General features: G+C 51.7%; 2 protein-coding genes across 13 annotated transcripts in view; both read right to left on the bottom strand.

Moving 5' to 3' along the window:
- GRIN1 (glutamate ionotropic receptor NMDA type subunit 1) overlaps positions 1-35,148 on the bottom strand; it is a 38,426-nt gene extending 3,278 nt beyond the window's left edge. Inside the window, exons 1-21 of one of the 12 annotated variants that reach the window (XM_066332558.1) lie at positions 34,863-35,148; positions 30,773-30,907; positions 23,630-23,806; positions 19,323-19,385; positions 18,434-18,534; positions 17,212-17,333; positions 16,638-16,812; positions 15,142-15,286; positions 14,965-15,048; positions 13,683-13,818; positions 12,723-12,850; positions 12,377-12,541; positions 12,027-12,145; positions 11,234-11,346; positions 10,607-10,755; positions 9,744-9,901; positions 9,216-9,377; positions 7,476-7,585; positions 6,318-6,463; positions 3,580-3,690; positions 387-811 (exon numbers count right to left, since the gene is read on the bottom strand). In XM_066332558.1, the coding sequence (XP_066188655.1) occupies positions 608-811; positions 3,580-3,690; positions 6,318-6,463; positions 7,476-7,585; positions 9,216-9,377; positions 9,744-9,901; positions 10,607-10,755; positions 11,234-11,346; positions 12,027-12,145; positions 12,377-12,541; positions 12,723-12,850; positions 13,683-13,818; positions 14,965-15,048; positions 15,142-15,286; positions 16,638-16,812; positions 17,212-17,333; positions 18,434-18,534; positions 19,323-19,385; positions 23,630-23,806; positions 30,773-30,907; positions 34,863-35,120 (2,961 nt within the window). In that variant the 5' untranslated portion in view covers positions 35,121-35,148 and the 3' untranslated portion in view covers positions 387-607. The other 11 variants (XM_066332564.1, XM_066332563.1, XM_066332566.1 and 8 more) reach the window with 11 other exon arrangements.
- A 17,519-nt stretch (positions 35,149-52,667) lies between these two features.
- ZNF618 (zinc finger protein 618) lies at positions 52,668-121,794 on the bottom strand. Its single transcript, XM_066332572.1, has 14 exons — positions 121,544-121,794; positions 117,431-117,526; positions 114,293-114,370; positions 107,606-107,644; positions 98,140-98,223; positions 92,661-92,750; positions 90,555-90,632; positions 89,486-89,575; positions 82,521-82,709; positions 79,789-79,872; positions 78,611-78,667; positions 67,307-67,384; positions 61,979-62,080; positions 52,668-61,215 (listed from the first exon to the last, which is right to left on the bottom strand). Exons 1-14 carry the CDS (start codon positions 121,707-121,709, stop codon positions 59,702-59,704), a joined length of 2,745 nt encoding a protein of 914 aa, XP_066188669.1. The 5' UTR covers positions 121,710-121,794; the 3' UTR covers positions 52,668-59,701.
- Positions 121,795-141,581: the final 19,787 nt, after the last annotated feature.

The raw sequence follows: 141,581 nt of genomic DNA, 5'->3' as shown, positions 1-141,581 counted from the left end.
AGGAAGAAAATATAGACAAGAAATAAATGTCTTTAAAAATGACTTCAACCTAAATGGGCTCATATGGTTGTCCCTGCCTGGTGGAAGAGTTTTCTGGAAAAAATTTTGGTTTGTTGTTGTGGGTCTTTTTGCAATTAAAAATCAGGATTCCAGCTAAATGCGATCTTGCTGTAGAAAATATCAACTTCCCTTCAGGAAAAAAAAAAAAAAAAAGAAAAAAAAAAAGAAAAAGTCGTCTTTGACCTACTTTTGTTTCTTTTTGGGCCAAAAACTAGGCTCTTTCTCAGCCAAGAAGCGTTTGGGACAGCTGATCCTTCACTGAGAAGGTGACCTTTTCCAGGAAGCCCCTCGGTTGTCGCCCAGCTGCGGCACCGTCCCCGCGGCCCTGGCGGGGCGGTGCCGTGTGTCAGCTGTGCCTGGGGCTGGCAGGGTGGCTCTGCGGGGGCTGGCCAGGCGGGGGGCTAAGGGGCCTGTGCACCTCGATACGTGTCTGTAGGCAATGTGCCGGCCCGGAGGTGTCTGTGTGGTTAATGCGGCTCACATGGCGTCTGTGGGGTTGCAGTATCGTGGGTGGCTGCGATGGATGGCAACGTCAGCTCTGCCAGTGCTACTCGAGTTGCAGGAGCTGCCTATGGGGAACACATGCATCTCCTCCTGGGGCGGTGGGGATGATGTGCCGCGGAGAGGCTGTGCAGCTCGGGTGATGGTGGGCGCTAGGACGTTCAGAGTGGGGTGGAAGCTTCCCAGGGCTGTCTTGGCTCCATGGTGCCAGCCTGTCTCTCTGGCACTCCTGAGGGACCATTCTGCAGGGCTGCAGAGCAGAATCCATTTTTAAAACTCCCGACAACGGAAAGGGAAGAAGCAAGGCCACCAGGTCTGCGTCTTTTGCTCACTAGCCGGGAGAGCCCGTGGGGCTGGGGTCAGCCTGGCCTTCCAGCCCCATGGGCTCTCCAGCCTTGCCCATCTAAGACCTGGTGTGGGCCCGCAGCTCTGCTAAGCATCATGAAACAGAGCACCTCTGCTGCTTTCTCATCTTTACAAGGACCCCAGGCAGCGTGCCCCAGCATGCTACAGACTCATGGGGCCTTCCAGCAGGAGGGTGTTGGGGTCTCTGAGGCAGGGCTGCTGCACAGAAGTGGAGGTCACCAAGCACAGGCTCTGACATGAGCTGGTGGCAGCACCCCGCTCCCACTGGTTGCTCACCCCGCAGCAGCAACCAGCAGGTCTGCCCGACATCAGCACAAAGCTCGCTCCACCACAGACCTCCTGCAAGAGCTGCTAGCCTCCAAGTTGGCCACGTTGGCTTGGATGTTCACCCCATTGGCCTGTTCTTGACCCAGCTAGCCCAGTTCCCTGGGGAACATGTCCTGGGACCCTGGCCATAGCAGGCAGAGCACTGTGAGAGGCTTCTGAGCAGTGGGGAAAAACTGACCATGCAGCTGCCCCCAAAGTGGGGACCATCTTCTGGGACGAGTGGGGTCATCTCCTTCCACAATGTGCCAGGAAGAGCATGACTGGGACCCAAATATGGAGAGCCCTGTGTGGTGCTGGACCCCAGCAGGTGTGGGAAGGGGAGGGAACAGCTCCATTGCCCACCCACGGGACCTGTGGTGCTGTGGGCCCTGGACCTGGTCAGCTCAGGGCACTGAGGTGCTCCTGGCATGAGGCAGACAGGGCTGTGGGCTGCTTGGTGTAGGATGGATGCCACACCATGGAGCAGGACCAGGACCAGTTTCCCTGAAGAAGGAGCAATGTGGGAGGTACCAGGGGTGCCACACACCAGCTGCCCCATTTTTCCTGGGTTGCCCCCCTTTCCTCTGCTCACTGGTGGCACTGGTTCCCCTAGGTGCCCAGGGCACCATCATAATGCTGCTCTCTCAGGACAGGACCCCTTGGTTTCCTAATTTGTGTAGTTCAAATACAACAGAACATGGGGGTCTACTCAGAACATGCAGATCTTTCTGTCAATTCTTCTCCCCTCTTTTTTCTTTGTCCCTCCTCCTCACTCTTGCACCACCCCCTGCACCACCCACCCCCAGCTCTGTCTCCTCTGCCCCGGTCATGGCTCAGGCCACAAATACACGACCTATGACCTCCCTGCAGAGCTGCTCAGAGGGTGCAGCATTGGGGAGAGGGGACCCCCGACATGGAGGCGTTAGTGGGACAATTAGTGGTGCCACCCAGGGAGCACAGGAGCAGCAGAGGAGATGACAGGGATGCCCATCTTCCCTGTGGGGTACAGAGGATGAGTGGGAAGAGTGTGGGTGTTCCCCCCATGACTTCCAGGCTTCAAGGTGACAGTGAGAGGAGCACTTTGTGTGAAGTGGTGGCAGTCGAGCCCGGCCGAGGGCTCAGCTGTCCCCAGGGCCGCATTCCAGGGGTGCTCCAGGAGCTTCTTGGTATGGAGCCTGCGCTGGTGTCAAAGGCAGCCTCCTCCATTTCTCCTACAGAGCCGTGGCCCCGAGACCCCCTGCGACACCACAAGCTGTCCCCGAGGCGCCCAAGCCTGCGGCTGGGGACGGGCCACCCGCTACGGGGGCCACATCTCCCCGCACTGTCACTGTCCCCCCGTCCCCGCTGCGCCTCGGGCAGCCTGGCAGGGACCTGCTCTGAGCAACCCCGGGCACAAACCCGCCGGTCGCCCCGGGGAGGGGATTTGGGCAAGCCCGTCGCGCCAGGAGGTCGGGCAGCAAAATGCAGCGGGCGCTGCCACACAAGACAACAGAGTAGCCACAGTGCAGAGTGTCATACAACAGACGGCGACATGCAGAGGGACACGGCTCAGTCCGACAGACCAACAGCCCAACCTGACACTGAAGTGTCTGAAGCTCCAGCACGAGCAGACACATTGGCACATTTGGAAACAGCTGGCTTTAGAGGCAGCAATTTGGAAATTTTCTCTGGTTATGTGACAGCAGCGGGAAACACAAGTTCGAACCAAGGCTGGGTCTTTAACAACCTCCTCTTTGGAGCCTTTTCATCTCTTTTCTAGAGCTGCGTTACTGCTGGCGATAACCAGAGACAGCTGTCACTCCTGTGCGAGGACTATTCCGAATGCTAATTGTCACAAACAAAAATCACATGTAGAGAGTGTGACACGCATGGCTCTTGGTGAGGTGACACGGTGCCCAAATTAAATCGGGGTGATTGTTTTTAGGCATACAATGACAAACAGGTACAGGAACACTTAAGAACAGAAAAAAAAAAAAAAAAAAAAGAAAAGGAAAAAGAAAAAAATGTCATCAGTTTCAAGAGGTCAGCACCGGTAAGGTGAGTGAAGCACAGAGAGGAACATCAGAAATCATCCAGGCAAAAAGAAAACAAAAAAAACAAAACAAAAACTCGGTTGCATCTCCCAACTCATCACAGGACTCCAAGCCACCTCCTGCCTGCCCTCCAGGATCCCAGCATCCTTTCAGGTACACGGGATGACTGACTGACTGACTGACTGACTGGTGACGAACATGAGCTATGCATGTACACTGGCAGCTTCGGGATGGGTGTGTGGCAGTCGATGGGATGGCAGAAGAGAGAAAGAGAGAGAAAGAGAGAGGGCAGAATTGTTCTTCTTCCTCTTACCGTATCCTTGGAGGACCTACGTCTCTTGAAGCTGGAGGCCAGGGTGGAGGTGATGGACCTAAAAGTGGCTTTCTTTTTAGGGTCAGGTTCTGCTCTACCACTTTTTCTATCCTAAAATGAATATGTATAAGTAATTAGATCTCTAGTGTGTTGTTGGATACTCTAAATCTATTTGAATACTGCCCCGTGTCATGGCCTTCATTTAGGTGAGAAAGCTACTGGAGGTGTTCTGCCACTCCCAGTCCTCCAAGGGCCTCCGTGACCCACGGCTACGGCACAGCCACCACACTGCTACGGCTACGGGGGGCCGGCCTCGCATCTGGAGCGCTGGGAACCCCTCTGGGAAGTCGCCCTGCTCTCCTGGTGTCTGCAGCCAGGCTGGCACAGCTGACCTCACTTCCTGGGGATGGTCTGCCTGGCGCCCTGCCCCTCGCTTCCACCGCTAGCCTGGCTGGACCGAGACGTGAGATGCTGCACCTACCACTAAAAAAAAAAATGTGCTCAGGGCCTTTTCTGAGGCTGAATCCTAGTGCCACAAGAGAGAGAGAGGACTGCATTGAAAGAGAAGTCATTGTATGAATACTCTGTAAAAAAAAAAGTGTTCAAAAATTCAAATGATGCAGTTGTGCAAAGCCGAACGTGGTTGTTGGTGGTGGTTTGGTTTGTTTTCCAAAGTAAAACAGGCTAAAAAACAAAAAGGAAACTGGAAGAAAAAGAAAAGTATATAAAAAAAAAAAATTAAAAAAAAAATACGAAGGAAAAGAAAGGGAGGAAGCAAAGCGTTAGTGCCATGATGTCATCGGGTCGGGATGAACTCAAAGAGAAACAGAACTGAAAAATGTAGGCGTTGGAGTTAGCGAGTCGGACCTGGTTGGCGCAGGCTGGGAGCACCAGCCGCCATGGTGCGGGGGCCGCGGGCCGGGGGGCCCGGCCGCGCTCGGCGCCGGGCGCTGGCAACGAGTCCTCCCCAATTGCTTTGGTGCCAATGAGTGTGACCTTTCCGACGGGGGACGGAGTGACCAGGTCTGGCTCTGCTACCGCACGGGGGTAACCAAAATGTATCCCGCTGGTGCGTAGAGCATGCTCGGGGATACATTTGCTCCTCCTTCTCAGTTCTCTCTTTTGCGGACATGCACAAACGGAAAGGAAAGCAAGATGAATGGAATGAAATGTCTTTTTCTTCCATGGCATCTCAGGAAATAGCCATGGCAAAACTGTGATCCCAAAAACCATTATTTTTGTTTGTTTGTTTTAACAAATAAATCTTTCCACTTGCCTACCTTCTAGCAATGTACCAGATACTAGTGCTCTGACGTTTCCTCCTGTGGAAAAGTCTTACAATGTCAAACGGCTCTTTACCATGAGGCTGTTTAACCCCCACAGGGCAGCATGCTTTGCTCACAGTCCCACAGACTCTGCCCAAGGACCCAGTGCAGTATTTTCTAGAAGGTTGGCAAGTGAAAAATGGCAGTGCGACTAGTGTGCTCTGTCCCAGCAGCCTTAACCCCCTCGGTGCTGCTGCTTTTTGGAAGCAAAGGAAAAAAAAAAAGGAAAAAAAGGAGAAAAAAAATTTGAGAAATGGCTTTTCCGAGACTCTTTCCGGTGCACTGAACCCAGCGAGCTCTCAGGACACAGCTGCCTGGCCTCGTGCTCCCCTTGCTGCTCTCGGGCAGTGGCTTCCACCCGGGCAGTCCCCCCGCCAGCCCCAGCCAGCGCTGCTCCCCGGGGCTCCTCGCGGGGTCCCCGAGCCTCCTTCTCTCTCTTTGTTTTGCTGGCTCTGCTCCGAGCGGCAGTGTCCTTTAGTCACCTAAAGGAGCTCTTGCTCTTTGAACGCCGCTGTGCTTCCCCAAGGGAAAAACCAGCTCGGGCAACTCAGACAGAGCCTCCAGCTGCCCTACACTGGGGTCAGGGGCACTGCGGGGCTCAGCCCCAAAAGCAGCAGGGGAAGGGAAGTGTGAGGCTGGTGGCCAACGGATGTGCCCATGGCTCAGTGTCACTGCCAGGCACCTCTGACCCTCCTGGGCTTCCCTGCCTGAGAGGCACAGAGATGTTCCAGGAGTGGGAGAAGCCTGAGAGAGCAACAGCTGCATGAAAGGAGACCAAGGGAGCCTTGGCACTGACAGGGACCAGCACTGCTGCCTCCTGTGTGGGGAAATGTCCTTGTCTCCACAGGACAAGAGCACGCACCACCTCTTTTTGGAATCGATCCTGGTTATGGCAAGGGCTACCACGCTGCTGCAGAGCAGGTGGAGAAGGGGAGGTGATGGAAACTATCCCTGGAGCATTCCTCCACCTGAGCACTGGGCAGAGATGGTCAGTGGCAGTGAGTTGACCCTCCCATCTGCTGGTGAGCGCGGCCGGAGTCAGGCAGCAGGGCAGAACCTGCAAAGGAGCCATCCTGGCACTGCTTGCTCAGCCAGGGCGAGGTGTGGCTCTGGCACGTGGTCCCCAGCAGAGCAAAGTCCCCATCCCGAGCTCCACTGGGGTGTTTGGGCCAGGCCTCTGCCCTGTTGGAGCTCTGCTGGGAGAGACAGCACTGGGCAGGGGCAGCTCCCGGGGAAAAGGCAGGGAATCTACCCTACAGCTCAACAGGCACCCAGCAATGCCCAGAGGGAGCTACTGGGGTGGGGTGGGGGACAGAGGGCCCCATGCTAATCCACAGCTCTGCATTCACTGATTTGGTGAAGGAATGGAAAACGCACCTGGTGGAGATTTGCTCTAAAAACGGTTTGTCCTACCTGCAGGTTTTTCCTCCACACATTAACGGCCGCAAACGCCAGCTGCATCTGCTTCCTCCGCGCGTCCTTATGCCTTTTGTAAGCTATCTCTATGAATATTAAAAATATCCCGGCAACAATACCTCCAGCCACCAGCATAAACACACCTGAAATAAGCAGGAAAGTTACAGGGGGCAGTGGAAATTGCAACATGACCCCTCATTTCTTCTGCAGCATGCTCAGAGACAGGAGCATCTGCCAACCCAGGGCCTCCCACCATCTCCCCGTAGTCCTGGAGGGCCGGGAGGGGAACACAGCCTGGGCACCTGAGGGATGTCAGTGCCAGCTCTGTGGGGGCACAGGGCACTGAGCTGCAGTGATGCTGGGGACAGGCATGGCAAGCCCCAGGGCAGAGCCCATCCCCAGGACCGTGGGGCTGTTTGCACCAGAACCCAGCCCTGGTGCTCCAGTTTGGCTCCTCAGAAGCACAGCCATGCACAGAGCTCCATGCTGTCTTTGGATGCCTGCAGCCCTCAGGGCTGACATTTCTGGAGTGGTATCTGAGGAAATGGAGCAAAATATCCCCTTTCTCCACTGCCTGTAACCCAGCCAGCAGTGCTGGTGAGGGCAGGGTCACATCTGACACCCCTCATCCCTCATCACTGATTGTCTAGCTGTGGGACCAGCAGCATCACCCCAGTGCAAAGGTCTCAGGGTTCTTACAGTCTCTGCAAGATGAAAACACCTCAGTATCAATTATCCTTGTCCTGGCCCTGCCCAGGGCTCCTCAGGACCCGGGGGCTGCCCCTTGCCTCCAGCTCCCTCCTGCAGCAGGGTTCTCACTCGCCTCCCCCGAGGTGCTGCTCTCCTTTGCACTGGTGACAGCTCTGATGGCACTGTGACAGCCACAGTTTGGCCAGGGCAGAGGGAGGGGAGCCATGCTCACACCACAGCGGCCCCACTGGCAAGAAGGGCAGCTAGGGAAGGTGGGACAAGATTTGTGGAACTGTTCTGAACGAGGTGGGAATGGGGCCCACCTCAGCAGCCTCCCAGCACTAGGAAAGCACAAACCCAGAAGCAGCAGAGATTTGGCCTGAGAGGAGAGCCCCAGAGAGGAGAATGTCGTGAGCAAAAGCAGGCTACCCAGCAAAGGGGGAGAAAGAGGTTTGCAGAACAAACCTGCCATATTTTCAAAGGTGAGTGTTGCTGGGGCATTGCTACGGGAATCACACTCTTGATACCTCACCCAAGTCTTGTCCAAATCCTCCATGAAGCCGTTCTCATGGGACCTGGAAGCACAAGGAGACAGGACAGGGTAGTCACTGGGGACCAGCCACAGGCAGCTGGGGCACACACTCTTGGTGCCTTCGTGCCCTCCATCCTGGGACTCTGCTTGCCTGCAGCCTACTAGCACAGGAACCAAGGATGTGCTGGCTGTGTGCACACACCTGTGGGCTTTGCACAGAGTGTGTGTGGGCGGTCTGCAGGGGCTGACCACTGTGTGGTCACACACACACAGAGCCCACGCACAGTGCAGCGCTGTGACCAGGGCCCACAGCTCCCCACTGCCACTACACCTGCAGCAGCTGCCAAAAGAGCCATGTGTAAGCCATGGTGAGGGTGTGTTCCCAAGGAAGGATGGAGCTGGCAGTGCTCCGAGAGCTCTTGGAGGAGGCTGTGGGGAGTGGACATCAACCACATCTCCCAGTTCCCTCTTGCACAGTTCCATCCCCTGCCAGGGCCACTAGGAGCTCGGGCAATGATGGACCCCAGTCCTTTCTGTGACCCTCAGCACCCTCTAGGTCAGGTCAGGGCCTGGCAGCTCCCTGCAGTGCACAGTGAGGGCTGGGACACCCCACAGCTTGGTGTCACACACGATGGTGTCACATTAGGAGGACAAACCATGTCCTCACAGAGCCTGAACAGCTTGTGGGAATGGGGTGGGCACAGAGCACACATCCCACCACACGCTCACTCCCTCTTCCTGGAACATCCCCACCACCTTCCTGGGCCATCTGTAGCCCTGGGCTTCCTCATCCTCTCCCAGGAGGACACCAAGAACTCCTGTGGCCTCTTCAGGCTTCTCACATGGTTGTCCCAAATCTCATCTGTCCTGGTGCCACCCTTCACCATGTTAAGACCATCCACAGGTAGGGTCCATGCCTTCTTACATCACCCTGAGTCTTGCTCATCCTCTACATCCTGCCCATTCTCCCTCAGGCCTTTCATCTCCACATTTTGGGCAGGACCCTGGTGGTTCCTGACTGTGTCTCTCCTAAAATGAATCTCCCAGGACTCCCTCCCTTCACTTGCTGCTTCCCAGCTGCCTGCTCCTCCATTGTGACATTTCTCTGTCTGCAACGAGTGTGGTATTTTCAAAGTAAAACAAGGGAATCCCTTTTCACCCCTAGTATCAGTCTGACTTGTGACACCCACACTGCAGGCTGGTGCTGGTGTAAAAGCCTTGGACACAGAGGGGGTCCTGACATATCCCTGTGGAACAGGAGCAGCCAGAGTTGATAGAAAAACCCCTGGATGACCAAGCCAGGGCAGGGCAGTGCTGTTGGACAGGCAGAGCCCTGAGGGAGGAGTGGGGAATGGCAGCACCCACACCCTGCTCACAGAGACCTGTGCTGGATGGCCCCACTGCTCTCTGCCAGCTTTGCCTATGCCCCTGGCTGACCACAACTGCTCCCTGCCCTGCTCTGCCCTCCCTCCAGTTCCCTGCTGCTTCTCCAGCCCTGTGAGCTGCCCACCCCGGTCACTCCAGGTCCCCTGTGTCAGGAGGGAACGGCAGCCCCAGCACCCCTGTCCCTGCAGAGGTCTGGAGGGTGGCTGGCACTGCCTGGCACAAGGCTATTTGCGTGCCAACCCATGCAGCAATTGGGGCAAGCCCCACGCCAAGAGCCGTGTACAGACTTGAGGATGGCCAGGGAGACGTTCTGCTTCCAGGGGCTGTCCTTGCGCATCCCGATCCCGAAGCCGGAGCGGAAGAAGAGCTCCCCCGTGGTCACCAGGTCACACTTCTGGGAGGCCTCGAACTCCAGCACCGCCGAGTCCCAGATGAAGGCGTGGAGCTTGCTAGACACAGAGGTAGGATGGGCAGGTCAGGCTGGGCAGCCCAGCCTGTCTGCAGCCCCTGTGGGAGCAGTGAGGTGCTCCCAGCCCTCACTGAAGCCGCCCAGCCTTGCACCGAAAGAAGAAAAGAGGCCAAAAAAGGAGGCCATGGCCAGGGCTCTCCCTGTGCCATCCGCCCACAGATCTCATGCTCCTCACCAGACCCCTGGGATGCACCAGGACTGGGCACATCCCACCCAGCTCCATCAAGGTCCCATCAGGCTGGGCTTTGACGGCAGCTTCCTCCAGCTTTGCCCTGTTTGCTGCACCCAGCTGCAGCTCCCTAAAGCCCTTCCCCTCGTGGCCAGGCAGGGTGCTGGCCCTACTCACTTGTCCCTCACTGCCTGGATGGCCTCGGCAGCGCTCTCGTAGTTGTGCTTCTCCATGTGCCTGTACATGGTGCTGAGCTCCACCTGCCGTCGGAAGTAGATGTCCACGGAGCTCTGCTTCACCGTGGCGTAGATGAACTTATCCGAGGGGTTGCGCAGCTGAAAGGCAAGGTTGGGGCTCCTATTTTTTCTGCCTTTCACCAGCAGAACTTTCTCACCCCAAAGCTATTTCCTAATTTCCCATCTCCTTCAGGGACCTGTTCCCTAGAGAGGACCTCGATCTTCTCAGAGGACAGCACGGGGCAGTGAATGCTCTGGGAGCACGGTGCCGGAGCAGGGGATGCTCTGGGACAGGGACACGGTGGCCCTGAGGGTGCCACAGGGCTGGCAGTGCCGTGGGCAGGGCACTCAGCAGGGTGTGGGGTGCTGGGGGTCAGTGCTGCTGCAGGGCACATTCCTGCGTGCCTGGGCTGAGCCGTGGCTGTGCCTTGCCAGAGCAGGAAATGGATTTGAGGCATGTGGAGAGTATTGACTGCGCCGCAGGGACGATTTCATCAGTTATAACTCATCCATAATGAATTGTTTCCTTGTTGGTTAGAGAAGGCTCTCCAGGAACTGGCAGCCACTTTGACTGCAGACAGGCTATTTCTGGACAGGTTGGTTGTTGTTTTCCTGCTGATCCCTGCCCATGTCTGCCCATTCCCACCCAGAGCAGGGCTCAGACTCATCAGCACTAGCCCAGGCAGAGCTCCCAGAGCGTGGGTCCCCCCAGCACAGATCACAGCCACGGTGAATCAGGGCCCTGGGAACCCCAAGCCACCTTATATGTCCCAGGGAAGGGAAAAGCAAGTGAGGGGTCCTTACCCGGGGGTCGTTGATGCCTGTGATCCTCTCCTCAGGTCGGTCTAACACCAGGAAGGCTGCCAGGTTGGCAGTGTATGAAGCCACAATGATCATAGCAAAGCCAGCCCACACCATGCCGAGGATACGGGCAGAAAAACTCCGGGGAGCCCCTGCAGGGAGAGAGCAGAGGTCAGAGCAGCACCACGAGGGCTTAGCTTGGTTGCCAAAGCCATGTCAAGCCACAGGAGCCCAATTGCAGCTGCAGATGTGTACCTCCTCTGCCAGCAGCTGTGCAAGGAGCTTCTGCACTGCCCAGACAAACCAACAAACAAAACCCCAGCTCCTTCCAGAGCACGCTGTGTGCCACCCTGAGAGGGTGGGTAACCCTGCGCAGGGAATTCAGCCCCAGTTTCCCTGCCCTGTTTGCCGTCACCAGTGCTGGGGGTGGCAGGACAGCCCTGACAGCTGTGCAAACCTCAGCATCACAAAATCCCCCTACCAGCCTGCTCCAGGGAGGGCTCAGGGAACGAGGTCCCAGAGGGACCATGTGAGAGGAGAAGGCTGTGGAAAAGGGCAGGGGCTTGATGCCTGCCCAGCTCAGAGCCTGGGCTGCAGGGCAGAGCAGTCCCACTGTGAGCTGTGACTCACCTTCTCCAATGCCAGAGTTCAGCAGAACTCCCCAGGAGAACCACATGGCTGAGGAGAGAGTCAGGGCATCTTCCTCCTCCTCCTCACTGTTTACTTTGAATCGACCAAATGGGCTGGAAAACAAAATGAAGAACCCTTCTCATTCTCACTCTCCTTCCCAGGGCTCCCCACTGTGCCCTACATGTCCTGGTGCAGCCCTGTGTCACTCGTTCCTACAGACTGTGCCTTATCCAAAGCAGCTCTTCCCACTGCCTGACACATCCCCTGTGCTGACCTGCAACTCTGTCTGGCTCACACTGGTACTGATCCCATCACACTCTCTCCAGACCAGAAAGATCATCTGACCCTGGCCAGATCAAGCCTCTCCCACTGCAGCACAGAGGGCTCCCTGCAGATCAGCCATCAAAGCCTTTGGGCACAGGGCTGAAGCAGGGACGGGTTCTCTTGCCCTCAGAGGAGCTGCTACAGGGCTAAGGAAGGCTGAGAGGAAATTCTCTCAGAGCCCAGAAGCTGACAGTCCCCTTGGTCAGGTATCAGTACAGCACCTGGTCTGACGGATGTGTTCCCACAGCCCCATGTCCTGGGTACCCCACATACACACATCCCTTAGCTTAGGCAGCCAGAGGGGCCAGGAGCCTCAGCCCACGGCTGCTGGGGCAGAGCAGATGGCTGAAGTCCTTGTGAGAGCCCCCAAAGTGCTGCAAGACTGTGCCCAAGCAAGGGACCCAGGGGACAGCTCCCAGGAGCATCTCCCTGTCCCCTCCAGATCCTGAGTGGCCCGAAGTGCACTCACCTGAATCGGTCTAAGAGGTACAACATCACTGCCACCACGTGCACAGAGAGCCCCACCAGCAGCCAGAGCGTGCTCTGGAAGGGCTGCATGAATGAGTCCAGGGTGCTGCGGGGGATTTCCTGCACAAGGAGAGAGGGGAACAGCGCTGGTACCCCCCACGCCTGCAGCCTGGAAGGACCCACAGGGCCTTGCCCTGCCCCAAGCTCCTCCTGCTCGGGGTGGTGCAGACAAGAGCCTGCATTAAAACCACCAGCCTGGAGTCAGGAATTTGCAGGGGCTGCACTAGGCACGGTGTAATCTGGGGAACGGGCACCTCCCATGCCCTAGCAAACATCCCACCCAGACCATACCTTCTTCACGAGGATGGTGAGGCCCTGGTACTTGAAGGGCTTGGAGAACTCAATGTACTGAGCCCGCTCGTTGTTGATGGTGAGGGGAGCCACAATCATGTCTGCTTGGCCACTCAGCAGCTCCCCCATCATCCCGTTCCACTCCTTCTTGTTGCTGTTGTTCACCTGCCAGGAAGCCAAGGCCAGGTCAGACCCCTGCCCCGACACACATCCCCCACCAGCCAGGACCCTGCACTTTTTAGGAATCCTGCATTGCCCTTCCACCCCACCCTGTTCAGGAGAAGGATGTGGGGGGGTTTCAATACATGACACAGGCAAAGAAAGATCACAGGCTGCCCAAACTCACCCGCTCTTGGGTACCAAATTTACCATCAGCCACCAGGTGAACCTCATAGGTGAAGTTCATCACCCCTGCCAGGCGGATGAGCAGGTCGATGCAGAAGCCGTAGCAGCACAGAGCCACGGTGGGACGGCCTGGGGGAGGGACAGAGCGGGGCTGAGTGGGGGCAGCCCTTGGCCAGGGACCCCCCACAGGATCCATGCCTGTCCCCAGGGAGAGCAGCCACCCCACAGCCCTGGCTCCATGTGGCAGGTAACCACGTTATCCTTCAAGGCCATCTGCCTGACCACCCTCTCTCACTGCCTCCATCACCCGTGGGTGTTGGCAGGCTGGGGACAAAGGGTTCCTTTGTCATGTCCCAGCGAGGTGGGCTGAGACAGGGTGCTACCCACCCACAGCAGGGCAAGGAGACGGCTCCGTGCATGTGCTGGAGGACTCCTGACAAGAGCCCAGCAGGCTGAACACCGCCCAGGACACAACTCTGGAAGGATGTTGTGCACAGGAAGGTGTGATGAGCCAAGGGGATGCCCTTCAGGTGGATTTGGGCAAGCCTGGCATTGCTGAGCAGCTCCCACCCCACACCAGGTGTCACTCCTGATCCTGACACAGGTTGCTGTGACAGTTTGAAACTGGTGCTGTGTCAGTGCTAACGTGCCTCGGGGTCCTTGCTCCTGCTGGAGACCAAGGAAGAGAGAACTGGAACATGTCAGGAGACAGAAACTTGGGATGCAATCCCTCAAAGCAGCCCTGGCACCCATCCAGAGGAGTGACGGTGGGAAGGAATCTGTTGGATCCCAGGGCCCAACTCCTGCTCAGCACTGCTGTGAGGCTGAGCTGATGGGGGCATTGTGTGGGGGCCAGCAGTGCTGTCACCTTTCTGTTCCTCATCCTCTGGGCCTCCTGTGTGACTGAGCACCCACCCTGGGACCCCTTCTTGGAGTGGGAGTCCCAGTCGGACCGAGTTACCTGGGATGGTCTCATTGGGCCCAGTACAGAAGACCTTTTTGACAGGATCTCCATTGATGGTGAATTCCTCCCTGCATGTCCCATCTGCCTGAGTGGGCTTCACATACACAAAGGGCTCTTGGTGGATGGTCACAATCTGTGAGGTGAAGCACAAACACGCTCTGGTCTCTTTACTTCCAAAGATACATTCCCAGGGTGGGAGTGGGGCTGCCCTCTTCAGCTGCCATCTCGGCCCAGCAGCAGGACCTGGTTTTGGCATGGGGAATCAGGGAATCCTCTAGGCTGGAAAAGACTTTTAAGACCATGAAATCCAACTGCTAACACAGCATTGCCAAGAACACTAAGAACATTTGCTTTCCCTGCACCCAAGGTGAGGACCAGCCATATCAGTGTCCTCCTTCATCAGTGTCCACTTTCAGCCGAGTCTCAAAATCTCTTTCCCTAACAAGAGACTGATGGAGACACCACACAGCCAGGACTAGTGCCTGGAAAGGGGCTCTAGACACTGTTACAGTGCCCCTAGTGAATGCAGGTGTTTCAGTCCTGCCCTGGACCTTTCAGTAAAGCAGCAATCTCAACATACCCATAGCACCTCTGTGGGGACAAGGGCTCACTGCCAGTGGGAATGGATTTCCCTTGCTGGACAAATGAACACTACAACAAATGAACAGTAGAACAGATGAATGGCCACACAGATAAGATCAGCCTGGCCAGAATCCAGTCACTGAAGTGGGATGCAGTCACTAAAGGGGCTGCTGAGCGACACTTAAAGGAAGAGCGTGAGAAGCAAAGCAAGACTGGAGGGACCTTCTTGCCAGTGTTACCTCCAGCTCCTGGCCATCAGCTCCTCAGGGATTTCCTGAGCTCAGCCTTGCAGCCACCAATCCACCCACCCTCCACAAGAGGGTTTAATCTCCTTTTGAATCTGTTTCCACCTGGCTTCTGCACTGTCTTGGCCAAAGGAGCCCATCCTTGTATTTCTTGCAAATCTGTGACAGGTGTCCTCTGGCTCCCATAAGAAATGGTGAACACCTTGTCCCTCCACCCTTTCCATGCTGTTTTCTCTCATATCCACTTCCCACCTGTCTCTTTTCAAAACCAAGGGTGCCTGCCACCCTATCCAGATTGACTCCAGCTGAAAGCTGTGCTCTGAACACCCTCCAGTACCTTCTCTATTTCTCTCCCATATCCTCTCCTGGCCTTGCAAATGCTGCAAGAGCAGCCATGGAGGTGGGAGGCAGATGAGCTGAGAAGCCCTGCCCCTAATGCCACTTGCTCTTACCTTCAGCTTGGTTGACATCTGATAGCCTTGAGGTTTCTCGGTTTCCCCCCCAGGCCAGATGATCTTCCTGTCATTGGTCAGGACCTGCGATGGATTCCAGAGGAGGCAGAGGGACATGAGGCCAAGGTGGACACCCCAGTGCCCAACCCCTCCTTACCCAGTCCAGCCTGCACGTACATTGCTGCCATTGTAAATCCCAACCTGGACCAGTTTCCGATTCTGCAGGTTCATGATGCTGTAGTTGGCAAATTTCCTGTCCCCATCCTCATTGAACTCCACCCTGCCAGTGACACCCTCCGAGTACTTGGAGGACATCAGCACCCTGTGGAGAGAAACACAGCTGGGACAACCTAGAACATCTGAGATGCCTCACAAGGATCAGAAAGGCAAATGATTCCTCTCAGTTACCTGCCATAAGCTCACTACCCTGCAGAAGTCCAGCCAAGGCTACCTATGGTCTGTTCATAGACCTGTGGCCATCCCCTCCTGGTGGATGGAATCAGTTTCCCGAATGTTCTCTACCACATCTGCTGTCATTGCCCCTTGCTCTGCACCAGATCAGTCCCACTCCTTTCTGGAATGATCTGTCCCACAGCACACAAGGACACTTTCCTCTGGAGGTTCCTTGGGAGGTGTGCCCATGCTACAGCATGCTGCACAGGTGCTGTGCCTGGCACTGCCCATCCCAGCCTGGCTAGGGGCCCAGACACACATGAACATCACCAAGAACCAGCCCCCAAACCCTGGAATGGTGATAGTGGGGACACACAAGGATTGCCTGAGCCACTTGTGAAGAACAGCTTTGACACGCTCATGCCAAAGACTGTCACTGCAGAGGATGCCAGGAATGCTTCTAAAACAACCTCCAGGCTTTGCAGGTCACATGCTCAAAAGAACCCAGGTCTGCAGGGACTGGCTGCTGCACCAAAGCCCAGCCCCTGTGGCCCCAGCACCTGCAGTGATGCAGGGATTGGGGTCTGGAAGCACATGCAGGACCTGCCAATCCCCCTGCCCTGGCAGCAGGACCCCACAGGCACACGCTCCCATCTGTGACACTCCAGCCTCCACATCCACAGCACCAGGGTTTGCTACAGCCAAGGGCAACCTGTCCCATGCATGGACATCTCTTGCACCAAGTCCTGCTTGCAGTGCCGGACTCATGCCACAGTCCTTGTAATGTTCAGCAGGAAATGTGTCCACAGCACGGAGATAAAATGGGACAGAAACATTCCTCTACCTTGATTTGGCAGAACCCCCCTCTCTCCCACTTCCACCCATGGAATTAAGCTCCAGACTGGAGAAGACCACGGTCCTCAGTCTTTTCCTCCTAGAGTCATTCCCTGCCCACACATCCTAGCTGTCTAAAGATGCCAGGGTAGCATGGGTTGACATGGACTGAACTGGTGCCAGGCATGTGGATGATGCTTAAACAGCCTGGAAAAACTGCGTGCCGTTGCCTGACCCTGTGTCTGGGAGAGTTTTCTAGGAGAGATGTAGTCCTGACATCCAAACCATGAAGGAGAGCCCAGGCAGCCATGTGCCACATGCCTCAAAGCTTTAGCGACACACACCCTGAACAAAGTCCTCATGCACCTTTTCCACATGCTCCCACCTTTCCCAGTTCTCCCCCACCGGGTCCTCCGCTCCCTCCAGCAGGACCCGTTCCCCAATACCTCTTAAAAAGGGGTCCTGTCTTCCAGATGTTGGTGTTGCCCACGCAGCCCCGCGGTGGGTCTGTGATATTCTCCTTCTCAAACAAGTCGTGCACGGCCTGGGCCACCACGGCCACGGCGTCACTGATGTGGGCTGACTCGTTCTTGCCGTTGATGAGCTGCAAACCGATCACTCCTGCCGGGGGCAGAGGGGGGGCGGGTCAGCACTCCTGGGATCACTGGTGCCCCAGCTCCTGGGACAGCGAGCACATGGCCACGGGCTGAGCATCCCTTGGATGCGGCGGGAAGCTGCCTGAGCTTCAGGCAGGAGCAGGCAGGGGCACGGGCACCCTGAGCTCCATCCCCCGGGTGACAGGGGTGACAGGCAGCCGGCTAAGCCGCAGTGACACGGATTTGGGGGGCGGCAGCGCGGCCGAGGCTCAGTCCCCACGCAGGCGAAGGGAGCGGGGAGCAGAGTGCGGGACCCCCCGTTCGGAACCACCGCGGCTGCCCGAGGGCTCCCGGGGCGGGCAGGGGCCGCTCATCCCGGCTCCCGAGCCCTGCGGCGGCGGCACGGAGCTCGGCAGGTGCCTACCGTCCGGGGCGTAGCGCAGGGCATTGCCCGAGATCTCCCGCTCCCCCACCAGCCACACGTAGCCCGAGCCCGTCATGTTGAGCATCGCCGCTGATCTGTACACCGTGGCCGCGTCATCCTCGCTGCAACGACAGGAAGGGAAGGGCAACGTGGCTCCAGCTGCCGGGCGGCCCCGCTGTCACATCCCAAGGCTGTGGCAGTGCCAGGGAACCACCCCAGATGTGACTGCTGGTTGTCCTGGGCGGTGGCCAAATGCTGGATGCGGTAGGAGCCTTGCTGTCAGCTTCACCTGCTGAGCACCGCACACCCGCACACCGTGCTCCAGGCCGGGGGCCGTGCGGCTGCCCCCGCCCGGCCGGGGCAGGACACGCCATCGGCCACTACTGCTGCTGCTGAAGCACTGCCAGAGCCGTCAGCTCGGGATTGTCACCCCCCGGCCAGCGGCACCCTCAGCATCCTCAGCGCCCTCAGCATCCTCAGCATCCTCAGCATCCTCAGCGCCCTCAGCATCCTCAGCACCCTCAGCGCCCTCAGCGCCCTCAGCATCCTCAGCACCCTCAGCGCCCTCAGCGCCCTCAGCATCCTCAGCATCCTCAGCATCCTCAGCATCCTCAGCACCCTCAGCACCCTCAGCACCTTCAGCACCCTCAGCATCCTCAGCATCCTCAGCACTCTCAGCATCCTCAGCACCCTCAGCGCCCTCGGCGCCCTCAGCACCCTCAGCACCCTCAGCATCCTCAGCACCCTCAGCGCCCTCAGCACCTTCAGCACCCTCAGCATCCTCAGCGCCCTCAGCATCCTCAGCACTCTCAGCACCCTCAGCACCCTCAGCATCCTCAGCACCCTCAGCGCCCTCAGCATCCTCAGCATCCTCAGCACCCTCAGCACCCTCAGCGCCCTCAGCATCCTCAGCACTCTCAGCACCCTCAGCACCCTCAGCATCCTCAGCATCCTCAGCATCCTCAGCACCCTCAGCATCCTCAGCATCCTCAGCACTCTCAGCACCCTCAGCACCTTCAGCACTCTCAGCACCCTCAGCATCCTCAGCATCCTCAGCATCCTCAGCACCCTCAGCACCCTCCCAGGACAAAGACTGGGTGAGAGGGTTATTTCAGGCTCCTTGGGAGGTTGTCAAAGCCCAAATCCACACTGGCTCCAGCGCTGGACAGTGTTGGGAGAGAGGAAATCAGAGCAGGGAGGGGAAGGGGCGGCACGGCCTCACCTGGCAGAGAGGATGATGACTCTGGCCTCCAGCTCCTTCGCCTCCAGCAGCAGCGATGTCACATTTTTGGTTCCAGGGTCAAACTGAAGCACTTTCTCAGCCTGTGATTAGTGTGAGCAAAGCTGGTTAGTGAGTGAGCCCCAGGACTGGTGGTGAGAGCCATGCTATCTAGAAAAAGGTCAAGAGAATTCATTAAACTGCACAAAAGTCTGCTAAATAAGATTGGTTATAGTTATTTATTTCTTTTTCTTTCCTTTCTTTCTTTTCTTTCTTTCCTTCCTTTCTTTCTCTTTTAAGATTTTGGCTTTTTTGGTTGTTTTATTTTTTAATTTTTTTTTTGCACTGTGCATGCAAACTGAAGTCAATCAAGACCCAAAAAGAGGCGTGCATTGTACAGGAAAGAGAAAAAGGCTTTGAAATGCAATTGAAAACTCAAACGAGTGTTGTTTTTCAAAAACATGGGAAATGAAAAAAAAAACATATTGCACAGGGTTAACCTTTGGGAATCAAAGTGAGCAACTTACACCAAGGAACCATTTCCTTTGGGGAGGAAAGGGGGTTGGTTCAACTTTTCAAAAAAAAAAAAAAAAAAGAACTTGCAAGTTAATTACTGGTTCACATGCATGTCTCAAAAAGAAATCCTTCCAGGGTCAGCTGGCTAAGTTTCCATTCTCAAGTCCAAACCAAACTATCTCAACATAAAAACGTGCTACCAAGAAACATAGTCATGGAATTTTTTTTTTCTTTTTTTTTTTTTCTTTTCTTTTTTTTTTCTCTTTCTCTTTTTTTTTTTTTTTTTTCTTTTTTTTTTTTATTTTTCTGTTGGCTGTGGCTATTTTTCATTTGCTAGTTAGGTTGGTGGGCGGCGTGCATTTCCATGCATATATACCTTGGGTCCTCGCTTGTTGTCATAGGAAAGTTGGTCGAGGTTTTCATAGTTCCTTTTTTTACTCTGATGAATAATGTGCACAGAGAAAATATGTAGACACAGAAGAATATTATAAACAGTTGAAAATGACGTGTAGTAAAGCAATCCAACATCCACCTCCTCCTCCACTGTTTGCTAAAGGGTCTCTATAACGCTGGAGCTCGCAAAAACCACTATCAGGAGAGATTGTGCCTCAGCTCTCACGGGAGCGTCACGGAGCAATCTGAGAGCAAAGCCTGAGTGTCACAGCTGGTGCGATGCAGTTGCATTTTCCCTTGAGGGACTGGGGAATTCTTCTGCAAGGAATTTTTATCTTAAACTCAGAAACAATCTAAGGGCCTAAGTGGTGGGGTTTCCATGGAATTACTGTGGAAGTAAAGGACAAAATGTTGTGTACGAAAAGTGCTGGATAAAGGCAAACTGTTACAGTTAAGAGTATTAGCATTACTAGTATCACTAGCAGCATTACAATCCTGTCCACCCTCAGAGAATCCACACAAAGTGAGGCGTCTCAGCTGAACCTCTCACCCCCTGAAAGGAGGGAGCAGCTTTTTGAGCTCTGTTGACATCCAAAAGAGAAAGATAAAGCTCTCTATGTCCCATGTTGGCTCAAAGCATGGCGATATGAAGCAATGGTGAACATGGGATGACATTGCAGCTTTTACCTGGTCCCTGGGGAGGGCCCAGGGCACCTCATGGCTCTGAGCACGTCGGTGGCCCTGGGGGCTGCAGCTACCCGAGACCAGGGTGCCCATAACCTGGCCCTAAGCGTGGCTAGTGGGGCTCACTGCTCGGTGGTCTCCATGCTGCTGACTGGAGCATGCCAGTGGGGCTCGGAGAGAACGGACTTGAGCAGAGATCCTGCTCCTCCCCTGCTCTGCTGCCTCAGCTGCTGGTGCTGCTTGGCCCCAGAGGAGCCCGGGACAGGGCACCCAGTTCTGGAGGTTTCCTCTGGAGCAGGCAGCATGCTGAGAACCCAGAGCCCTGACCCTGCAGCAGCTGCACAGAGCCCTGGGACCTTCCTGGGAGCAGCGCCTGTGGCCAGGCCAGTAAGAGCAACCTGATGATGCCTTCAGGAGAGAGCTTGGCAGGTTTTGGTGGGACACAGTCTGACATCTTCACCTTGACCCCACCCCAGCTGAGCATCCCTGACCTGAGTACTTGGGGTGTGGGACAGAGCTCTACACTCATCTCCATTTTTTGAGAGCCTGATGGCAATAGATCCCTGCCAGGAGCCCAACCCTTTGCATGCCCAGTGCACAGGGTTCCATGTTCCCAGCTGTTCCTCAGGTAGACAAATTTCTCTTCATCTTGCTTTGTAAACTAATTATCTTGCCTTTTCCCAAGCATTCAGGCCAGTCCTTGTCAGGACATCTTGCCAGGTCTCCTTTCCATGCAGCTGTGTGATCTTTCCTTCTTCCCCTTGGACGCAGCTCAACAGTTTCTTTGTTGCTTAAAGAAATTGGGTCCTGGCAAGGAAAAATACCTGAAGAGGCAAAATCTGCTTGTAGCCCAGGTCTGCCTTCATTTCTGATGATTCCCACAGCAAGGATTTCTGCAGTGGCTTCTTAATGGCTTCTGCTGGGCTTGCAGTTAGCCCTGGAGCAATGAGTGCCACAAGGAGACCAGACTTGCAGCAGGAATGTTCTCCAATCAGGCAACGCTGGTCACTTCTCCCCAAGCACTATCCGTGTAGCCAAAAACTTGATCATCCATGCTGCAGCCTCCAAGCAGAAATCCCTGGGATGTGCTGGCACCTTGTCCCAGGCTGGTCAGCAGAGTCTTGAGTGCAACAAGGCTGGCTCCTGGTCACCTCTCCCTGTCACTAGCCTTCTTTCCAGAACTAAAGTAGTAATCGTCTTTTTCCCATTTTTCCATGTGGTCCTGCAGCCCTTCTCCGATCTTCATGTTTCACACAGGGACTGCCAAATCACAGGTTCCCTTTCCACCACGTGCTCCTGCATTCACTCAAAAACGTGTCCCTTTGATGAACACCACTGTCCCAGAGTGCCGGCAGCCCATCAGGGACCTGCCATCTCTGACCTGGAGCAACTCTGGGTTCACAGTGCCCAGCACTCCCTTCCCAGCCCCAGGAGCGAGCAGAGCTGTGCTGGGTGGAGCAGCAGCTCCAGGCTGAGAGTTGTTGCAGACAGCCCCAGGACAAGGCCATCACATGGGGCACCCCAGGAACAGCCTGAGTGCTGCTGGAGGTGCAGTGGTGCCTGCATGGCACACAGGGCAGGCACAGATCCTGGGGGCACAGCCGTGCCCCAAACCAAGGGCTCAGATGGGCAGGTGAGTGTCTGACCCTGAGCAGATCCTCCATGTCCTCAGGGGCTGTGATCTAAGCCTTGAAGAGGTGGAGATCAGGTATCCTGCCTGCTCCCTCCCCAGGGCCCAGGCTGCCCTTGGAGAGGCTGGGGATGGACCCACGGCACAACTTCATGGCATGAGAGTCAGCACATCAGTGATCAGAGAGAGATTGGAGAGAAGAGGTGGAGGAAGGCAGGGAAGCCCCAACAGGTTATCTGGCACCTGCAAGACCAGTCAGACCAGTCTGTCTGACCTTTTCTCAAAGGAAAAAGAAACCTTCAGTGGCACACCCCAAAGAGAAGACAAGGTGACCTACTGGGACAGAGCAGGTGCCCCAGGCTGGAGAGAGGCCCGAGCAGCTGCAGCAGCCCAGGGGCTGCCAGAGGACACCAAGACATGTGGTAGATGCAGTGCAAATAGGGGGAGGTCTGAGGACAGACCCTCCCTCCCCATCTTTCACACTCCTGACCTCAAAGGCTTTCCTGCAGAGTGGACAGGCTGAAGAAGAACTGCACCCTGTGCCTGGGAGCACCACAGGGGGCAAAGGGGATGGAGGCGTGAGAGGGAACAGCAAAACAGGATGCACACAAACTACAGGAAAAGAGAAAGTGGAGCTCAAAAGATGCAAGAGGAGGGATGAGAGACTGGCAGTGGCTCACCCTTTATGAAGGGCATTGTGCTGGGAAGAGGATTTGGAGAAAAGCACTGTCCTGCTGTCACCCAGTGGGAAGCTGCCTTCAGAGGCAGGAGGATCCCTCTGTAGCTGTGGAACATCAGTGCCTTGCCACAGCCTGAGATGCAGCAAGGATGAAACTTCTTGAAAATCACTGCCAAAATCAGGAGTCTGGTGGTCAGTGTGGCTTGTGCCAGCCTGCACCCCTGCACCAGTTGCTCCTTCAGGGAGGTGACAAAGAGCAGTCACAGAGTCCCATCTCTCAGCTCAGCCACCAACTCCAACCACAAGAAGCATCTACAGCCACATCTCCTCGACAGCTGAGAGACTGCTACAGGTCCTGCAGCTGCAGGTGGGGCTGGAATGAGCAGGTTGGGGTCCCTGTCGCTGGGTGACCCAGGAAGGAACACCCCCAAATGGGGGACTGCCCTGATGCTGCTGGAGACTTGGATGAACTCAGGCTCTGCCCATCCAAAGGGGACCTCACCCTGCTCCAGGAGAGAGGATGTGTTGGGACTCCACCCCATAGGGCAAGAGGTGGTTCCTTGCCTTCCAGACTGCAGCCAAACTGGAACCCTGCGCTCTCCTTCTCTGCTTCTTTGGAACGCTGCTTCAGTCCTTTCCATCCACGTCGCAGGGCTGTGCTTTGTCCTCCTGCATCTCGGGGCCCTCCCTGCCTCCCTCCCTGCTCCCACTGGCCCTGAGAGCAGGTGCAAGGCCCCACACCCATCCCTGTGACAGCATGGGGTGTCAGGAAAGCAGCGTTTGGCATGTGCTTCGATGGAGATGGGAACGGGCTGACAGCTCCACCCAGAGGGGTCGTTTCAGCCCCGGCTGCCCTGCGCCTCCTAAGCACTAAGCTGAGCCCCCGACAGCCAATTCAAAAGCTGCTTTTCGGGGAGGGTTTGGCACTGCTGGGTCTGCCTGGCCCTGCGGGGGCTGCAGTGAGGCAGCTGCTTCCCTAAGCTGAGCGACTGGTCCTCTCCTTGGGTGGGAAACTTGGGCAAGGCATTTGCAGAGCTCCAGGTTATCCTTCCCTTCATTTTGTAGTCGATTTACATGTAGGAGATTTTGACCATGGCAAAGCAAGTGAAATGAATAAAGTACAAAGTTCTGTCAGGTACTAGTCAGACACTGTTGATGCTTTAAGCATGTTAGCCATGTTACAATGGAAAGAAAAGGTGTTTTACATACAGAAATCTACATACATACAACAGCCCAAGACTTCTAGTTTTGTTGTTGTTGCTTAAACAAAGCTACAAGACAATGTTCAGGAACTGACCTTGGACTCTTTCTCCTCCAGGAGGGTCTCCAGCTTCTTTTGTGCAGCACGACCCTCGTGGTCGTCGCTGACTATCAGAATGACATGGTTCCAGTTGAAGACTCTCATCATCTCAAACCAGACGTTGGCCTGGTGAGAGTAAGGTGGGACCGTGCGCAAAAAGGACAGGTGGATGCTCTGCAAGGAAGAACAAGAGCTCAACACAGGCTGTGGGGGCATCAGCCACATCTGCAGCACAGGGTGTGTGGGACAAAGCCATTTTGGGATGCACACCTCGAGCTAATCTCTGGGACCTGCATCCTTCCTTCTGGCTGGGAAGCAAACCCTGGGTATGGCTTTGTACCTCTCTGTGGTTAAACCAGAGCATGGCAAAGAGGGGTTTCTGCTTTGTGGTCCATGGCCAGCACTGTTCAGTGCAAATATAGCCTCGCCTCTTGACCTTTTCAATAATTACCAGACAATGGACATCAAAAAGCAAAAGAATTCCCCTCAGAAGGCAAGAGGCAGGTACAGGCAGCTGTGTATTTGTCATTCTCCATGGCAGGAGTTCAGAAAGGCAGTTTTATAACATGGTCCCTGGCTGTTTCTAGGTCAGCCTGTTCTGCAGCAGCAGGCAGAGGATGCAGCTCTGGACCCGTGCCCCAGCAAACCTCTGATTCAGTTAAAGACATCGTTATGGTTGGGTGATTGTGCAATAGCAATTCCAGCCTAATTAAGTACAGCGCTCTTAGGGGAGCAATCAGGCCAAAAGCTGGAGCTGACAGAGAGCTTTCAAACAAATGCAGCTTGTCCAAAAGGCCCTAGAGTCAAATATTAGGAAGTGAAAGTGCTCATGCTCAGCATGGAACCTACTTGAGAGCCCAGCTACGTGCTGGAGAGAGGCAGGAGCCAGAACTGGAGAGGACAAAAATAAAGCACCATAATATTTCTTTCTCTAAGGCTGAGATGGTTGTCGGGACCAAACGAGGACCAGACCTGCTCATCCAGAAACCAGTCCCAGAATGGGCCAAAGTAATACACACTGGAAAGGAAAAGGCATCATATCCCCCATGGACACACACAGGAGGGACAGACACACCAAACAAATCCTCTTCCTCACACTCAACACAGTGATAATGGCAAACCAGACCATGAAATGTGTAGAAGAAGATGTAAACTCCCTGCTGTGCTCAGGGCTCCCTGCACAGGGTCAGCGGGTCCCTGCTCCTGCCCCAGCCCAAAGCCTCCACAGCACTGGGAACATTTCCTGAATGTGAGACCCTGAGGAGAAGGGTGGATATTAAATCAGAGGAGGAACCAAACCAGGAGAGCCCCAGGGAGACTCTCAGAGTATGACTGATACAAACATCACAGTTACAGGAAGAGCAGCTCACCCCACAAAACCAGCACCAACCCATGGGTTTGGGAAAAAGCCCCACAGGGACAAACAATGGAAAGACAACCATGGTGTCCACACTAACACAGTGTTCAAGATCTCTTTGTACACAGCAGAGATGCCCACGAATTTCCAGGTCCAACTGCACAGCCTGGGCCAGGGACGCACCATCTGGGTCTAAGCATTTTTAATATTTAACCCCTGAGTGTTTTTAATTGCTTTAAGGAAATCCAGGGAAAGTGAAACTGGAAAAAAAATCTGAAGAGAGAAAAGAGCTGAAGAAATAATAGAAAAGCCAATATTAAAAAAGAAATCAGAGAAGGACAGGTTAAAATATCAAAATTCTATAAAAATTCTTTCAATTTCTTTTTGAAATGAAAAAAATTTTGAAATTTCCTTATATTGCATCAAGTTACTTTCTAGTTTCCCAACCAGCATGCAAAAATGGTGTTTAAACTGACCATGGCTTTCTTAAGTATTGTAAATACATATCACTGGGTCCAGAGGAAAAAATTACTGCAAGGTTGTTGGGGGGCAACTTGGTTTAACAGTCCAGGCAAATTGTTGTCAAAAGGGTCATGGACAGACTCTGGTGGTATCTCAGCTCCCAGATCCCGGAACTTTGGTTTTCAAATAGGAGAATGAAGAAAAATTCATGTCAAGTGCTGAGCTGAGATCTCAGGATGAGCACTCAGTCTGTGTGCAGCTTTTGAAGCACCTGGGACTCCTGAGCATCTCTGCATGGGCTAAAGATTGGCAGAAAAATGAACGTAGATTGCCCCAGAGTTTCCCATGTCCAGCTTGTGCTGTGCACAGGCAGGTGAGAATCCAGCTTGGTGTGATTTGATATCCCCATCCCACAGGTCCCTGTCACACCCCATAAACCCAGCACAGAGCTCTCCTGGGCTGCACTGCAGAGGATGGGGATGCAGTGATTTATGCACACTAATTAGCCCATTTTTTGGAAGCAACTGTTAAAAAAGAGCTGTGGTTTTTAGCACAGCCTCTGGGACAGCCAGCACAGTGTGTGGGTTCACTCAGCTGCACCAGTTCTGCCCCTGGTGCTGCTCCAGGCACCTGAACTCGAGGCTGTCGAGGGTCATGGCTCCCTCCCTTCAGATCAGGCACTCAGCAAAAACTGCTCCTCATTACAAATCCACATGGGCTTTGTAGGATGTTTTGCAGGATCCTCACCCCTTGCTCTCCTCTGAGTGTGCCTGGTGCTGGCCACAGAGCTGGAGTCACACCAACCCCAGCCTGCTGCAAACCTCCTACAGCCCAACCACACCTGAGTGCTCAACCCTCACTTTATTCTGGTTCTGCGAAAAGGCAGCAGATACAGGCTGGGGTGAAATCCAGGTGCCCAAGCTCAGCAGGAACCCAGGGGCTGAAGCCAAAGAAGCCCCAGAGTGAGCATGGTTGGGAGGTTGGGGATATTTCCCTGGCAGGGTGGGCAGGGCTGGCACAGGGTGCCCAGAGCAGCTGTGGCTGCCCCTGGATCCCTGGCAGTGCCCAAGGCCAGGCTAGACACTGGGGCTGGAGTGACCTGGGACAGTGGGAGGTGTCCCTGCCATGGCAGGGGTGGGACTGGATGGGATTTATGGTCCCTTCCAACCCAAACCCCTCTGGGATTCTGTGATGATTCTCTGTGGGGTCAGGACTTGAGAACTGCATAGATTTGATGCAAGTCCTTACAAAAAGGAGCTTTTGGAGTAGATATCATGTGTGTGTGTGTGTGAGCCTGCACCTGCAGAAAGCACCAGAATGCATCTACCCCTGCAGGGAACATGTCTGGGCGCTGGAATCCTGTGCACAACCTGCCCCAGGCTGGGCCTTCCATGGGGGGCCTTTGCATGGAGATTTTATCCATAGGGAAAAGGGCATGGCTGGGGGCCACCAGGCAGTGCCTGTGTGTCACATCAGGGCCTTGTACAGTGCCATGAGTGAAGGGTTTGTTACCTCCTTCACTTCTGTCTGCCCAGGGGCTTACCCCAGCTCAGAGCCCACGGCTGGGCAAGTCATTTTTTCTACAGGCTGAAGGGACCAGTGTGTTTTTCTTCATTACCTATGGCAGTGGAGGCTGTCCCCCTTCTAGCAATGCACTCCCCAGCTGAGCTGCCTGGGAAATTTCAAAGAGATTGACAGAGATCCCAATCTGTAAAGCTCCTGAAAATTTGCTAAAATTCACCAGGCATGAGAAAGAAGCGTTGGGCACTCTATAGAAGGAGCTTGCCTACTGCTTGACATGAGAGCTGTGGATGTGGGAGGGAGCTGAGTCAGCTCTGAGACAGCTCAGATGAGTGCAGGGAGGGATTTTGGGGCAGAGGGATGGGGAGCTCAGACTAAAGTGCACTCTCTGCCTTTCTCTGCAGTGCACAGAGGAAGGGATGGGGCAGCCTCTGGGGCAGGGCCACGGTGGGGCTGCTCTATCCTGCTCCCAGCTGGAATCTGAGAGCCTATGGGGGTCTGCTGGGATGTGGGGGCTCCATCGGGCCAACTCTCCACTATCCTGGTCTGTTCTTGCACATTCCAGGCTGCCCTGCTGAGGGTTTTCCTGCCCTGCTGAGGACTGTGCTCCCCACTCCCAGGGCAAACATCTCTGTCCTGCACCAAGCAACCTCTCCAGTCACCACTTGTGGGTGCCAGTGAAGGAGTACTGACCCTGCTCTTGGCCAACAAGAGTCACTTTTGTCCCCTCTTGCACCTTCCCACCCTGCATAACAGGGCTCCTGCTGAGCATCGATGGCCAGTGAGACCAGTAATAAAGAAGAAAACCCTTTCCAGTGGACAAGCCCTGTGAGGGCCTGGGGTGGTTGCCCTGAGAGCAGGAACCAGAGGGAAAAGCCATCCCCTGACTGGAGAGAGACAGAGACAGACTTCACCTCAACTACCAGGGCAAGGTGCTGGAACTGAAAAAGCTCTTCCATTGCAGCGTGTCTAAACTCCATTTCCCAACTCTTCCAGCAGCAGAGCAGGTCTCTTTAATTTATTAATTTATTAATTTATTAATTTATTTATCTCCCCGATCCTCTGCTGCAAGAATCTGCTGTGGGGTGGTGGGGGGCTGAGCACCTCTGAGCACTCGGGGTGTCCCTCCAGCCCCACGGGCAGGGGTGGTCCCACATGGTGGGGTTGAACAGCACAGACCTCCTCCCTCCTGAGCTGTGCTCTGCCCCAGGCTCTGCTCTCACACTCGGGGTTCTCTCCCATTTCTCATGGTGCCATGATGTCAGTGTCATGTGGGTTTTTTCAGCTGAGATGCAGAGGAGATATAAACACCCACAGAGGGGGACAGGAGCACTAAGGGGCCCAGCATGGCAAAGTCAGAGGGGGATTTTTGCAGTGCTCCATCCATGAGATCTCTCTGGAGGGCTCTCCACAGTGACAGACACCACAGTGATGGGAACCACTGCTGCCTTTGCCTGGAGACTCCCTCTCCTCCAGCTCCCTGCTGACCTCAGAGATGACTGGGATTCCAGAGACCCCTCCCCGGGCAGGCAGGACTGTGCTGGGTGCTGTGAGGGTCTCAGTGCAGCCAGAGTGCTCTGCCTGATAACTGCAATATGATTCCTAGAACAAATAGTTGGTTGGAAACTGTGAGCAGTAAAACTCATTTCCCTCAGGTATCTTTGCTCAAAGACTGGCTACAGCTCAAGGACCACTGTGCATGACTGGAGATGCTCTGAGAGCATCAAAAGTTACTGGGCCAACCTGTCCATGCTGAGGTCCACACCTTTCCTCCCCCTGGCAGCCTTGAGAGGACCATAATTAACCCAAATTCAGCCCCCTGTGAAATTCAGCTAAAATTGTCTGATGCCTCCAAAACCAATTAGGGGCATACATACAAAGTGATCCTACAAGCTTGTTTCCATAGAAACTAAGCTGAAAGATATAATTTCCTGAATTAAAAAAAAAAATAAAAATGCAGCAAGCTGATCACTGGAAACCAAAAAGGGAACAGCTGAATGTCCCTGAGTCACCAGCCAGCCTGTCCTGCATGGGGTGTGCAGAACCTTTCACTGTCCTATCCCACGGCTTCACACCCCTCTGTCCCTTACTTTGCTCCCACCTTTGCTGTCCTCTCCACTGTCCAAACATCCTTTGCTCCCCCACCCAGTCCCTGCCTTTGCCCCATCTGCTGCCTGCAACTCCCTGCTCTTCAGGAAGCTCCAAGCCGTGGTGGGCAGGAGGCTGAGCATGATGCCAGCCAGGCAGGAGTGCTCTGAGGGCTGTTGGGGTGGGCAGCCTGGGCTGCCCCACAGCTCTGAACCTGCTCAACACTCCAGATATTCCATGGAGAGCATCTCCCTGCCAGCACACTGGCTCACCACTGCGGCCACGGGTTTCTCCTCCAGCCCTGAAGTGAGCCAGGTGGGCTTTATGAGGTTTGCTTTGGAGAAAACGTGTTTTGAGAAGGAAAAGGCTGGCAGAAGCAGAGGATGAAGCCACCCCCTCAGGGTGAGCACTCCAGGCCAGCACGAGGCTGGAAAGCATAGATGCTGTGGGCAGTGGTGCTTTGCTGGGCACAGCCCTGCAGAGAGGGAGCAGAGATGAGGTGCAGGGTCCCCTCTCCCTGCCCTAGTGGGCCCTGTGACAGGGACCCTCTCAGTGACGTTTCTGTCAGATCTATCTTGTCCCCAGAGCAGCAAGAAGCAAATCCCCCCTGAACACTTCCTGCCTGCTGTGCCAGCTCTGTTGCCATCCCTTCCCATCTAACCACGCCTGGTGAGACCCTTCCAGGGTGTGCAGGTGCCCAGCCCTGCCAGCCACCATCACCATCACTGCCGTGCTCTTGGCTTGCTGACCAGCCTGCCATGGCTGTCCTGCTGGGAGATGCCAAAACCTGCTGCTGCTCCAGCCAAGCACTGCTGCTGGTGCCTCTCTGGGAGCCTCTGCTCCTCCTCCTGAAATTTGACTTTATTTAGCATGTAGGTGGAGTGACTATTTTTGCACTGAACATTTACATTTTTGAATATTCACATTTTTCCAAGCAAAGGCCGATTCGTGCTTTGAAGCAGCTCAATCTCACCCACCGAGCTCGTGTGCCTGGATGAAATCCTGCAATGACATTTGGAAGGCCTGGCTCTGCTCAGCTCCTCCTTTTTCCTGTACTAAGGCTTTAGGTGTTTGCCAGGCGGGCTGTGAGCTGAGGGCCAGACCAGCACCTCACTGCCCATGTGCTGCCTGCCCATCCAGGAGCCCATCCAGTGACATCTCTGTGTTCCCACAGGGACAGCTGAGACACTGCAATCTAAACCTCTGTTTGAGTGCTGACCAGACTGAATGTCATGGGAAGCCTCAGGATATTCTGTTATCTCCCCTACCAATATCCCACAAACCCAAAGAAGTGAATGTGACCAAACAACCTCCAAGCCCCAGAGAGATCCTGCCCAATGTACAGGCTCTAACAGGATCCTCTGCCCCTCCCCAGGCCCCCAGAGTCCCCAGGACCCCTTGGCTGTCAGCAGTGAGCAGAGCAGGAGGCAGCTCATGCCTCAGCCGTGGCTGGAGAGCAGCAAGCCCGGCAGCCTGGCAGAGCAGTGCTGCAGAAATCATCCCGCACTATGTAGGTCAACACTGGCAGCTGCAAAAAAATGATGTACCCTGGAATGCAGGAGAGAGAGAGAGAGAGAGGGAGCTGCAGGCTGGGCTGGAGAGGGTGGACAGACAGACACAGAGAGAGTGTGGACATCATTAACCCTCCTGACGGGCACTCTGGATTTACAGCACATGTATGAGGTACTAGAGCAGAAACATGCATCAGTTACCTTATCAGAATATATAGACATGCGTGTTGTCAGACCAATGACAGGGATCCTGTAGAAGCCAGCTGTGTATGACACAGGTGTTGGTGTTAGGTGATCGTTGGGAGCAGGAGGGTGACTAACTAATATTGCATAGACCTGTAGGACAGGATACACGACACAAACATTATTTCACGGGAGCGCATCGGCCAGCGAGCATGACTTTTTTTTTTTCTCTTTTCTTTTCTGCAATGCTAAACAGCCCCGTGTTAACATGATAATGGCCCTGAAATGACTGGGAGCGGGGGAGCGAGGGCTGTGCTGGGAGCCAGGGGTGCTGTGCCACGGAGGTGATGGCTCTGCTCAGGGCTATGTCCTAATGGAATGCCGTGCCCAAGCGCTCCGCTCGCTAAACTAATAACTTCCATGGATTACAGATTAAAGGGACGCATCTCCCTTCCAGTCACACTGTGTAATACGATTTCTTTAACCACACATTTAATACTCGGCCGTAATTCCCCTCTGAGGACTATTACGAACAAAGTGGTCAGCTGGGACTGTGGCTGAGCGCGGAGGCAGGGAGCGAATCAGCCATCTGGCCCTGGGCACACGGGAACGGCAGGGCCCGGAGGGCGGGGGCAGCAGCCGGGATATGCCCTCAGCTGGGCATCTGGGCTAAACCAAAACGGGCCGGGAGCATCTCGGCAAAATTCTGCTTTTACGGCAGAGCTGGGATTTTGGTGTCCAGCAGGATCCTACTTTGTCTCAAAGGGAGAAGAAGGAGCTGGGTAATCTCTGGGAATGTTTTATTACACCGACACTCTTTGACAGCACAAAGAATGTCCTCAGCTGGTGGCAGGTCTCCAGCTAGGGTGAATCAGTGCAAGGACTTTGATGTCTGGAGGAAAGAACCCTTCCTTCTCCAAGCATCTGCCCAAGCCCCAGGATGTGCTCAGCGCCCGGGCTGGACGGACAGATTGTCAGGACAGGAGAGGAGGATGAAGCCTGCCTGGGGAAGGGGCCCTGGGGGGAAGAGAGAGGACCCTGCTCGGCCTTGGGAGGGAGTAAAGAGAGGGCGCAGAAGACCCTACGTGGAAGAGAGGAGAAATTGCTAGAGAAGAGGTTGGGAAGGTCCTAGGGATGCAAGAGGAGGGGATGCCGTGTGCAGAGGTGCCCGGTGCTGACACAGGGGGTGAAGCCCTGCACCCAGCAGCGCACTGGCACAGGAGCAGGGTAGGGGGCAGGGGCTGTGCTGTGGCGCTCGGCAGCCGCCGGCAGGAGCCATTTTGCGTGCGCGGGCTGCCAGCCCCTGCTCGGGCACAGCGCGGGCGAGCGGGGACAGAGGCACTGGTGCCCTGCTCTGGGCACAGCGGCCGGGACGGCCCCGGTGTGCTGGGACAGAGCGGCTGCCCCGAGCCCTTCACCCTGAGCCCTTCACCCCGAGCCCTTCACCCCGAGCCCTTCACCCCGAGCCCTTCATCCCGAGCGCTTCACCCCGAGCCCATCACCCCGAGCCCTTCATCCCGAGCCCATCACCCCCAGCCCATCACCCCGAGCCCCTGCGCGGCCCGGCCCCGGCGCTCCGCGGGGCTGTGCGGGGAGCGGGCGTGCGGGCGGCACGGCCACGGGCATCCATCAGCCGGGAGCGCTGAATGGAGCCTCGGCTCCCCGCGGGACCCGGCTGAGCCTCCCCTGCTGCCAGGGGACAGCCTGGCCGGCACCCCAGGGATGTCCCCAGCTATCCTCCAGCTCCTCAGCGGGAAGCTGAGCCGCAAAGGCGTCAGCTCCGCTCCCCGCGGCCCCTCCGCTCCCCTGCCCTGGCTGGCCGTGTGTGCCTGGCTGCGTTCGCGCATCTCTCTGGGCGCTGAGGTGGGTGAGGCTCCGTGGTGGGAGCGTTCATACAATTCGCGCGGCCCCAGCGGACCTCCCGCATGTGCGGGGGTGTGCTGCAGGAGGGGCTGGCTCTGTACCCGCCTGTCCGCCCTCCGATGGCCCCCACTGACGGGCTGCGGGCGGACAGCCGGCTCTGCACCCAGAGCACACGCAGGGGAGGAGGAGAGGCCAGGCCACGGGCTGCCCGCGGAGCCCCAGGCTGCACCCACCGGCACCGAGGGTTCGGACTGCGCCCTCAGGTGCGCTCAGAGTGACCCGTGGACACAGGGGGAGGATCATTCTGTGCTCATGTGCACAGCCATGCACAGCACACACCGAGTCTGTGCGTGTGTGCACGCCGTGTCTGTGTGTCTGTGCAGGTGTGCTCCCTGTGCCTGTGTCTGCAACCCCAGCCGCGTGTGCCCGTGTCCCAGCAGTGCGTGTGGCAGTGGCTGTGCCAGGTTCCTGCACACGGTCGTGTGTGTCCGTATGTCACAGCAGCTGTGCACGCTGGCACAAGTGCAGACGTGTTGTGTGTGAGCCCGTGTTTGCACAGCAGTGCAAGCGTGCACATGGCATGTGTGTGTGTCTGTGCACACGGCATGTGTGTGTGTCTGTGCACATGGCATGCGTGGCATGGAACGTGTCTGTGTGTGTGCACAGGGAATGTGTGTGTGTGCACAGGGAATGTGCGTGTGTGCACATGGGATGTGTGTGTGCACAGTGTGTGCATGGAATGTGTGTACAAATTGAGTATGTGCACATGGAATGTGTGTGCGTGGAACGTTTGTGTGCACACATGGAATGTGTGTGTACATGGAATGTGTGTGCATGGAGTGTGTGTGCATGGACTGTGTGTGTTTGCACATGGAATGTGTGTGTGCACAGGGAATGCATGTGCACATGGAATGTGTGTGTGCACATGGAATATGTGTGCACATGGAATGTGTGTGCACATGGAATGTGTGTGTGCACAGGAAATGCATGTGCACATGGAATGTGTGTGCACATGGAATGTGTGTGCACACGAAGTGCAGCCCCTGGGCATTCCCACAGTGTGTGTGAGCGCACAGTGTGTGCACTCACGGTGTTCCCTGTGCCCACCTCTCCCTGCAGTTTGGGGATGCCCGTGTGTGCTCACACCTGGCTGTGTGTGTGCCCGTGGTGTGTGTGGTGTCTCTGTGTGTGGTGTAGGTGTATGTGCACATTGCTGTGTGCATGCACAGCACTGGGTGAACATGTGCGTGCACCCACTCAGTGCATGGGGCCCTGTGTGTGCCCAGCGTGTGTGTGTGTGAGTCTGTGTGTGCCCAGTGTGTGTGTGTGAGCCTGTGTGTGCCCAGCGTGTGTGTGTGAGTCTGTGTGTGCCCAGCATGTGTGTGTGAGTCTGTGTGTGCCCAGTGTGTGTGTGTGTGTGTGTCTGTGTGTGCCCAGTGTGTGTGTGTGAACCTGTGTGTGCCCAGTGTGTGTGTGTGTGAGCCTGTGTGTGCCCAGTGTGTGTGTGTGAACCTGTGTGTGCCCAGCGTGTGTGTGTGTGTGAGCCTGTGTGTGCCTGGGCTTTGTGTGTATGTGTGCCCAGGGGCTTCATGTGTGAATCTGCGTGTGCTGAGTGGGTGTATGTGAGAGTCTGTGTCCCTGAGCTTCACGTGTGTGAGTCTGTGTGTGCTCAAGGGCTGTGTCTGTGTTAGTTTATATGTTCTCGGGCTTTGTGTGTGATCCCTGTGTACCCTGAGGGGTATGTGTGTGTGTGCTCGTGTGTGCCCCGGGGCTCTGTGGGTGCCCCTGTGTGCCCCAGCATGCTTGTGTGAACCCGTGTGTGCCCCGGGGGCGTTTGGATGCCCATGTGCACCCCGGGGTGCCTGTGTGACCTCACGTATGCTCTGAGGGGTGTGTGTGAGCCCATGTGTGACCCGCGTGGGGATTGCAGGTGGCCGTCCGTGCCCCGGCGGGGGGTGTGCAAGCCCATATGTGCCTGGGGGCTGTGCGGGTGCCCGTGCGTGCCCCAGGGTGTCTGTGGGTGCCCGTGCTGTGTGCGGGTGCCCGGGGGTGCGCGGAGCGCGCAGCTGGCCGCGCTTACATAAAGGCTGCAATGCGGGCAGCGCGCCCCGGGCCCGGCCAGGACCCCGCACGGCTCGGCTCGGCCGAGGGGCACCGCGGGGCCGGGCCGGGGTGGCCGCGGGGGCGGCGGCTCGGGTCCCGCCGGGGACGGGGCGGGGAAGGGGGGGTCGCCGTCCCGGGGTACCTGGCTGGAGATGAGGTCCTCGCAGACGGACAGGGCCATCTGGATGGCGTTGGGCTTGTGGGTGACGGAGGTGGCGTTGAGCTGGAGCTTCCAAGTGCCGTGCCGCTTGTTGGCCTGGTTCACCGCCTCGCGGAAGATCTGCTCGTGCTTCTTGGTGCTCAGCACCGCGCCGATATTGACGATCTTAGGGTCGCAGCCGGCGCGGGCGAAGGACGAGGAGAAGAGGAGAGCGAGCAGCAGCAGCCGCATGGTGCTCATCCACGGGCGGCCCGGAGCCCGCCGGGCCCCCCGCGCCCCCCGCCCGCCCGCCCGCCCCCCGGGCCGCCCGGCCGGTCAGCGCGGCCCCATGGGGCTGGCCCCGGGGCTGTGCCCGGCGCTGGCCGCGGGCGCTGCGGGCGCTGCCGGGCGCTCTCCCCGGTGCTGAAGCGCCCGCGCCGCTGCCGCCGCCGCGCCCCGCCCCGCCCGCCCCGCGCTGCCGCAGCGCCCGCCCCGCGCCCGCCCCCGGGACCCCCGCCCGCCCCGGGCGCTGCGGCAGAGCCCCCCCTGCCGCGGGTGCTGCGGGCGCCGTGCGGGCTCCGTGCGGGGTATGTGTGAGCTCTGTGCGGGCTCTGTGCGGGCTCCGTGCGGGCTCCGTGCGGGCACTGTGCGGGGTATGTGTGAGCTCTATGAGGGCTCCGTGCGGGCTCTGTGCGGGCTATGTGTGGGCTCAGTGCGGGCTCTGTGCGGGCTCTGTGAGGGCTCTGTGTGAGCTCTCTGCGGGCTCTATGTGAGCTCAGTGCGGGCTCTGTGCGGGCTCCGTGCGGGCTCTATGTGAGCTCTGTGTGAGCTCTGTGAGGGCTCTGTGAGGGGTCTGTGCGGGCTCCGTGCGGGCTCTGTGTGAGCTCAGTGCGGGCTCAGGACGGGCTCTGTGTGAGCTCTGTGCGATCTCTGTGCGGGCTCTGTGAGGGCTCTGTGTGAGCTCAGTGCGGGCACTGTGCGGGGTCCGTGCGGGGTATGTGCGGTCTCCGTGCGGGCTCCGTGCGGGCTCCGTGGCACCGCTTGCCGGGTTGCGGGGTGTGGGCGCGTCCCGCGCCTCCTGCGAGTGTCGCGGGGCCGGGCTCTGGGGACCCGCTCCGCCCTTTTCACCTGCAGTGCCCTTTCGGCATCAGGGCATTCTCGGTGCCTCGGAAGGCGCAGACACCTCGGGCATTCAGTAAACCAGGGCCCGGGGGTAAAACACGGTCTGTGGGTTTGTTCTCCATACCAATATTCCCAGTTATGCAGCACCTCTAGGCAGCATGCTTCCACAGCTCTGCCTGGGGACAGCTACGTGTGACATGGACTCTGTCGTGGTCCATGTGCACTCCAGGGCTGGAGAACCCTCCCTTGACCAGCACAGCTCCCGGGCAGAGATGTTCAGCAGGCACTGAGCCTGCTTCCTTGGCTTCACTCTGACCCTCCAGACAGAGCCACCATTAGCTCACGGGGCAACCAGCCATTTCCCTCCATTAAATTCACCGAATTACTCTGGGATATGACCTATAGATTTCTCTGCTGGGGAGATTTCTTGGGGTTCTCATCATGTACCTGTTGTTGGGCTACCATTAGCCTCCCTTAAGGAAATGGAGGCACAGTAGCCAGTGGCCAACATCTGGAGGGCAGTCCAGCTCCATGGCAGAAAGAAACTGAGTTTCACTCCCGGACTGCATCTCTCCTGTTCCAAGGCCAGAGTGAGGTGGCCAGAACAGCACATTGTTCCCCAGAGTTGGCCCTTCGGCCTTTTTGGAGAAAAATGGGGTTCGCAGGTAGTGAGAGAGTGTTGCTTTGTCACTTCATGGGATAAATGTCACAGCCAGCCTGGGCAGGGAACAGACCGAGCACTGCAGAACCAAGACCACCAGGGATATTTTTACAGTGCCATTTCTGGGGTGCTGCTGCAGCCCACCTCTGTCCTTCCTTTGCAGTGCAAGTTGAAGCAGAATATTTTCCCCCAACGCAAATTTTCTCACTGGCATCTCTGAAGTGCGAGTTGCCATGGAAACCATTTTGCCTGTGTCCCACATTGCCCACATGCACTCGGAAGGAGCTGCAGGAGCAAAATGGCCGTTGTGTAATGCCGCAGGGCTCGGCATGCAGGAATGCTGGGGCTGTGCAGCCCCTTCCAGCCGGGACACCCTCTCAGGAGGCTGCAGACCATGGCTTGGGGAGGCCTGAAACCCATGGAGCTGGTGATGCGCTCCGTGAGAGAAGGAAAATGGCCCCACCTCACCTTAACTCTTGCAGTGCTTGGCGTGGAGCTCCACACCAACCCTGCTGTGCTCTTGGAACAGACTTCCAGGAAAGCTTAACCCTTTTCAGTGTCACCCTGTCGTTCCCACTCCTCCACGCATGGAGCTGAGGGCCTTGCTGGATTCACACGGTGTGGGTTTGTCTTGAAGGGACAAAGGGGAAAAGCCAAAGAGAGTTGCACTCCTCCCCTCAATCTGCACAGAGCTGACTTCATTCCTTCCTCTGCCTACCAGGTGCACCTGCAGTAGGTTGTGTGGGAAGAAACTGTTCTGGAATGGGCTGTACAGACCTGGATCCTGGTGGCTGTAATGGCAGTAGAATAACAAAGTCAAGACCTGGCCACAGCAGGTGGCTTGGCAGAGAAGACAAAGGAAAAAGGCAGGCTTTGAAACGTTATTTGGAGTGCAAGAGCTCTTTCCTTCTTATTACCTGGAGCTCCCTGCAAGGAGGAGTGCAGCTACTGAGTCCCTCCTGTGTTGCCCAGGAGTCTGGGATGACCATGGTTAGGAGGCAGGCTCTTCCCTCTGCGCCTCCATTCAGGTTTTGTCTCCAGAGACTCCTGTATCTGGCACAGTTGTGGAGATCTGAAGAATGCCTGCTTCTCTCTCAGGTCATGCCCCACCTCCATGTTGTGCTGGCACCAGGAGCAGCCTGGATGACAATTCCCCGCAGCCAGGCTCAGCCAGCACAGATGTTGTCACCACACGAGTGTCCCTCCTGCTGTGTCCTCGGGCTCTTTGATCCTCTGAAGGCAGAGGAGTGTGCAGGGCTTCCCCAGGTGGGAGCTGTGTGCGTGGGGAGCACAGCCACGTCCACCAGCTGATCCTGGCAGCCAGGGATGCTCTCTGCTTCCTCTGTCTCTGCCTCCTGGCACATCGTGGCCGCCTCCTCAGCCACGGGTGAGGGCAAGAACCTCGGTTGCCTGTTAGCAACTAGTGCAGTGTGATCCTGCTCTTCATGTGGCACCTCCTGGACTCAGGGGGTTGGACACGAGCATGGGAGGTGTGTTGGTGAGGTGTCCCCTCACCAGTAAGTGCTGTAATCCCCACCCACGGCCAGAGTAACTCAGTGTAAAACCTCAGAGGAGCAGCAGGGAACCCAGCTGGAGACTTCACCTGCCTCGGGGTAAGACATCAGGCCCAGTGATAGAAAAGACAACAGGGAATTTCATAGAAGACAAAAATTAAGTATTAGGAACATGCAATTTGTGCCACTCCTTGTGGAGCTACCAAACAACTCTTCTTTTGAGAAAGCTGAAATGGGATTTGGAGCAGTAACTGCAACATGGGCTGTGGAGATGCTTTCTGTGTGCAGCTGCAAGGTTAATCTGAGGTGCAAAACGGAGCAAAGCACACACTGAGCGCCCATGGCAAGGCTCCAGGGCCTGGTACTGAAGAGCTGCTGTGGGATGTGGGTGTTCCTACAGAGATGAAAGGATTTGCAATGCAGTTGCCACTTCAGTATTCCTGCCTTTGCTCTGGGAGCAATCACTGGTGATAAAATCTGTGAGACAGCAAATAATGATGCCAAATCACTTGGATTCTTTGATAAGAACAGAACTGGAATGTATTTTAGGACAGCCAGTGTAGAGCCATGGAAAGAGAAGAAAGTCTTGTTGGTCCTGTTGTTGGGACAGGACTACAAATCCAGTGGAGACATTGACTGTGAATGTGGCCTCTCATACTGACCCGGGGGTCAGAGATCATTAGTTTCCAAACAAAAATGTGGCATTTTCATCCTTGGGTTCGCCCTGAGGAGTTAGAGCAGCAGCTGCCAATGACTTGAGCCTCTGTAGGAAACACTGAGGAGCCCTCACAGGAAGGGCTGCTCGCAGATCTGGGCATCACATTCTTTACAAAGAGGCCGAAAAACTGGAGAAACTATCCTTCAGAATGTTTGGAGGAAAAACTCCTCCATGAGCTGCTGCAGCAGAGGTGAGAGTAGATGCAGAAGGAGTGTGCTGCCTTCTAGAACAGGGACAGAGAACAGCACCAAGTCCCAGCCTGAGGCCCAGGCAGGGACAGGGGACAAGGCAGGGGGTGCAGAGCCCCAGCAGCTCCTCACAACCCTCCTGGAGGCTGGCACAGTGTGTACTCACTGCCACTGCTCTGGGGACTGTGGTTTGTGTGAGCAGTTGGGACACAGCAGGACGTCCTTGTCACAGGAGCTGCCACCCAGCCAGACAGGCAGTGACTGGAGTCTGCAGAGGAAGGTGCCCAAGGGCTCTGCTCCTGTGCTGGGGGAGCTGCAGGGAGCAGTAGGGTGGAAACCAAGGCGGGAGTGTCTGAGCAGCCTCTTAGTTGCTTTTGTGTGTTCAAGCCCTGTCTCCTGCTCTTGTCCAGACAACATCCAGGATGGACTGCAGTCCCTCACTCCCTGTGCTCTTCCTGAATGCTTTCCCAGCTGAGAGGGACTGAGCCCAGCCTACTCTGCAATTCAGAAGTGGCTGCTGGAGTCTCCAGGCAGCACAGCTCCCTGCTGTAGCTATCCATGGACATCCGTGTTGCCTCTACCCAGCTCTCCCCACAGGAAGGTGCTCCCAGCCCCCACGGCCTTTGTCACCCTCCTGAGCAGCGTTTGGCACATCTGGAATCCTGCTGTCACAGAAAGCAGCTGCAGCATCATCCTACAGCAGGTGATGAGAATGGAGGTGTCCAGAAGCATTCCCAGCATCCAGCAGAGCTCTGCCTTCATCCAGGGAGCTGGGCACACATGGGGATGGGGGAATTCCAACAAGATGCAAGCAGTCACTCTGGCTTTGGACACCAGGGTGTTCCTGAGCAGGCAGGGAGATGTTGGGTGAGTGGTAAGAGGATGGGATATGGAACATCAACGACCAGAGGCAAAGATGGTGAGAAACCCCAAAGCACCTCCTGTGCAATCAGAGGGAGCTGAATGCTCAGAAACACAGTCAGATGTGCAGTAGGAGGGGTGGGAAGTTCAACTGCGAACATTTTCCAAGGGAAAACCAGGATTTGCATGTTTGAAATGCACCATAGGGAAAATTTCATTTTGATAACGTTCCAAATTTCTGCTGGAAAACCAGCCAGAAGATGGGCTTCAGCTTCCTGCACATCGTGTCCCAGGAGATTGGACAGCTTGTCCTCAGGGATTTCCAGTCCCCAGGGACTGCCACACAGCAGGGCTGGAAAGCACCTCAGAGAGGCTGGTCACTGCTGGGGGATTTCCTGCACTTGTTCCCCTCAGAGGAGGCTGGAGCCTGGGCCAGGTGACGTGCTGCTGGAGATGGAGCCCAGGGCACTCAGCCTGGGTGTCCCTGGGAAGGCTCCACAGGGGACTGGGGCTGCCTGCCTCCCTACAGCAGGGCTGATGGCAGGAATGTCCCCCTCACTCCCCAGGGGCTCTCTGGGAGTGTTGGGACACAGCAGCAATCTCCAGTCCACTGCAAAGAGTGCTGGTTGGTGCCTCTGCGGCACCTGCTCAAGCAGAAACCATCCCAGCGTTTGCAGGGGCTGGAGGGGACAAACCCCCCAGGAAAGGGGCCACAGGAGCTTCTCCAGGTGTCTGTCTGTCCCCAGCAGAGCCCGGGTGGTGACAGGCACCACTGCTGGGCAGAGATGCCACGGCTGTGCCCTGTCAAGGGGAGAGTGAGATCTCTGGGCATTTCCAACCTCTTGGAGCTGCAACGAAGCTGAAACAGGGGAAGAAAAAAGGGGTCAATGACAAATGAGGTGCTCTGGAACATGCAGCCCTTTCAGAGACAAACCCAGGACATTGTGTTCACAGTGATGGGTGTAGAAACACGCAGGAGTTCCCATCTCTGAACTGCACCTTTGAGAGGAGGCAGCAGGCATCTCCTTTGGGTGTGTGCCCCAGCCTCCTGTCCCCTCAAAGGAGCCACCACGGTGCCCAGAGCATCCCTGGTACCCCAGCCCTGCCCCAGGCTGACAAGGATCTGTTCCCTGGCAGGGGCACCTCAGTGCTCAGCACCTCGTCCTGCTGCTGGGAGCTGTTCATGTCTTTGCAAAGCTCCAGGAGCTCCAGGGCCTCTCCAGTCTGTGCAGCTCCCCCAGGAATACTCCTGACCTTGGGAGGACAGCAAACTGAGAGTGGCTTTCTGGTCTGCCAGACGTGGCTTCCAAAGACACCAAACATGAAAAATGAGATGTGCACAACCTTGGGAGGAGCTTGGGAGGAGCTGAGCAAGAGAGACAAAGCCCAGGCTGCCCCAGTGGTGACAACGTGGCATTTTGGGGCAGGAGCTGAGTGACAGCAGACTCGGTGCTGCACTGGATGCCCTCACTCCAGGAGCTGGAGGGGGAAGCCTGGCTGGGCTCCAGCATCACCACAACAGATCACTGGTGGGTGACAGCTCAAAACCACCCAAAATATGGGGATGTGGTGACAAACCTGTCCCCTGAGAGCTATGCCCTCCTGTCATGTGTGATTGATGTTTGATAGGAGATCTTGTTGCTGAGGACAGAAAGAAAGATTGATTACACAAGTTCTATTATGAAACCAGCCTAAAAAAAACCCCCAAGTAAAAACATGATGAGACAGCACCGGTTTTAGAGAAAACACTGCTTTTATCTCATCTCCTTCCCTGAAGGTTCCTGCAATGTGCTCACAAATCAGCACTTCTGGAAAGCACAGTCTCACCGTGGGCTTCCTAGAAAGGCCAACACCCAGGTGGGGCTGCCTGGGGTAAAGTGCCACAGAATCAGAGAATCACAGACCCTCAGCTGGGAGGGACCCACAGGGATCACCCAGCCCCTGTCCCTGCCCAGAGCCCCACCAATCCCACCCTGGGCATCCCTGGCAGCGCTGGCCAAAGGCTCCTGGAGCTCTGGCAGCCTCGGGGCCGTGCCCATTCCCTGGGGAGCCTGGGCAGTGCCAGCACCCTCTGGGGGAAGAGCCTTTCCTTCATCTCCAGCCCAACCCTGGCCCAGCCCCAGCTGTTCCCTGTGTCCTGTCCCTGTCACAGAGAGCAGAGATTGGAGCTGTTCCTGCACTGCCCCTTGTGAGGATGATGAAGACTCCAATGAGGTCTGACCTCAGTCTCCCCTTCTCCTGGCTGAACAAACCAAGTGACCTCAGCCACTCCTCCCTCATCAGGCTTCTCCTCCTGCCCCTTCCCCATCCTCAAGGCCCTCCTTTGGATGCTCTCTTTAGCTTAATGTCTTTTTCATATTGTGGAATTTTATCTAACAACTCAGTCACCAGAAGTGTGTGAGATATTTTAAACGTCCTAGGAGAAAGACGTTGAAGATCTCTTGGGGGAAAGGGCAGGATAAAGAGGGTGAGTGCTCCTAAAGACTCTGGCAACCAATTCTTGGACTCTGTGTCATGGAAGCTGCTGGGTTTATGCAGCAACACCTCAGGGCTCCCTTTGTCTCCCATTAGTCCTTGTGTCTTCCCTCCTGCCTGAGATCTGCCCACTCGTAAATCCCTTCAGACTTGGAAAAGGGGTCAGAGAGGAGCTTGAAAGGAAAGTGTTAGACTGAGACACAGCCTGGCCAGGTGGTGGTTCAGTCACCAGCAATGGTGAAGTCACCTCCTGAACGTCAGCACTTCAGGTCTGCTCTGTTTGTGCCACTCGTGGATCTGACACCCCCTCTGCTCCCTGCAGGGTGAGGGGGTGACCGTCACCCCACCTGGCATGGACCGTGTGTGAAGGTCAGATGGGACATGGCCCTGAACAGCCTGATCCAGCTGAAGATGCTCCTGCTCATGGCAGAGGGTTGGACTAGATGGGCTTAAAACTCCTTCCCAACCCCAACTATTTTATGATTCTGTGTTTTTCTGCTGTTCCCAGTTATATTCCTAATTATTCTTGAAGGAGGGCTATTATACCTGAAAGCTCATCCACTTTTTTCCAGCTCATCTGATAGAAATTATTATTGTTCTCTATGGGCCTTGCTTTTTTTATCCACTTAGATCATGCCTACAAAAGCATTAAGGCTAATTATTCCTAACATGCATTTGTCTGGTGGAACAGTGAGCAGATGCAGCCACAGAGCAAGTGGAGGAAGGCTCAGATCTCTTTCCAAGCACCAGTTAACAGCCAATGCTCTCCTGTGGGTCTGTGCCACACGCAGACTCTGCTGCCTGGCAGACCCTGAGAGGTTTGCAGGGCTTCTTGTGCAGAGATTGAGACTCTGTGCCCCCAGCCAGAGCCCAGAACTGCCCAATGGCCCTGGAGCTCTTTAAGTGCTATTCTTGCTACCATTGCTATTTGTTTTCCATAAAAGAAATAAACTAATTCAATGGGAAAATTAGAAATAAAAACTAAAATGAGAAAAATCTGTGGCTGTTAGTGTTCTGACACTCATCTGCAACATTTCTCAGTATATCCTGGGGCAGAACACTGTCCTCCCGAGTGGAGAGACATCAGATTTGATGCACAAGCCAGAGCAAAAGCAGCCTGTCCTCTGGCTCTGCTCTGACCCATCCAGGGCTGCTCCTCTGTGCTCCCACACTGCTGCTGCTGCTCCTGCTGGGCCCACATCATGTTCCACAGGCACAAACACTCTCCCTGCATTCCCCCTTTTGACCCACCTCTGCACCTGAGCTAAGGTGCAGAGACAGAAGAAAATGCTGATGCTTCAGAATGAATCCCTTTCACTGGGATCAGTGAAACAGCTCGTTTCTGCCAGACATCAGAAATTATCCTTCCTAGGCTTGAAGGCTGGGAAGGTTTCCAGAGGTTCCTTTTCTTGGCCAGACCACTCCAATCAAGGAAAGTGGTTTTGGGAGGGAGAGCTCGGAGCTCATACTGTGTCACTTGTCATCAGGGCGGCTGCCTGGAAAAGGTGCTGAGCTTGGCCCCTGAAGTTTAGTGTCCCCCATTTCCCACCACCTGAGAGCTTCAAGTGGCAGCAGCCACTGCAACAACCAGAGCTCACAAGGAATGAGCTCTGAACGAAAATGTGCATCACCTGAAGCACAGAAGGGAAGACCTGGCCTTTGACTCCGTGGCCACGCCTGTGAGCAGCCCCCAGGAGCTCCTGTGCACCCCTCAGGAGGGGCAGTGCTGGAGGTAAGGCTGTGGCAGCCATCCAGATGTGGTAGGGGCACAGCTGGCTGAGGCAGAGCTGGGCACTCCCACTGCTGTAGCCCAGGAGCTGCCTGTCCCTGTTTCATCAGGTCAGTGCCCAGTTAATGTGCTGCTGCCCTGGGGAGGAAGAGGTGGATCCCAGAACTGAGCAGGGACAGATCCCAGCGGGGCAAACCTCACATTCCCCCAAGGAGCACCAGCAATCAGGACCAGCAATGGAGAAAAGCAATCCAGTTTGGAGCTGAGGGCTTCCCTTCACCTCACCAGAAAATTCCCTTTTGCCCAGGAGTGTCACTGCTCTGGCTCCCAGCCCCTGGCTGGCCTGCCCCGGGCAGGGATTTGCTGCTGAGTTACAGCCTGAGTGGCTCTTGGGGCTCAAGAGCAAAGGGATAAAGGGCTTCTCCCTCTGGCTCCCCTTCCCAGAGATTCCTGGGCTGCGGGAGCCCGTGGCTCTCCTCTGCCCCTCCGGCCTTGGGGAAGGAATGGATTTCTCTAAATGCCCTTCTGTGAGTCTCTCTCCCTAAGCAGGGGAAGCATCCAAAACCTTTAAGCATTTTTTAAGACGAAGGTGCCTTTTCTCTGCAGCCAAAACAGGACCCAGGAGCTCAAAACCCAGCTCAAAACCATAATAGTTTGGAGATAACCATGATCAGTTATTCTCCTCCTGCCTGGAGCGAGGCGATGTCCCTCATCATGGATGTTTTCGTGCTCCAGCAGCCTCTGGTACACTCCGAGTGCTCCAGGGTGACACACGGGTGTGACGGGAGTGCTCTGGGATGGTTCCTAAAGCTGGGCCAGCACACCTCGGGCACACCTCGGGCACATCCCGGGCACATCCCGGGCACACCCTGGACACACCCTGGGCACACCCTGGGCACACCCCGGGCACACCCCGGGCACACCCCGGGCATCTGCTTCAGCAGCGCCAGCCCAGTTTGGTGTGGTCCTTTCTGCAGCCAGTGAACAGCTGCTCACAGCCTGCCGGGGAACTGCTGCCCGCTGTCCCTCTGTCCATGCTGTCCCCGCTGTCCCTCTGTCCCTCTGTCCATGCCGTCCCCGCTGTCCCTCTGTCCCTGCTATCCTTGCTGTCCCTCTGTCCCCGCTGTCCCCGCTGTCCCCGCTGTCCCTCTGTCCCCGCTGTCCCTGCTGTCCCTCTGTCCCCGCCCGGCTCCGGCAGCTGCCTGGTGCCATCTCCTGGTGCCACCTCGCGGTTCCATCCCTCGGTTCCATCCCTCGGTTCCATCCCGCGGTTCCATCCTTCCTCCCTGTTTGTCCCTCCTCCGATCCTCCCCGGGAGAAGCGGGACCCTCCGGCGCTGTCTCTGGCCGATGTCCCCGTGTCTTTCCCAGGCACGGGAAGGTGGCTGCTGCTCTCCCAGCGCCGGCAGCTCCCGCAGGAGAACCTCTCCGCGGGCCAGCCCCGCCGTCCAGGGAGCTCTGAGGAGAGGATGGGCAGTGCTGCAGCATTTCATGGCCTGGGGAAGGTGAACATCCCCCAAATCCACGGAGAGCACCCGCAGAAAGCGCAGGGCCCCGTGTGTACCCAGTAAAAATTACTTCATCAAGGGGAAGTTGTCCTGTAATAATTCCCCCTGAGCCGCTCCCGTTTCCTGCAGAACCCCGATATTCCTCCGGGGTTGTCCCTGGCCCACTGCCCCACAGGAACTGGAACAGAGGCTTCCAGAGCCCTTGGCGCTGTCAGATGGAAACTGGGGCTGTAGTTACCTAAACAGTGGGTGTATGTGAGGAGCTTTCCTGAATCCAAATCAAAAGTTCCCTTCAAGCCTTTAAAGGAGAAAGAATATTCTCGCTGAGAACCTGTTCCGTTGTGTTAATACCCCTCTCAGTTGTGGCAGTCCCACCCCCTGCTCTCTGCAGGCACGGTTACAAAAGCAGATTTTGATCTCTGGGTTATCCCTGGCATCCCTCGGGGGAGTTTCCCGAGGAGCTGTTGGGCTGCAGAAATGTCCCTGTGCCCTGCAGGGACAGGGGACACCACCTCAGGGCTGAGAACAGCTTCTCAATGCGGATTTTATTCTCCTCTTAAGGCTGGAAGGACACTTTGGGTTGGAATTCAGGAAAGCTCCTCACACATCGCTGCTGTTTAGAGAAGGTTTGCATTGACTCTGTAGGGAGAACATCCTAAAGTTCACATGGAGCAATTACTTGATCTGGCCGCACTCTTCAGCTCAAATCACCAACCCATCTACCTTGAGTTTTGCTTTGACTTGTGTTTCTTAGCAATTGTCCTGGGAAGTTCAACTCCAGTGGATTTGGATGGATGGGACAGCAGAGAAACAGTCATTGATTAGCAGCACAACTCAGTCTTTGTACTGAACAATCTATTTCTCCCCAAGTGAAAGAAACATTCCATCTTTATGGGTAAGAAAACTATTTATAGATCTCACCAAACAGCAATTTCTTTTTCTCTCTGTGTTATTTTCAGAAAAAATATTATTACTGTATTTTTTTCCCATAGTCAGGAGCTGCATTCAAACGAGAATTTGGTTCCAAGTACTGAGCAATGATGTGTTTCACCAGAAAATGAGAGAGAATATTCTGGACATATGCAAGCACTTGCCAAGATATGTGATTTCACCTGAAATGGCGGAATTCAGTCCTTCCTATCCAGAGGTATTAAAAGAACAAAACTGCTGCCACTTTTCCTGCTCACACCCACCCAAAGGTGTCAGGGGGATTTAAAAGCCCTCTGTGCTCTTTGTTGGAGAGGGATTTTTGGGCAGCTGGGATGTGCAGCACCTCCAGCACGGGGTTTGCAGGGACCCAGAGCCCAGCACAGCCCCAGAGCCCAGGGGACTGTGGCTGGAGGGAACTGGGGAAGGGGCTGGAGCCCCAGGAGAGGCTGAGGGAGCTGGAAAGGGGCTGAGCCTGGAGAAAAGGAGGCTCAGGGGGGACCTTGTGGCTCTGTACAAGTCCCTGACAGGAGGGGACAGCCAGGGGGGTCGGACTCTGCTCCCAGGGAACAGGGACAGGAGGAGAGGGAACAGCCTCAGGCTGGGCCAGAGGAGGCTCAGGGTGGGCATTGGGGAAAATATCTTCACTGGGAGTGTGATCAGGGCCTGGCAGAGCTGCCCAGGGCAGGAGTGGAGTCCCTGTGCCCAGAGGAGTTTAAAGGCCAGCTGGATGTGGCGCCTGGGGACACGGGGCAGTGGTGCCTTGGCGGTGCTGGTTTACTCGATGACACTAAAGGTCTGTTCCTGGCTGAGTGATCCTGACAGCCCCTGTCCGTGTGGGGGCACAGGGCCCTCTTTAAGGTTCAGTGAGACTGATCCCACCCCAAGCCCCAGGTTCTGTCGCTCAGGGATGGCAGCCATGGGCTCCTCCTGCCCCCTCTGATGTTCATTGACTGAAGCAGAAACTTCACTGCTCCCATCTTCCACCTCCCACACGTCAGCGTGAGGCTGAGCAAGAATGAATCACTCTCCTTGGTGCTCCTTTCCACATTAGGAAAAAAAAAGTAACGAAGGCAACGGCCCTCCTTCCAATCCGGTAGGAGCTGCATTTTCTGAGGCTGGGTAAATATAAATGCCAAAATTAATTTCTCTGGAAAGAATGAGCAATGCATGATGTTACAATGTTACAACAGAGAATGACTTGAACTTGAGAGGCATCCAGAACTAAAAGCAGCTCCTTTTAGCTCACTGAACGTGGAGAAGGACCCGTTGATGCAGCCATTCAGTTGTTTGAAGGTTAAAGAGGCAGCAGAGCAGCCAAGCCACGCAAAACTCATGCAAAACACCTGACTGAAATAAATCTGATGGGAACAAACCCTCTCTGCTGTGCCCTTTGTAGCTGTTGTCCTTCTTCAGAACTCTGAAAACTGGAGAAGTGCCACCATGGGTGTGTGCCACAGGAATCTGTCCCACAAGGATAGTTCAGGGTGAGGTGACCCTTTGTGCCAGCATCAGCCTTGGAGCCACCTTCTCCATCGGGTTCCCTCCTGCCGTGGGGTGTCTGGGGATGAACAGGGAGCTCTGCTCTGGGACCCAGACAGTGCCAGCCCACCAGGAGTGGGTGTCCCACGGCAAACAGAGCTCTGAATGGGCAAGCTGGGAGCTTCCTCCCCACTAGGGCACATCCACGCCTGGGTTCTCTCGTGCAGCCCAGTTCGGGGACATTTCCCCCCAGTTAATCTCAGGGAGGGTTTCTTCACCCGAGATTTAGGTGGTTTAAAGTCCTTGGCCCTCTAAAAGCCTTGAGTCGTGTTGGTATAAAAAAGCAGAGTCCTCAAGGTCTGTTTTCAGGTTTCTCATGTTGTTTATTATTTGATATCTCAGAATTTTCTCTGCTCCCAGCCGAGGTCCGGACAGCAGCTGGGACACGAGGGGACTGACCGCCTCAGGGGATGTTCCCTTACATTTATACAGATAACTACGTGTGGGTTATTTACTATTTTGTACCAATACCTAGTGCCCACACTAAAGGTGTCATTTCTACTTTGACCCAATCCATTTTAACTACCTTGTGCCATCACCACCCCAAAAGATGGAGGACGAGGAAGAAGAAGAAGTACATGAAGTACCACCCAAATTCCATCATCTTGTCCCCATTTACCTCTATTCTATGAACCCTAAAACTACTGAATTTTGTATCTTCTACTGTGCTAAACTGCTGTTTTCACACCCCAGTGATTTACAATTCTTTTCTCAGTGTCGGAAGCCTCTCCCATGGACTAAAATCAAACCTGGTGTTTCCCTGGGCTCTGTGCCAAGGTCTCTGAGCCCCCTGGACCAGCTCCACACCCCCTGTCCAGGGCTCAAATTCCCTTCCTCGGGTCCCAGCTCATCCAAGGGGATGTCCTGGACTCCAACAAGTGAACTCATTCAGGGACATTTCTCCCAGTTCACCAGGCCCAGGACAGTGTCTGTGCCACACGCCGAGCACACAGCTCTTGTTCCCCCAACACAGCATCAGCTCCTCGAGTGGAGAGCAGATGTTCTGGGCACTTCAAAAGAAGCTGTTCATTTGCTGTGACTTACAGCTGGTGTGATTTAAAAAAAGATTCCCCGAGAAGTGCAGCACTCGGTGTCAGGAGGGTCTCAGCTCATCGATCACCCCGGTGGAAATGTGTGGTTGTTTTGCTGTTAATCATCATCATCACCGTCGAAGGCTGGCAAATGTGCCATGGAGAGCCAACAGCTGCTGCCTCCATCACCTCTCTGGAAACGGATCTGGGATCTGTTCTGTGATCCCAGGAGGGGCTGTGGCCCTGGGGGGAGCAGGGGCAGCCACGGGCAGGGAGAGGCAGCCTCCAGGAGAGGCAGCAGCAGGTTTGGAAATGGATGACCCTGGAGTTCCTTTGGGAGATTTGTCTGTGCTCGGTGCTGAGCAGACACTTCTGGTTGCAAAATTCCCAGACAAAAAAGACCCTTAATCCAAATCCAGAGGCACCACCTGCCTGACTACATCCTGTTGGAGAAGAGGGAGGGATGGAATTCTTAGAAGACACAAAAGCACAGGAGATGCAGCTCTGGGAGTGTGCAGAGGAGCTGTATCTGGGGGATCGATGGTTTAGTAATTTTTATTTCCTGTCTGTTCTCCAGTGCAAACTACTTCACACTGGTCTGTTCTGTCAATATTTCACTATTAAATATCTTCTAAAACTGATCTCGTCCACTGTTTGTTCCTCATTGCTTTGTGGGGTGTTCTTGCCAGGAGAAGGGACCCTGGAACTGCTCGAAGCTCTCCTGCCTCAGGAGCCTTGGGGAACCTCCAGGGAAGAACTTCATGGGGGAGCAGGAGCTTGCAGCAGGAGCATTGTCCATCTCAGCAGCTGAGCCTCCAGGGCCCTGAGAGCTCCGAGGGGTGTTAATGGCCCTGACCAGCCTCACCTCGGCACTCCCCCACTCCTGCAGAGCCCCACTGCAGCCCAGCCCATGTCCTGAGTGATGCTGTTCCCCCTCTGCCCACAGCCCGAGTGCGCAGCCGGACCTGCCCCTGCCCCATCCTCACTGCTGGGCTGGGTCTGACCCGGGATCCCTCTCCAAACCCGGGATACCCTCTCCAAACCCGGGATACCCTCCCCAAACCCGGGATACCCTCCCCAAACCCGGGATACCCTCCCCAAACCCGGGATACCCTCTCCAAACCCGGGATACCCTCTCCAAACCCGGGATACCCTCCCCAAACCCGGGATACCCTCTCCAAACCCGGGATACCCTCTCCAAACCCGGGATACCCTCCCCAAACCCGGGATACCCTCCCCAAACCCGGGCTCTCAGCTGCACGTCCATTCCCTCGGGAGCTCAGCCCTGCCCCATCTCCCGGAGCCTGCCCAGGGATGTGGCTCCTGGCTGAGCCCTGCCCATCGCTCTGGGGAGCTGTGGGACCCCCTCAGCCCCCAGCCCGTTCCTCAGGGAACAGCAGCGCTGCAGAGATGGGGCAGCTCCAGAGCTGGTACCTGGTGTGGGTGGGGCAGTGCTCCCCCAAATTCCAGGGGGCACGGGGCCACAAACACACACCCAGGGGCTTTGCCACACACCTGGGCTGCTGCTCCCCACTCTGCTCCCACACACGGGAAATCGGCATGAGCAAACAGCAGTTCCTCTGAGATGAGAGAAAACTCTGGATACCTCGAGCAGAGCTTGAATTCAGAGCTACCGGTTCCTTTATTGCTAAAGCAAAAGGAGTTTCGTCTTGTTAGGGCAGAAATCAGAGAATTGGAAAACACAGCAGGGTTAGCTTAAGCCTCTTCCATTCCCATTAGCAATCTTATTCATCCTTTTAAATGGCTCCAGCAAAAGGGACAATTGAGTGCTGAGAGCTGCTGGCGTGTGTCGGGGATCTCATCCTCTGAGCATCTGGGCCTTTAAATTATCCACTTTACACATTTAGATTTTCAAACAGATCCCAACTCTTATCTCATAGCACCTGAGGGCATCTGATCTGCTCACTGAAGTCTCTCCCTCAGCAAATCTGCAGTCTCAGCCATTCTCACCACTAAATATTGATAGCTGTGTTTATTATTTTGATATACCTTCTTGACCACTAGCCAAGGGTTTATCCAATGGCCAGACCCATTGTCATTCCATGTCTTTGGCTTTTGCTTTTTCCAAGACACAAATTCTATAAAAACTTGCTAATTGTCTAGCAAAGCTTTTTTTCTTTTCTTTTTTTTTTTTTTTTTTTTTTTTTTTTTTTTTTTTTTTTGTGAGTGAGGGGTGGGTGAAAGGTTAGAAAACCCCAAAGGACATCAAAGCAGGTCAAAGAAAAGGATACCTGGAGAGTGATGGACAACAGGATTTTCCAGCAGAAGGCCTGGCCTCATCCTTAGAACTCTTCTCTCTGTACTTGTTTCCCTTGGGACAATTCCTGGCGTCTCTGGTTCGTTTGGAGGTGGATCCTGGAGCTCCAGAGAGCATCAGCCAGTCCCAGTGCCAGCTGCCAATGTCCCCTCACCAGCACATCCCTGTGACCCCCAGTCCCTGGGGCAGTCTGAGCCCAGACCTCGGTGCCCCTTTGGGCTGTCCCCAAGGGCAGCTGCCAAACTCCTCTGGGAGGAGCCCAGTGCCCACCCCAAAGCCCCCATTGTCCTGAGACAAACCAATCCCAGCTGGACCTGCTGGTTCAGGTGGAATCTCTGAGCAGAACCTGGCGCTGAGGCTGCCCAGCACAAACACCCTGAGCTGGGCTGGACCTTTGGGGAACCCCAAGCCCAAGGGACAGCGCCAAACTGAGGGGCTCGGGGCATTTTTGCTGCATAAAAATGTCTCTGCAGAGACAGGAGCAGCTCATGGCCCCAGCAACTGAGTGTGGGCCTCTGGATGCTCTGGGAAATGCTCTGGGGGGCTCTGAGTGTCCCAGGGATATGGGATGTGGAGTTCTGCTGCCCAGTTCATATGGCTGTGAACTGCCAGAGGACAGGGCTGGATGGGATCCTGGGCAGGAATTGTTCCCTGGCAGGGTGGGCAGGGCTGGCACAGGGTGCCCAGAGCAGCTGTGGCTGCCCCTGGATCCCTGGCAGTGCCCAAGGCCAGGCTGGACACTGGGGCTGGGAGTGACCTGGGACAGTGGGAGGTGTCCCTGCCATGGCTGGGGTGGCACTGGATGTCCCTTCCAACCCAAACCATTCCATGATTCTGTGGGATCCATCACTGCTGGGATCCAGATCATTTTCATGGATTTTTTCTCTCCTCACAAGAGCACATCAGCGCTGGGGATGTCCCAGTCACAAACTTGAAATATGGAAAATATAGAAAAGCCCAGACACCATTTTTTTTTCCCCTAAAGGTTGTTTTATTGTAAAACCATAAATACAACACTGACATGAAAATCCTCAAGCAACGGATGCTTTCTTACAGTTACAGTTTGTCTTCTGCCTTGGCATCAATTCTGAAAAGAATGTTGCAGAAACATGTCTCTAAGGTATTTCCAAATAACCGAGCTCTGGCCTAGAGACCTCGGCCCCTTTGGAAGCTAAGTGGAACTATTCCTCCTCTCTTGTGGAATATTTCCATTCAGACAGCAACAGACTTGTAAAAACAGCAACATTTAAACACCTTGATTTTTTTTTTCTTTAATAATCCTTTTCATTTGACGTCAGTCTAAGTTTCAAACAGCACTGAATTTATTTAGCTGAAAAAAAAAAAACCCAAAACAAAACCAAAACAAAATCCTAAAAAGAAAAAAAAAAAAAAAAAAAAAACAACAACCAAAACCAAAAAACCTCAGAACTTGAGTTGGCCTCAAGCGTTCGCATATCACAATGAAAATCAGCAACTCAACCCCGTGCAATATTGCTCTCTAGTGAGTCATTTGATCCACACCAACAATACATGAGACTTCAAACAGGTTTTGTTTTGTTTATTAACACAGCAAGTGTGACATTAGATAACCTTTTAAATACAGTACATGGTACAGCGCGGGGCCAGCTGCCCGCACGTTTCCCGTTATGAAGACAAAGCCAGCGGTGGCGGTTTATAAAAATATTGTGTTGCTACAAAAGTATAAATTAATGCTACCGGTATTAAGAAATATTAAACACATAAAACTTATAAGGATTAAGAAAAATATTCATTAATACCTGTAGAAAACTCTGGCCTAAAAAAGATATTTTTTGTATATTTTTTGTATATTTTTTTTTTTTTTTTGTATTTTTTTAAGATGACATGGTTGCACTCGCGGCGCGGGTGCTCTGTGGTATTGCCTAGAACATCTGCATCTACAGAAAGGAAGGAAATGCACACGAGTTACTGAGGGCAGGGAGGGCCAGGAGGGACAGGAGAACACTAAATCCTTTGCTTGATGAAACAAGAATTCAGCTCCCAGGAGGAGGTTTGGGAAATGGAACGTACGAGCGAGGAACAGCTTCTCTTTTCAGACTGGCTGCAAACAAGGATCTCCTGATGTTTGGTTGTCACCATGACACTGTCTGTCTACGGCATGGACCACAATCCTCACGGCCTGGGCGGAGTGTTTCCCCACTGACAGCCTGGGCTGTCACCTGTCACCACTGTGCACGTCACCCACTACCAGCTTTCCTTCAAAGAATTCAAAAAAAGGCGTATTAAAGTACCAGGAAGTTTCAAGGGACCATGGAAAACAGCTCTTAAAACTGTTGCTCCTTCCAGAACACATCTCCTTCTTTGAGGGAGAAGGTCCTTTACACAGCAAGGGGAAAGTCATCCCTTCTCCCACCCCCCAGCCCCCTTGGAATAACAATCCTAGCCTGTCCACAGACACTGCAGAGACTGCCATGAGAACCCCCAGGAGGTGGGAACAAGGATTCAAGGCCAATGAGGCTGGAAGTGTCTTCTTAAGGAACTTTGGTTGTAAAAAGCAAAAGTCGGATGTGTCTGTGCTCATCAGCTCTACCCCACAATATTCCCATCATTAAGGCTGAGCTGCTCATCTGGGTCCCACTGTCAGGGGTGCTACAGAAAATCCTGCCAGTCATCATATTTCTTATTTCAGGAGCCAAAAATTCCAAGTCAGCTGCCTATGGATGAGGAACCCCGCAGGGTCTATGGATACACCGTGGTCTATGTGAGCAAAACTCTCCAGTTACAAACAAAGGACTCTTAACAGGAAAAAGATCTCCACTAAGCAGCCAAACCAAACCTGAAATTCAACAGAAATCCCACAAACATTCAATAGATAAAATTAAATTTCAGGGCAACCCACTCTCATTGGTTCACCATTTCTGGCCTAGCGTAAGCAGACTGTCCCCAGGCCTGACCCACACGGAGCTCAGCTGGGCCTCAGGGTTTGCTCAGGGACACTTCCAGAAGCCCCAGGAAGGTGGCAGAGCCGTAAGGGGACAGGTCCCACCCACAGGAACTGGGAGTTCTTATTGCTACAGAGCAACAGTGTCAGGTCTGGCATGGGGCATGGGGCTCAGCCGAGGGCTCTGGGCATTCCCAAGGGATCCCATGGATCAGAGATCACAGTGTTGCACAGAAGAAGCTCAGCAGAAGACACTGAACGCTCTCCCCCACGTCCATCTGACAGGACATTTGCTCCTCGACTGGCGGCTTCCCCTCTGCCGCCTCCCTCCTTGACAGGACCCGGCTGATGGACGTACTGAGAGGTGGTGATGAGTGGGAGGATGGGGAGGAAAAGGCTCTGCGAACCCTCCTGGAAGGGTCTGGGCAGGAACCTGGCACTTCCCACCCCTACACCCAGTTCCTTTTCTCTTGGCAAGGTCCAGCCTCGTGTCTAACGGAGTGAGCCCCACTGTGCAGCCTTGTCTTCAATGACAGGGCTCAAAACACATTCCCCTCACAGACTCCTCCCAGAGGAACAGAGCTCTCCTCCCTGAAGAGGTTTCCCAGGATCTGCCTTTAGTATCTTTTTCATTTCTCTCCCATTACTCCTAATTACTCCATAGGGAAGTCCCTTCCTGTGTGAACGCTCACAGGAGCTCCTGCCTGTCCATCAGCCAAGAGGGGCGGCTATCAGAGACCCAAGCCTTTCCTCATCACAAAGCAGCACTCCCAGCCTTGGAGCACCTTCCCAGCTGCTCTTTTAATGTCTTTTGATTCACCAGTGACATGGTGGTGCCTAGAAATGCCCAGGGCACTGTGGGAGCAGCAGGAAGTTCCACTGCCCTGTCCTGTGCTCACTGCAGCCAGAGTGGAACTGGTCCCTCTGAGCAGACTCAGCCACCAACATGAACATTTTTGCAATTCCTTCCCATGCTAAACTTTCTGGTTTATTGCAGACAGTTGGAGAAAAACCCCACCTGAGCCATCTCACTGAAACCTCCAACGCCACCATTTAGAGCTCAAATCATTTCCAGAAGTGTCTCCCCTCTATTTTCAGTCATTCCCAAGTTTTGAGAGCATCTGCTGAAAATTCACAAAATTTTTCAAATTTGCAAAGTTCACATAAGGGTCATGACTCCCTGAGCTGCTGCTGGACACCATCTCTGCCCAGCAAGCACAGATAAACCAGTGCAGGTGGTTTGTGTGGATGCTTAAACCAGTTCAGCCTAAAGTTAAACTGGCTTAACCAGCAATGAACAAACAACTGAGTTAGACAAAACCTGAGCCCACAGTCGGCCTTCACAGAAAGTTTTGCAGATTGCACCAGTTCAAACCCAGCCAAAGCAGTTTCCTTAGCACAGAGAGCTTGCTCAGAAAGGGAAGTTCACCTCCGTCTCAACTCGACCCAGGTACAAGACACCAAGTCCACCAAGCCAAACACAACACTGCCAACTGAGAAACACAGGAGACAAATCCTCCCTGACCTTCTGGCTGCTGCACCCACAGGAACAGCCTCCTGAGAGCTCTGCCTCCATCCCACTCTCTCCAGTAATAAGGATGTTCAGAGGCCCCTCCCTCTTGGAGTTCACCTGGTGGTGCTTGTTCCCCACCTGAAGGTCAGAACTCTTCTAAAGCAAACTGAAACCAGGAAGAGAAGTCAGCAAGGTCAGGCACAGTCAGCAGCAGGAACAGGGGGATGCCTGGAGGCCACACACCATTCCTGCATCCTGACACATTTCACAAGGGAGATTAAAGGAAACCAACAAGCAGAAGGCAAATTCCCAACAGGACCCACCAGAGGATGATCCCAGTTCTGAGGACTTCTCCCAGCTCAAAGGGAGCAGAACCTCATGACAGCCCTGGCCAAAGCCAGAGCCTCTCCTGTGCAGTGTCCCACCCCAGGAGCAGCAGCGCTCCCTACAACACCCTGGCTGCTCTGCACATCCGAGGCGCCACAGAGCAGGAACAGTGCAGCTTGGGCTGGAGCAACCTGGCAAATAACAGCTTCCAAATTTCAGACCTTGGTAAAATATTTTTGCTCCCTAGAATGTGAATTCAAGCCTTGAAGAAGGAAATAGGAAGAGGAGGCATTTAAGGTAAATGCATGTGCTACAGATGTGCTTCTCTGCTTTTACTGAGGCCTAAGCAACCCAGAGAGAGCCTGAAGCAGAGCCAGCACAAACAGCTCCTCTGAGCTGAGCACCCTGCCACCAATATGCAAGAGTCAGGAAAAGCTGCACCTTCTTCCACTGAGTCTCTGGAGAAGGGGCTACCAAAGCCACCCCTCCCCTCCCCAGCTCTGAGAATGCTCCATTTTAGGCCTTTAGCTTTCCTCTTGCTTTTCCAGCTGTTGAGTTTTTAAGTCTTTGGGAGAATCTCATCTACCCGACATCACTGCTTAACACCCATCATTAGTGGGTGGAGTTCCCTCAGAGGGGCAGTTTTTGGGATGGGGGAGAGGGCCAGTCCATCCCTCTCTTTGGTCAGCACCGCAAGAAAACCCCAGCTCTGGTGCCAAACCCACAGTGTGAGAAGGGAAAGGGGAGGTGGGATGGGAGGTAGGGGTGGCTGTTCCTGCCTGCATGCCCCAGTCTGCACCACAGTCCTGCTCACTGCTGGGCACAGATCCCTGCAGTTTGCCCCGTTCTCAGTTCCAGAGATTTAGATCTGTGCTAACTCTGCCTTGCACACTTCCCACCCTGGCACAGACAACACGAGCCCCAGAAATCATCTACACGTCCCTTAGCACAGGAGGGCTGGGGGCTGGAGCTGCCTTTCCGAAGGAATGCAAGGACTTTGCATGTTCCCCTGGGCATCAAAGAGCTCTCAGGGTCTCAGGTGAACCACACAAAAAGTTGTAATGTGCCATTAGGAGAAGCAGCTGCCAATCCTGATCTCTGTGCCACCAGCTGAGCTGTGTGGTGCCCTCTGTGCCCACAGCTGCTCCTGTCTGGGGACATGCACCAGCCAAGCTTTCCTGCTGCCAGGTACCAGTGGGGCCAGCACACATCTTACTCACTCCCTCAGAGTTCATTTTTGTCTGTCACAGGTTCCTCCTGCCCCGCAAACTGCTCTGCTACCACGGGCCCAGCTGGTGGCTGGGCACTGCAAGGTTTGCACAGGAGAAAACAAAACCAGCAAGAAGGAAAGCTGGCCCTACAAGCAACCCCTCCATCAGCCACTGCCACGGAAATCAGGAGTCCAAGAGCCTCTGCCTAGGCAGCTCCTGTTCATGTAGCAGGCTGTGTGCTTTAGGCAAAAACTTAACATTTTAGGAGACAATGGTTGTGGCCTGATGGCAGTAACAGTGCTGAGAGGTCAACCCAAACACCAGCCTCAAGGCAATGGAAGGCTGAAAGGGCTGGAAAGGGCAAGACAGCTGGTGCCAAGGTCTGTCCTCGTGAGCCTGGCGTGGGGAAGGGTCCAGTGAGCAAACTGTGACCCCGAGTCCTGTGGCAGTGCAGGTGTCAGGGAGTGCCCGTGAGGTTCAAGGCATCTGCACACAAAGCCTGAGAGATTGGGTTTGCTATTTCTCATGTCTTGGAACTTGCAACTTCTCCTCATCCAGAGCTGGGCAGGTGGGATCCTGGTTTAACATCTGGTCAACAGCAGCACTTCAGAGAGGGCTTCCAGTCTCCCCCTGCACTGCCAGTCAGCTGCAACCTCCCCGTGCTGCTGAAGAGCTCCAGCCTGCTCCCAGCAGGGCCAGTCCCTCCTCCTGACCCTCCCATGCCACCAGGACTGCAGCTCCAGAGCTCCTGGAAGCAGGAGAGACTGTTGAAAAAACAAGGACTTGCTTCAGTTTTCCTCCGGGAGACAAGTCCCAGCAGTGAAAAATGCAGTTTGGCACCAGAGGTTGGGAATCGTCCAAGAGCCACCACACCTGACAGAGCCTGTCCAGCAGCCCAGGAGCTCTGGCCTTGGGGACAGCAGAGTGACCAAGATGGTTTGGGATTATGGGGATCTCTAATTGCATTTGGGGTGAGCCAGTTACGTGTGAACGTTTCGGGGCCCGTGACCTTCCTGGCCAGAACAGGTCAGCAACAGAACAAGTAGTGTAATGCACTGTAGGTATCAAAAAGACATTCGTGCCACTAGAGGAAACCATTCCAAACAAAAATGGGAAGATATTCTTTGCACTCAATCAGGAGCACTTACATTCAGAGAAGGATCTTTGAGCCCATGCACTTCTCTAAGCTTCCTTCAAACCCCAGTTTGACAAAACTGATGAGCTTTGTTCCCCTGAAAAATCATACACCTTGGTTTGTCCTTGGCCTAGGGAAGGGTGGTTAGTGTTTCACTGAGACAGTTTTTAACAAAAAACTTAAGGTACAAGGGCTCTCTGGCAGACGTGGCAAACTCACTGGTAGCCCACAGCCACCAGTGCTGTCACCATTTGCTTTTCCTGGTTTCTAGGCTTTGCCACATGAACAACTGCTGTGGTTCCCATAAGAGTATTATTTAATTGCAAATGGGCTACTCTAGAACAACTTTGAGAACACCTGATGTACAAAATTCACAGAAAAGGTAATTAACACCAGGAGTTCAGAAAAGAAGTTTTGCTGTAAAAAAATAGAAAGCCAAGAATTGTAACAATTACTGACAGTTTCTGCCATGAACCATTTCTCTTAGTTTGAAATTAAACTTTTAATCACTTGCTACCATGTTAAACTCAAAACTAGGAGTAGGGACAGAGGAATAACTTGATTTTTGGCCAAAAAAAAAAAAAAAAAGGATATGGAAAGGTTAAAAATAAAATTAAAAATAAAAAACCTTAAAGCCTCCCTCCCTGATTTCTAAAGATACCGGTGTTGGTGGAACACAGCTGCCCTGATTCGTGCATCGTGCCAAGAAGGCTGCAGCCAAGTGCCCTCAAGGTGTACAGTTATTCAAAGGAGCAAAGTCCAGTGCAGAACTGGTCTGGTCAATGGAGTCTGATTATCCATGGCAAGATGGCCCAGGGGACAAGAGGAAAGGTGGGGTGGAGGAGAAACAAAAGAAACTTCAAGTCACTTTAGATCTCAGCTGCCTGAAGACTTTAGAACATCAGCCTCCCATTCGTCTGCCCACTTGAAAACATTAGAAAGTCTGTCAAGTCCACGCACTATCTATGGAAAGGAGCACGTTCCTGGCAGAGGGCTGTCTCTCTCCCGTGCTCAGCTTTCCTTTCAAACTTAATTTTATATATATTTATATTTTTATATATATATAAAAAAGCACTTGGTTTCCAGGGGCATTCATAATGAGGTCCACAGTGTTTAGAACTTAAATTTCTTTTTCTTTGTTTGGAACAGTGTTTTAAAGTTTTGTTTTAATTAAAATACAGTCTTAAAGCATGTTGGACTTCAAAAACATGAGTTTGTTCATGTCTTCTGGACTGAGTAGCCGCCTCCTTTTGATCAAGAGTGCCTGCTCACACATATTTACACATTCACTCCTGGCACCCACAGCAGGCACTGCTAAGAGCCAAAAGGCCAGCTTGGCTAGTTTTGTATGCTTTTGGGTAACACACGACCAGTACTGAAACAGGTCAGGGGTGGCCTGGAAGAGAGGTTCTTGCAAATAATCATAGACTTCATTTTTCCCGAACCAATCTTCTTCCTGAGCTGCTTTGGCCTCCCCCGCTGCACGAGGCTTCTTGGTTGAAGGTTCAAATTCTGTTTCTTCTGCCCAGGATTCTTTCACTTCATTGATCAGCTCACACACCTTGCCAATGATCTCTTCGTGCTGGTAGGGCGGGACGGGCCGCAGCTTCTGCTGAGGGTCCAAGATCATGGCTACCTTGTGCGCCGAGTGGACTTTGAAGTTTTCCTTCAGCGCCTCCAAGAAGAGGTGACAGAGTTTGCTGACCACGCCAGCATCGTTGGCTTTGGAAGTGAACAGTTTCTCCAGTTTGACGTAGGTGGGCAGCACCAGCTGCAGCGTGGGCCGGCTCTCGTTGCTCAGCTCGATCACGGCCTGTTTCACCGGCGCCAGGATGGCTGCCAGGTTGCTGAGCAGGTGTTTGTTCAGGTTTTGGATGAGGTTCAGCTTCTTGGCCCTGCTGTAGAACTCGCAGATCTGCTCGTAGCGCTCGTGGACGAGCAGCAGGGAGTCGGTGACTGAGTTCCAGCAGGGTGGAGGGGAGGTCTCTTCCAGGGAGCCAAAGGTCTCCTTCGAGAGGCCCGTGGACCCCGCCAGGTCTTCACAGACATTCAGGAGCTCGATCACCTCGTGCATGTTGCGAGCCTGTAGTGTTCTCTTGTTGAGCACGCTCTGCACCACCGAGTTCAAGGCACAGGCCGAGCAGCGCAGGCACATGCCCGCCTTGGAGAACGCCGAGGAGTTGACCTTGCAGTCTGTCACGTACACCGTCCTGATCTCCGACATCACAAACTCGGACAGCACGTTCTGCACCCAGTGGTGGATGAAATCACCGTTATCTCGAATGTCTATGCCCTTAATGCCCAGGACGTAGCTCTTGATGTGGTTGCCCTCCACCTGGTAGGCGGTGAGGATGTAGCAGGAGTCAGGGCCGACGCTCTGCGAGTGGCAGGTGACCCCGATGCCGAGGCAGGCGTTGCTGCCTAGGGCACAGGTGACTTTCACCTTCACCTGGTTGTACATCCGAGGCAGGTGCTTCAGGGCCAGGGTGTTGAAGTTGCCCAGGATCTCGGTGACGGAGAAGGCACCGTAGCGAGCGCCGCTGTCCACCAGCGTCTGCGCCAGCTTGATGAACTCCTTGCCGCTGAGCACGCTGAGCGCGCCCAGGTCGGTGCACATCACCCGCAGCAGCCTCTCGGCGATGTTCTGCCGCTCCTTCTCGGGGATGGCGCTGTTCCCCACCGAGCCGCTTGCCGACGCTGCAGGGAGACACAGGGGCACAGAAAGGACCACATCAGCACCACCGCGGCACGACAGACCCGGGCCAAGGCACAAAACAGTTCTCAGAGACCCCCAAAGAGGTGGAACGTGCCCAGATGATGGAAGAGACAACTCCAAGCTTGGACTTGTTCCCCCAAGGCTTCTGCACAGAGACACCTCCAGAGACAGGCCCTGCTCTGGCTCAGAGCAGCAGGGACCAGATCTGTTCCTGTCCCTGGTGTGGGGATAGTCCCAACTCAACCCAGACGGAAAGATGGACATCAGACCACAGAACCCCAGACTGGTTTGGGCTGGAAGGGACATTAAAACCCATCCAATGCCACCCCTGCCATGGCAGGGACACCCTCCACTGTCCCAGGCTGCTCCAAACCCCATCCAACCTGGCCTTGGACACTTCCAGTGATCCAGGGACAGTCACAGCTGCTCTGGGCACCCTGTGCCTATGTCACACCATGATGACTGGATTAGTTCTTTAACTCCAGGCCAGGAAGTCTGACCTTGGATCAGAAGTGCTTCTAGGAGTTACCAAATGCATCTTCCTCACAAACCTTTCCAACCACCCCAGGGTTCTTTCCTGCACTCCTGTAGTGGGAAGGGGTGCTCTACTCTGCCAGGTATGACATGAATTAAGGATGAAATCAAACACACTTTGGTGAGGACAAGAGCCTTGTGCAGTGTCCATCACTGCTGCACCCCTGAGGCACCTGTTGGACAGGGACAAAGTGAGAAGCTGCTACATACTGTTGTTGGCATTATTTCTTTGGAGCAGTGGTTTCCACTTTTCTTCAACCACGGGGAGAGGTGACCTGGGCTGGCTGGAGGCAATGTTGTTCTCATTGTCAGCTGCGAGGCAAGAGACAGAGAGGGGTTAAAAGCACAAAATAATGTTTCAAGCACAAAGAAGTGGAAACTACCCAACTGCTCAGCATTTATGAGGGTTCCTTTAACTAAGGGGACAACAACCTACCACACTCTCTATGGCTTTTAAGCAGCTTTCAGTGAGCTGGCACAGCACCCTCAGGGACCTTGAAACTGTCTTTGGGCTCACAACAGATCATTTCTCAAAATGTGGCTGAAATCTGCCTCACATCTTTCTGTGCACCAGGGATACTGATGCCATCAGCACACCCCGAGGAATGTCTCCTGAGGAGCTGAAGCTGCACACCAGGAGGAATAGAAGCTCAGCCTGACTTGGACCATTCATTTGCTTCCAAAATGTTGTGGGACACTGATCCTTCTGTTCCCTCCCTGCCACTTCCTGCACTGCAGGTGGTTGCCCTGTTCTCTCTGGGAAGCACTTTGGTTTTCAAGCTGTGCTCAGCTCCTCTGCATCTGAGGGTCTCATTGCAATCTTCAGGTCTGATTTCTTCCCCGTGAAGAGCAAGGGCACGTCTCCTCTGGGCTCTCACTGCTGCCTCAGGCTGCAAACACAAAGCCAACATTTCTGGAATGTGGACCAAAGACCATCCCACCCTGAGGCTGCAGACACCAAGTGCCCCTAAAGTCTTTGTGTTCGTGCTCACATTTCTGTGTATGTAACTGGGCTAAACATTTTGGCTGCCAGTCTGAAGGGATCTTACAAGAAAATGCAAGCAAGATCAGTAAAATCTGTATTGTATCCATGTTTTCCTCTCCTGTACCCCAAGAATTTCTCCCCACCCTCCAAGAGGAAATTTTCTAATTCTTAGTATGCTTCAGTATAAAATGGTGCTGTGAAACAGGTTGTGAAGGAACAGTGCACAATGAAATGGGCTGGAAGAGGAAGCAGAGAGATGGAGACAGATGACAAGGTGGAGCAGAAGGATGGAAATTAAACCAAGGAAAACAGAACAGGCCATTTGCTCATCACAGCTGGACTCATCACACCTAATTGTGGAGACCTGTCAGACACATCCCTCTTTGAGGTGGCCTTTTAGGGCTCCTTCTGCACTCAGGGGTGCCACTCTTTCACCCAGGCAGAATGGGATCCTCTCCTAAAGTAGGAACCACCGTGGCCTGGACTCACCTGGAGTCACTGACTCCCTAGGGATTTTACAGGGAGTGCAGACTGGCCAGCTCAGGTGGTAGCCCCTGCAGCCTGGGGACACTGGCACAGAGTGACCCTGCCTGTGCTCTCGGCAGAGGAACACAAGTTGGAGCTGTGCCTTGAGGCACCCACAGCTCTGCCAGGCTCTGGGGGGCCAGCAGGACTCAAAGGACAGGGCAGAGCTGCTCTCCTTCATGTGTGCCAGCAACTTCTGAGAGCAGGGAGGCCAGCAGGGCTGTGATGGAGCTCCAATGCTCTCCTCCTTACAAGTTCTCTCCAGTGTGAGCAGCTCTGCCCTCCACTGCTGGGCACCCCAGACCTGCCCATCAACAGGCACAGGCTGCTCAGTCACCCGTGGGCACTGCACTGGCACAGGCTGGGGCAACACCTCAGAGCAATCCAGGACACAACAGGACACAACCCAGGACAGCCTTTGGCACTGCCAGGGGAGAGTGTGTGCCCAGGGAGCTCCCTGGCCATGCTGGGTACCCAGGGAGTGCTGCCCTGCTCAGGCTGCAGCCACAGCTTGGTCTTTGCAGGTGTGCAGAGGTGTGAAGAGCACCAGTGACCAGGTGTGACACATCACCAGTGACCAGGTGTGACATATCACGTTTCCTCCAGCAGCTGCTAGACTAAATGCTCTTGAGCCAATGTCACCAGTGCCCTCAACTCTAAATGTCTGTGAGTGGACAAAGGAGAATGTTGGATGTTGCCTACTAACTTTGCTTATGATTGATGCCCTCCTTGTCTTGGTGAGGGATGGGTAGGGGGAGAAACCCTCTGTATTTCCTCACCATAACTCTTTTATCTATTTCCTAATAATAGGGGATTTCTTATACACAAATATCTGCTGGCATTCAGTATAGCATTAATGAGATTTGTACATTTCAGCCTCATCTTCCTTATCAGACAGTCTATGAACTACACAGATCATGGTTCTTAATTTTTCTTCATGCCTCCAATCCTTTAATCCAGGTTCAGCCTAGTCCTCCTTTTGTTTTTTTAGGCCTAGATTGTAGGAAGGGCATTATATGGCAGCACTCGACCTGAACAAAGTACTCTAAAGGGAGTCAAAGCTGTATATTGTTCAGTGTAATTACAGAATGAATTCCTCTGCCTGGTGTTCTGCTGTTCTATTTCTGCCTTTCAGCACCCAATTTACATTCTAATTGCTTCTTCTCACCGTGTAGCTGCTTTATGAAGCTATAATCTCTCCTTATTACCTTCCAGCCCTCTGAATGACTCAAGAGCCAGTATGCCCGATAATGCTTCTGGGGGCCAGCAGCACTTTCCCTGGCTTCTGTCCCTTGTGAGAAGGGTCCAGGGGAGGCAGCATGGCCACTGGAAGAGAACAGCCCTTTGCATTAGACAGGACAAACCAAACTGGGCTGCTGAACACATGAACTGAGGGAGCATGTGACCTCTACAGGCTTCTTGGCTCTCTCCTGTAATGAAATGTTCCCTGACCAGGGATAAACCACTGCCATGCCTGTGTCCCCAGTCCATGCACCCTGTGCCACCACTCCTGCTGACACTGCAAGGTCCCTGCACTTCAGAGATGTGGGGGCAATGATGTTTCTTGGATATAGAAATCCCAGAATCACAGACTTAAGTTAGAAAAGACCTCCAAAACCATCCAGTCCAACCCTCAGCCCAGCCCAGCACAACATTCACTGCTAAGCCATATCCCCAAGTACCACATCCACGTGTTCTTTGAGCACCTCCAGGGATGGTGACTTCACCCCTGCCCTGGGCGCAAGGTGCTTGAGAACCCTTCTAATCTAAACCTCACCTGGAACAACTCGAGGCCGTTTCCTCTTGCCCTTGCCAGTTGCTCCTAGGGAAAAGAGACCAACACCCTCATGTCACTACAACCTTCTGTCAGCCTGAAGGCAACAGGGCAGATGCAGGGCCCTGTGTGCCTTCAGTGCTGTCTGCTGACACAAAACACCCAGAGCCGGACACCCACCAATGCTGGCTGCAGTTTTCCTGCCTCTGGTTTGGTTTTGCCTTCATCCCACAGCGGCAAACGCTGCCTGCTCACCCCAGCTGCACACAGGGAGGAAGAGGAGAGCTGTGAACACAGGGCTGCCAAGCACCACACCCAGAGAGGCCACACCAGGGGACAGTGGCTCTCACGGGGCACAGCTTTGGTGGAGCCTGCAGAAAACAGCTAAACGACATGGATACCCTTGCTGTCACTGCACCAGTGAGAGTTCAGGAGGAGGCAGCCAGGCAGAGGCAGGGACTTGCAAACAGAGTAGGGAGCAATGAGAAAACAGAGTTTACGAAGAATAATCCTGAGCTGGGCAGAGGGGATTTACCCATTCACAGAGCTCTGATGTGATAGCAGCTGAATCACAGACACTGCTCCCTGCAGCCCTGCTCTGTGGCCAAGGTAGCCTAGGTGAACAACCACAGGACCACAGACTGCCTTGGGTTGGAAGGGACCTTACAGCTCATCCAGTCCCACCTCTGCCATGGGCAGGGATGCCTTCCACTATCCCAGGTTGCTCCAAGCCCCATCCAACCTGGCCTGGAACCCTTCCAGGAATGGGCAACCACAGCTCCTCTGGGCACCCTGTGCCAGGGCCTCCCCACTCCCCCAGGGAGCCCTCAGCAACACCCCCACAGGTCATTTGTAAAGATGAAACAAGGAGGAAGCTGCAGGGAGCACTAGCTTAACTTTCAACAGCTCAACCCTGCCAGTGAGCAGCCCTTGTCCCCTCAGCTCCTGTGCTCAGGGCCACCCAGAGCTGTAACACGCTGCACTTCAATACCAGAGCCCAGAGCAAGAACAGGATGGTCAGGACACAGTGTGGAGGCAGCAGAAACTGCCATGGACAACCAGCAAGGACAGACCCAAGGCCTGGGAGTGAGGGCAGCCCTGAGCAGAGCACCCCTGCTCCTCGGGGTTACACAGAGTCCCACCTCTCCACAGGAACCCCAGCGCTCTGACACAGACTCACAGCTCCTGATAACAAAGGGTTCACAAAGTCTTTGTAACATTACACAGATGCTAAGTGGCTGCTGAACAACACAAAGCCTGCACTAAGATTTGCCAACAGAAACTGAAATGGAATAGAGGAACCTCATGGATTAAGAACTCAAGTGACACTATTAAAATCAGGACTAACACTAAAAGAGAAAACAAGATAAGAACTTTGATTAACATTATTGTTACAGAAGGGAAAATATGCTTTTTCTCAAGCCTCTTGTCCTCCCATGCCACCTTCCTCAGGGCCTGCACTGCATCAGCCTCTCAACAGAGCAGCTGTCTGTTGGAGAACACAGGTCTGTCAAAGGGGATTTAATTGTTTTTAAACTGTGTTAGTTCACTTGAATTTTTATTCAAGAGAGAAAAAAAAAATCTGCCAATATAAAATTAATTCTGTTTCAACATTTTTGAATATGTTGAAAGCTGTCTTTGAAACAAGTTTGGCTTTGAAATTTTAAAATCATCTCTTATGTATCAAGACAGGAAACAAAACCAGTGACTTAAAAACAAAGCACTGGAATGACTCCTAAGAGTTCTCATTTGTAGGTAGCTAAGAGGGAACTGAACACAGCTGCTGAAATGGCAAATTCTTCTTCCAAGAACACATTTCAGTCCTCTGCAGTACTCCAGGAGACAAAGGCACAGGACAAGACTTGCGTGGGCCAAGGCTCTGCTGCCCTGTGAACATTTTTGGTTTGTCTGCTTCCTTGAGAGCCATCCCTTTGGCATGAGGGGGGAATTAACCTGCTGTAGGAGCTTATGCAGTGAGGATTCTCTGGATAGCTCTGGGTAAAGGCAATGAGCAGCGTGATGGACTCTGAGCTAGCATGGCACATTCCCTCTCTCCCTAAGGAAAGGAGCAATATTCACAATATACCCTATGTGCTCCAGCCTTTGAGGGATGACTGTGTTTGTTGCAGGTGAAATGACTGGGGCTGGGGAATGGGGGGCACTGAAAACCCTACGGACACATATCAGGGTCAGCACCAGGCAGCAGCACAGAATTTAATTCTCTGCTTGCAGCAAGTCAAAGTGCCCAGCTTACCTGCATGGGACTGCATGTGCTCCAGGAGATTGTTATAAAACTGGAACTGGATTCCACAAGCTCCACAGGTGTAAGGCTCTGTTTGGGAGAAATCAGTTCAGAAGAATTACACAGAGTCTGCAGGGAAGCAGCACAGGCGCATACCTCAGTGTGTACAGCTGTGGGGCACAGCGGCTCCGCAGGGAGCTCTGCCTCCTGCCTGGGGCTGGGCACCTCCTGCTGCTGCACTTCACTGCCAGGGGCAGGCAGAGCACTGCAGGGAAGCACCTGCAGCTGTGTGTGGGCACCTCAGGGGTCTGCACAAGGGCTCCTTCGGGGGGCTGCCACCGGCCGGTGTCTGCTGCAGCCTGCCCCAGCCGCTTTGGGGCCCGTGAGTAAAGCCTGCTGGATTCGTCTTCCATCCAGTTCTGTCAAATTCCAGCGTCTGCTGCCTTTCCTGAGTGAGACAAGGAGCACTGGGTTGTGACAAATGCTGCAGTCAGAGGCTAGGGGTGGAGCAGTGCTATGGGGGAACTCAGCTGGGGCTTTGTGGCTGTCACCAAGTGCAGTGAGACCAGGGACTGATGAGTGTCACGGGGCTGGGTGGCAGCAGGATGCCAGGGAAGCAGAAAGCACAGGAACCAGGGCTGTGCCTGAAGGCTAAGAGCAGAGCAGGAGAGCCATGTGCCAGAGCAATATGGATGAGCTGGAGTGAGGAAAGAGCTGGGTGCAGAGCTCCCTCATGAGCCGAAAGATACATTTAGCCCTGTTCTATGTTGAAAGTGCATTTTTTCCACTGAATTAACCTAACAGCAAATGTTTGCAGTTGCCTGTTTAAACAGTATCAGTAGAGTGCATTGGTTGACAGATGTGATCTCGAACTACAGGGCTGAAATTTGGGTACACTGCAGTTTGCCTCTGTCCCTGCAGCCACACTAGCACTGCCACCTCTCACTGGGACGTTTTGTCCTGGAGCACCAGAATGGACAAACACATTTGGCATATGAACAATTTTGGATACAAATGTCTGGCACACACACTGAGCAAGGTCTATTGCTACAACATTTCAGAAGCCTAGCTCTAAATTCAAAGGGGAAAACATATTCTGTATCAATGAATAAGCAGAAGTGCCCAGGATAGAAGAACCAAAACCCAGGGAAGCACAAGGCTGCCTATACCCTGTGAGAAGTCTATCTTACGGAGCAAAACACAGAATCCACCTCAAGGCTATAGGAATCCCTGAGGAAAAACATAAAAGAGAGCATGAGCAAGTCTGTATAAGGTGTACTTTTATGCTATGAGGTTAAACCTTTCCCACAGAACCTACAGCCTCTGAAATGATGGAGCCAACTCTGTCTGGAGTTGTGCTCAATGCTTTAACTCACTGTGCCTGCCTGTGATGCTGCTCCTGGGCTTTGCTGCACCATGGAAGTTTGGAAGTTCGGTACTTAAGTAACTGTGCTTGTGGAAAAGAGAAGACTTGGACAGCTGAGTGGCACACAGGGATTTCAGTCCTTGGGAATTAACAGGGACTGGCTATGTCTGCTGAAATCATCAGTAGTGAGATAGTTGTGGTACAATGCCACAAGAAGTACACTGCAATCTAATTGTCTAGACTTATTTTTAATTGTCAAAGAGGAGAAGGTTCCCTGCGGGTACAAACCATCCCTCCTGGGCTCGTATTGCAATGCCAAAGACCCGTGTTACAGACACACCTGTGTCTCTGCTGCTTATGGAGCCCAGATGGAAATATCTCAAACTGAGGCGGCCCCTTCAAGCATCAAAATTACCATGTGAATAATCTAGAGAAAGCAGCCACACTTCTGAGCGCCTGCTGGCAGGCCCCTGGCAGGTCAGGAGAGCTGTGTGACCCTCTCTGCCCCTCTGCTCTGCTGGAGCCCCTGTACCTCCACCAGAGAGAACAGACCCTGCGGTACCTCTCAGGGCTGCAGCAAGGCTGCAAGCTGCAGATGTCACCCTACAGTCCCCTGGACACTGGCAGCTCCCATGTGCCATTTACACCTCAGCAGACAGCTGCATTCCCTCTGCCACCTGTGCCTCAGTGCAGAGGAAGAGGCACTGGGGGAACCCCTGCTCACACTGCAGACCCAAGGCCCTTTTCTGCCCCCACAGGAGCCCCCAGCTGCCCTGGGAGAAGGTTTCCAGAGCAGCTCTTCCCCAAGCTCAGTTACAGCCTCGGCAGCAGGCAAACCCCTCACATCAGCCAGCACTCTCCAAGCTGCACATTTCCCACACTCATTTTGCTCTCCTGTTTCACTCACATTTCCTTCTCAGCTCACTTTGTCTCCCTGAGCTGCTTCATCTCCCTCCTGCTGTATTCTCAGCTATTTTATCAGCACAAACCTGTGCTATTTTTCTAGCTCTCCCCTTTATCCCTGTCCAATCTCTTCTAGGTTCTCCCATCTGCATCCAGCAGGCTGTGACCACCAAGGTCTCCACAGGTCTTCATCTCAAGCTCCTCCCCTTGGCACCACAAATCTCTGGATGCTCAGTGCACTCAGTGAATTGGTAAAGCCTCTCATCTGTCATTCTTCTCAGAAAAAATGTGTTGATTTTCATCTCAATTCCAAAAGAAGCCCCTTCTATTCTACTACAGAAATATCCAACTTTGGAAACAAAATCACCACCTACTTTCAAAAGCTAATTTCATGTTCTGAAAATGCTGAAGTATTTCCTAAATAATTCTGAGACAAAGACATACAGAAGTCTAAGTTTATCACAAATAAAAATGAGCCAGGTTAAAAATAAGCATAAAATTTAAATGCACCCAGGAATCCAAAGTCTCTCCTGGGACCAGGGGAAGGGATGCTTGGGAGGATGTGCACAATTCCCATGGGAATGAATGAACTCACTTCACTTCCCAGAGCTCTCTCAACCCTCATCCTTCTGAGCTTTCAGCTCCTGAGCCCCTCATGCTCCAGAGTACAGAGCTGGGAACAGTCAGGCTGGCTGGAAGGAGGGTGGGATGTACCAGGGCTAGAAGAGGAACAGGGATCTGGAAGGTGGAGAGAACAAAGAGGCAGTCTGTATCCCAAACCAGGGAAAAGTCACTGCTGCAAAAGAGCTGTTCACCTGGGCTGCCAATCCAGTAAATCCTCCTCTCTTTGATTTCTCTTGAAAATTAAACTGGAAAACTTGTCAAAACTGCTTTGCACACCCATCTGAGCCACACTTGTGCCCCATTCTCCTTCCCAGGAGCACAGCTCCCTCCACCACTGCAGGACCTCTGCTTGTCCTTCCCTCTGGGAATTCCAGCTCTTCCTTACTCAGGCTTAGGTTTATGCATCCACAGGGACCTGTTCTCCTTCAGGTGGGCTGAGCTCAGCAAAGGGCCCCCAGAGGTCTCTCCTTTTGCTCTCTGTCCTTCTGCTCCCAGCTGGTGCTGTACAAGAGGAGCTGGACCCCTCTGTGCTTGCCCACATCAGCCCCCTGTGCCCTGCTTTTCTGAGAGCAGGTCCCAACCAGCAGCTGTTGAAACCTCTTCAGTGTCCTGAGCCACACAGAACTAACACTCACATCTGGTTGCACAATTTAAAACATCTTTCCCCAAGGCTATAATTAGACACTTTTATTAGTGCTTTACCCAGTGAACAAGGCGCCAGAGCAAGGCAGCAGCTGTGTGAGCCAAGGCAGAGGAAAACCAGCGCCTGTGCTTAGGTTAAATAAATCATTCTAATTCCCATGTTAACTCTCATTGCCACATCTAAGCCAGGGAAAACAGCAGAGCCTGGTCTGAAGCCAGGAGTGAACAGGAGTTGAGAGATTTAACAGAAAGTTTCAACAGCAAGTGCCCTGAGGTGCTTGTGCAGTGACAGACACCCAGCAGGGTGACACCATGGCTCAGCAGGGACAGCCTCTCAGGCTGCTCTTTCCTCAGTAGAAAAGACCCACATTTCAACACTTCTGTCCACATTTGGTGAAAAACAAAATGCAGAACAACTGTGGGCAAAACTTCTCAGCATTTCCACCCAATGTTTCCATTGGCTTTAGCTTTCCTAACAGCGTAATTGCACCTTCCCTTTGACACAAACCCATGAGACAAGGCAAGAGAACCAGCAGCAGACTCCTGCAAAAACACCAGCACACCCCAAAATCAGTAGAAGTTTCTTGAAAACAAAACTTCTGTCACTTCCAGCCAGCTCAGACAGTAAGACAGGGTGCTCTGGAGCATGTTTGGAAAAGGGGAGTCCCAAATTCACCACCCTTATCAAACATCTTGGCACTAACTGGATTTCTCTTCCTGCATGAACTCATGCTCTGAATAAAGCCCTTGCTTCTCTCTCAGGTTTGTAAGAGGAGGAACACCTGTCCTCCCCTGCCATGGCCACGCTCAGGGTGCACCACTCAGGGCTGGCCTGCATCACCAGGCTGGCACAGAGGGTATCACCCCAAATCCCACTGCCAGGAACCAAACACACTGCAAGGCAAAGGAAGAAGCTCCACCTGCTGAAGGCATCAAAGCCACAGGGCAGAACCTCCAGCAGAGACCACCTTGTCCATCCATCCCAGACCTGCTCTCTCTCTCCTCCTGCTTGCTCCCTGTTTCCAATCCTTGCTCCTGGGCCACAGGAAACTGCTGCTGTGCAGGTGTTTACTGAGCTGAGCCCTGAGGACAAGTTTTTCTGTGGGCAAATGTAATTTAAATATGGGTACATTTTCAAATCTTGGTCTCAGAACATGCTCGCAAGAAACTCCCTGAAGACTGACTATGAAGTGACTTGGCAACCCCAGACTGCATGGAAACACCCTGGATGATTTCTGCTGCATTTAAATCTCACACCAGAGCCACAGAAGTTAGGGCATTTTATTCTTTGCCACCTGGACTCATAATAAAAAACCCATTTATTGATGAAAATTGCTCAGAGGGCAGGGCAGCAGGGCTGCAGGAGGGCAGTCCCTGCCTTTTGCACCACAGACATCCATCACACTTACTTTGTAAAAGCGGGAAAGGATTTGAAATCAGGGGACTTGCGGTTTCTGCAAAAAAGAAAGAGATTTAAATATTGAGATTGGCAGAGACCTCGCTGCATTCTACACAGCTCTGCCTATCTGCTCCTTTATCCCTACTCCACACTTCCAGAGCTATCCAGGGCAGGGCAGGATGGGAGCTCCAATTACCACAAAATCCAACATGTCCAACAAGTTCATTTTCTCTCCTTTGCTCAATTTCTCACGGCCAGGGTTCTGCATCTTCCCTGTCCAATTTAAAACGTCCAGAGATTTTAATACACACCCAATGCTACAGCAATGGAAACAAGGGGAGAGGCCAGCAAAGAAAAGCCACAGGGCAAGAAACCTTTTACAAAGGCTTTCTTTGGTGCTCCAGATGCAAATTCCCAGTTTCACCATGCAGCCTCTTTAAACCAAAGCTGGGAGGAAACCAGGGTGTTTCCCTCTCCCTGGATGCCAAAAGAGAAGAGTTCCTAAGCAGCACAGTTACTTCAGGCTGCAAATGCCCATTTCCTATGCAGCACACCTTGCAGGCTGCCTTTCTGTAAGGTGTGACTGAAAAATGGGTGCTGGCTGCCCCTGGAGCAACCAGGAGCTGTCTGCATCCAGCCCCTAGTGCCATGGAGCAGAAGCAGTGATCTCAGCACTTCAGACCATGTGTGGTTTTCTACAGTTCCCAGGTGAGGTCCTTTAGGGTCAGACCCCTGCAGAGGGGCAGAATCATTAATTATTGATGTTAAATATTCATGGACTCAGAGCATTTCCAGAAGGGTCCCAGGTCCAAGTCTGTGGGCTGGCACATCCATGACTGAGACTCTCATGGCTCTGGGACAGACTTGGCCTGGTTTCCTTGGAAGGAGAAACACCCTCATGAACTGCCTGGCTCAAGCACAGTGAGCTTCCTGCTGAACATCCCAGTGTGCTGAGGACCTGAGCTGCTGAAGAGGGCTCCAGATGGCAGGGCCAGCCCCAAAGGAATGGAGATGAAGGCATGGAGGATGCTTGGCAAAGACATGACTGGACTGTGGAAAGGGGATGCATGGGAGGCACCAGCTCATACAGAATGCTGCTGATCACTCCATACATTGCTGATCAGCCAGCAATGCTCCAGGTGCTCCTGCAGCTGCTGAGCTCTGCACCTGGGGCAAGATCCTCACTGAAACAAGCCCCTAAGCTGAGCCCTGCTGAGCAGCTGAACAGGGCAGGCTCCTGCAGGCACCCCTCTCTCTGTGTGCTTGGCCCCTGCTCTGGGAAGTGCTGTGCTCATTCAGGGAACACACAGATGCCCATGGCACCTTCTGTGGCTCCAAGCACTCCAGGGCTCTTGCAGCAGCCCAGCTGCATGTGAGCTTTTGAGGGGCAAACCTCAACTTCACTGTCCCCCGAGAAGAGCATCTGATCTGGAGCAGTCAGAGCCCAGCAGTGGCACAGAGCACTTAAAACAGCCCAAGGAATTCTCAGCACCACCTCTGGCTGCTCTCCAGCCAGAAGTGCTGACACAGTGTCCTTGTTATGCTTGGCTTCCTACCCACATGGAAACCACTGTCAGTATGAAACAGCAGTTCAGGTACTCAATACAACACCACTTTATGTGAAGGAAGACTTCTAGGATTTTTCTGGTCTTGATATTTATAATTGTACAAGTTTTTATCCATGCGTTGTCAGGTCCCTGTTACAGCACAGTCACTTCCACTAAAGTCACCTATCCAGGCAACAATCATAGAAATGCCAGAGTCTGACTGATTAATGATAAATCACCTTGCACTGGGGCTTTGTAATCTTTCCCTCCACAGATTCTCCAGGCAAAATGAGAGTTCAGGCTTTTCTGCCCACGCTTTGTTCCCTCAGGGACTCTTCTGGCCATGTCCTGCCCAGCCCCAGCCCAGTATCTGTGTTTGCAGACTGCAGCCCTCAGCCCTGACCCTGGCTGCATGTCCCAGTGCTGCTGAGAGCTCCTTGCCTCAATGCTTTTATGTGGATTGCCTCAATTCTTCCCTGGTGTCCCATGGCTCTGGAGCAATTGGCAGGATATCACCCACAGTGACTGGCTGCTGAGTGGTTATTTTAACCCAGATATATTTCTTCCTGTCTGCAAGTTGCCTGATGAACATGAGAAGTCTGGAACAGCTTAAATGAATGTGGCACCAGAAATAAAGAGTTCATTCCTAGAAACCTCAATTCCACACAAATGCCCAATGGACACAGTGACTTATTTATGCAACCAAGCAAAGTGACACCTTCTTAACTGAACCTCTCCCTGGGTGACTCTCATTCTCCTGGTGGGAACTGCACTCATCTGCTGACCCTCCTTCTGCCACAGCACTTCAGGCTGCTTTGAAAATGCAGCTCTGTCAATTTGTGCAATTGTTTTGCCCCAGCATCAGCACTCCCTGTGCTGTGCACAGAGCAAGAACTCACAGAACAACTCCCCCCTCTCCTTTTCCTCACTCCTCGAATTTGGCCATTGGCTCTCCCAACTCCACGGAGACTTGTAGCAGCCACAAACCAACCACAGATGAGAACATTACAAGATAAATGTTAATGGAAGTTATGTTTGTGCTGACAGAGCCTGAGAGGCAGCTGGGTGCACCTCTGGAGGCAGAGGCACAGGGGCTGGCTGTGCTAATGTCACACTGCAAAGAGTAATCAAGAATTATTATGCCCCAAACACTAAATCTGCACTCACCCACCAAAAATGCTACTCCAAAAGTGCTGTATTTCCAGCAGAAATCCCTCCAGATGGGCTGTGTGATGGCTGGAGTACAGGGGATGAGCAGAAGGGGATGTATAGCCACATCAGGGAAGAAAGCTTGTGATTTCAGAAAATCCACGTTTAAAATCTAGTCCAGTGTCCATTAAATCTTGACAATGGGAGATTTTAGGCTTTTCCAGGAATTTTTACTCTAAATCAAATGTAGGAAATCAAATTTTTTTGGTCTCAATCTCATCTCAGCTTGGCATGAACTGATTCAAAAGAAGAAGACATTTCCATTGACCCTCTCCCCAGTCTGGAATAAACAGTCCTGGAAAGCAAAGCTTCCCTGTGTAAATATGAATGAAAAGTGTTGACATTTTAAAAACTCCGAATGCTAAAATTTGTTGCACTGGAAGTTCTGACAGTAATAGCTCCCTAAAGCAGCAGATGAAATTGAGACATATTTATACAGCTTAAATCAACTTCCAAAGTTCAAAATATTTCCCAATTCCCTACATAATGGTAACTGTTCTCTTTCACACCCATAACACTGAGAAATTCAGACTTTAACAAACACTGACAATTTCAATTAGATTTCCCCTTTGATGGCTGTATTCGAAGGTGTTGAAACTAAAGAGCCTTTTTTCTCCTTTTCTGCTTTGATTTTACTTCTTGGATTCTAACAGTTTCCTTAATCCCTCTCAGCCTTCATTTCACAAAGGAGTCATCCCCAACGCCCAAAACAATGGCTCAAGTTGCACGAAGCTGTGAACACCTGAGCTAGAGATGGTTCTTGTCCCTGAGGACGGTCATTATCCCTGTCTGGAGTCAGAGGAAGGGAGACCCTGGGGAGATCCCAAAGCCTGGGAGCCCTGTGGTGACAGAGGGCACCGGAGCAGTGCCAGCTCCAGCCAAAGGCTCCTCTCCAACCACACATGGATGAAAAGGAAGGCAGCGACCTTTACTATGGCACACAACACTCAGCTCAGCCCCTTTCTGGGGATTTCCCCACCCATGCTCAGGCTGATCATCACTGCCTTTTACATTGCACAAGCTGGCCCTTGAAACGTTGTTTGGCCTCTTGAGAATTTAGACCAGAAAACCCCAGCATGTGTGAAGAGTCAGCAGAATGACCCCTGCCAGGGAGGGTTCCCTTGAAAGTAGCTTTATGGCACCCTAAGGAATAACAGCTTCTGCTGTTTATCCCAGTGAGCCAATTCCATGCTTCAGGATCAGGTCATGGCATTGCTTTCTGGACCTCCCTTAGTTCAGCAGGGGATGAACAGAAGCTCTGTGTGACCTGGGCCCTCTGCTGCCTGTGCTCCCGAGGCAGCAGAAGGAGCAATTGGAACATTTTAGCAGGATGCTATTTTTAAAGCACTATGGAACCTCCAGGTTTCAGCAAAAAGCACGTTCAAGTGCCTCTGGAGACCTTTATGAATGAGTACAAAGGATGCTCTCCAATCATAATGTGGATGACAGCTCGAGTCCTTCACCCACTCCCAGTCTCCATCCCACCCTGCTGGGAGACAAAGCTGTGACTCAAATCAGGCCCAGAGCAGTGTTTCCCTCACAGCACAGAGCTGTTTTATGGGCAGCCACATGCCAGGTCACACAGACAGGGATTCCAGGTACCTGCACACACTGTGGCAAGGACTGGGGTTGTGTGCATAGGGAAGAGACATCTGAAATCCAACATTTTCATTCTAGTTCCATTCTTATTCCCACTCAGGACTCCCTACAGCATTGCACCCCAGTGTATTTTAGGTGATTTTAGTTGCTGACCTCCCTGCTCTGCTTGTCCTGCCCCTCACTCCAGACACCAAGGGGTCTCTGCCACTGCAGTCAGGTGGTGACACAGGGAAAAAGCAGAATGTCCCCAGCTGGATGGCCTAAAAAACTCCTGCTGCTCTCTTGGGTATTTCTGTATCCCAGTCAGTGACACAAAACTCACACCCACAGAGAGCAAGAGCCATCAGACATTTAACAAGGCCAAGCCACACAGCTCTTGGCTGCTCAGCTGGGACCTACATTTTACCTCCCAAACCTGGTGACTGTTCCTTACAGCAGCAGTTTGGTGACAAGCAAACAGCAGATGGGAGTGGGAGGACAGAAGTCTCTGTCCTTCTGTCATTCCCCACCACATTACCACCACCTGCTTCCCTGCCTGGGAGAAATCTGCTGGCTGGAGCACAAGAGAGGACAAGTCAATGGTGCCAGAATCACCCAAGAGTTCCCATCCCACACGTGACACTGAGCCACATGGTGTTTGTCTCACCCACTGAGACACAGCCACGGAAACAAGGAAAACAGGGAGGCAGGACATGTCAGCCCTTCCAAAAGGGCTACAGAGAGCTCTGCCTGGACACCTGAGCACACTCCAGGGCCTCTCTGACCACCAGTGAAGCTCACAGGTGATGCTCACTCAGGCTGCTGGCAATGAGGCCACTGGGACTCCTGAGAACTGGAAGGAATTGAAGGAGAAATGGCTTGGTGCAAAGGCTGGAAAAGAGCTCTGAATAGGACATGTAGGAAGCAGCACAAAAATGGAGCCAAAGGGGGAAAACAGAGCTGGGGAAGAAAAAAGGATGCAGGATAGATAAAGGATGGGAAAAGGGAAGAAGTTTATATGTACTAGCGTGGCTCTGAGGAGCATGTCAGCTGCTTAATGCAGAAAGGAACTGTTTCTAACCAGAGCCCAACTCTCCTCAAACCAGTCCTGGGCAGCTCACCTGAGTTCCTCAGGTTTCCTAGCTCAATCAAAGGTTTAGGTGAGTACCTTGCAACTCCTCTGCAGCCTGCCAGGCCCCCGACTGAGCCACTAAAACAAACTGACACTACATGTGGTGCAGACAGAAACATTCCTTACAGGGAAACAAGATGGGCAAATCACATGAAACTTGCTACTCAGCTTGTAAGAATTTCTGGCTTTGTTTTGGGTTTTGCTGTGAACTTTCACTCATGTGATTTAAATGTTGCACTCCAGAAAGAAACAGATTGAGGAGGATGAGTGTGAAGTAAGCTGGTACAAGGAGATGGCAGGGAGAGTCTGGGAGATGTGTCACAGAACAGTGGGTCAGTATTTAATAGTTCAGAAAGAACTGAAGTCTTGGACAGTTCAGTACAGCCACTCTTTGTATGTGTTTCTTGTCAGTGCTTCCTGGACAGGTTCATGGTACAGGTTCATCTCCCCTCCTGCAAAACTTGACAAGAGCAGCCAGCAGGTTTACAATGCAGCTTTCTTGGCTTCAGGAATAAGCTGTCTGATAGAAAGGAAGATATTTCTGCCCTTCATTTGTTGGCTGTACAGGGTTTGACAGGAATAAAAGAGGTACAATCTCAGGCTGCTGCTTTCCAAGGGCTCCGGAGGATTCAGGGCTCCCAGTGGTACATTGGCATTTACAGATGTGCACTTAAAGGCTTTGAAACCCTTCAAAACACTGACAGTACCCATAGAAGACAAGACATGAGCTGCTGACAGGCCAGGGCCACGTCCAGAGCTGCAGCCAGGCTGGAAACTCTGGTAGTCAGTGATAACACTGCCTTGAGTCATGTATGACAGCCAGGCTGGGCTCACTGACCAGGGCCTGGGCAGCCCCAAGGACTCCCAACTGTGCAGCAGGAACAGGACTAAGGGCCTGAAACAGAGACAAGCTCACCTGAAGGGTTCTGCTTACTCCTCTTTTCTTTAGGTTTTTCCGTCCCCGAATGACCAGCTGCAATTGTGGCGAATGATGGATTAGTACAGGATTGTTCCCCAAAACACAACACACAATATTTTAGCAACAAACAACTTTTTTCCCCATTCCCCATCACCCACTCTGCTACCACACGTGGGTTTTCCCACACCACATCGCTGTTTTTCAGCATGGTTCCAGAAAGCTTCTGGTTCCTTCACCATGGTTCTTTACGTGCTTCTGAGGCAGATATAACCCCCAACAGACACTGTGTAACCTGCTCCAGGGAGATATCCCACCCCTTACCTGCCCATTCCAGCCAGAGGCATTGCCAACACCACATATTCTGCTTCTCTTGGATGGGGAATGGAAGGAGGCCAGGCTTTTCTGCTGGCATGTTATTTATCTCTGCAGCAAGATGCCAAACCCACGTTTAATCTGGTCTGTCACTTTTGCTCCAATTAGGGAGCATGAAGAGTGGTAGTGGCCCACTGGAAGGCTGGGCAATACACAGGCAGGATAAAAACCTTGCAAAAAAACCTCTATAGGTGGTGGACCTGAACAAAATTGTCTAAGCGACTTGTTATGTTCAATTACTACCACTTTGACTTAACACTGCAAAGAAACTGCACAAGTGGATGGGATTTTCATTCCTTCTAGCAAATATATTTTGTCTCATATACATACACCTGATTCACTGTGACCTCCATGTACTGACTGCACAAACAACTGGACATTGCTTACAGCGACATTTAAATAAAGTCACACTCAGCATCACTGTAACCTGCAAACTGCTGCTCTATCCACAGTCCTCAAATTTTGCTGCTTGCAAATGTCTTTGCTCCACCAAACTGCACTGATACACAGACACAGCACAAGTACTGCCTGATCTCCCATCCATCCTTTCTCCACATCTTGGCTCCCCTCTGAAAAGTCTATGCTCAAGCACCTGGTCCTTGGCAGCAGGATTTCCACATCCCCTGTTTGACAGGGCTGGAGTGCCAGGAATCTCGGGGGGAGGGAGAATAAGTGACTACCCCAGGAGGGCTGGCTGCCTGTGAGCTTAAACAAGGTGCTCCATAATACTTCAACATCCACTGAGCACAGCTAGATCCCTGGAGAGGAACATGGAAGCGGCAGGAAGAGGTGACCACACTTACCACTGGAGTTCTGGGAATTGCTGTTTGTTTCTCCGAAGTTGTTTTGCACTTTGCCTTCCACTCTTCTGCTGAAAGCACTTTCTGCTGGGTGGAGAACAAAGCAGGAATGGTGACTGGTCAACACTGGATGCAGAACCAGGCAAACAGGAGGCAAGACATGCTCCTGTGCCACATAATCACAGACCCTGAATACAGCAGAAAGGTCAAATACCTCATTTTGGAGGCAAATGGGCCAGATTCAGTGAAGGGATAACAGGTGGGTATTTTTCTTGAATGCCTTCTGGCTGAGGTGGCCTGGATTGGCTCTTAGGGAGCCCATGAACACCAGTCCTGACTGAACCAGAAAGGTCATGGCTTCCTCCCCTGCAAAAAAACCCAACCCTTATCTTACTCTTCCTTAAGGTAACAAGCAGCCCTTAAAGCCTGTGAGGACAGGTGACCACTCTGAGACTGAGCTCAGGGCCTCAGCACCACACCTACAGAAGCACTGCGCCAGCTTTCCTTGTGCTTCCCAGTCACCTGCATCTTTCCTTTTATAAATACCCTCCTGGAAATGTTGAAGCAGAGGTCTGAAGGGCTGTCTCAGCACCTACCCACTGTGTCTAGAAAAGCTGTGGAAGATCCTCTGGCTCCGTGCTGCCCAGCAGAGCCCTTGTTCCCAGAGCCCCGGGGCCAGGCAGGGCAGCCCTGCTGCTGTCAGGGCACTGCTCTGCACACTCCAGCCACAGCAAGGGCAGCTCCCAGGGACTGCACTGGGAGGGTGCTGGTTTAAGGTTTTTTGTATTTTGACTGTTAACATTTTTATAGTGGAGATTCTCACGTAACTTCAGAATTATGAACTATGTATTGTTTACGTATTTCTCCTCTGGGAAGAGTTTTGTGATTGATGGTGATGTTCACCTACGAGGTCGAAGAGGTGGTAACCTGTGTAGCCCATTTTTTACCTTTTAATAAAGTGTATATATATGAAGTTAGAGAAATTAAAAGGAGAACTTTCCTGCTTGACTCCTGCTGCCTGCCTCGTTCTTTTGTGTCCCTAACAGTGCCAGGAAGGCTCCTCCTGTGGACTCTGGTGCTTCTGCCCCTGGCAGTGGCCACAGAGCCCTGAAGCATCACTGCACAGCACAGCCTGAGGCCTCCCACCCTGCTCAAGCTGGTTTCAATCTGTGAGATCAGGGACCTGAGGTCCTGTCTCACTTCACTGGGTTTGCAATATCCAGGCAAATGGATTTACTGTAGTGGATCAAAGAATAATTAGAGATCAAAAAACAAAAAACAAACAAACAAAAAAAAGAACTGGCCAAAGCAATGTGTGTGGCCTGTGCTGGACAGGCCCTTGCCCTGCACCCTCATTCTGGAGCCCACTGTCACCAGAGGGGTTCACATGGACACAGGCTGGCCTGGCTCTGCTAGGCTCAGCCTGCAGCCTGGGCAGGGCTGAGGACACAAGTCTTTCATTCAGGATTGATGTGGACTGCTGAAAACTGGTGCCAGATCATGATTTTATTCCTGCAGACCACTGGAGTGGTCACAACTGCTGTCAGGACTTGGCAGAGGCCCCAGGTCCCTGCAGGTTCCAGGGCTGCAGTGTGGCTCACACACATAGGCTTTGGGGCTACCAGAGACCTGAACTGCCCGTGGATTTTGGCCCAACCAGTCCTCAGTGGACCCTTCCAAGTCCTGAGCAGCCTTCTCAAACTCTCAATCAACTATGTTCCTGACTCTTAAAATCTAGAATAACGAGCAAACTTGGTAACCAAATCAACTGAAATAGAAACACATCAAACAGGGCTGAAAAGGAACTGGAGACATCTATCTATGCCACTTGACAGATAAATAATTTAAACAACAGGCATTATATAACAGGAAAATCAGATGGTGACAAAATGGTTTGGGTCAACCCACTCCTCCCAAGAGACCCAGGTTCAAGTCCTGGCTTATGTCACAAGAGGAAGTGAGATGGAGGTCTCCAAAGACCTTTGTAAAGAATTTGTATGGTGGTTTTGCCCTCATCCCTTAGCTTCCCACAAAGCCTCCCCTAAGACTGGCAGTAAGAAAAACCTGGTTTAATGCACCTGCTTGGTCTTACTGTGCCCTTACACACTGAGAGGGCAGCTCACTCTGTTCTCTCTCCTTGTATTTGGAACCTTTTGAATGCAAAGTACAATTACTGGTATGGACCAAGTCCTTGGCAGCTGTGGATATGTGTTATCCAAAAAAACTCATCCTTGTTCAGCATCCATGGCCTCTCCCACTACAGCCACCTCTCATATTCAGCATCTGTCCATGCCAGACATTCTAGGGGTGTTTAAACACCATCTGATTGACCAGCCCTTTGTCTACACCCCGATGGAATCTCAGATGGAATCACAGTCCTAGCCCTTAAAACATCACCTCGAGGAAAACAAACACTAAATGTCAGACAGTGCTGAAAACCAAGCAAAAATCCCCATTCCTGCCAAGTCATTACACCAGTCCTCATCAGGAAACTGCTCTCAGTTTGTGACACCAGGATTTGAAACAGAGTCTTTTGTACCTTGCAGTTACCATGATGCTTAACAAAAACAACTCATCACTGGGAAGAGATTGTAAAGGATCTAATCCCCACTGCTGCTTCTAGGAGCAGCTTTTCTGGGACCGCCATGGATGCAGCAGACTGAGGCCAGGAAGGGCCACAATCCAGGCAAGGAGTGGACACTCAGCAGGTCAGAAAGCAGAAAGGCAATGGGTACCTGTGATGGCCTTGCTCCCTGGGGATCCGGAATTGGGCGTGCGGAACATCTGGGACTGGGACGCGGGCGGGAGCCCCGAGGGGCTGCGGTGCAGGAGGGTGGAACAGCGGCTTATGGACGCCGGAGACTTTTTGCTGGACTGGCTCGTCTGTGTCTTCACTGCCACGAAGAGTGGAGATCGAGAGAACTCTGGATATGAACACTCAGAACTAGTGCCGGCACAGCCAGGGAGCTCCCAGAGTGGGGCCTGCTGGAGCTGCTGATGCACTGAGCCCCTGGGACAGAGCTGGGCTCCCCCCTCACCCGAGGGGACACTGGTGAAGCTGGTTAGTTCCCTTCCACACCTCTCACTGCCACATTGCCAACCCATTCCTCCTCCAGCAGGAATCACCCCATCCATCCAGGAGCACTGTGTGGTTTCCACGGCCTGGCTGGAAGCATCTGCAGCTCTGGCCTCCGTGTCTATGGACTGAATTTTGGGAGCAGGTTTCTAAACTACTCAGAGCTCTGAGTAGGGAGAAGTTTACATCTTTGTTTCTTGAGCCTTGAATAAATTCTAGTGATCTCTAGCTACATTGTCTCTTTGACCAAATACAAAGGAAAGGGCACAGTTGGGAGTGGAATGGCATTAGGAGGCAGAGTGAGTAAAGGCTTTTGGTCCCAGTTCCAGACTGGTGACATGCGGAGAAATTCTGAATATTACTAGGATATGCTCTTTGAATGCATCTATATTTTGGTCTCTGCAGCACACAGTGAGGATCACCAGGAATTTTCAATGCCAAAAGTCATCTGAAACACCTTCAGGACAGCCCTTTGTCTCGGCCACATAGATTAAATAAACCACTACAAAAATGGAGAACCTGTCTAAGAACCCCCTTCATTCCTAAGAGACCTCTTCTATGGAAATTTGGATATGGGTCCTGAAGCTCCAGTCCCACTCCAATCACCTGTCATGAAAAATCACCAACAAAGAAGGTTCAACTAACCCACAGCCCCAGCTCCCTACCAGTGATTTCTACATGGATACTGTGAGATGCCTAAACGTGGAGGGACAAGAGCAGCACCTGTACATTCTACACAGTGGGAGTGAGAAATACTCATCCTCACTGAGCAGCTCTCAGGGGAACACCACAGCAGCACCACAGCCTGACTCTGAAACGGGGGAGGAGAGAAGTCCCCCTGGCTGAGACAGGACGCTCATTTCCAAAATCCCAGGAGACTTTACAGACCTTGACTGTAACTGGCTCTCACCTTCAGCAGCAGCACTGGGGACTGGGAGTGTGTACATTCACAGGGGTTGCAGTTCCAGGGGTTTTGATTCACTTGCTCTGACACACAGCCCCAAGTTGACATTTCCTCACGTCAGTGTAGTTCTGCAGGAGATTACGCACTGGTTTTCTCACAGCTTAGTCAGGATACTTCTCTGCTCGGTCTCCAGCCAAATAAATAGGCAGGAGGCTTGTTTTGCTCTCTGTACTTCCTTTCAATCTCCATGGATAATCCTCCTTCAGCTGCTGCCAAACTGCCAGCAAAAATGTAGTCAGATATGAAAATTTCCAGCTTGTGGATCATCTGCTTCCCATGAGGGCCGTTCCCACCAATGGCTGCTTTATTCCTCATCCATGCCACGAGAAACAGCCATCAGCAACTCCTCAGTGCCAGACAGAGAACATCACTGCACATCCTCTGCAGCCCAGATACTCCTCTGGGATCTGAGGACCAAAGTCTCAATGCTATGATGACCTCCAAAATTTATTTTTCTTCCTCCCAAATGAAACAAACAGTATGCCTTCAAACTGAGACCCCACAAAGAAGGCTGCTCCATCTGACACTAGGCAGAGAGAGAATTTTGAGCAGCAATACAAGACAGACAAAGGAATATCAGTTCTGGCAGTCTGGAGAAAGCTAACAGCTCTTTGGGAAAAAAAAATGTTCAGCCTGCAGTTCATCAGATACCAAATTCCCTCTGAAGGCTGAGCAACACAGGTAGAGAGCATCACACAGCTCCTCTCTGCTCTACTCTGGAAAAGTCACCTTCACTGTGGAACTCATGGCCTCAGGCTGATGAAATGGCCAAGACATTTCTAAAAAATGAAAATCTTGAGTTGCTGAATGGCCACAAAACTCTCCTGCCTCAAAATCTGAAGCAAGACTGGAGAAAGCACTGTGGGCAGCTGACCTGAAAACTGCTGCTGTGGAGCTTTTCAAACCCTGCCAGAAGGCAGCAGAGCCCTGTCCCAGTGGAAGCTGCAGTGATGTGGAGGGTGACTCTCACTGCATGGTCTGCAGTCAGCCAGCTCAGGGCTTTGTGCTGCAGCGCTGCAGGATGGCCCAGGCTCTGCTGAAGGACACACTGGATGCAGGAGATGCTGAGAACAGTGAGGGCTTCAGCCTGGCAGCAGGAAAAGCTCAGTCACTGCTGTGCTTGGTCAGCGTGGCTCCAGGGGAGCTCCCAGAGTGACACTGTGGCTGAAAAGGCTGAGGTGCTCCTTGGGGAGCAGTCAGAAATTTCCAAGGGGATCAGGAAGGCAGTGCCAGCTCTCAGATCCTTCCTGACCCAGTGCTGGTACCCACCCTGCCTGAGGGTGGAGAACAGACTGGAGAACACTCTGAGGAGACAAGAGGAGAACCAAGGGCCAAGAACAGCAGAGCTTATAATGGAAACAGAAGTCACTCCTGTGATTTAACCAGGGCCTGGAGAGCAGGTTAGGCCAGGTCTAGAAAGGACAAAAACTCAGTAAGTTAGTCCTCCTTCACTGAGTAGGCAAGGTTATAAATAGGACCCAGTGCTCAAAGCTGCAGCTGGCTAATTTTAGTCTTAATTTAGTGGAGGCAATAAGTCATCAAAATAATTACCTTATGAGATTGCTGCATTTTCTGTCACTCAAAAGCAAGATGAGATGTCTCTCTAAAGCATATCTATGTGCAATTCAACCAAGGCAATCCTACAGAATGTGTTTCTCCAGGCAGTCCAGAGATCACAGTGGTCCCTCCTGGCTTTCCTGGTTTTGGGAAGACCTGAAAGTCCATGACTGGAAAGCTGTGGCAGCAAGGAGAAAATCTGGCACACAAATCCACACACTACCATGATGCAACACCACAGCAGGGACCAGATTGTGTCAGCAACATCACTTTATCCAGGTAAAAATTCTGGTTAATAACTTGTGCATGGTATTTGTTTAGGAAGATCTTGTCAGGATGGGTAGGGAACCATTTTGATGGTTCAGATGGAATTGTACCATAACCTACAGAGAAAAAACTGTCCTCATTGAACGTGTTGGAAAATGATTCCTTAACAATGGCCTGAAATTCCATACTCTGAGCAAACACCTTGGCTATGGCAAACAGGTCTTTCCACAGGAAAATCCCTTTGCTCAAACCTATCAATTTTTTAATGTGTGTCTTTATACACACAAACAGGTGGAGCCTCTTGCTAAAACACTGTGGGATCAGACTGGAAAAAACACCTGAACTCATAGATTTCCCTCACTGAACTGGAGGGAGCAAAGATACACCATCCAGCTGGAATCTGGAGCTGGTTTTCCTGTTAGGCACAGCCTGTGTTGAAACCAGCTGTACTACCAAAATGGCAGCTGCCTTAATGAAACACTGCATTTAAGCACTTTGCATGAACAAATTGTATCCAGTGTGCACCCAATATGGAAAGGGATTGAGTAGCAAGCCTTGATGAGCTTCCTTGAGCATCTCAGGTGTCAGGGGGGGTGTAGGTTTGTCTGTCCCCTGTAGAGCCAAGAATGATCCCAGGGATGGCAAGGCCCATCCCACAGACCCTGAGAGAAGTGAGCAAGGCCCACAAGTGACAGCCAGCTTCAATCACGAGTCCAGGTCACCAGGAAGGTCATGGCAACAAGACAGGTGTGTGGCCACGTTGGCAAGTCAATCCACAGGTCAGCAGCAGGATCAGTTGTGGTGAGGTTAACCAGGAGCAGTAATCCTCAGCGAGGTCCAGGGTGCCCAGACAGGGTTGACATCAAGGTGGGAATGCAGCTGTGGGCTGGGGCACAAACCCATGGATCCACAGCCAGGTATGGGCACATCCACAACTGAGCTGAGACCAACGTCCTACAGAGCAGCCCAGGCAGGGTGTGTGGCTCAGAGCTGGGCTACAGCAGGAGGGTGGCTGTGGGCATAGCCCCATGTGGGACTGCTCAAGGCCTTCCAGAGCTCTGAGGACTCTCACGGCTCTGACATCACTTTAGATTTCCATCTTGGAGGCAGAGCCATGGAGAGCTGTGCTGGTCTTACTGCTCTCTGCCCATTCTTCTGTGACCCAGGAGTCTGAGGCCATATCTGCAGGTACCAGGCAGAGGTGAATGTACACTCCTGAGCCTGACTCACCAAGCTCAATCCCACTCCTGGTGCCTTTACAGCCAGTTCACATCCCAGGTACCCCAGGTTTTCTCTGCACTGCAAACTCATTCATTACAGAGTCACAGAATCTCAGATCGCTTTGGGTTGGAAGGGACCTTAAAGATCATTCTGTGGGCAAGGACACCTTCCACTATCCCAGGCTGCTCCAAGTCCCATCCCACTTCCAGGGATTCAGGGGCAGCCACAGCTTTTCTGATCACCCTGTGCCAGGGCCTCACCACCCAATTCCTAACTGGGTACTTGGAATTTCTTCCCAAAATCCCATCTAACTCCATCCTCTAACAGTGTGAAGACATTCCCCCTGCTCTATCACTTCATGTCCTGAACAATCCCTCTGAACTTTCAGAGCAATCCCAACAGCCCAGCCCCAGAAAACATGGTTCAAATCAGCTCCATCTTAGAGGGCAGCCAGAGCCTGAAGGAGGACAGAAACATCTCTGAACCCTCCCCCACGAATCTCCATTCAGAAATGTTTCTAAAACTGGGACAATGAATGTGCCTACAATCCACTTTTAGTTTTTGGAAACAGCCTCTGACAGCCTTGTTTGAAAGAGTGAATATGATGACAGAAACTGCATAAGAATATTATTTTTAAAGAGTTATAGCCCAGTTCTAATCTTATGAAAAAGCCCCTACTCCTCACTCAGAAAAGAGACCTTTGGAAGGTGACATTTGGCATTAACAGTTCCAGGGAAGCCCACAGCAGACCTGTTTTCCAGACAGATGTACTGGCCTGCCTGCCTTGGGAGCTCATTATGCCCTCTCCTCATCCTCAACCTCATCAGGGTTAGTGGCTTGTCATTGTAAATCATAAATCTTACTGGTCATGGGAACTAGGAGAGGAAAAAAGAGGTTAAAAAAGAAAAAAGAAAAGTTTATGGGGAGGGGGTTAAACCTTAGGAAAATACTATCTTGATCTGATCTTGAGTTAAAGATACTTGAAAGGTCTGGAAAGCCATCTGCACAGCTAAGGGCCTGCAGCAGGGGCAGCTTCTTTTCTTTTGCTGCAGAAACCACAGTGCAAGAATGGCTTCAAGCCCAGCACTCAGAAGCTGCCTCCTACTCCAGAACTGGCTCCCAGGAGCCACACAGCATCAGGCAGGAGCCTGAGCTGCCTCTGCCAGGAGAGGGGCAGGGTCTGTAGGGGGCCACTGGAACCGTAGGGCCCACTGCAGGCATATTCCAGACAAACACAGCTGGGGTTTCTTTTCTGCTAGACTGGAGAGTCTGGACTGGAACCCACAGCTCAGTTATTACTACAACTGGTTAGGAAGGTGGAAAGACCTCAGTGGTAATAAATCCCCTTGAAATGGGAAGCACTGGGAAGGTAAGAACTAGCTCGAGCTGAGCAAAGTCCCAGTGCTCACAGCACACTGCTCCTGAGCTCTCTGCAGGGGAAGCAGAGACCCCAGAGCCCTGCTGTCCAAGGGCCCCTCCATGGCAGAAGATGGAGCCACTGCTGGTCACTGAAGGTTTTGCTGAAGGCTGAAAGCACCTCAGTGAAGAGGTGGAGCTTCCAGGGCCAGGGAACCACAGGAATAACTGCAATGTGTGCAATCACAAGCACTGGGGCAGGTCTCTCAGCACGTAAGATTAACTTTGTGATGATGACGTTGGACACGTAATTTATGCCCTCCACCTTCTACCATGGTCCATATCCAAGCTTCAGAGAACTTGCATGGCACCTGTCAAGAGCCACCAAACCTTAAAGGCGACAGTCTGGGGGACCATGCTCCCATAAACCCAAGAGTGGCTCATTTAATCCCGTAGAAACCCGATTCCAGGTGATTTTGGGGTGGAAGCGCCCCCTGCCGGCTCATCCCTCCTCTCCATCATCCCAGCCCCTGGAGCAGCACAGCCCGGGCACCCAGCAAGGCTCGGGCACTGCTGGGAAAGGGGCAGCAAGTCCAGCTGTAAAAAACTTCTCTGCGGACTTTTAGAGTATTCAAATCCAGCAGGCAGCAAAAATTTCTCTCAACGTGTTTAGTGAAATTTGGCACTGAATTACACTGAATGAAGACATTAAGTCTCCCCCTCTGTGAGAGGAGTGCAGACCACAGTGCTGTGCAGTTTGCTGACAATTGCCTTGTCCTGAGCTCCCTGAAATAAATCATTTATCGAGTGTGATACTTAGTAGCAAGCTGCTGAGGTAATTTAAATGATTTTGAAACCAGTTTTAACTCACTGCTTGAAATAATTCCGCAGAAGCTCATAAGAAAGATGCTTCTTCCCTAACATGTATGTTCAGTTATTATTTAGGGCAGTATTAAGATGTTGTGCATTATTTCAGTTAAACAAGAGCCTAAACCATCAGCCCCACAAGGAACATGTAGAATCCCATGGACTGGGGTAGGAGCTCAGAGACCTTCCAGACCTAAAGTGTCCCTGGGAGAGGGGAACCAGCTCAGCTTTACAGTGCCCTGGTCAGCACATGATCTGTGTCCTGCCCGCTGCTATCCCACAGCTCCAGTGCAAGGATCCCCAAGAGTGCAGTCTCTCCTGCCAGCCTGGGGCTCCCCACAGCCCCTGGAGGTGCCAGTCTGCAGCAGGCCAGCCCTGCAGCAGATACTCACTGATGGGGGCATGCAGAGCCACGTGCTCTTGGTAGGGAGTGTAGTACTTGTACTGCTTGCCACAGAACTCACAGGTGTAATTTCCAGTTTCTGTGAAATGAATAAGGACAAAAGTCAGGAACACAACCCCCAGTTTCTTTTTTCAGAGAAACTGGTCAGGTGACACAAACATTCCTCATGCATGTGGAACTTGCCTGCCCTGTAATCCACACGTCTTTTTCCCAAGAAAGGAAACAGTTCAAAACAGAGGGATGGACCATGTATAAAAAGTCCAGTAGAACCGAACAAGCTGCAGATGATTACCTCAAAATTACAGCAAGTAAGTGTGCAAAACAAGGGAGAGAATCCAGTGTTAAAGTCTGTCTTACAGAGGACACAGTTCTGTCCTCTGCTTACAGAAAGTCTGGGAGGTGTGGACAACAGGAACAGTCAAACCAGGAAATGAACAGTCAAGTTCCAGCATTAGAGAACTTTTATTTAGGATTGTGGAGTCCTCTTGCAGGAGAAGAGGCTTTTCTGGAGTCAGTGTGCTCATTCCCGCTTTGGAGACACTGGAAATCATGGAGTGTAACCACACACTGACACCTCCTCCTCTTGCCAGTGCTGGGAGTACAGAACTAGCAGCAAGTTGCAAGATGAGGGAAAATCCATGGATAATTGATTGTTTCCAAAATTGAAAATTCAGAGAAATGCTCTGTCAAAACCTGATGTTCTCTCCGTTTCCCTCTGCTCTGTTTGAGGACCCACCATAAAGGCAGTGTGAATGAATCACCTGCCAGCTCTTAGTGCACCTTCAAGCCCTCTCTCATCCCTGCCAGACTGCTTTTCCCCTGAACTCTCTTCCCCTTCTCTTTGCAGAGCTCTTGAGCAGAACACATCACAAAGCTGCAGTTCTTAGGGCCAGGGCTGTTGGTGTTTGATGCTCATTTGAGCCTGAACATCTGTGAGCACCCAAACCCAAGCTCTCTCTGTAATCCAGTTCTTCCTGCTTTTTTTAGAGGTGCTGAGGCGAAAGGCAGGTGTGAACCCCTGAGCTTTACTTTTTATTTGAAACAATAATAACTCTTACTTGGCCCAATCTTCTGGAAGGGTTCGGGCTCCTCCTCCTTCACCTCGTCAGCAGCGATGACAGCCTGGTCATAGGGGTCTGCAAGAGAACAGAACCAGAGCACAGCTGACAACACCTCAGCTTTGCCTTCTACAGCTGCATGGGCATGAATGCTCCTGCACCTGTAATCATATTTCCATCTGGAACAGGACTGGAAGACAGGAATTATAAACCAGTGGCCCTTCTGTCTGACTTGCCCCTCCTTCTCCTCAGGTGCCCCAGGATTACCCCTGCTCCCAGCCACTAACTGGCCTTTTGGGAATTAATGCTTAAAAAATACAGAGAAAAACTGAATTAACACATTGCAAAGTCTGATCTGTATTTCCTGCTTTTCTTCCAGGGAATCTCCCCTCTAATGCTGCTATACTGGCTGACAGTGGGCATGGCAATGCATTCTGCAGGAACATCACCTAACAAATACCAACCTGAGACTTCTACCAGCTAACAGCACAGCTAGCAACAAATCACAACCCAACCCACTTTAGAGAAGAATTTGGTTTATACCTTGGACAATTTACAAGACCACCAAAGACATGAAACACCTGCTTCTTTGATTGTCTGAAGCCTGACCAAATGTATGTGCAACAAAAGCCTGGTATCTGGTAGGGCTGGGCAGCAACCTACTGGCTGTAGACACTGGGGAGGGAGAGAGGATGCTCCCTGTCCTGATGCAAAACTCCTTTGACTCTTACAAGTTCAGAATCGACCTGCTGTGTCTGAACTACTGAATGCTGGAAAAGATTCATAAAATAAAGCACACAAAGGAGCTCGGCTTACCTGCCCGGTTTTCTGGGGCCCCTTCCACACTAAAAACTAACACAGAATAGAAGAAGGAGGGGAAGAAACAAAACAGAAATTAAATCCTCTTAAATGGTCTTGTTTTCCTCCTGCATTTCACATACTGCTGCAGCACATTTCAGCCCCACTGAATAAACCAGGCTTTGTGCCCCAGTCCCTCCTCTTCCCAGCAGCATCCTCACAGGACCTGGTTGAGCATGCCCAGCCCTAAAACACACAGATGCTCAAGGCCTTTGTTTTGACCCTGACACAGCCCCATGTGAACTTCAGGTGCACAGCTGCCTCATCCCTGCGTGTGCTGCGACACAGCAGCCACATTCCCCTCACAGTGACTGGCAGTGCCAGTCATTTTCTGCTGGCTCCCACAGGAAGAAGGGAGCTGGCAGCAGTGCCCTGCAGGAGAACACTGGCTGCCCTTAGAAGACGTTCTGATGTCCACACTTCAGGTAAACACAACCATTTTTCTGGACAATCATATATTGTGAAAAACCACTTGCTCTTCTGAGACAGCCCAGTCATTCAAAACCTGTTGCTCTCCAGGCAGCCTCTTTCTAGAACTCTCCTTGGCCAAGTGAGGAACAGTATTGACAGGCTTGCAGCACACACCAGGAAGGTCTGGAGTATCTGTGGGCTCCAAGGTGAGGAGCTTTAGATGCTCAGTATGCAGGGGGCAGGCCAGCATGTTGATACTTCATTTCCCCTAGTCCAGAATAAAAACACTGCTTCTGGCAGTGGGTGTCTGCTTCTGTCTGGTGTCACCAGCCTAGGCCACTTGTACAATCACAGAGGAAAAAATGGCCTTTAAGGGCCACTGACAACTTCATCAGTTCACTACCACAGTAATTAGTAAGAATGAAACATTTCCCAACTCTGAAAATTTGAAATGCTTCACAAAGAAGTATGTTGGGAACAAACCTGTAAATTCAGAAACCAAAAAGCAACCAACTTCTTCCCAGCAAATAATCAGGCTGACCATTTACCTTGAGGCACTCAGTCCCAAGATCTCCATCCTAACCATGAACCTCCCTGCAGACACACTGCAAGGTCCCCAAGTCCCAGCACAGGTGTTTTGATGCACACAGAGAGAATCAGGCACAGAGAACTCCTTTCTGCAGTGCCTGTAGGCTGTGCCTCCATGGCAAAGACAGGTGACCCATCCAGTGCCACATCCTGCACACCACAGGCCACATGCTCCTGCAGAGCCACATTCTGCTTCCCCAAAAACTTTTCAGCCTAGTTCAGGTGTCTGAGTGTCAAAACATTACTCACCATCCACGGCATGTAGGTCTCTGTGCTCTTGGAAGCAGCTATAGTATTTATATTTTTTCCCACAAATGTCACAGGTGTACCTAAAATTGTCTGTAGGAAGAAGAAAACAGACCAGTTTAGAAACTCTGAGGTGAAAGGCAACACTGCAATCACCCTGCTCAATCAGGCACCCCCATGCACTGACACAGCCCACGTGCTCTGTCAAGTCTCTAAGGCACACAGACAACCCCACACTATATGGCTTGGGGCATATTCCGATTTATTTCCTCTTCACACAGCTCAGCTCTCCAGAGCAGACCCCACAGACCTCACAACACTGAGGCTGCAGGACAGCAGGCCCTGCTGGCATCTCCTTTGGAAGTTCAGGGCTCAGCAAGTTCAGGGACAAGCAAGTGCTGGTCAGGATGGGGACAAAGGGGCAGAACTAAACACAGAGTCAATGCATGAGCTGTTAGAAAGCAAAGCCTTAATACACCAACTCTAATGTGGACTGGATGTGAGCACACACTGTCTTCTCACTGTTTACTGATTCCCAACAGCACTCAGGATCCTGTCAGAACCAACAAACCCAGGAGAATCAACAATCCAGGGCATGCAGGACAGTAAGGTGATGCCTTAAGTTTTAGCTTTCATGTCTTTCACATTCTGTGCTGCCTAGGGGTGTAGTTCCAAGCCTCATATTAAGTGTTAGTAAGCTCTCTTCACCGAGTAGGTAGACAAAAAAAGCCCCTTTTCCTGCTAGAGACCAAGGACAACTGTTACAAGTTTCAGGCCCAAAAGCACAAACAATGGTGGACTGAAGAGAGAAAATAAGAAGGATGGGCCTTCACAATCTGAATCTGCAATTGGACAATTAAACCCCAATATGCAAATGGAGCAAAACTTATAAAAGTGTGAGACCTTGCGACCTGTTGTCCATTTTGGGTTCCCCTTGGGTGTAGCTTTGGCCAGACTCTTGTACCACCCAAGGCGTATCCTTAAAGGCCTTTTAATAAATACCTACTTTATTCTCTTAGCTCTGTCTAGTCTCTGTTTCAGGTCAGCCTGCCCAAGACATCGAAGGTGCTCAGTGAAGGGAGAACTGATGAAACTTGGTTTCATATCCATTTGTTCCCTACACCCCATCAGTTCATCCCAGCATCAACCAACCCTTCACCACAGCTGTGTGGGGCAGACAGATGCAAAACAGCCCAAAGTGTTTGTGAATCTGGTTTGTTCTGAATGGGGATCAGTGTCTTTAGCTCAGCTATCACATCCATGCAAGAGGAGGATTTCCCTGGTCACCTTGGTGGGGTGTTTCCCCCCTGTGCTGCCTGGCACACCCTGGGATACAGACTGCCCTCCCTGAGCAGTCACCTCACCTGTCAGATGACCCCAGGCCAATGGCTTGGTGCTGTGAGCCCATAGCAAAGTGGCAAACATAAAGTCCACGGCAAACACAGTGAAATATGTGTTTGTAAAGCCACAAAGGATCTCCAGAGTGTTTCCTTCCCACAGCAGGAGCAAGGAGTGAGGCAGCAGCTCCCAGGGCTCCACAGAGGACCTGCCATTCAGAAGCTTCCCTACAGCGTGTAGTTGTCTCCATGTATCCTTACTATCAGCAAAGTTAAAGCCTTGTTTTTACCTCTTCCATGCTGTGTTCAAACATACCAGACTGTGCACATTAAGTAAGCTTTTATTTTACTCCTTCATCACTTTACTTTCAAAATTACTCCATATTTTAAGCTAGGATATATTGGTATGGTGTAATCACTCACTTGAGTTCACCACTCAGTCCAGCAGCAGATGGGGTTCAGCACTAAATAAAGGATCACTGTCACCCTTTATTCAACGTGACTGTAGAAGCTGTGATGATCTAGCAGAGAAAAATGCCAAATCGAAATGGGGTGAAACACCTGGGCACTGGAACTTTACCTCTGTGACTAAAAAAAAAATCTGTATCTTAATCGGAGCACAGCAGTGCTAAAGTAGAGTTAAGGGGTTTTTAGAAGTCTAGGCTGGACAAGCAAAGAGAAAGGGACTCACTGCACAGACAATACCTGAGGGAGGTATTAATGGCCTGAGGGAGAGTAGGAGGGGCAGCAGAACACACCTGTGAGAACATTCCAGTGGCAGAAGCACTGGCAAGTCACATTTAACTGTGTTTGTTCCATTATGTGATCTTGTGCAAGCTCCTTCTGTGGTCACACAATGAGGGACTCCCTCTACCCTGGGCCCTCTCCCACAAGGAGGAAGATCTAATGATAGCTGCTGAGTATCTGAGTAGCTGCTGCAAACCCCCTGCCTCCCTTCAGTTAGCACAGTCAAGTAGCAGAGAAACTCCTAACTTGGCATCAGCAGTCAACCCCACCTCGATGAGTGTCCCCAAAGCAAGGAACCAACCTCCTTTCTCAAGTGCAATGAGCTCTACAGGACCAACTGAAGATTAACTCTTCAAAGGAGTCCCAAAGACCAGACACTTTCACATTCAGAGAAGAAAAACTATTATGGCCTTAGTTTGGAAGAAAAGAGCTCAGTAGATAAAAAGACTTGCTAGAACAGAAGAAAACTAACTAACACCATTTCACAGGGCCAGGCATGGATGGCTACCTGTGGTCCCTGTCACACAGGGGCGATCTCACTGTCCCCAGCAGAGCCCATGCTGGGTGTGGGCACCCACGCTGGGCAGTGCAGGGAACAAGGGACAAGTGTAACAGCACAGCCCGGGAGAACAGGGGTTAGTGTTGTTAGGGGACTGTCCCTACAGGCAGAAGGATCTCCAGGCATTACAGAGAAATAAGAATTTGTTCCATCTGGTCCAGCTTGGCACTGATCTTCTGGGCTCTGTAGCAGAGAACAAAGAGTGCCCAGCCTCAGAGACAGGAGCTTTGCAGAGAATTCACAAAGTACCAAGAGCTGCCCATGTGCATCCAAGCTTTATCTCTCTGAACAACAGTTCCTGTTCAGGCTGCTCCCAAGAGCCAGACCTTCTCCTCCTCACCCAATAAAGCCATCTCTGCTGACAGCCTTCGAACCCGTCCGGTGCTGAGCCTAGCAGACAAAGCCTTCCTAGCAAGAAACTCCTCGCAATATCCAGTACCTGTAACACTTGCAGTCCTTGCAACAGTTCTTGTAACAGTCCTTGCAAGGGACTCCAGGCGCTGAGGTGTGGCTGCAAGCCCACACTGAAACCCTCACTAATTCCTCACTTTCCTAAACCTCTGGAGAGATGGATCCAGGCACAACCAAACTAACAAGACCTAGGCAAGTCTGCTCAGATTCAAACTCTCTGCTGTCATCAGGGGCTCCATCTTAAGGCTCCACCCAAAGCACAACCACAGGAGCAGGCACGGACACTCCTCAGCCCCCCAGCACATGGGTTCAGTGCTGCCCTTACTGGTGTTCACATCCTTGCTGCCAGCTGAGCAATCACCCTGCTGCAAACACAGACCTTCAAAATGCTCCAAAGGCATCTGGTCAAACTCCAGAATGCAGCAAGTATCATTCTCCTTCATGCTCAGGAGCCTTTCCAACAGGAGCAGGGATTCCAGAGAGAGGCCAAGTGAGTACCAGCTGCACTTCTTTAATCAGCTCACAATTTATCTTCAATACACAGGCCAAAATAGAGCACCTCATCTCGCTAGTAGTAGAAAAGGCAAGGCACAGCCACGTTTCAAGGCAGCACCTCAGCTATAAAGGACTGACAACATTCAGATGGCAAATGGGCAGGTTTTTCAAGTATCCCAAGAAATTAACCCCACAAGGTCTGAAAGAAGTTTTGGCCCCTCTATTTGCAAGTGGAGCCTAAAAAAAAAAAAGAGAGAGAATGAGCTGCTCTTCTCTCCCATCTCCAGGAGCTGCTGCCAGCTGGCTCCTGTGGTGTGTTCAGCATTCACCAGGACTGGCTGAACACCCTGCCTCAGGGCTGAGCTCTGCTCTCTTCCCAGGTCCCACATTCAAGATCTGGAGAATTTTTGTTGGTTTGATTCACATATTCCCCAGAGAAGGAAGCACATATTTCATTTTGGCAGGAAAGAGAGGGCAGAGAACACATGCCCAGAAATAGCAGCCAGAACAAGGCACTTCTTTCCTTAGGACCCTTGGCCTCAGTGGATTTTGTTTTGGAAACCCAGGAAGGGAATAAGAGCAATCAGAAATGTATTGAAAGGTTAGGAGCTCTGCATCACTAAAAATACAGCTAGAAATACAGATTACCTAACCTGCCCTCCTAAGTGCAGGAATACCACAAAAGCTGGGTACAAACTGGTTCCCACTGGGCTCCAAGAGCTCTGCACAGCATCCCAGAAACCCAGACTGGAAACAGTCCCATCCAGCTGACACCCCTGCAGCGCTACCAGCACAGCCCATGAAGGGTCCCAAACGATGAGCTCTCCCCACAGCAGCTGCAGGAGCTCCTTGAGGACTTATCCAAGGTGAAGAACAATTTTCACCTGGCCTAGAATTCACACTGAGCTTTCAAATGGCAGAAGGCACAAAAGGTACTTGACAGAGGAGCTCTCTCAGGAACTCACGCTCTGCAAATACCCTGGAATCCTACTGATCCTTCTCTTGCAGAGCACTGCAGGAACTGCAGTCTAGGAGGGACAGCCTCCACACGTGGAAGGGCAAAACTGTTGAACGTAAACAGATCACAACAGCCTGCTGAATTCTTCTTAACATCCAGAAGTGCTGCAGGTTCCAGCCAGGATAAAAGCAGGGAAATTAGAACAGGGCAGTCTGGACAGCACTGCTTGTCCTGCTCCATGATCAGGGTGCTTCCTTTGCACCAGCGGGTTTGGTAATGGCAAAGGGAGCACCTAACATAAGGAATTCTATTCTAAATCATACATCCTATGACAATTCCACATTCCTCATTTACCTTGGCAAAAAAGGTTTCCCAAACATGAAGTCTAGGAGCAGCTTTAAAGGGGAGAGGCTGGATTCTTACAGCTGCAATACATTTATGTCACCTCGCTATTTGAGGCTGTGATGTTTCTGGCCCAAAAATGCTTTCTGAGTGGGACTTAAGTGACCACAAAGTATCAGCATCATCCCTCCAGCTCTGGGCAGTGGATCACAGGACAGTCGGTGACATGCTCTGATCCTTGGTTTCACATTCCTTGTTTCCTGAAAATCTGCTGGCAGATGCTCAAGTCCTGCTGGTGACAAACTCAGGGCTGGAGCTGGGGAATGGCTCCGTGGCAGTACCCGGAAAAAGCATCACCTTTCCTGGGAAATCTGCCTCACTGGAAGGAACTATGAGTAACATCAACACTCTTCAGGAAGAGCCAGTCCCCATGACTAATCCACCTGATGCAAAGAAACAGGAAAGGATGGCATTTTCTGAGGAACATGCTGCATGCTTCCCACTGGGAAACAGCTTTCCAAGCTGTGTCCAGGGCACACTCTACCTGAACAGCCTCCCCAGAAGACCCAGAGTGCAGCTACTGCTTCCTTACAACACATCAGGGAAAAAAAACAAAACATCTGGGACCCTCACTTGTTTCTGTGGATTCCACCCAGGGCAGCACAAAGACAGCTCTGGAGAGAGGCTTCTTCTCCCTTTCCGCAGCCAGAGGGGCACCTAGATGGAAAGGAACATATTTATGGCTTCCTAAGCTGGCAGGACATTCCCCGCGCAGGCTCACAGACAATTCCCTTGAGCTGAGCCTTTGGCATCTTCAGAGGATTCCTTCCAGACTGGCAGTGAGGAGGGGCAGAGACAGAGAGGCTGCAGACAGGAGCACACACCTCCCTCTCCTCCCCACTGGAACTGTGCCTTGCACACAGGTTACAGCTTTACAGCGGCATTTTACAGCCAGGGACAGAGCCGCCAGTAAAATCGGCTTCAATTTACTTCAGAACTCTACTTAAAGGTGTCTAATGGCAAAATTCCTTGAAAAGGGAGCAGGACTGAGCCCAAAGTCAGCAGCAAACCCCTAAGAGGCTTAAAGTACCCAGAGTTACATTAGTACGGATTAAATAATAATAAAATCCAGAATTCTGGAAAGGACAGAAACCCTTGCACACAAAGGCACAAGCCAGATCCTAAGTGGGGTAAGGAAGAAATTTTCCCTGTGGGAAAACTATTCCAGTATCACTCAGTTCACAATCATTTACTTCCTTCCTACAAACATCTGGCCTCTGTCAGGAACACAGGAGACATCAAGGAACACACTGGATTAACACTGTGCTTCCCATGCTTCACACAGGGACATCCTTGGGATGCAAACTGCCAAGCCAGGAATAATCCCAAACCCTTACACAGAGGGCTCAAATCCCCTGAAATGACCCAAAAATTGCTGTAAGGTGCTGGCTCACCTTCCAGCTGGCAAAGGGCCAAATGACTGGTGAGAGGGCATGGAGCCACAGGCTCAGGTTTGCCTTCTCCATGGAGGATTCCAGAGCCCTTCAGCTCCTGAGAAGAGCTGATACAGGTGCAGTCAGGACCTACGGGGCTGAATTCACCTCACAGCAATTTTTAAGCTTTCAAGTCGGTGGCCAGAGGAATCTATAATATTTGTGATATTTTATTGAAACCATGTGTCAGCTGCATGTATCTTAATGGAGATTTAAAGGCACACCATCCAGGCCTGGATGTAATCTCACCAGGTTTGGAAATTTGATGCCAGATTAGCAGGAATTTCCCTGCACAGGGGAATAGCCTGGTTTAATTTCTGAGAGAATGAACCCTTGTTCAGAACAGTCTGATAGTCACAAACTATTATATTTTTAAAAAATATTTCACTGGATGCTGAGATATAAAATACATTCTCAGGATGTTATACATGAAAGAATTTCCTTCTCCCTCAGTTAGAAGTATGCTCAGGTTGAATCCAGACAATAAATATTAGCCATTTAAAGCAAAAAAAATTAATATTTTATAATTATCCCCCAAATCAGCATTATGAAGCAGGATATTGAGGTTCCATGACAGAATTCAGACACATAAGATGACGTAACAACATGAGCAGATCATGTCTTATCCTGCCTCATTCTGGTGTCACTTCAGGGCAGGGTTGGGTTCTTTTCTCCAGAGGTTTAGGAAACTGCATCTCTCATTGGATATACCAGGGATGTATTTCTGCCCTCATTAAAACTCTCCTGGCACCTTGAGGACAAACTGAGGGATGACCAGAACAGTCCAGGATTACTAAAATTCTTATCCTTTTTTTATTGAAATAAATATATTTCTCTATCCTTTTCCTGCCTAGGAACTTTCTAAGATACTTGTTTCCAAGTATTAACATCCAGATTTCTGTAAACGTGGTCAATTTGGGCAGCAACTGAGAAAGAATTGCATCTTAGCAATTTTCAGTGTAAGATCATATGAAGATCACAGAATTATGGACAACTTGAAAACCTCATCTTCTAAAATCTCTGATTAAAATTACCCAGAGAGACACTGCTCCTCTTGAGAACTATGTAACTGCAGGATTTGCAGAACATCAAACCCTCCAGTGTGTGTCCTGTTCCTGAGCACATCTTTGAGACTTGGATGGAAACACCCCAGACACCCAGGAACTGTTCCAAATTTCACTCACCTCAGACAGAGGAGAGGTCACAGAACTATAAAATATTCTGGGTGGCAAGGGACCCACAGGGATCACCCAGTCCAGCCTCTGTCCCTGCCCAGAGCCCCACCAATCCCACCCTGGGCATCCCTGGGTGTCCAAAGGCTCCTGGAGCTCTGGCAGCCTCGGGGCCGTGCCCATTCCCTGGGGAGCCTGGGCAGTGCCAGCACCCTCTGCGGGGAGAACCTTTCCCTCATCTCCAGCCCGACCATCCCCATATCTTAGGATAAGTATCTTCAATATCTTGGGTTTTAAACTCAAAATTTCTTCACACTGCAAATCCCTGACCTAAGATTCTTATTATTTTCTGCATTCCTCCTTCTGCACTGAAATTTATCATCCTTGGTCTCAGCCCACTGGTCACTTACATGTGCAGATGAACATATTCATCTCCTTGTTTGGCAAATGGGAATCTAAAGAGACTTTACCTACTTAAAATGCAAACACATTAGGAAAATAAAATCCATTTTTACAGTTCTCCCCAAGGAGGAGGAGAATTATTAAATAAGAGCACTGGGAAAATGAATCAGGCAGTTGTAAATGATTCACGGGTCACTGTGGTGGCTGCACGTGGGTGTGCACACACAGCATTCACTGTATCACACTTTTCACTGGGGAAGGTGTCAGTGAGCACAACAAAGCAATATCCTGGGCTTTGCTCTGCTATCCCCCAGAAAAGTAAAAGAAATCAAAAGTTACATTTTGGAGGAAACATTTATGTTTAAAGGAAACATTTATGTTGCAAATTAATCAAGAAACAGAGATGCTAAAGGTTCTTTCTCAACCATAACTTAACACCAGCAAACCACCTCCGTATCTTCCTATCCGTCGGAACATTACAAACACCACATCCTGTATGAATAAGGTGTGGGCAAGAAAACCTTAATTTTGACTATATTAATTTCATGGTTTAAATTCACAACCCTCCAAATCTTTTGCACATGCAAGGCGTTAGCACTGTGCCTCCACAGTTAACATTTGCAAGGCACATTCCAACCCACATCCCTGCTTCTAACCTTTCACTGCTTTTCCAAACAAATTCCTTCTCAGGCTGAACTTTCTCACACTTAGTCAGAGCCCAAAGGGGCATATGTTTTTAAAAGATCAGATCAATCATTTTTATTTATGGGGTTCTGAAATATTTACTGGGTATTCCATTCTGGAAAAAAAAAGCACTACCATTTTTCCTCACTATAATTGCAGTGGAGGCACACATGGATGTACACCTGTGCCCAGGTGATGAGTTTGAGGGCATCTGGCTGAGAAAGAAAAATATTCTGTTTGCTGCCTTAGACCCAGTGAACATTAGTGACCCCCCCTCACCAAGTCTCCTGTCTTAGCCCAACACCCAGGTACACACAATAAGTAAATATGAGCAGCTACAAATGGGGAAGAAGAAAGTAAACCCAGGATGTATTTAGATGAAATTTTCAAAATTAGTTCTTCTGAAGATCATTTTGGCACCTCTCGCTACCCTATTTATACTTCAAAGCAGTTCTTTTTAACCCTGTGACACTGCAGCAGGTGCTGTGCAACCCTGCCTTGGGATTTGCTCCTGAGCTCTTCATCAGGCTGTGTGGTGACATTGTCTGACAAATTCTAATGACCAATTTTGCTTCTCCTGCAGCCGGAGGGTGGTCTGAAACACCCAGATATAGCTGTACCTGTAAGATGGTATCTGTGATTTTCAAAAATCACTTTCAGGCAAGGAAAAGGAGATCAACACAAGAGAAAAGCCAAGAGACACAAAGAAAAATCAGGTTGTGTTATTTGGGATCAGTTGGGATTTTGTGGGATGTGGCCCAGGAGTTTTCAGGCTGTGGGGCTGGTCACAGTGAGCATTACTGCTCTCTGACAGCTGCTCCTGTTTAGGCCAGGGTTTAAGGCAGGAGAGAAGGAGGCTGTCAGGGATGCTCTGGGCTAACAGACAGGATCTGTATGCTGGGCTCTGAAGCATCTCCCAGAATGGGGAGGCCACTGGAGAGCTGTGCAGGACTAACCCGATGGCAGCCTGAGCACTGGGATCTGCTTCTGAGAAACAGCACGAAATCCAGCTGTGCCTCCTGAACAGAACTGCATGTACACAGGAGCAGGAAATGGAGACAGAAAGGCTGGGATCTACCAGCAAACAACCATTAGTGGTCTTCCAGCCTCCAGCAAACGTCCCTGAATTTCCATAGTAACAACTACAACACCCCAGGAATGGAAGCAAGCAGAGCAGTAAAAGTGGCTTGTAGTGGAGCTGGTTTTCCATGTTGTTTTCCTGCCCACCCCCCAGATGGTGTCACAGTACAGCCTGGGAACACAGCCTGCCTTAAACTGCAACTTGCTTGTGATGGTCCTCAAAAACGGTGTTACCAGGGAAAAATCACAGTGCAACCCCCACTGTCAGCAAGCTGTCCTGATTAAGCCAGCCTGACTGACACACTGGAGATCAAGGCTCCCAAAAACACCACATCCTGATTCTTCCCACTTTTAACAGTGTTTTATTTAAAGAACCCAGAAATGGCAGGCTTCTTCCTTACAATATCAATCAGCACTACTCCCCCAGACTCAGGAATTCTCCCCGGGAAGAAGATCACTCATGAAGTCCCAGATCACAAACCAGAGACACCTGAAGTTAATGCATCAGTGGTACTTTGAGATACCTTCAGCTTTGAGCAATCCTTCCCTGGCCATTTCCCTGTGCAATTTCTGGTTTCTTTCCCGGGGCACAGAACTGCAATCCAAGGGTTGTGCCCAGCTTTAACTGGGCTGCAAACCCAGGGACCTGCATTTCATTCCATTGACACTCACCCATTTGTCACCTCTGGCAAGTCACTTTTTTCCTGTCCTGCTGCTTCCTGCCTGCCTGCAGAATTCCCAACTCCTCTGAGAAGTGACCCAAGGCTCAGCCAGGCGAAGGGCTTAGAACGACTATGGACTGGGAGCACTACCTGCTGTATCTGTTAACATTTGGTATTTTGGCATCGAAAGGCCATTGCTAAGGTGAAATGAGGCAAGTGTCATATTAACATTTGTGAGAGCAACTTGAGTTCTGCCCTGGGCTGGTCTGAAGAGGCAGGGCACTGTAAGAAAGAGCAGCAGTGAGTAGGCAGAGCAAAGCTCCAGTGCCTACACACTCTCAGGTCAACTTCATGGGCAACCATAAAACTCAGTTCCCCTTCAAGCTCTGCAAGTCAGTTATGGTCACTCTGAAGATCTTCTTGTATGTAAACTCCTCTTTCCTACAGAAAAGGATGGCACCACACTCCAACTGAATATTCCAACCACAGAACCAGAATCCCAGACTGCCTGGAGTTGGAAGGGATCTCTAAAGATCACCTTGTTCCACCCCATGCCATGGGCTGGGACACTTTCCAATGTCCCAGGGTGCTCCAAGCCCCAGTGATCAGCCTGGCCTCAGACACTTCCAGGGATCCAGGGGCAGCCACAGCTTCTCTGGGCACCCTGAGGGCCTCCCACCCTCCCAGGGAACAATTCCTGCCCAATATCCCATCTAACCCTGCCCTCTGTGGTTCTGTAGCTATGTCTCCAATCTGGGACATGTGCACTGGACACAACCCACTGAACATACCCCTCCCCAGCCCCTGGCACAGTGCAAACACCTGCTCAGGTGAGAGGAGCCCCTGCCTCAGCTGTGTCCCTGCCCCTGCTGAGCCCTGGGCCCCCTCCTGCCCCTGGGTTTATTCAGCAACCTGTCCGGGTGCCAAGAATGTCCTATGGAATGTGAGCAGCAGGAGGGAGACTGTTTGTTCCAGTCTGTAACTCCCCTAAACATGACTGGAATTCCCATGGAGAATGAGAGCACAAGGCCCAGCCCAAACACCTTCCCTGAGGACTTCCCAGAGTCTGGAGCAAACCACACAGGCATGTGAGCATCTCAGGAAAGACCTCCAGACTCTTCTATGGGAACAATCAGTGAGCCAGATGTTGAACTAGCCACAGCTGTCTAGGAAAAGATACCAAATAGTTTATTCAAAATCACCCTCTTCTCTTCCTCGCCCCTGCCAGTTAAAGTTGTTAGCAGTCAGGCAAGTATCTTTAGTTGCATTGTGAGTTGCATTGTTTTCTTCTCTCTCATGTGGGAATTCTGGTCTTGGACCCTGAGCCAAGGCTAGAAAAGCAGGTCCCAAAACCATGCAGCAGTGTCACTGTGAGCACATCCCCTTCTCACCACCACAGAGCTGTGTGGCTCTTCAAGAATGGATCCAAAAAAATAAAGGGAGTCCCAGAGAAACCATCTATTGACTATAAATCCCAAAGGCTGAAAATAACCAACTAAATGTAACAGTTCTTCCTCAAGGGAGTCTTCAAAGTGCTTTCCCAGCTGGAAAGTCTAAACACAACTGTCTCCTCTTTAGGAAGGCAGAGAACAAACAAGAGATCTCAGCTGAGTTCCAGCTGGCCCCACAACTCCTTCCTCCCAGGAAGAAAAAAGCCAGAATGGGCCTTCCCCCAACAGCCCCTCAGACCTGAAGGCAAGGGCACATTCCAGCACAGCCTCACCCACCAGTCAGTCCCTTGTCTTCCCTGCAGCCCAGGGAGCACAGCACAGGAACTGAACCACAGGCCGGGTGGCAGCAGCTGAGATGTCACCTGACACACAAAGCTGCCTTCACCAACACTTCCTGGGTGACCACTGGTGGCTGTGAGTCACAGCTGGCTCCAGCAAGTGACCCTGGAGAAAATCTGAGGAGCTTTTCAAACCCTGCAATTTGTGATGTGAACTAATGTAGTATAATGTAGTTATAGGAACTAATCCAGGGCCCCACTGCTGGTCAAGAGACTCCTCACTCACAGGTTCAGGATGGATGCAATCCATGCCACACAGAGAAACAAAGGAGAGAAAACAACACTTTCCTGTATCCCTTAAATACTGAGAAATTTTGGGAGAGGGCAGCAAATCATGCCTGCAGAGACCATGAATGTAGAGGTTTCCCAATGAGATAGAAATAGCAGAGGAAGATTGGAACAATGCAGACATCTGTATAAGAGAGGGTGTAAACAGCCAGATAGGGTCACAGAGGAACAGCAGAGCAGCAGCGGGCAAAGCAAAAATAGCAGGAAAGGAAAGATAAATAAAAAATTCCTAAAATATATTAGAAGCAAACTGACTGACAAGGAAACAAGAGAGCCATTGAGTGCAAAAATGAGAAGAGACATGCAGAAGCAACTAGGGTAGGCCAGGGATTTATTCCAGCCTCAGAGGGGAAGGCACAGAGAGGAAAGAAGAGAGCGAAGTTGTTTCCCTGCAGCACAAGGAGGTAAGAGGAGGATGACTCCGTCAGGAAATGACAACCATGTGTGCTTAGGCACAGCAGCACCGGCCCAGCCATCCCACATCCACTCTGCAGGACAGGTGACATGTCCAGGCTCTCTCCAGTAGGGCATGGCCACAGTGGATCCTTCCTCCCTTTTCCCTACCCCACCGCTCACCATGTCCCCATTCTGCTGGCTTAGTTTTGCCTCCACCTCTCTCAGCTAGATGAGGCTGTTTTTGGATATGAGTGTGGCAGGTAAAAGGGGGTCAGTAACTCCTGCATGGGAGCTGAGGCTGGACCCTACATGGAGATGGAAGCAGTTCCTGCCCCTCCTGCTGCTCCCTGCTCCATCCCCAGTGCCACCACAGCAACCCTTCAGAACCCTGGTGTAAGGAGCAGCTGCTTCTTGCTGTTCTCTCCCAGAATTCTGCCCATGATGTTCCCTTCTCCCCCTCTCTCTACGACCCAGACACCACAGAAGAGACAGTTACATCCACAGAAGTCCTTCTATAGCTCCAACAACATCGAGTCTGCCCACACAGCAAAGGTGCGAGCCCTCATGTCTTTTTCTCTCTTCACACCTCACTCTGCCCTATCTTTTCCAGCCAAAAAAGTTCCCACAACAGGTGGGGAGAAACTGACTTATAGAAAAAAAAAAAAAAATCTCTCTTTGCACAAGGTGGTTCCCAAGCTCTGGCAAAAGTACCCAATACCCAAACAGCAAGCCCAGGATGCACACAGCCTAGCCCAGAACATAGCAGTGCCTGCCAACAAAATTCATTACGAGGGAGCCAGGAGATGAGCCTGTAAAGCCTCAAAGTAAGTAAAACACCAACAGGCAGCTGAGCAATGACTGAAAAAGAGACACCAAAGGAGGTGACAGGAGCCTGGGAAGGAGTTTCCATGCCCTGCATGGAGCTGAACTCTGTCAAGGGAAAGGCTCAGCTGCAGAGCCCAGGTGCCCTGTGAGCAGTACACTGTGTGTACACACTCATGTGAGATGGTTGCTTGCTACTGAGATGTTTTAGCTCTGGGCTGAGGACCTCCATTCCCCACCTGCAGTGAAGTCAGTCCTGCTTCCTTTTGCAGACAGAAAGCCAAGACCCCCCCTAGGCTAATGCCAATTGTTCACCTATCACAGAACATGGGGAAGAAAGTGTTCAGAAAAGGTGGTCTGGTTGTACTTTTTATTTTTCTTTACTATTTATCTAACATTTCTATACCCACCCAGGGTAAGTTTGGTGCTTCCAAGCTGCCGTCTGCAACCACCAATGTTGGGAACTTACCTTTCCAGAGGGAATCACGGCTCTCACCTAACACAGAGCAAAACCCAGGTGGGCAGAGACCTCAGGGTATCTCTGATCTGACCTCCTGCTCGAAGCTGGGTCTGCTCCGAGCTCAGTCCTGGTTCCTCAGCACTTTACCCAGGCTGGTTTGGTAAACCCCCGAGGATGCAGGACACACCGCTGTGGGCGGGCTGCTCCACAGCAGGAGGGAGCGCCGCTCCTTCAACGCCGGCCCAACCTCTCTTCTCTCCGCTTCATGCCCGTTATGGGTCAGTTCTGTCCCCGGGAACTGCTGGGCTCCATCTCCCCCCTCAGCCCGCCCAGAGGCCATGGGTCTGTCCCCAGCCCTCTGCTCAGCCGTGCCCGGCTCCGCTGTCCCTCCCCGGGGCTGGGGCACACACCCCGAGCTGCACTTAGGGTTTAACAATCACACCGGGCTGCACGCCGCCAGAGAGGCCGGCAGTGCCCTGCCCCTCCCCGGCAGAGCAGGCGGGGGCAGCTCCGCTCACGGTCCCCTCACGGCGGGCAGCGCCCGGGAACACGGCGGGGGGACAGCGACAGCCATCTGGGCTGCGGGGCCGTGAGGGACCGTGCCGTGACAGACCCCGAGCCGTGCCGTGACAGACCCCGAGCCGTGCCCGCGGCCCCGCCGTGCCCTGAGACACCCCGAGCCGTGCCCTGAGACACCCCGAGCCGTGCCCGCGGCCCCGCCGCACCGTCCCGCCGCCGCCGCCATGTCCGCGGCGGGCCCGCCCCCTGCCGGCCGCCCGCGGTACCACCTCGGGGAGCGGGACCCCCGCCCGGCCCGCTACCCCCGGCCCTGGGCCCTCCGCTCTACTTACTGCCTTGTGAGGCTCCTTCCCCTGAGGCAGCTTCGGTGTCTGCAAAGAGAAAGAGCTGCGCTTAGACCCGCCGGTCGCACTGTCCCGGCCCCCACCGCCGCCGCCTCCATCTCTCCCTCGCTCTCCGCCGCCCTGCCCGGCCCCTCGCGGGACAGAGTGGGCGGTCGTGGGTAAAGCGCAGCTGCCCCTGGTCACATAATGGTCCCAGCTGGAGGGGACACTAAAGCCCATCGCCTTCCACCCCAGCCATGGCAGGGACACCTCCCACTGTCCCAGGTCACTCCAATCCCCAATGTCCAGCCTGGCCTTGGGCACTGCCAGGGATCCAGGGGCAGCCACAGCTGCTCTGGGCACCCTGTGCCAGCCCTGCCCACCCTGCCAGGGAACAATTCCTGCCCAATCTCCCATCCAGCCCTGCCCTCTGGCACTGGGAGCCATTCCCTGTGTCCTGTCCCTCTGTCCCTTGTCCCCAGTCCCTCTGCAGCTCTCCTGGAGCCCCTTGAGGCCCTGGAAGGGCTCGGAGCTCTCCCTGGAGCTTCTCCTCTCCAGGTGAGCACCCCCAGCTCTCCCAGCCTGGCTCCAGAGCAGAGGGGCTCCAGCCCTGGGAGCAGCTCCATGGCCTCCTCTGGACACAGTTTGTTAAAATGCAAAGTGCTGAGAACCCAGGACAGCAGGCAGTGAACAGCGCACCCGGCTCAGCTCCCGGGATTTGGCAGAGCCGGCTCCAGCACCGTGCCTGCCCACCCTGCACAGGCAGGGATGGCAGAGCCTCCACAGGAGACAGGCCACAGGAATCCCCCCAGGGTGACTCTGTCCTGGCCTTACTGAAGGCAGAAGTGAGAGAAAAGAAGGGGAAAAAAGCTCCCTCCACTGTCGAGTGTGGGATTGCAAGAAGCACAGAGCAGAGATCATATTCAAGCCCTAAATGAACGCAACAGGCAAAGCTGGAGCTGGAAAATAAACCCCAAAGTTACAAGTCAAGGATCATAAACGATTAGGATTTCCAAGCCAGTTTGAAGTGTTTCATATTCATCCTAAATTACATATACTGTATGTCACATTATCTAATAACGTAACTGTGCTGCAGAATATTCCATATGTCTGTTGGAATGATGTTTGCACTGCACTGGAAACCACAGCTGCAGAATGGCACAGTGGTTTTGAATTTAAAATTTCCAACCTGAAGTACTGAGCACTGTTTGCATTTAATTTCCTTATTTCTTAAAAATAATAAAAACAAATGATTGTGGGTTTGTGAATTTGTACATTTCTACTTGATTAACCTGCCTGATTAGATCATTTTCCTAGGCAACAGTATTAATTTGGCACAACTTTATAAACTCAGGAGCCAGATCAGAAACCCTCAGTATCAGATGCAGAACCTGACAGCAAAGCCCAGGGTTTTTCCATAGCTGCTACTTGTTTGAATTCCCACCCATCATTCAAGAAAAAGCAGCATGGCACAATCGATTTATGCAAAATGCTGTTTTGGTGTTCACAAGCAATGGCATAAACAAACCATAAAATATATGCACTTTTTAAATAGCTTTAAAAAGTACTTCAGTCAAATTTAACAAGAATCAGGCAACACACAAAATTTGAGGAACAGCCATTTCTCAACTGCATCAAGAAATGTTGTTACTCCTAGTCATATGACTAAAGTATTCATTAATTTAAAAAACACCAACTAAAAATCCCCTTACAGCCCACTCTATATCACCTTTGAGGTCAGGCCAAGTAATTACAGTTGTGAAACAAAAGATGAATTTCTGAGAAAGTTGCAAAAGTCAGTAAGAATAGGGAGGTGGGCAGGGAAGCTGGAAAATGTGCCAGTTAACTCCTGTGTCCCAAGAAACTTTCTGCATCTCATATGAGTATCTGCTGCAGATTGGGAAATATGCACAGGAAAAATGGATCTTGGGATCAGGGCATGGAGCAATGGATCTCCCCAAAATCTTCTGATATTTTCAGTAACAAATAAACAAATGAACCTCAACTTTCTATGGCTCAGGAACACCATCTTTCCTCAGGGATGGTTATTCATCTATTATATTTCTACTCCTCACCTCAAAATCCTTTCAGTGACAGAATCGCTTAAACTCAGACTACAAAAAATGTGCACTTTGGAAAAACGTGTTTTTCCATATTCACCATTGGAATGAGTCATCTTCCTTTTCATATTTTTTGAATTGAGCAGAACCCGTTCTTGGAAAACATTGAAAATCTGAAACTTGAAAAGCTTTGAGAAGTTTTTTAACAACCGGTGAAACTCAAAACTTGGCCTGAAGAACCCAGCCCCACTCAGAGCATCCAGGGTCTGTTCTGGTGAGGGGCAGCCCTGTGGGGAGGACATGGAGAGCTGATGGGCTTGGAGGGAGGCAATGCAACAACTTACAATGTAAATAAATAATAATGAAAAATAACTTGAGCAAAATCAGCAGTCAGCCCAGAAAAGCTTATCTGGAAACAGAGAACTTCCACCAATTCTTGGGCTAGAGGCAATATATCCTGCGAGGGTTAAACTCGAGCCTTGCTATTTTCTTTCTTTGCTTTTGGAAGAATTCTCCTTTGGGTACAAATCTCCCTTGCTTGGCCTTAGCCCAGAGGTTTATAAATTTGCTGTTTGAAAGTCTAATAAGCAATTTCAGCCTTTTTTTCTTTTTTTTTTTTTTTTTTTTTTTTTTTGGAGTTATCTGAAAGTGAAATAATTTTCCTGACTCAAAACATGCAGATGCTTTGCTGCTCATGTTGCTTAAACACGACCCAACCGTACAAAGCAGAACTTTCTAGCTGACTAACTCCTGAAGGCAATCCAAACCTTTTAATGACCTGAAAAACCCCACACAGCTAAAATAAAAGCACCGTAAGCAAAACATTTTTAAGCCCTGGGTTGCGTGTAGGCGAAGCGGTAACATTTGGGACAGAGCCTTCCATGGGCAGCAGGAACGCGCAGCCTCTCTGCTCCAGCTGAACTCCAGCAGGAGGAAGGAGCCGGGATCCTGCGGGGCAGCACAGCAGCTCACAAAGGAGCCTTTCAGCTCCATGATGTAACTTTTTTGTCGGGTTTCTTCTTTATTTTATTTGTGAGTTGAGGAGGCAAAGGGGAAGGAACACAACCTTTTCCTTTCTTCCTCGATGAAACGTAGCGGGGAGGTTTCTTTACCTCCGTTTCTGGTTCTTTGCAGAACCCTTACACGGGGATTTCCGTGCCTGGATCTCGGCTTTCGGGGGAAAGCAGAATGGGAACTTGGCCCTGCGATATCCTGAAGCAGAGCTGCCTCAGCCCTTCTGCAAACTGCCAGAGCAGTCCTTCCCTGAAATTCTCCAGCCAGTGCTCAGCACCAGAGGGAAGGCTCAATAAACTCAGAAAATGCCCTGTTTTATAATATAAACTCCCCTGCTCCTGAAGGCAGACATGAAAAGAAATCAGCCTTTAGAACACGGGTCACCTCCAACGCAACTTGTCTGCCACAGAGAGCTGAAGTGGAGGCAGGTGCAGCTATAAAAAAAAAATCCAGAAAATTTCCAAAAAAAATGCTCATTGGAAAGAAAAATGCGATGTTGCCAGGGCAGAACTCTTCATGTTGAACTGAACAGCTCAGAGAATGAGAAGACATTAAGTTTTGCACAGGGCAAAACAAGCAGTGGATAAGGATGGATTGACTGCACAAGTAGAGAGGGTGACAGACCTTCCTCCTGCTCTAAGGCCCAGGTGCACCTTGGATACAAAAACCAGCTCAGAAATAACCCAGGTCAAAGCAAGGACAACTAGAGGTCCCCAAACCTTACATTTTGTGTCACTGAGTGGTGACAGATGGGCTGGTGACACAGATGTTTTGTTCTGTCCCAAAGGTCCAAAGCAGATCAACACCAGTTTCTCTGCTCTCCCCTGGCCCGAGCCTTTTCTGTCTCCTGCTCTGTCACCTGCAGCACCATCCCAGGACTTGGCCAAGGCCCGTTAGTGACACAGGACCCACATAGACAAGCAGAGAGCAGAGGTGTGGGATGGGGTGTATCATTCAGAAAATCACAAAGAGCAGCTATTGCTGCTGGGATGGCAAAAAAATCCTCAGGAGAAGAAAGGGGCCTCAGTTTGTTCTAGCTCCTCTAATGCTGAGCTGGTGAGTCTCCCAGGATCAGGCCAACTTTGGGAAAGGAAGATGTTACATGACTGATGTCTGGCATCCAGAAAATCCATCCTGCAATGAGGGAATCCAGGTCCTGCCATTGCAGTCCGGCTGCTGCCTCATCCAGCCAGAAAGAAATGACTGAAGGTTCCAGGATTGGAGTTTCTGGCAGCTGAGAACTGCACAGACTGAGCCAAGGGAGCTCACATTGCAGAGCTTCGAGGAAAGCAGCCCTGGGAGAGCTGGCTGCCAGTGCCCTGGCACTGGATCTGAGACATGGACTGGAAATCACAGGGAGAACAGGAACGTGCAGGGTGACACCCTCAGTTCCGATCTCACCACGTTATCCCACACTTCTCACCCTGGCAGCACCAGCTCCTTCTCCTCTATGAAGCCTTGGGGCAATAAAATCTTTCACAAAAATCCCCTTCACTCCTGCAATCTTCTGCCATCCCAGCACCATTCTTGGTCCAGTCCATGCACAACTTACACTGGTAATACCACACAGAGCTTTCATCCAAAGAATCCTTCCTTATTTTTTCCTACCTGTCCTTAACCTTTCCCAGCAGGTTATTCCTCTGCAGCCAGGCACACAATGCCTCAGCCCCCTGGGAGAATCCCACTGCCAGAGCTGCATCGTGTTTGCAGTTTCATTTCTTGCTGAAGAGTGTAGATGAATAAATAACTCATTTGTATTTTTATTGTCTTAAGACAATTTGAATGCACCGTAAATGTTACTACTACATGCATCCATTTACAGTAACATAAACCAACACTTTCTCAGTGTCACGGATATAAATTCTGCTTCTCCAGCACTGATGTGAGAATTAGTGATAAATTTCCACATTCAGAATTTCAAAAATTTCCATCTTCTTCAACTACTCGTGACAAAGACCTTGGAAGCAAAAGGTAAAGTCATGTCTCCACTGAATTCATGTCAAAACTATGGATATCAAATGTACAGGTCTACGATGATGCACCCATATAATTTAATATATTGCTTAATTTCATTATCAAAATATAAATAAATACAGACTAATCAGATCACACATCAGGAGGTGACCTCATACTAAAAGAGCTCCTAAAATTCCAGCCAAATTAAAGATCCCACAGTGCTTGGGGAAGAGAAGTAAAATAAAAGCAATCCTTGTCCCACATTTAAATGCTACAATTACTATTGCAAAATTATTGCAATGCTGTGATGTAATGGTAAAGCATATCTCTGTTGGTTTAGGGATTTTTTTCCTTAAGCTGCAGAGCAAAGCCACTTGAAGCCACATTTAAAGGACTTTAAGGAATTTTGTTGGTATTTAGAAAAGAAATACCAGCATGAAAAAACAATTCTGTGTAACCAGAGGTGCAGAAGCAGCTCTGTGATATTAAACAGCACACAAGAAATACGCAACCATGCAATTAAGGATGTGTTATGAGACTGTGACAAACTCTGAGCAGTTAAGGATGCATGTTTACTCCTCAGCTGTGCATGTGCTGACTTTTGAGAGTTTGAGCATTTAAAACTTAATATTAGCCTTTATTATTCCTGGATTTTCAACCACTGGTTACACCTGAGGAGCTAAAGCAGATGCTCCTGCCAGCCTGGCACAGTGACTCCAGTGCTCACCTCTGGGGACAGGAAACAAACCCAGAGGAAGGCTTAGGAGGAGCTGCTTTCCAGTCCCTGCTGTTGTGGTTTTTCAGAGCTCCAAATCCTGCAAACTACACTTTGAATAAACCACCTCAAACTTTCACATTTCTGCAATTAAGCAACATTGGATTGTTCAGTCTTACAGAAAACTCAGATCAAGCCACTCCTGACAAAGCACAAGACCTTTCCTGCACACTGTGCATTTGGGAAGTGACCTCAGCTGACAGCAGGGGCACAGGGACAGCTCAAGGAGCATTTTGACTGAACATTAAAATACAGCAGTCACAGTGCCCATATCTGATTTATATCCTGCCAGGCTGACTTCTCAGGGATGGATGGAACTCCCAGCTGGGCAGGAGCACAGAGCACCTCAGGGAGATGCCAGCACACTGCTGGCACTGGGACACGCCAGGTGAAACTGTGAGCTGAGCTCCCCCTGCACACAAGTGATGCCCTTGTAAATACTACCCCAAACACAGGAGCTGCTCCTGGCCTGGGGAGAAATATTGCTGCAGTAAAGAGCCACAAAGCTGAGACAGCCCCAAAGTTTAGCATTGGCCTCCTCTCAGTGGGACACCCCAGAGAAGAATTACTGGGGACTAGGGAAGTAGCAGAGCAACATTCAAGACCTTCCTGAAAATAAAAATGAAAGCACAAAATATCCTGGAAAGGACCCTCCAGGTGTCCAACTCCTGTCCCTGCCCAGAGCCCCACCAATCCCACCCTGGGCATCCCTGGCAGCGCTGGCCAAAGGCTCCTGGAGCTCTGGCAGCCTCGGGGCCGTGCCCATTCCCTGGGGAGCCTGGGCAGTGCCAGCACCCTCTGGGGGAAGAACCTTTCCCTCATCTCCAGCCTCAGCCTGCCCTGAACCTGTGTTATCCCAGGACTCCCAAGATTCCAGCAGGACTGAGATACCTCTGTGTGCTCGCACATGGGTCTGGAAACAGTTGTAATACTTGTATTTCTTCCCACATATTCCACACTCATAAGACCCTGAAAAACAAGAGAGAGAAGCACACATCACCATGAGAGATCAGTAGAAACAGCCTCCCTGCACACTGGTCCGTCAATTCTGGACAAAGGGGTGCACTTTGCAGCAGAGTAATTTTTGGAAGGTTCATGGAGATAAATGCAGGAAATCACTATCCCAGACACTATTCTTTCTTTCAGCCTCTTTTCTTTAATCTCTTTAAGACTCCTTGGCATATTATCCTGAACTTACATTTTCAGTGTATCTTTTTAACTTTGCTAACGTGAAAGGGCGGCTCTCAAAATAGCCTGACTTATAATTTTATAATAATGACTAATGTTTCCTATGGACAGAAATAACCATGAATTACTTTTCAATAAGTTCCTAGTAGCTGGGAAAAAATCCTTTTCAACTGAAAAAAGAAGGCAATATGTTATCTCAAGGCCAGGAGTTTTCAAAATTTCTCAAGAAATGCACAATGTACAAATTTCCCAAGAAACCCACAGAGATTTGGTAAATATCCACCCAGAGGAAACCAAATAGATACAAATAGAACTTTTGCCCTTTTTAAGGAAAAGCACATGACCACAGTAGTCTCTCTTCTCAATTTGTGTCTCTAATTCCAGAAAATACACATCTGCAAACAGTCTTTTGAAATGAAACCAGAGGAGCAGAGCTGGGAGAGCCATTTGTAATGACGAAGTTATGCCATGAATTTAGACTCTGCTGTTATTGAACAGGCAGATAGAAATTTCCTTAGATTTGTTACTTGAGTTGATTCAATCTGTTTTTTTGTTTTTTTTTTTTTTTTTTCTACTTCACTTTGTTGCACAGGCTATAAATTCACTTTCCAGGCTCTTATTTGCAGAATGCACTGAATTTCTTAACTGTCCACCAGAGCTGTGGAACTAGTATCCCTATGGTGCTCTTTGAGAGGGTGAGAGCATCACTTGACTGGAGAGGAGGTTGGAGAAAAAAGGGCTGAATTAATTCGATATGAATGCAGAATTTCATTTCCTGGCACCTTTCCTCACACGACCTTGAAACAATCTTTTCCTGACCATGCCAAACTGCAAAACTCAGGGAGCAGGCACAAATGAGAACAAAAACATTGACACACATCCAGATAAACATTCCCAAACAGCATTTCACAGCAATACTCACCTGGAGCTACTCAAAGGAACAAACTCAGGGTGCTGTCTGAACACACTATGCCCACGGTCCTTTTTCCCCTTCCCGTGTCTCATGCTTATAGCCTGGGAAGAAAACACCTCCCTTCAGAGTGTCAGAGCCCTGAATTCCTGCCTCTCGCTGATAGCACCACTTGGGGCTGTCTCCTGAGCTGGGGAGGCTCCTTTGTCACTGATGCTGAAAGAGGCTATTCGCCACAGTCTGATACACCAGAGTACCCAGCTGAAAAAATACTCACATATTCTGATAGCACAGGCACTTGGCTGTGTCTGATCTGCTCCAGAGCATTTTTATAATCCTACTTCACTGTATTTTATATAGATACACATCTGTGGGACAGTCACCACCTGTGGTCACTGCACACAGGCTGCCTGAGCGAAACCTGGGATATCAGCAGGTCAGCAGCGTTTGCCAGCCCTCATTCCCAGGCTCAAAGACTGATTATTTTCACCACCAGCCTCCAAATTATTTTCTGGAAACTCCTGGAGTTGGAGCCCCAAAGCAGCAGATGAGAGCACTCACCATCCTCTGGGCCTGCAAAGAGGAGCCCTGAGCACAGCTGAGGTTCAGCTGAAGCAGCAGCACGATGGGACTGATGCCCACCCATATCCCAACAGCGCTGGCTGCTCATGAAGCACTGGGAAGAACTGAAATGAGTCCAGAGTTAATCACTGGGCTGAAGCCCCTCTGTCCTGGAGCCAGGCTGGGAGAGTTCATCTGGAGAAAAGAAGGCTCCAGGAGACCTAGGCTTCCAGGGCCTGAAGGGGCTCCAGGAGAGCTGCAGAGGGACTGGGGACAAGGGCTGGAGGGACAGGACACAGGGAATGGCTCCCACTGCCAGAGGGCAGGGCTGGATGGGAGATTGGGCAGGAATTGTTCCCTGGCAGGGTGGGCAGGGCTGGCACAGGGTGCCCAGAGCAGCTGTGGCTGCCCCTGGATCCCTGGCAGTGCCCAAGGCCAGGCTGGATGGGGCTTGGAGCAGCCTGGGACAGTGGAAGGTGACCCTGCCCATGGGAGGCCCCTTCCAGCCCAAAGCATTCTGTGATTCTGTGAGTTGGTGCAAACAGATCAAACACAGTGAGGGGCTCTAGGATTTTTTCCCATTTTTATTGTATTTCCGACTTCCTCTGGAGACAATCTGGCACATAAATGTGTTGGCTGTGCAGAAGTTCTCCAAGAAGGTCAGCTGTCCAGGTGACTGTGCAGTGCCTTCCTTCTGCACTGTGAGCCTGAGCAGAGGCTGCAGCCCTGGTGCTGGGGCTGTGCTGGACACCAGGGACAGGAGCTGAGGCAGGACAGGGACCACATGTCCCAGGCCAGGGCTTTTGTGCAGGTGTCCTGAAGCTCCCAGGGCTCAAGTAGAACCTAGGGGAGGTTGGAGTCAACTTTGAGTGGGAAACCTGCACTCAGCCCCTGCCCAGGGGTGGTAGAGCAGGTGCTCCAGGGAGTTGGGGAGGGTGTGAGGGAGGTGTGTTACAGACCTGAGGCAGAGACACAACTGAGCAGCCACAACAGCTGTGTGCTCAGCCCACCACAAGCCTTCACATTAGAGAAAGGAAGGGTGACTTGCCACAAAAGGTGTGCTGTTAGTGTGGAGGAAAGGAAAAGTGGAGGAAGGACATCACTGTGTGTTAAGGCCTTGCAGAGAACATCCCCACGTGGCCCTGGAACACCAGCAGCGAGGTCACTGTCCACTCAGGGTGTGTCATGCAGGTCACAGCTGGAGGTAGCAGGAGGGGAGATGGGGAAGGTTTGGGGTTAGTTGGTGCACTCAGTTGGGCTGGGCTTTTCCTGAGCCTCGCAGCTGAAATCTGGGCAATGCACCCATTGCTTCCAGAGCTTCCTTTGCTCCCTGAGCCCTGGTTAGACTTTCACACCCTTCCATCACATACCGGACGTGTATCTCAATGCATGGTCAAAAATCCAGGTCCCTGAATATCGATTTCGTGTATATCCAACGGGAGAGCCACGTTCCACTGCTTTTCCATCTAAATTGTGCAAAAAGAAATCAGAAAAAAGCCCTTAAAGTGGATGCATTTCCAAGGAATAATGATGGGTAAGCCTATTAAAAATTTCCAAGACCCACGTGTCCTTGTGGCTTCCTGACAAGATGTCAGAGGTCTCACAGAATTTCCTAAGGCTTCTGCAGTGCTGTTTTACCTCACCAGGGAGAATCCAAAGTGCTCTTGAATTTCATATGCTGAGCAGCTCAGCAACTGAAACATCAGCACCATGGCATGAACCCAATGTGTGCATGGGAGATGGGCAGAGGAGCTCAGAGCAGAAGGATTTTCTCTTCACTCTGTCTCAGGAACATTTCTGATTTAATGCATTACTTAAAAAGTCCTCTCCAAAATGTTCCTCGTAAAGCACCAGACTGGGTGAGCAGATTGAGAGCTTAAGGAGTCTTGTATCAAACTTCTCCTGATCAGCTCATAGATAACTGGACACAAATACTGACCTAATGCTATTCCCAACAGGAGGAAATGATGACATCTGACAGTCTCTCCCTCTTTCTCCCAAATTACAACCAAGTGCCCTTTGCTTTTCCTCTCCTCTCCAGACAGCTCCATGGTGGGACCTGTGTGCCTCCCTGCCCTGACTTCCCCTGCCCTGAGAAGTGTCCATGTGCTGGGGCTCTTCAAATGACCCTGGCCTGAGGTCAGCACATGAATCTTGCCAGAAGAAAGAGAAGAAGAGGAAATGTGGCACCTCTGAGCTGTGCAGGGCAGGAACCCCCACCCCAGGGGTGGTACTGTGGGGTTCCAGGTGGGTCAGGGGTGGAGCAGGGGATCAGCTGCAGCTGACAGCAGCCAGGTGAGAGCCAACCTCTCCACTGGCTTCCTCTGCTTGGGATGCCAGAGGGGGATCCCACAGGATTGAAAGACTTTTGTGGAAAAGCAGCTGAAAGGAAAATGGTCGAAACCCACAAAAAGCTCTTTGTCTTGGGGACTGTGGCCGCTCTCCCCAGTACATCCCACAACCATCCCACCCAGTACAGCTCCTCTCAGCCCCCACGGGGTTTGGGGTGCTCCACAAGGAAGGAGGCAAGAGTCTGGAGTAGTCCAAAGTGCCAGGAGAGACAGGAGTTGGTGCAAGCAAACAGGAGGCAAAAGACACAAGGCCTGGTTTGATGTAAATGCTGCAAGGGAATAGCAGCAACTGAGCTGGGAATCCCTGTTATAAATTGCTCCAAGTAACAACTAAAAATATAAATAGAGCAGATGTGTGACTCAGAAAAGAGACGTAAATCTTGTAATGTGCATTTCAGCCGAGTCCCAAGGCTGAGCCCTGCAGAAAAGCTGTCACTTGGAGCCACATGTGCCCTGAACCTTCAGCACCGTGGTCATGGCTCAGACACATCCCCCATTTAACCAACTGTCCCCAGCACACTCTGAAAGGAGACAGGCTGGGGGCCAGCAATTCCACACAGAGGAGAGGGGCTCAGTCACTCCTGATTCACCACTTCATCAGGAATTGCTATAAAAATAACCATTTTCAACATCTCCAGTCCCAGCTTCCCTGATGAAGATGAAAAAAACCCTACCAAAGCCTTGCCTGTCTGCACAGAGGAAGTGATTGAGATACAGGGCTCCCAGAGCCCAGGGCAAGGAAAGCTCCTGGAAGTGCTGGGCAGCAGCAGCAGAGTCACAAAGCCTTTGCTCCAGAGGCAAGAGGCACCAGCAGCATCAGCAGGTCACACTTTCAGGCTGCTCCAGTGCAGCAGCTGGAATGGCCAGTGGAGCAGCTGGAATGGCCAGTGGAGCACTGGCACACGGGGCACATTCCTGGTGTGTGCAGAGCTGGGCACAGTGCCTGTGTGTGACTGCCATGGGGGGACAGAGGGGACCAGAGCTCAGCAGACACAAGGAGCTGCTCTCTGGGCACCATGGGCTGTGCACACGGAGCACAGGACCTGATGGCCAAACAGGAGTTATTCAAAGGCACCTCCCCAAACGTGAGGGTCATGTGAACGGCAGACAGGGGCACTTCCAGGGCTCTGTTCACAAAGGAATTGGCACCAACCCCCATCACCTCCAGACCAAACTGCCTTTAAAGAAGCTCAGCTTTACAATGACCAATATAATGGGTGTTTCACTGGAAAAGGCCCTTCCAGATAGAAGCTCTCAAGGTCATATGGCTTTCAGCAACTTGTAACTGGTCAATGAATCTGTCCTTCTCCCTACAGTGTCCATACGTTGTGAGTGACCCCCTCACACCAGTCTGTCCCCAATGCTCTCCACAGGGACAACACAGAATCACAGAACCATGGAATAGCCCAAACTGAAGGGACCCACAGGGATCAAGTCCTGACCTTGCCCAGACCCCCAACAATCCCACCCTGGGCATCCCTGGCAGCGCTGTCCAAAGGCTCCTGGAGCTCTGGCAGCCTCGGGGCCGTGCCCATTCCCTGGGGAGCCTGGGCAGTGCCAGCACCCTCTGGGGGAAGGACCTTTCCCTCATCTCCAGCCCAACCCTGGCCCAGCTCCAGCTGTTCCCTGTCACAGCGAGCAGAGATCAGAGCTGTCCCTTGGGAGGAACTGAAGCCCCTGGCTGAGGTCTCTCCTCAGTCTGCTGTGCTGCAGCTGAACAATCCCAGTGCCCTCAGCAGCTCCTCACTGGCTTCCCCTCCACTCCACCCAAGTCAGCTGAGAGCAGAAGTCCCATCCCCACTGCAGAAGCTCAGCTGGGCACCACCATTGCCAGAGGACACCCACTGCACACCAGCTGCTGCTGCCCAGCCAGGGGCTGTGGGGAGAAGAGGGTCCTGCAGGGCAAACACCCAACCTGCAGGTGCTTTCACCAGGGCTGGTGGCTGTGGCTGGACCAGAAGCTCCCATTGCTGCCCATCAGTCATAGCTCCACCTCTCCCTCCCAGGGCACTAGGGATGCTTTTCAGCTTTGCCCATGTAATAATCAAGAGCTGCAGAGGCACAAAAAAACTCTGAAAGTACAGAGAGCATTTCTTCCAAACTGTAAAATCTTTATGTCAGAAATAGTTGTGGACTTCTTCGGCTTTCCCTAGACCTGCACAGACAGCGCTGACCTCCCGCCCTGCTGTGGCTGTCCTGTGGAAAGGACAGGAAGAACAACGGTGCTTCTGAGACAATCACCAGCTGAGGACATCTCCTGGCTTTCTTTCCAGCAGTGTGGACAATGATCAACAAAACCCGGGAGAAAATCCAACATCAATTCCTCTTTTCTCTCCCCCTGCAGGACAAACCGACCCAAACTGCAATGCTGGGCAGCTCAAATCAGCTTCTTCCTGAGTCCCATAAAGGAAACCTGGTCCAAGTGCTTTTCCTTCTTTTTATTAGCAAGTGCCTTTGGATCTCAGACACACTGCAGGGACCTGCTCCGGTCCAGGGACAACAGAGGCAGTGCAGGAGTGGTGCCTTGCCAGGTTCCTGCAGGAAGCCAGCCCCTTTCCCTGGAGCAGGAGGAGAGGACAGTTTGATGTTCACAGAAAAAAGAAAAAGCTGCTTCTCATCACAGTGGGAGGTGGGGTGGGGACAGGAACACCACAGGGCAGTCCAGAGCCAAAGTATTCCCACAACTGACTGATGACTGAAGTGATCAGGAAAACAAACAGCAACCTGTAAAACCTGCTCTTGAGCTCAGACTCATTTATAGAAAGCATCCACATTCCTCGAGCAACTTTCCTCAGAACATCTCAGCTCTTTCTCAAGTTTTCCTTTCGAAGTCCCTTGTCTGTGTCAAACACACCCCCAGCCCTGGGCTCACCAGGTACTGCAGGTGACTGATGGGCAAGTCCCTGAACGTGCCAAAAGAAGATAAGGAGCTTTTTCTTTCCTATCTTGGCTGAGCCTTTAGGGGCAACCAGATGCAAAGATACACAGAAGGTCAATAATCCTGAGCCAGGACCCCAAGACTGATGTTCACCCTGGCTCTGGGCCCTCCAGCAGAGCTGAGTGTCCAGGCACAGCTCTCCAGAGCCTCCTCCTGTCCCCACAGCCCCTGAGGGAAGGGGCCTTGTGCCTTACCGAGCGTCTGCTGGTTGCGCACGCCGCCAATGACCACGCAGATCTCCGCAGGCACATCCCCCGGCCCATCTTTGATGTTCTTGGAATCTTTGGTGTCTTCCTGCCAGATCACCTCCTCGATGTAGTCATCTGGTACCTCTGTCTTCACTTTCACCTCAGTCATCATTCCAGCCTCTTCACTGGGGGAGGACTGAGATGTCACCGAGTCGGAGCCCTCGGGTTTCGGGCTCTGTGGGCTCCTCTTCACACACTCCCTGAAGGGGGAAAGAGAGGAGAGAATGTGAATCCTCAATGCCAAGTGCTCATTTTGTCATCACCAGGACCTAATTCAAAGTACTCTGGTTTATGCAGGTTACTTAAAAGAAGCATATTAATGTGTGTCTGCCATATGTGATAAGTAATTAAAATTTAACAAGACAAAAGCAGTAAAATGATTTGTTAGTAATGAAAATAACCTTAATCATCACAAACAACAGTAGTACTTGTAAACACACTGGACCCCTAAAGAAGGGCACAGAACTTGCCCTGATTACCAGCAGGCCCAGCTCCAGCAGTTCTGACTGCAGGTATTTTACCAACACTAGTCCATACACACAAAGCCATATTCCCCTGTGGGACTGGAGGACATGGGTCACTGGTGGATCTGGCACTGCTGAATTAAGTTTGACTTGATGATCTTCAAGATCTTTTCCAACCTAAACAATTCTATGATTCCCTGACATTTTTAATTTGGAGCTATCTCCACCCTCCATTGCATCCTCTCTTTTATCCCTTCGAGCAACCTGACATCCCCTGGTATTCAGAGGCTTTATTGAACATACACAGTGCTGATCAAAGGGGATCATCTGGAGGATTAGGATATTTAGGGAGACTATGGTGTTATGGACAGATACAACTATTGGGGACGACAGGGAAAGCCTAATGGAGGGGGAAACGGAGAGGGGGTCCACTGTGCTCAGAAACAGGTTAGGAAATAGCATGTGTTTTCATCTGGGAAAGAAAAGCTGGGGATTTGTGAGAGAAAACAATCTAAACAAATATTCAAAACCCTTTCAGAAAAGGAAACTGGACACCTCAAAGGCTGTAAAACAACATCAACAGGTGCTTTGGTGGCAAAAGGCAAAGGGGGTGTGAGCCCACCAGACAAGGATGTAGGAATTAGCCAGTGGAGCATCTTAGCATCACTCTTTATGGACCCCCAATTTTTCATACTGGTTATTAATACACTCCAACATGCAATACAAAGATCAAATAATTGCTGGTTCAGTTTGTGGAGAAATCAGAACTAAATATATAATGGCTCAGACTACCCAGAAACAGAAACCACTGTGACATATTTAGAGTCATGTAAACACCAGGAACAGCCAAAGGTGTTTGAAAATGTTTTAGGCAGAAGTAACAAAATAAAATTAAAAATAGGCTGAACTTATGGATGATCATTAGGTCATGCAACAGTGACAGAAAAAAAAGATCCCATTGCTTGAAACATCATAAAGTTCATCAGGACAAAGTATGAATTACAGTGTTAGAGAAGCAACACCTGCAGTGAGTTCTGACACAGGTTATGGAGCTGCAGAGGAACCAGGATGGTGCAACTGGAGGTGAAAGTGTGGAGCTCCTGGGAGGACAGGGATGGGGATGAGGGGAGCAGAAGAACACAGAACAATGCTCCAGTAATTACTGCCCAACCTCCCACATGGACATGGAGTCACTATTTCGAACTGGGTCAGGCACATCTATTGCCAGAGATTTTATTATTCATCCCTTCATTCTCATTATGGAATGAAATGTACAATTAATAGCCCCTAAACAGAGAGAATTAGCCTTGACCTGCCTTCCCACTCATTTCCTGCCTTCTCACACATACTCCCCCATGCTGTGCTCCCAAAATCATCCAAAGCTCTTAAAAGTGAGAAAGATGGATTGAGACAGAGAAGATGTGGTGGAGAACTGGACAGTCTTTATAGTAATATTATTGGGTGTGCCACAGGCCCATCAATCTCAGCACCCTTCCAAGGGGAAGGCAGTGAGCACAGAATACTCAGGGATCAGAAAAGAGTGGGATTGATTACAGATCAATCTAACCCAGAAGGTTAGAAATGATCTGTATGAAAAGTGATAAAGGCAACAATAGGGTCGATAGGGAAATCTTTACTGTGGAGGAAGATCAAAGCCAGCCAGGGCGATTCCCACTGGGGGGCTGGAAGGTGGAACAGGCAGTGAGAACTTGGTTATCCAAGGCACAACAACCTGGAGCTGCCAGTCCTGGGCAAAGCAACAGGAAAATCCAGGCAGGAGCCAAGTGATTTGGGACTAGAAGCTGATACCAGTGGCAGTGAGAGTGAGGCTAGAGCCTTCTGCAGAGATTATAAAAGGGGCAAGATTACAATGACTTTCTGATGATGTCCAGCTTTGCATAGGTCACACTCAAACACAAAGCAAATCAGCAACAGGCCCCGTGCTGCAAGGCAAGGCTGCTCTCCATGTGCATTGCTCCTGAATAGAGAGAGGCATTGCCACAGGACTCCTGGAATGGTTGATGTGAGACAGATTTATTCATGCTCTGTAATTAAATTTAACACCACTGTTGCTAAAATTATGGGTGGAGCCATGGGAGGGTGGAGAGCAAAGACTCTGAACGGGACACTCCACCAGTGGATCCCTCTCTCCGAAGCTGGCTCTGCCCAAGACCAGTGGCTGCAGCACACTTAGACAAGTCCAGGACTGTGGAGGTACCCACGTGGTGCTGCAACCACACAGACCCATGCTCGGAGCTGAAGGACTGGCCAAATTTTCTGTTCAGGGGCCTGAGATGGAATGAGGAGGTAATTTTCTCTCTGTCTGAAGCTGTGGTGAAGCCACTCCCCACGTGCTGCAGACACAGCAAGCAGCTTCATGTTTCAGAGGTGATCACAAAAGCTGAGGAGGGTTCCAAAATGCAGCACTGAAATGGTTCAAGACTGGAAAAGACACTTTATGACTCTGTGAGACCAAACTGCTCCAGTCTATTTCTCATGCCAAAAGGAAGACTGGAAGATGATTTGATTGCAGCGTATCATCATCTTCATGGGGAGAAAATACTGTCTTGCCATAACTTGGCAGAGAAGAGTCAAGTGTAAGCTCATTGCTGGAAGCTGGAACCAGCTGAAAAGAGGCATGAAACATTGGCAGAGATGGTGGTCCACTGGAAGAGCCATTTTCCAAATGATGTGTTCAGGAAGAACAGATCCCCCCGAGTTCTCAAGCCCAGAGCTGTGTGTCTGGCTGGCCCAGGTCCCTGGGCTCAGTACTGACATGCACTGGCCACACTTGGTGGCCTGAAGCTGAAGAATATATAAATTATCAGACCAGACCAATGGACCCTCAGATCCTTTGCCCTTCGTGCACGCTGACTTTGTGGGTCCAGCTCTGCCAAGAAAGGAACTTCCCAGCTGGAATGTCTGCTCCTGGGTGGGACCTAACCCTGCAAATCTTAACTGAAAGCAATTCATTGCCCCATATGTTCTAACTCTGAGCAGGGACCTGATGTGCAGAAGGACACAGCTCCAAATACTTCAGCAACTTTCTTTCATATGATTCCATGGCTCACCTGCTGTTCCCTCAAAAACGAGTGCAACCATAAAAACAGCAGCACTGACGCTCCTGGGAGCAGGGCTGAGCTCTTCAAAAGCCATTCAGTGCCTTAGCTGGGGCTGCACGACTTTGGAGAGGAGGAGGAGACAGCAGTGATGGAATTCAGCTCTCCCAGCCAGGAGCAAACATCACTTTCTTGTTGTCCCCTGTGAAATCCAGGTCATGCTCCTGTGGCTAGTGCAGAACCAGGACCAGTTCAGGCTTTTCTGAAGCTCACCTGCTGAATGGGATATAAATGTTCCCAAAGGTGCAGGGGAGAGCTGGGCTCAGGGAATAATCCTCATGGGACAGCAGAGTTTGAAGCCTCCTGGTTTGGCTGGGGAAAGAGTACCAACATCCCAGAGTAAAACAGGAGGGGAAAGGAAGCTCCTGACACTGGAAAGCTTCAGGCAGGATGGAAAGGGGTAGGTGCACAGCCCCAGCAGAACCAGCTTTCCTTGGAAGACAGGAGTCATCACAGCCTCCACCACACACAGCATCAATCCACACATGCACTGACCCAGGGGAGGTGACCCAGGAAAGCTTCATTTCATTCCCACTCCTTCGGTGCTTGGATCAGCCCTTGCAAGCCCATGATGCCGCACTTGCTCAGTGTTGTGCTGAATTTTGCCTCCCCTGCTACTGAGCAGCACAAAGAACCTCCACTTGGAGATGAGGATAAAGCAGCAGGAGATCTGGAACACTCTTGTTGTGCAGAAATTCCCCGATAGACACAGGGAGGGACAGGAACATCCTGCCTGGAGGAGGAAGGACATCAAACCTCAGCACCAGTGGCATGACTCTGCCACTCCTGTCCCATTGCAGCCCTTCCAGAGCTGAGGCACAACTGCTGGAAAGGTTCAGAAAGAGGATGAGCAAGAACAGGAGTGAATTTTCAGTTCTGCCCTTCCCAAGGCTCCAGGCAGGTCTCATGGGTTTGGGTGAGGGCACAGAGGGAAAAGGACTCCAAGCTCTTGGGATGTCAGAGAATTCAGTATCAGTCCTGAGGGCTGGGAGCAGAAGGACTCCCCAGTGTGACCCAGGCAGTGCCCACACAGAGACCTGCTCAAGCTTTCAGATCCCTGCAGGCACTGCTGGGGCACTGCTGGGGACACACTGGGACCAGTGATGGTCAGAGCCTCCACCTGATGGAGACAGCAGCACACAGGAGCCAAGGGAGAACCTGCCAGATTCACCTCCCACCACCGGGTCCCTCAGCCACCCTCTCCTGGTGGCCCTGAGCTCAGTCCCCAGCTTCATGCCACCACCCTTCTGCATGAAACAATGCAGATTTAGTGTTCAGTGTGGCCTTCCCGTGGTCAGCTGCACCTCCCTCTGCAGGTCCAACCTGCACTTAAACATCCATGGGCTGGTGTTCCCTGGGAAGAGGATATTCCTGTTCTCCAAACACAGCTCTGCTTGCACAGGAGAAAAACTGCTCAGAGCCATCAGGCCACAGAGGAGGGGAGTGCACAGACACAGCTGGCTTAAACCCTACCTCCTTCCACAGGAGGGATCTAACTTCTTCTCCATGGCTTTGCCCTTTCCTGGGAAACACCAACCTCCTTCACTGTGCCATGTCTTGTCTTTACTGAACTGTGGGCCCTGGCAATCCAAGAGGCTCTTCCTTGCTGAGGAGAGGAGGCAGAAGCCTTGGGATCACACAGTGCTCGCTCCGAGCCCGGCTGCTCCTACAGGTGAGGTCCTGTTTCACTTCCCAGAACAGACTCTGTGATTTCCAACATGAAAGAGGCAAACATTGCACTTGCATGTATCACTGCTCTCACTAAGTAGGCCACACAGCCAATTACTGTAATACCAGCTCTGCCATCTCACAATGCTCATTTCAACATTGCTGCCTGCTTTGATCATCAGACTTTCATCTTTCAGTGACGTTACGGCCACTTTCATGTCAGACACAAGTGTGCGAAGGCAGAAGAAATTTCAGAAGGCCTTAATGAAGCCTCGGCATGGGGAACTGGAAAAGCAGGGCTAAAAGTGGCTTTCTGGGCCCATTTGGGTGCAGCTTCCTTGGCCCTGCACCTGTGTCAGCTCATGGAGGCTTCGGCAGAACGCGATGATGCAGCACAATACGGGCCAGAACAGTTGTGGGTGTGAAGCCTCACCAGCAGCAATGCAAGGAGCAACACGAGGGCGATGCCAGGAGCTCTTCCCAAGGGGAGGACAGGAAAAAAGGCTGGGTGCTCACGCCCTGCCCAGTGACACCACCCACAGATCCAGCTGAGCTCCTGTGGCAGGAGGGGGGCAGGAGGGGGTGAGGCTGGAGGCTGCAGTGAGGAGCTGTTCTGGTCCCTGCAGGTCTCCCTGGCTGTGCTGAGCAGAACAGCAATGAGTGAAAGCAAACAGGGCCCGTCAGCTGCTGCAGCCACAAGAAACTCGCGCTTGCAGTTTGCTGTTTCTGATCTGGAGTAGCATCCTCATAAATAATGAAAGTGACTAAAAGCTACTTAAAAAACACACACTCCTCCCTTCTGAAAGAATGAGAAAAAAAAAACCCAATTATAAAAGGACATTTCTTCCAGCTAGGAATAATTTGTCATGTAATTCTCTGAAGACAGCAACAGAAACATGCATGCTCCGTGCTCCCTTTGAGTCATCTGTGATTGCACATGTACTCAGATGGCTTCTAATGAGGCTATTTTTACAGCACACATCCTGCTGAGTTTTTGGGGAGGGGCACAGTGAGATCAGTGAAGTATCAGTCTTCAACATCAGCTCCTCAATAGGAGAGGAAAAGGGAACACACACAGAGGAGGATATACCACTCTGAACCAACACCTATGAACAGCTCTCCTGCCCCAGCCCCGAATGACGAGCATCTTTTGGTTTTCTCTAAACAATACTCAAGCTGGAAAACCCAGAGATCATTAGGGCCTTGATGATACCAGTGATGGCCACAGGGCTCTGCACAAGCTGGTCTGGTGGAAGCTGTCCCTGCTCATGGCAGGAGGTGGAAGGGGATGGGTCTTCAAGGTCCCCTCAACCCACTCTGTGATTCCACAATGACAACCCCTTGGCAGAGCACAGGGTGTGCCCAGTTAAGAGTAAAACTGAAACGCATTTTGGGCACCCCTTGAAAGGCTCTTCTGGTCTGCAGCACTAGAGGCTCAGTAAGGATTCACAAAAACTCATGGGGACCAAGCAATGGGCACCTTTGCAGAGGCCAGCAGGACACCAGCACCAGTGGGATGACCCAAATTGTCATCTGGACAGTTGGCTTATCCCAGGCTAAATCAAAAGGCCTCAGCTGTCAGAAAGCAAAAAGAAGCAAAAAATGGGGGAGGCTGAAACTGGGCTCAATGTACAGATGTCTGTCATGGAAATATGGAACCAGAAGGTTCCTGTCATGACTGGAGCTATGGGAAATGGAATAAACAGAATAGATGTAAACGAACTCTCATTTTACATGGAGATGATGAAAGCAGAGACAAGAAAAAGGAGCAGGTAAGTTGAAAATCTGTTTGTCCAACAAATTAGCTGTGGTGGCCTTCCCACCCCTCCCAATGGCTCATATCTGCTCCCTGGGGCAGCCCGGGGGGGGTGGGCCCTGTGTCTTACACCAGGGGCAGGTGGAGAAGAGCAGGAAGCAGAGGAACTGCCTGGTGTCCTTCACTGGGGATATCTCCTGCTGACACCACCAGACAAGGTTTTCAAGTGCTGGGTCAAAAGAGAGAAAAGCAGGAGTTGTTTTCCCAGTGTTAGAATGGAGCTCTTGGTTCCAGGCTCCAGCCCCAGCTTCAGATGTTCCCTCACACCCCAAAAGGCAAAGACACCACCACGCTGCTGTGTCACAGTGTCCAGAGCTGCTCCTCTCCAAGGGACTCAACCCTCTCTCCCTGCCACAGCTCCCAGAGTCTCTGCCCAAGCCCCTCTGCAGCCTGAGCCTGCATCCTTCAGAGAGGTGTCCTGGTGCTGATGTGGGAAGTGCTGGAACAACCACCCCATCCTGGGTTCCTCCTCGAAGGGATTATTTTCTGGAACAGGCACTGTACTTCCAGCGTGGATTGCTGCCTCTGGTCACTGGGCATTTGCTGGAAAAAGAGATGCTTTTACTGTGAATCTCCCCTCCACAGGAGAAAAGCCCCTTTACTGTCTCTCAAATGAAGCAAAGCAAACATTTCCTTAATATACACTGTGTGCACACTAAAATATCCCTTCTGATCCTTGACTCCTTCCACTGGGGAGCCTGTCCACATTGCAGAGTATGGATACCCCGGCAGGATACCCAAGTGTACCACCAGCATTCTGGGTGACACACACAATGGCAGCACATGCTGGTCCATATGACTGAAACCCTAATTTTCACTTGGTCCCAAAGGGGTTCATGGTCATCTGTGTTCCAGCTGGAGGTTTCAGTTCTCCTCACAATCTTCCACAATGCCATGGTGAATTCCCAAAGTGTACATTTAACTTCTGAACGGTTACAGGAAAAACCTGCTCTCTCCTGTCCTGATGTTATTTTAGGGGATGGGAACTCCCTCCTCCATCAGTAGTACAGGAGAGAAGACTTGCTGAAGAACAGGACAAAAGCAAAAGCTGATCAGAGCTTCTGGGCATTTTCCACATGCAACACACTCTTGTGAACCTCAGGATTCAAAGACTTCAGGGTCCCTGCAAGATCCCAAGTGCTGCTGTAGTCTCTGTGCTGGTTTTGTCCATGGCCCAGGAGCTGTATCCTTGTGCTTGTCTGGGATTCTTCAGAAGGCTGCTGGGTCCATCCACGACCCTGAACACACTGGTCCCTCCCACCCTGACCAAGGATGAAGCTGCAGCTCCTGGAGGCTCTGAGGCCCTCGCTCCAAGTTGGACCTGGGGACATCAAACTAACCAGGCACAGAAGAAAATCCTTGAGACAGGAGAAGCAGACCAAACTCTGCCCTTATCTGGGACACATTTACATCCTCTGCTTTCTCCCTCCAAAATAAACTGAAATCAGAACACGGGGCTGCTTCCTTCTGCAGGCAGAAGTGTGACAGTAGCTGCCATTCAGGTTTTCCTGGAAGAAATTTGCTCAATAAATACCAACATTATTAAGGAGTTCATAAATTTAAAGGACATGAAAGTTTTGTAGAAGAGAGATGCCTCAGGGAAGTTCACCCCCTGCCTCTGAGGGCAGCCAGCTCGTGAAAACAGAGGCAATGGCTTTCAAAAACCCCAAAATACATAATGCAGCACTCGGTGGTGTGTGGTGTCAGTGCTAAAATCTAGGGAAAACAAACAAACAAAGCAGAATATTTAATTTTTTTTCCAGCTATCTGGGTCTAGTAAAACACACAACCTTTCCTGACAGCAAACTCTGCTTCAGGAAGTCCAAGAGGAATTTAATCGTGCGTTCATTCCTCAAGGGACACTCGGCAGCTCCGAATCCTTCAGAGAAGGTAAACTCCAGGACCAATCAGCCTGCCTCTCCTCTGGAAATTAAACATTAAAATACAAACCAGAACAATAGTCAAGAGCCACAAAGAATTCCTAAGGTATTAGCAAAACAAATTCCCTTCAGTCCTTATTAGGAATATCTGGAGGATGGTTTGAAGAGGAAAGTCTAACCAAATAAAAAAAGAAATTTGGCTTATCCAACAAAAAACAACCGCGCGCTCTTTGCCAAAAGCAAAAGAATTCAGTCAGATAAAAAATGCGACACACAAATGATGCAGGTTAAAAACTGAATTTAAGATGATAATGGAATAGCTGCCAGCGTCTTTAAATTTTCAAGCGTGGAAATGTCAACAGAGACAAAGAAATTCAGGGGAAAACAAAGAGAATAGATTAAGGATTTATTTATATCAGTGAAAGAGCTCTGTTAGAATCTGCTCAAGATTCCTTGACTAAGAAATGACTGAGAGGATGAGAACTGAAATGGCCACACGTCTCCAACACACCAGGAGGAGTGAGGGGGTGACCCAAGGATGTCCTGGTAGCTCAGCTTCCCTGAAGGCTTTAGAGCTGCCACGTCTCGGTACTTTATGGCTCCAGAAAGTGATGTTTCTCCACCTCACACCACCCAAAGCTCTCCAGGACTTTGGCACTGGGCAAACTGGTGTGGTTTACACAAAAAATACTCCTGTCCCTTGGATGTGTCTGAGCGCTGTCATCTCCTTGTACATGGACATTTGACCTTCTTTTGGGTGTCAAGGAAACCCCACAGCTTCTGTGCTGGTTTTCGTACAAAACTGAACTATCCATTGCTCTTAAACTGGCCAGAGGACACTTTTGGGAGTTTTTGTGATGGTTGGTTGGTTTGTTTCTTTTTGAAGATGGCTGGTGAGAGCCCTTCAGCAGACATCAAGGCTTATTAAATTCCTAAATAAATTAGTAAGAGTTTTCTCTTTTTCTGATGCAGGATGAGTCAGAAGCTTCTTTCTTGGCACTCTGGACTGAAAATCCCACAGGTTGCCTCCTAAAGAAAGGGGAGACAATTCAAATAATTTTGCTTCCTGGAAATACCCAGCCCTAAGCCTGTCCTTCCACGGAGTGTAGAGACCTCTCCCAAGCCTCAGAGAACCACAACCTCAGAAATTGTCCTTTCCCAGTGCTGGGGACATGGTGAGCTGGAAGATGAGTTGGTGCCATCCCAGGGCATTCCCTTGGGTGACAGGAGCTACTGGGGAGGACATATCCTCAAAGGATGGAGCAAGGAATGTGGGGAAGAGAGGGGAAGGTGCCACCAGGGAGGCTGGAGAAAGGTGAACTGAGAAGGAGCAAAGTGGGTGCAACCCTTTCTTAACAGCTTCTCCTCCCAGGGCTCCCCAGGGAATGGCCCCAGCCCCAAGAGCTCCAGGAGCCTTCGGACAGCACTCCCAGGGATGCCCAGGGTGGGTTTGTTGAGGGGTCTGGGCAGGGCCAGGGGCTGAACTCAGTGATCCTGGTGGATCCTTCCAGCTCAGGGGTTCTGTGATTCCATGGAAGTTACATCTTCTATGGCACAGGCTGAAACACTCAGACCCCTGAGGCACCACGGCTTGGTCTGGAGTACCTGGGAGAACTGCACCATGCCAGAGCTGGGAAACCTCCCGGCCCAGCCCAAAGCTCCCCTGGGAACTCCTGCTCTGCTCCCCCCTGGGCCAGCACCCAGAGCCCTTCTGCTGGACCCGCATCTGCCTCAGCCCCTTCTGGGAGCTGCGGCCCAGCTGTTAGCCCTGCACTAAAGGAGAGACACCCCTGCCCTGCCAGCAGCTCCCAGCCCCTGAGGCCTGGGTTTCCCCTGCTCCAGGAGCAGTTTCTGCACAGCTACATCTGTGCTGTGAGCGGGCTCCCGGCTGGTGACAGCCCCGCTGCCGACGGGGCTGAGCTTCCAGCTGGCTCCGTTCCCTCCACAAACAGATGCAGCTCCTATATCAGGGGCTGATTTATTCAGCAGGAGTCTCGCACATTAAGTGTAGTTAAGTCTGAAAACAAATCTAATGACTTTAAAATAAATAGCCAACAGAGGACTCGAAACTGAAATTCCTCCTTCCTCTGACACCCGCCATATAAACAATAATAATTATATAAAACCGTGTCTAACACATGACTACACAAGGCTCTGGTGACCAAGAAAAGCACACGCTGCTTGTCAGACATAATTGCACATTTGGTTTTTCAATTATTTCTTGTCAGGATCCAGAGCCCACCATCTGAACGCTGACATTAATTATTGGGAAGTTGTTAGTGCTCCAATAGTCCTATGGAGACTCCCAGTGCTCACCCTGAGGCCCACGGCTCCCAGTGCTGCTCCCACAGTCCCCTTCTGTCCCACCAACCCTCTGGGACACACGGGACAGGGACACCCAGCCTGGGCCACCATGTGCAGAAGAGGCTTCAGAAGAAGTGTCAAGAAAGTCTCCAGTGGACACGAGCAAGGAGCTGATCCTCTGCCATGTGCTCACCCAAAGGGTGAGGCCACACCATGACCAGCCCTGGGGCCTCCAACACAAGAGCAGGAGAGTCCAGAGGAGGCACGGAGCTGCTCCCAGGGCTGGAGCCCCTCTGCTCTGGAGCCAGGCTGGGAGAGCTGGGGGTGCTCACCTGGAGAGGAGAAGCTCCAGGGAGAGCTCCGAGCCCCTGCCAGGGCCTAAAGGGGCTCCAGGAGAGCTGCAGAGGGACTGGGGACAAGGGCTGCAGGGACAGGACACAGGGAATGGCTCCCAGTGCCAGAGGGCAGGGCTGGGTGGGAGATTGGGCAGGAATTGTTCCCTGGCAGGGTGGGCAGGGCTGGCACAGGGTGCCCAGAGCAGCTGTGGCTGCCCCTGGATCCCTGGCAGTGCCCAAGGCCAGGCTGGACACTGGGGCTGGAGTGACCTGGGACAGTGGGAGGTGTCCCTGCCATGGCAGGGGTGGCACAGGATGATCTTTAAAGGTCCCTCCCAACCCGAGGCAGTGTGGGATTCCCTGAGTCCAGCCCATGTCACTCCCTGTCCCCGTGTTCCAGCTGAGTCCCCTCCCAACCCCTCTGAGCACCCACTCCCATCTGGCATCACACTCCCATCACATCACTGCCCATCATGCAGTAAAACATCCTGCCTTTTATTGGCTTTTAATTTGCTGCTTTTTAATTTTGTTGACTGTCTCTTTTTTCCTTGCAAAAGGAAGAAAGAAGCCTCTGATCTACCTTTTCTGGAGTGTTCAAAAACACGCACAGCTTTGTCAGCTTGTCTCTTAGTTGTCATCTTCCCCAAGGCAAGCAGCCATCTCTCTTCTGGCTGCCTTCAAGGAAGGGGGCTTTTTGTGCTCCGAAGAATTCTCTTCACCTTTTAAAATCTCCCATTATTGAGCACTCACTGAGGTGCAACAAGCACAGAGGAGTTAATGGGGGAGGAGAAGGGCGAGTGCTCTCTGCCACCCCCAGCTGCCAGCTGCACACCCTCACCCCTGTTCTTCCAAAGGCAGCAAGAGGCCTCTGGAGCTGGGGGTGGTGGGGTCACAAACCCCTGGGCCTTCAGAGCTTTCTGTGTTTGCTTGAAACAGAATAAAATCAATTCACTGCAGTAAAAAAAGAAAAATAGGATTGACCCAATACCACAGTCATCACCTTAAACCGAGCCTGCTACTGTGAAAAAAAATATTGCAGGAAGATAAAATCCAGGCAACTATACTTTGATTTTATTATATTATATTATATTATATTATATTATATTATATTATATTAATTACATTATACTACATTATATTATACTATATTATTTTTGCTTATATTTTTACTGATATAAATGAATTGTTAAAAGCTTCCCTGACAGTTTGCAATTAATGAGGGTTTCAAGCAGCAATGACTTTGAGAAACATCCATTTTGTGTCTCCATCCACTGATGACCACACAGATTCAGTCAGAGCAACATTTCCACCTTCAATCACTGACAGAGCTTTCTTGAAACACGACATTTTGATTCTGTTTTATTATTTTAAAATGGACTTTGTCATTCTCCTTTCTTTGGCCATGTTTTGTTCAGTCAGGTAGATGATAAAGCAGGTTTTGTTTCTGCTTTTCCACGAGGAAAAAAGCCATGAGCAGCCTCACACAAATCTGGACGTACAAAGGAACGGGGAAGACAGAGGGAAGTTCTCCCACCTCACCAGGAGCTCCATCCCTGCCCTAGGAGGGACCATGGCTCACTCCTGGGAGGATGTTCAGCCCCAAGGACACCCCAAAGGTGAGATGCACACCCCAAAGGTGCCTCCAAAGCTCAGCTCCCACATGGAGAATGCACTCGCCCACCTGCTGTGGGAAACCCTCCAGTGAGTGCCAAGTTAAAGGCTGGAATAAAGAATCTAGGAGAAGGAAATGATGTCTGGCTTCTCTCCCCTTGCTCCTCTGTTTTCTTTCCAACACTTCCTTCAGGCTCATTCCCAGTGTCCTGTGAGCCACCACTGCTGGACCACAGATGAGCCACCCCCAAAGTGAGACAGAGAAGTTTTCCCCTGTGACAGATGCCCAGTGTTCCCCTCTGCCCAGCTCATGGTCAATGCCAGGCAGTGCCAACTGGCCAAAACCCTGCCAGGAATGAGGGTATTTCATCCTGAAATGCCCTTGGCAGAGCTGGGGCACGGGGCAGGGACCAGCCAGTGTGGTGGGAGCATCCAGCCAGCAGGGCTGTGCACGGTCAGCAGTGGGAGGCAGGCATCAGCTCTTCCCAGATCTCACTGGGATATGCTTTTTATGGCAGGGTGAGATTTATCCAAGTGCTTTCAAGGCCCTGGAGAGGACAAGAGGGCACAGCCCAGGGCAGACCCACTGCAGCATGTCCCTCTCCAGACTGGGAGCAGCAGAGACACGTGTCAGTGGGATCACGGGGCTGGGCTGGTGGGACACCTCTGTCCCCTCCTTCTGAAGGCCAGAAGGGTCTGCACAGCCCAAAGTCTCCATCCAAGAGCCTCACCCTGGGGGCACTCAGCTGGAACTCCCCAACCACACACAGACCACCTCTGCTTTCAGTCCCCAAGGCCAGGATGAGGCCAGACTCCCATGTCCATCCTCCCAGCCCCACCCAAACAGGGTGGTGTGGACACTCGGCTCTGACAGCTCCCAGCCATCCCTCCTGTGCAGCCACCCCACCTCCAGGATGGAGAGCACACCTGAGCAGAGCTGCAGCCACCCCCCAAACCCCACCCAAGGCAGCAGAGCCCAGCCCTACCTGCTGGAAGAGCTCTTCTGCCCACTGCTGCTGCTCTCGTCGGCCTGGGGGATCAAAAGAGAAACGCTGGTCAGCTTCAGACACACAAAGCTGCTCTCCAGCCCCTCCTGCCCCCAAACTCCTGGAACTCCACATGGCCCAGGGTCAGCTGGGAGCCCCCAGGGCTGGGCACTGCTCTGCAGCCCAAGGCTGAGATGGGAAACCACCATGGCCAGCTGGGACAGCAGGAATGGCCACACTGGCCAAATGGCCACGAGGGAACGGCCCTGCTCCAGGCTGCAGGGGTAGCCCAGCACCTCCCCTCATTAGCCCCGTGCCCTAATTAGCCCCTCCAGCCCTGGGAGGGCTGAGCAGGGAGGGCCCAGGGTCTCCTCTCGCCTCCTTTCCCAGCTCGCTGATGAGAGCCTTCCTTGGAAAGACAATATTATTCCAATCCCAGAAATTTTATTTCTGAATTTGTGCAAATACAAGTTAAAAGATATTAGCTGCATTTCACATTTTGTGCAAATGGCAGAAACAGGCAATTCATGTGCAGCAGGATGGGGGCCAGCCAACGATTTCGATAAAATAAACCCTTTTTAAATTTAAATGCTAATGCACTGAATTAAAATTTAATAACTGAGGAAATTGAAAAGCCGAGCAGGAATATTGGAAATAAATCCAAGCAGAAACAGCTGAAATTAAAAATTCTAGAGAGTGGGAGGATAGCAGCTAAGCTGTCTTATATGATTACATTTTTTTTCTTTTTTTTTTTTTCTTTTTTTTTTTTTCAGAATGAAGGGGGGAAGGAAAAAAATCCTATCTTTGGCTGGCTGTAGGGCAGTAAATCGAGAGTGCTGTGATTTATTGCTCAATTTTCCTGAGGGAAAAAGGCTTTCTTTCATGCTGAAATATTTCATAAATTTCAAGCCAGCATAAATTCTTAATTTAAAAGTTATGGAGGTCACATTTAGTGCACTGGTACAATTCTGAAATCTTAAAGGAATAGCAACCAAAAAAAAAATTGCAATTTGATTTTATTTTTTTTTAATTCTTCATGTAAAATTTTCTTGAAAAGGATTGTCCAAGTTACACAAAGCAGAAACACAACCTGGCTTCTGAAAGGATATGAAATCCACTGGAAATTAAGAGATAAAAATCTAACTCAATTACAAGAAGGTTTTTTTTTTTTTATTATGATTACTATTATTATTATTATTGTGAGCCACTTGAGGAATTTCTGTTAAAAAATTTCTGCTCTCCATTGCCTGGGAAAAGCCAGAAGGGAGGAGCTGACAATGTAATTGCTTCTGTTAGATCTCCAATCTTTTGTGAGCACTGATATGTTCATTTGTTATACAGCTGTTCAGCTACAGAAAGGATGTCAGAGCACCCATAATTCAAAGCAATCAATCAAAAATTAATGATTTGTCATGCTTACACAATGGGGAAAAAAAAAAGGAAAAAAAAAAAAAAAAAGCTTTATGGGTTCCTGCAACTGGTAGATTGCTCAAACCTTCGGGGCATTTTCTAGAAGATTAGATCTGTGTGTACAAAGAAAGGGGGAAAAGGGAAAAAGGAGAGTTAATATAGAGCCAGGGCAGAAACCTTGTGGGGTGCTGGGGTCACTGGGGCCCCAAATCCCCCAGAGATGGGAACCTCACAATTCCTGTCTGTACAAAGAGTTTCGTTCACAACCCAAGTGCCACATCTTGGATCACAGGGACCTTGTGAGGCTCCTGCCACGAGAATTCCATGGGAAAACCGCCCACTGGATCGTGAAACCATGGAATATCCTGAGCTGGAAGGACATTCTGAGCCATGGGGATGATGGAATCCAGCCCCTGGCCCTGCACAGGCACCCAAACAATCCCCAGTGTGGGGAAGTTTCCTGATTTTGAAAGAAAAAATAAGGGAAAAAAAGGAACCACGACAGGTAAGGGCTCTCATGTCGATGGTTTCACACAGCCAGGGTGCTCCTGGAGATGATCCATTAGACAAAACCACCAAGCTAAGCCTCAATGAGATCGGATCAAGCTGCCTTACATGTTTCTGGATGCTGAAATAAACAAATCCACAGAATCCCAGACTGGTTTGGCGTGGGAGGGACCTTAAATCCCATCCAGTGTCACCCCAGCCATGGCAGGGACACCTCCCACTGTCCCAGGTCACTCCCAGCCCCAGTGTCCAGCCTGGCCTTGGGCACTGCCAGGGATCCAGGGGCAGCCACAGCTGCTCTGGGCACCCTGTGCCAGCCCTGCCCACCCTGCCAGGGAACAATTCCTGCCCAATCTCCCATCCAGCCCTGCCCTCTGGCAGTGGGAGCCATTCCCTGTGTCCTGTCCCTCCGTCCCTTGTCCCCAGTCCCTCTGCAGCTCTCCTGGAGCACCTTTAGGCCCTGGAAGGGGCTCAGGGCTCTCCATGGAGCTTCTCCTCTCCAGGTGAGCACCCCCAGCTCTCCCAGCCTGTTCATTCAAAACCGAAATCCGTTTAAATTAAAACATTCCATCCAAATTCTAAAAAGTGGCATTTGAGAATTAAATTCCACGAGGAAGTGGCAAGGTGAAAGGCTGGAAATCGCCGTTTAACCAGAATGTGCCAAAATGGGTCAGAGCAGTTCCCAAGAAAGCAACATCTTTGTGGAGGGGAACAGAAATCTCCTGTGCTCACAGTTAGAATCTCCTGCACTCCCATTTACCCAAATAATTGATGTTGGTGATTTCCTAATTTCTAATTGAAAACTGAGAGGAGCAGAATTTGCATCTGCTGATGAGCGGTAGGTTGGATGTGGGGTGCTGGAACAGGCTGGAGAATGTCACACAGTCTGTCCCATAAAATCATTTACAATTCAAAATGTTATTCCCTAAAGTTGCTTTTCCACATATTGGGTGCATTTAGGATAGTTTTGTTTAACTAATGCTAATAAATATCCTTTAAATGAAAATGCACACAAGCAGAATGTGGTTTCAGGCCATATGCTCCTCAAATCGAGTTGTAAGCAAAAAGTAAATCATGATAAATAAGAAATGTATCAGTCAACATCTTCCAACAGGGTAACGTGGCAAAAAAACATGAGTCCAAGCAGATGTAGAACTGACCTGAGAAATCCATGTTTATCGAGAGGGCTACATTCTATCGGGAAAAACCCCCAACATTTTAACAGTTACAGCAAAACAAAAACAAAAAACCTAAAAGCAATAAAAATGTGAAACGAGATTTCAGACGATTTAAGCACGGGCTTTCTGCCTGATCTCTTAAATTATGGTTAGAAACAATTATTCAAATCACTTGGATTTGCATCCATGCTCGGATCAGCTCCCACGGATGGGTTGGGGGCACTGGGACACCACCAACGCATTGCCACAGCCCTCCCCAGGGGAAAAGGGCTTAAATCCATGTGTTTGGTTATTTATTCAGACACAGCCACCTCCTATGATTTGCCTCTGAACCCCATCCCAAAGGGAGAGGCCCCGAATTCTGCCTGGGGGTGGCAGGAGGAGCAAACCTGCTTGTCCCAGCTCCTCTCCCACAGCAACTTCCCTCTCGAGAGGGAAAGGGGCTGAGGTTTTTGTTCACCTGAGGAAAAAGAAAACCAAACCCCACCCTGCTTCCCCCAAACACCTTTCCAGGGACAGCTGAGTAATTTCTGTCCAAACACAAACCACACGTTCAACTTTGGAAGAAGCCAGCAGCACCCGGCATGGAAAATTTCACCCCAAATAATTAAAATTTGGCAAAGGGAGAAGCAACTGAAAACAGGAATGTGCCATAAAAATAACTGCAGGCCTGCTACCTGTGCTGTCTGGGGTTATTAACTTCAGAGCCACAGAAAATGCAGGAAGTGTTTTCTTTTTTCCTTTTTTCTTCTCTTTAAACAAAGGGCAAGACACTGGCAGTTTCCTATTTAACTTTTATTAAACGGGAGGGGGAGAAACAGCAGAGCAGCTCCACATCACACCAAAACATCTGCAGAGCACAAGGACCCATAAACACGCCCGTGCCCCTTTTTAATCTGGAGTTTTGCTTCCCCCTGCCAACACAGCGGATGCTGAGGGACCCCAGGGGTGATCCAAGCAGAGATCATGGAATCACTGAGGGTGGAAAAGCCCTCTGAGATCATCAAATCCAACCATTCCCCAGCGCTGATCCCTGTCCCCAAGTGCCACATCCACAGCGGAACGTTCCCAGGGATGGTGATTCCACCACTGCCCTGGGCAGCTGTTCCCATGCCTCATCATCCTTTTCACGAGGAAAGTCTTCCTAATATCAAAGGAGAATTTTTCCAAATATCAAATATTTTCCTACACCTTCCCTGGGGCATTTTAGGGCTGTTTCCTCTGGTTCTCAGAGCTTGGACATTCCCTGCAGGAAGGACAAAGATCTCCACTGCTTTAGGCTGCTGTGGCTCGTTCCCTCCTCATCCTTTGCCTTTGCCAGTCCATCAGGGCAGCCTCAAAAAGGGATGAATTTTCCACTTGGGACCAAGACAGTTCCTGGGGCTGGAGGAATGCACTGCCTATTTCCTCAGCTCAAGAAGCCATCAAAATAATAATAATAATAATAATAATAATAATAATAATAATAATAATAGTAATAATAATAATAATAAAGTATCTGCCAGGAGGAAATGGGAGCTCTCCCTGAGGCATCTGCTCGGCCCCACAGATGAGCCAAGCCCCGGAGTGAGGGTTCCCCAAGCCCCAAAATCCACTGTGGGGTCTGCAAACCCCCCATCCTGCCATGGGGCAGCAGCCAGGGTGGGGATGCTGGTGGCAGCTTCAGTGCCAGAATTCCTGGGGAATCTCACCCTTGCACTGCAGCCTTGTTCTGGGAAAGACCAGTGCTTGTTCCATCTTCAACAGGGCAAGTCCAGCAGTCAACAACAACATCTGAGAGTTCTGACCCCTCTGAGATGAGCCCATGGAGGGTTTCCTGCTTGAGGGCAGCAGAAGACAAAGGCAGAGAGTGCCATGGTGGGCACAGAGGCTCTGCCACCAGAGCCAGGGGACATCTGGGACAGGATGGTCCTAAACACCCAGGGTCCATCCCTGAGTGACCAGTGACCACCCCTGGGCTCCAGCACAGCTCCAGGGTCCATCCCTGAGTGACCAGTGACCACCCCTGGGCTCCAGCACAGCTCCAGGGACCATCCCTGAGTGACCAGCACAGCTCCAGGAAGGTCTCCAGTGCCAGAGGAGTGTTCATTTCTCCTGGCCATACCCAGCACTCAGTCCAAGCTCTACTGTTGAGATTTCCAGACAAGTTCCCCCATGGGAAGGCACCACGGTGACTGTGACCCACAGGGACAATATCTGTCTGCAGCAGCCCTGTGGTGACAGACAGAACATCCCAATGCTGGATTCCTGGGCGCACAGGGAGCCCAGGATTCCCCACATGGTGCCTGTGACATTTCGTGGCTGGGGAGTGTCTGAGGAGACCAAAATCCCCGAGGTTACTGAGCCTCCACCTGAGCCCTGGGAGCACCTCTGCCACATGCTGGAGATGGTGGCTAAAACAAACCAGAGCAGTTTGTGGCTGGGAAGATCAGCCCAGCTTGGCCAGGGCCACTTCCCCTTCCTGCAGGTGGCCATCACCCTGCGGGGGACACGTGTCCTGGGGGAAAGCAGGGCACAGCACAGAGCAGTGGCACTGCAGGAGCAGCCCTTGGGCAGGGCCACCCAGCCCCTTCAGCCTCCAGCCACCCCAGGGGAAGGCAGGGCTGGTCCCCAGTGCCACCCAGAGGTGTGCCATGTCCCCTGCTCCAGTGCCAGCCCTGTTTTAATTAGCCCTGGGGATCATTAACAACTTCCAGTGTTCTCTGC

The sequence above is a fragment of the Sylvia atricapilla genome, chromosome 19 (genome assembly GCF_009819655.1).
Source record: "Sylvia atricapilla isolate bSylAtr1 chromosome 19, bSylAtr1.pri, whole genome shotgun sequence".
Classification (NCBI taxonomy): Eukaryota; Metazoa; Chordata; class Aves; order Passeriformes; family Sylviidae; genus Sylvia; species Sylvia atricapilla.
This window is presented reverse-complemented; position numbering and strand designations above follow the sequence as displayed.

Excerpts from the sequence above, each read along its gene's own strand:
- ZNF618 (XM_066332572.1), bottom strand. The coding sequence starts at position 121,709 with ATGATGACTGAGGTGAAAGTGAAGACAGAGGTACCAGATGACTACATC. Across the intron at positions 117,527-121,543 it reads GCGCAACCAGCAGACGCTCG|ATGGAAAAGCAGTGGAACGT; the intron begins GTAAGGCACAAG and ends TGCACAATTTAG. Across the intron at positions 78,668-79,788 it reads CAATTCCCAGAACTCCAGTG|CTGGTCATTCGGGGACGGAA; the intron begins GTAAGTGTGGTC and ends CCACAATTGCAG.